The 144,179-nt window shown below is 47.4% G+C and overlaps 3 protein-coding genes, 2 long non-coding RNA genes and 2 pseudogenes across 14 annotated transcripts; 1 reads left to right on the top strand and 6 right to left on the bottom strand.

Moving 5' to 3' along the window:
• Positions 1–21,930: 21,930 nt before the first annotated feature.
• Positions 21,931–25,535, bottom strand: LOC103634237 (small RNA 2'-O-methyltransferase-like; annotated as a pseudogene).
• A 52-nt stretch (positions 25,536–25,587) lies between these two features.
• On the bottom strand, positions 25,588–25,951 carry LOC103633008 (uncharacterized). Its single transcript, XR_556275.3, has 2 exons — positions 25,712–25,951; positions 25,588–25,622 (listed from the first exon to the last, which is right to left on the bottom strand). It is a non-coding gene; the product is annotated as an uncharacterized lncRNA (long non-coding RNA).
• Positions 25,952–29,747: 3,796 nt separating this feature from the next.
• On the bottom strand, positions 29,748–30,824 carry LOC103633009 (uncharacterized; annotated as a pseudogene).
• Positions 30,825–53,777: 22,953 nt separating this feature from the next.
• On the top strand, positions 53,778–64,442 carry LOC100283686 (CHY1). The gene is given in 14 exon segments (NM_001156587.1): positions 53,778–53,970; positions 60,472–60,552; positions 60,630–60,698; positions 61,239–61,302; positions 61,476–61,555; positions 61,641–61,724; positions 62,359–62,443; positions 62,817–62,902; positions 63,173–63,294; positions 63,373–63,433; positions 63,512–63,610; positions 63,715–63,816; positions 63,915–63,956; positions 64,059–64,442. Coding segments are annotated over 14 exon segments (1,260 nt in total). The 5' UTR covers positions 53,778–53,823; the 3' UTR covers positions 64,197–64,442.
• Positions 64,443–83,156: 18,714 nt separating this feature from the next.
• On the bottom strand, positions 83,157–87,477 carry LOC100282132 (uncharacterized). 2 transcript variants are annotated; one of them, XM_008653219.4, is made up of 11 exons: positions 86,952–87,477; positions 86,707–86,798; positions 85,726–85,853; positions 85,484–85,589; positions 85,331–85,382; positions 85,141–85,241; positions 84,836–85,012; positions 84,466–84,623; positions 84,024–84,078; positions 83,877–83,930; positions 83,157–83,579 (listed from the first exon to the last, which is right to left on the bottom strand). In XM_008653219.4, the coding sequence occupies exons 1-11, from the start codon at positions 87,229–87,231 to the stop codon at positions 83,403–83,405; spliced, it is 1,380 nt and encodes a 459-aa protein (XP_008651441.1). In that variant the 5' UTR covers positions 87,232–87,477; the 3' UTR covers positions 83,157–83,402. The 2 variants fall into 2 exon arrangements, with proteins under 2 accessions (XP_008651441.1, NP_001353988.1); NM_001367059.1 differs by having other exon boundaries at positions 85,454–85,589; positions 86,952–87,383.
• Positions 87,478–88,494: 1,017 nt separating this feature from the next.
• Positions 88,495–96,681, bottom strand: LOC103633004 (uncharacterized). 9 transcript variants are annotated; one of them, XR_004851536.1, is made up of 9 exons: positions 96,121–96,681; positions 94,546–95,385; positions 91,400–93,666; positions 91,053–91,151; positions 90,178–90,291; positions 89,918–89,998; positions 89,455–89,620; positions 89,267–89,328; positions 88,508–88,975 (listed from the first exon to the last, which is right to left on the bottom strand). It is a non-coding gene; the product is annotated as an uncharacterized lncRNA (long non-coding RNA). The 9 variants fall into 9 exon arrangements; XR_002263841.2 differs by having other exon boundaries at positions 89,439–90,291; positions 94,546–94,654; positions 95,265–95,385; XR_002263842.2 differs by having other exon boundaries at positions 89,455–90,291; positions 94,546–94,654; positions 95,265–95,385.
• A 4,888-nt stretch (positions 96,682–101,569) lies between these two features.
• Positions 101,570–103,810, bottom strand: LOC103633003 (uncharacterized). The gene is made up of 2 exons (NM_001329406.2): positions 103,586–103,810; positions 101,570–102,059 (listed from the first exon to the last, which is right to left on the bottom strand). The coding sequence occupies exons 1-2, from the start codon at positions 103,636–103,638 to the stop codon at positions 101,807–101,809; spliced, it is 306 nt and encodes a 101-aa protein (NP_001316335.1). The 5' UTR covers positions 103,639–103,810; the 3' UTR covers positions 101,570–101,806.
• Between the last annotated feature and the right edge of the window lie 40,369 nt (positions 103,811–144,179).

The raw sequence follows: 144,179 nt of genomic DNA, 5'->3' as shown, positions 1-144,179 counted from the left end.
CTGTATTTGTGGCGCAGTCCAGATAACAAATAAAATCATAGAAATTCATTCTAAATTCATTTTTAATACAAAAATAATGATAGAAACTTGTATAAATGATAGAAAATTCATATTAAATCCTTTTTAGTCCATTCCAGTTTCTATGATTTTGTAATTTTATTATTAATCATCTAGTACCACTGTTTTGACATGAAAATCATATTAAAATATATCTCTTAATCAATCTCATATCAAATACATAAAACCTTAGGAAACTCCTATCTCCTCCGTTTTAACTCCGATTTGATCCGTTCAAGTTGCGTTAGTCTCGTAGCAGCGCGTAGATTATTTTTACGCAGTGTATTCTTATGTTTGGTATGATGTTAATTTTATCTATACCATGTTTTGTTTATATTGCTACGTCTAGCGCGAGGACACGAGTTACTTGAAAAGCAAGTCGGTACCTGGAATCTCAAGTGTCAGGCAAGTTGTGCCCTTGACCACTTTTTACCCAATAATGTTCTTTAATATCACTTATCCATGCATAGGTTAATTTTGATGGGACCCAATAGGTCACCCTAGATTGTTTATCTCATTACCTTGTTTACCCCTGAATCACTTGGGTAGTTTGCTATTGCTTTACATGGTTTTGGGATAATCATTTATTACCTCTATGTTCCAATTCTTTTTGTTATTCTATTTATGTTCATGTTGAGATCATTAATGTTAATTGGAACATAGAGCTTAACTTGAGAACCACGTGCCACCACAAGGGTTTAATGGGACGCCCTTGGCTGACTAATTAGGAAAGCTAGTGGAAGACTACCTTACCCGAAAGGGGCAAGGGCAGTAAGGGAGTGGTCAGTGTAGGGAGGTCCCTGGTTGATTTTGCTGCGATGGCGGTCAGCCAGGAACCCTGCATTGGAACTTCCTATAAACTGTAGCGGGTTTTCGGAAGCTAGTGGAACTTTGTAAAGGCCTCGTAGTGTTGCCCTGCCGCGCTTCCTAGGTAGAGGTGTATGGGATTCGCGACCCCTTGGCAGATGGGTAGCATGACTTGTGGGTAAAGGGTACAACCTCTGCAGAGTGTAAAACTGGTATACTAGCCGAGCTCACGGTCATGAGCAGCTCAGGACTCTCTGATGATTAAATTATGGAACTTAAATTCAATTTTGTCATTTGCATATGCATGGGATTATTATTAATTTTGTTCTATTACTTTATTTAAGGTTTGGTATTTACTTACACTTAGTAACTGCTAATAAAATTTTGACCAACTACTTAAAAGCAATGCTCAGCTTTAACCATTCTCTTTGATAAGCCTTACACTCCATGAGCTCTCACCTTTGATGAGTTCATGTCACGTTATTCCCCACGACTTGTTGAGCGATGAACGTATGTGAGCTCACCCTTGCTGTCTCACACCCCCCCCACAGGAGAAGAGCAGGTGGTTCAGGAGGAGCCACAAGGCGAGGAGTATGATCTGATCTAGGTGGCGTTTCTCAGTTGACATTGGCGCCGACGATCCTTAGTTCGTTTTATCTTTATTAATTTATTTTGTAATAAGTCTTCCGCTATGTAATAAATACTCTAATGTTTTATGACATTTATCTCCATACACTCTGTTATTATATATGTTGTCTTCTTGGCGCATGTATGAGATGCACCTGGCTTTGTTCCTTAAAGCCGGGTGTGACAGTCGAGCTGCGGCAGCGCAGGCCTCAGGGTGGGCGCTGCTGCAATCTTGCCCTCGCCCACACCGACGCTCGAGGGGCGAGGACAAGTACGAAGAACCGGAGGCCCGAAGCGCGGACGGTGATCCCGTCGGTGACGGGGACTTCTCGAGCCGCCTCCGCCTCGGCACCGACGGCAGGGGCCATCGGCCCCCCGGCAGATCCCCACTCAAATCCTCCCGGGCGGGTGGGGCACCGACCTCCACGTGAAGGCGCCATCCCAGTGCAAAGGCAGGACCACCCCAGAACACGAACGCCGCTCTAGCAGCGCGCGGCATCTAGGGTGGTCCTCCCGTGTACACGGCGCGGCAGCCGCCCTCCGACAGAAGGGGCCGCCGGGAGCCAAGCCAACGAACCCGACACGCTGGAGGTGACGACGCCTGCCATCGACCAGCCCCGCGTTGTCGAAGTCCGGGCCGCCCGCAGGGCCAGTGAGCGCCCTCTTCCTCGAATACCGCGGGAGAGGATGGCCCACGGACCCGCGCGGGAGGCAGAGCGCCGGCTCAGCCCGGCCCCCACCCCAGCGAGGATGATGAACATCCTTGAGGCTGAGGGTGGGACCAAGATCGCAGCCCGGCTTGCTCCCCCCCACCATCAAGTCGGAGGTCACCATCCTGGGTGACCGCCGGTGGAGGGGTGCAGCCGGGCTGGCTGATGAAAATCCTTGAAGCCGAACGATGGCTGAAAGGTACCAACTCCCATGGAGTTGCGTTCCTCCAACGATGAGGCGAAAAGACGGCGGTTTCCCCCATCCGGGGGCATGGAAGGTGGAAAGATGCGGCGCATGAGGGAGGAAGAAGACATGGTCGCCTTACGAAGGGAGTCACCCTCCTTTTAAAGGCAACTCTCCCTGCTTGCGCTCCCAACCGTCACGGGCTGAGTCTTCTCCAACACGCTTCAAAGCCCTCCCCTGCGGCACGGGGGCTGGGTCCCGCATGCCATGCAGACCGGCTCCGAGCAGAAGAAGCCAAACCGCCGCGTGTGGGGCACGCAACCGCCCAGCGGTTACAAGCGATCCTCCACCTTTGCCCAGACCAACGGGCGAGAGAGGCGGGCAGCCATGCAGGCGGCATGCAACCGCGCCAAGTGGACGCGCTTCTCCGACTCCCAGCGCGCCCAGCCTGGAGGCCCAGGCCCACGCGTCACGCAACCGGCGCGCCGGATGCTGCATGCAAGCAAGTGCACCGCCACTTGCGCCACCACCGCGCCTCTTTGGTTGCGGAACCAATACCGCGACTCGAGGCGACTAGGCACAAGACCCAGCAGCGCCAGCCTAACGCGACGATCAATGCGGCCGAAAGTGGGCCGGCAGTAATGACGGTGGCAGACGCGCGGGAGCAGCGGGCACGTCGACGGCCAAGCTCACGTCCCATCCGGGGGCAGCGAGAGAGCTCCCTCTCACGGTGTGAAGACAACGCGCCCGTGATCCGTTCCTCGAACGGCTCGCACACGCGCAACGGCTGCCCCGCCAACCACTCGCCCCGTTGCATTAACTCCGCGGCTGGACAGGTGGCGCTTCTGGCAGCAGCAACGGGCGACGCTTCGCCCTCGCCGAAACAACCGCACCAAAAAAGGTACGTCGCGTCGTTCGGTTTCGTATCCTTTTTCCCTTTTTTTCCTCTTTCTCTATCTCCTGCAACAGGGACCGGGAAAGGGGGATCCCCCGAAAGGGATCCTTCCCCGTGAAGGAACCAGGCTCCGAGCCTCCTTACTGATCAGGGGTTCGAAGGCTGGCCCCCGAAGGGTTCAATAGCCGCCTCAGATCGCGTGGGCCCTACACCCACTACTGGTCAGAGGTTCGAAGGCCGGCCCCCCGAAGGGTTCCACGGCCGCCTCAGGCTACTCGGGCTCCGTGCCCATTACTGATCAGGGGTTCGAAGGCTGGCCCTCGAAGGGTTCACAGTCGCCTCAGACGCCGAGCGAGGGATGACCAGGGGTACGTTCGATACATAACCGAGGCTCGGGCTGCGCTCCCGAGGTACCCTAGGACATTTCTGAGACCAGCGGGAGCGATCTTGTAACAGAATCCCATCAGAGGGAGGCATCAAGCCCTCGGACCCCGTCGCCAGGGGACCGGGTCCGGCAGATCACCCGCAGGTACTTTTGGGCGTGCCTCTGGGCCCCTACCCGACCCCTAACGAACGGGGCACGGACGTCCACTCGGATTACCCGCTTGCAGCTCACCGGAGACACCATGTTCGGTGCCCATCGAGGGTAACATGGCGCACTCCCCCCCTCCTCCTTGCGGAAAGGCGACGTAGGGGCGTATGTAAAAAAGCCGGGTCTGTCCCTGATCGCCCTCTCGCTCTGTGCAGAGGCTCGGGGGCTGCTCTCGCAAACCCGGCTCCGGCCGAACCGTTGACAGCGTCAACATACCAGCCCGAGAACTTGGGCCCCGACCGTACACCCAGGCTACGGCCAGCTCGCATGAGGGAACAACCAGACCAGCCGAAGCATTACGCAAGGCATTAAGACCTCGAAGGAGTGAAATCACTCCTCCGAGGCCTCGGGGGCTACACCCGGCGGGTGCGCTCGCGCGCACCCACCGGAACCAAAAGCAACCGAGAAAGGCGGGTCCCCTTGCAAAAAAGTGCGACGAAAGCCTCCAAGCGAGTGCTAACACTCCCTTCGAGGCTCGGGGGCTACTGTCGGGGACCATAATTAGGGGTACCCTCAAGACGCCTAATTCTCAGCTGGTAACCCCCATCAGCATAAAGTTGCAGAGGCCTAATGGGTGCGATTAAGTCAGGGATCAGTCCATACGAGGGACTCGATCACGCCTCGCCCGAGCCTAGCCTCGGGCAAGGGCAGCCGACCCCGAAGGGGTTTCCGTCTCGCCCGAGGCCCCCCTTCAACGGCGGACACATCTCCGGCTTGCCCGAGGCCTTGCCTTCGCTGAGAAGCAACCCTGACTGAATCGCCACACCGACCGGCCAAGTCGCAGGAGCATTTAACGCAAAGGAAACCAGGCCCTGCCAAAGGCACCATAGGAAACTCCGCTCCGCCCGACCCAGGGCTCGGACTCGGGCTAAGCCCCGGAAGACGGCGAACTCCGCTCCGCCCGACCCAGGGCTCGGACTCGGGCTAAGCCCCGGAAGACGGCGAACTCCGCTCCGCCCGACCCAGGGCTCGGACTCGGGCTAAGCCCCGGAAGACGGCGAACTCCGCTCCGCCCGACCAAGGGCTCGGACTCGGGCTAAGCCCCGGAAGACGGCGAACTCCGCTCCGCCCGACCAAGGGCTCGGACTCGGGCTAAGCCCCGGAAGACGGCGAACTCCGCTCCGCCCGACCCAGGGCTCAGACTCGGGCTAAGCCCCGGAAGACGGCGAACTCCGCTCCGCCCGACCAAGGGCTCGGACTCGGGCTAAGCCCCGGAAGACGGCGAACTCCGCTCCGCCCGACCAAGGGCTCGGACTCGGGCTAAGCCCCGGAAGACGACGAACTCCGCCTCGCCCGACCCAGGGGCTCGGACTCGGCCTCTGCTGACGAACTCCGCCTCGCCCGACCCAGGGGCTCGGACTCGGCCTCTGCTGACGAACTCCGCCTCGCCCGACCCAGGGGCTCGGACTCGGCCTCTGCTGACGACCTCCGCCTCGCCCGACCCAGGGGCTCGGACTCGGCCTCTGCTGACGACCTCCGCCTCGCCCGACCCAGGGGCTCGGACTCGGCTTCTGCTGACGACCTCCGCCTCGCCCGACCTAGGGGCTCGGACTCGGCCTCTGCTGACGACCTCTGCCTCGCCCGACCCAGGGGCTCGGACTCGGCCTCGGCCATGGAAGACAGACTCGACCCCGGCTTCGGAGGAGCCTCCACGTCGCCCAACCTAGGGCATAGGCCAGCCACGTCGACAGGAAGCGCCATCATCACCCTACCCCGAGCCGACTCGGGTCGCAGAGAACAAGACCTGTGTCCCATCTGGCTGGCTCCGCCAGATAGGCAATGATGGCGCCCCGCTAGCCCCATGACGACGGCGGCTCTCAGCTCTCTTACGGAAGCAGGGTGACGTCAGCAAGGACACAACCGTTCCAACAGTTGTCCCTCCGCCAGGCTCCGTTGCTCCTCCGACAGCCACGACATCACGCCAGCAGGGTGCCAAGATCTCTCCGGCTGCCACATTGGCATGTACTTAGGGCACTAGCTCTCCCCCCGCTAGACACGTAGCACTCCGCTACACCCCATTGTACGCCTGGATCCTCTCCTTACGCCTATAAAAGGAAGGACTAGGGCCTTCTTAGAGAGGGTTGGCCGCGTGGGGACGAGGACGGGGACAGGCGCTCTCTTGGGGCCGCTCGCTTCCCTCACCCGCGTGGACGCTTGTAACCCCCTACTGCAAGCGCACCCGACCTGGGCGCGGGACGAACACGAAGGCCGCGGGATTCCCACCTCTCTCTCGCCGGACTCCGGCCTCCTCGCTCCTTTCCCCCCTTCGCGCTCGCCCACGCGCTCGACCCATCTGGGCTGGGGCACGCAGCACACTCACTCGTCGGCTTAGGGACCCCCCGGTCTCGAAACGCCGACAGTTGTGTTCACAAGAACTTGCTCCATAGCCGCTTAGTCGCATTAACATTTCAATAACCAAGTTTTGTGGCTATTTAGTGTTTGATTTTACAGGATCACATATTCACCCCCCTCTAGGTGCTCTCAACAGTCTGGTGATTTTTAGCCACGTCGCCCCCGCCGATTCCCGAGAGCAGCGACTTTGCTGCTGAACCAGCCTGTGCACCAGACAGTGTCCGGTGCACACCGGACAGTCTGGTGCACTGAAGGCTAGCGCAACTTTGGCTGGACTCAGCCACTTCTCCACTCCATTCTTATTTGCTTTGATATTGTTCCTAGCACTTAGGTAACACGTGTTAGCATCAAAACCAATTCACTAAGGCTAGAAACATACCTCGATTCTTGATTTGCACTTCTTTATCATTTTGCACATATCACCTTAAAACAATATGCGTTGGCATCTAATCACAAAAACATTTATAGAAATGTCCCAAGAGCACATTTCCCTTTCAGGTTTTAGCTGAAACTATAGGCATGCCTAACCATAACTGGTTATAATGAAATATAGTGAATGTAATGAGAAGTTCCTGAAGGGTTTAATATATCAAAAACCACTTGAAGAAGCCTATGTATAGATTAAGTTGTATGTTCCTTTAAGATCAAATTACTCACTGTATGCATTAGCAATATCATTGGTACTCCTAAAAGTTGCAACGATGATGATGCACATGACCATTAGAAACCAATTCATCATAGGTATGTAAATCTGGCCCATCACTTTCTTGGAAGTATGGATTATCTTAATTCTAGGGAAGTAGCGCTTTATGCAAGAGAATGTTGCAGATATCATAGCTTGGCTGGCAATCATAGCTGCAAAGGGTAGCAATCACAAATACTGGCAAAAATAAAACCCATGCATTGCATATTCAAAATATAGACTTAAAAATTGAATGCAAAAAACATTTAGAATTCTCGAGGGCAAAAAAACTTTACCTGGTATAGAATCATAGAATATTCTTTCTACAACAAGTGATTTTTTTCATAAAAAACAGCTTGCCCCATGTAAGCAATTAGCAGGCAGGGGAATACGACGACAGTAAATGATACTTGGAACCCAAAAGTACGCCGAGGAACACAAAAACTTAGCACACATGTTGTTCTATGGACAAATATTGAAAAACAGAGGGAGTACTAAGTAATAATAATGTGTTAAGCTGTATTGATTTGACAGAGAAATGGCCCAAATCAGCAAACTTTGCTTCAGCTCCTACAATTGTAAAATAACTAAGAAAAACAACATTTTCAACCAGAAAAGTGGCAGAAATGGTTTTGTTTAGGATGTAATGATACAAGTTAGAAAAAAAGAATGGCAGGGGAAAGAGCATTTTCATCAGTCATGTTATTCTTTAGTTCTGATAAAAGCATTCCTGGTAGTATTAAATATAATAGTTCACAAATACTACTTATGCTTTGATTATACAAGTAGATTATTCAGACAGTACAAACATTTTTAGCTGTATTTATTCTTGTTTCTATTCGGTGCTTCATTCAAGTCTACAACTTCCCGATGTCTCTGTGTGCTTGATAGCAGATTATCCTATATTCTTGCATAAGAATTTTTTTGGATGCACAAGTAGTTATGTAGTGTTTACTACATCCTATGATGTTTTAATCCATGAAATATAGATAGGGGTTACACTGTTTAGTTTGGTTATATATTTTTATGATCCAAGTGGAGCTGTTTTCAACCCAATCCATGTTCAGACAATAACATAACTGGAACAAAATAATAATATAGATTGGGGTATGGAGCATGGAGCATCAGTTCCTCCATCCCGTGTTCACTTGTGATTTCTTTTCAGTTCCATTTTCCAAATACTGTTGTTCTGTCTCATCGTTCACCACTTAAAGCTACAGACTGAAATGATCTCAAAATGGAATAAAGCATCAGATGGTATTTTATGGATTCCAATACACATTGGTCACCCAAATTCATGTATTCAAACGCAATAAGAGATCTGTGTAACAATATTGTTTTCTAAGCTTCAAGGATCGAGCTAAAAGTCCGACAATATTTGGGCTATATAATACAACTAACTATATTGCTATAATTTTGGTATTTTGGTGTTTGATTAAGTACTTTCATTTTTTTCAATGCTTGGACTATATAGTACAACTAACTATTCGCTGAGAGGTAACTTTTTGTTCACAACTACTATTGGACACTTGTTGGATTTGGGTGTGGGAATTGAAGACGTCGCCAGAGGTCAGATATCAACAAATCCAGCTTTCGTATATTTCTTTGGTGTTTGGGTTTGTGCATAGGTTCTTCTTTTAATGCCGCTAAATGAAATGATAAAATATACCTGTCAACTAAAACTCCACGTTTATCATGCAAGTATATTCAAGTAGTTGGAGTTAGCAACTAGCTTCTTCTTTAATTTTCATTTCATTATGGATTCTATTAATACCTTTGTAAATATAGAAAACACTCTTTTGTTCCATTTGGCTTCAAACAATTGTATATTACATTTGGGTTTCTATATCTGTATGCTTGATTACGCAAACAGGGTTGGATCTCTTCATTGCTTGATTATGAAAATAGGTTTAGACAAAAAATTGTGGACGCTACACAAGTAGGTTCCTTTTTTAGCTGTGTTTAATTTTGTGGATTGTTTATGGACGACAGATTATGATACACAAGTAGGTATGTTTGTAAGCATATTTTCCATATTTTGCCTTGCAGCAGCAGTTTATAACGTCTGGATTTAGTACCTAATGCCAGTTTTAGTAAAACTCTGAAAAATAGACAAGATGAATGTTAGAAATGTATTCTCTGTATTAATCATTAGTGTTGTAGAGCACTAACACATTTTAAATTTTATGATTGATCGGTTTCTGATACGATACAGAGTAAGTCATGTGAAGCCGAAATGGATGCACTTAAAGATGAATATCACCAAAGAGTAGCAACTCTTGAAAGCAAGGCGAGGCACATAGCCACTTTCTTCTTGTTACGTGATGCTTCTATTGTCAATTGGTGATTGCATATGGCTTCCAGATTTAGTAGTCATGACCATTTAAAAGGGGTAGGTACACAATGCTTCGATTTGGGCATGTTACTATGTTATGCTTACCTGCATGGATCTAGAACCTCGTTTTTTGTTTTGGGAAGTAGTTGTCTACTGCTCGGGTTGCTTTTCTGCTTTGAGGCCCGTGTGCTTAGTTTGGATAGCAATAATAGTTTTTGGGTCTTAATTTATCAGGTGTCTGAAAACTATTGTAATTTCATTGCTTTTCAGTAATGAAAATCAACCCGACTATAGTGAAAAAAATGGCTACATGCATTGTTGCAAATGCATCATTTTACTTATTTTTTGTGTGTAGTCCAGTATCTATTACTCTGTGTTAGTGGCAGGAATACCTTATGATTTTCTTTTATGCTTTACAATCAGTCAGCTATACCAGGCACCACTCATCAATGATAGATTGGTTGGTACATGACAAAGAGGTTATTGAAGACATCGTGGATGTCATGACCACTGACCAATCAAGGCTTTTGACACCAATGACGCCATTAGAAAGGCAGAGATCTGATGATAGGCCCTTGGTCTCGTCTAGGAGATAAAATATGGTGAACCCCACATCCTTTTTGTTTGTTCCTTTCATAGTTGCAGAGTGCATGCTTCCAGATTTTTTACTTGTGGGGTCTATCCATGCTGCCTACTAGAAATGGAAAAATGTGTTAGCAATAGCAATAAGTGTTGTGGGCCTTTGATCTTCTTGAAATCATGTGGTGACTGTATGAATCCATATACTTTATTTTTATGTAATCGTTGTACTCTAATATTTTATCAAATATTGAATAATTTATACGCCGTCGCAACGCACAGGTACGTACCTAGTATTTCTATTATTTTTGAACTATAATATTATTTAAAAACTCTAAAATTAATATTATTTTTATTCATGTAAGGATCGAATGGATTAGGATCAATCCATTACCGCTCCTATTCGCCCGTCTCGGTCCTCATCCCTGAGCGCCTTCGTCTCCTCCGTCCAATAACTTCCGCTCGCCTCGCCCGCATGCCTCCGCCTACTCCCCGCCTCGCTCGCAGCACTTGCCGCGCCCACCACCTCCGAGTGGGATGGTGGCGTCGTGCGGATGGAGATACTTCCGTTACTTCCGTTGGAGATTGAGGAGAGTGAGGGAGGCGTCGGGACCAGTGAGCGACGACGGAGGTGAGGGATCGCCGGGGGGGTGGGGGGGGCGACATGCTCCTCACGCTCCCACTCACCTTCCTGCACCTACTTCAGTACTTCTCCTCAACAGCGACGACCACCACCACGCCATCCTCACGGCGTCCGCGAATGTCGCGCCGCCAGATCCGGAGAGCGAGCACTGGTGCGGTGGGACCAGGTCACCCCATGGCCCAGGTCGCTCTATAGATGGCCATTTGGCACTAACACGATGGGCTAGCCCAGGCACGGTACGAAAAAGCACGGTCCAGGCACGACTCGGCCCGGTTAGTATAGTGCCAGTGCCTGGCACGGCACGGCTATAGTGTCGTGCCTGGGCCACTATCTCGACCCGTAGTGCTGGCACGGGCACGACACGGTTACATTTTTTATTTTAAAAATAATAGTTTACATATATTAAGTATAAGAATTCAACATATAACACAAAAAACTGCAGCTGCACTGGTTAGATGGATGCGTTTAAGTCTCTTATGCACTAGGTTGTGAGTTCGAGCCCTCACAACTACACATTTTTTGCTAAATTCTACAATATACTCAGATGGGCCATAGTACCACCGGACCGGCCCGGCACGACTAACAGGCTTACGGGCCGTACCTGGGCCACGGCAGCGGCACGCCGGCCCATCTGGCACGGCACGCTTCGCTAGCCGGGCCGGGTCGGGCCGTGCCGAACGGATCCAGAGTTAGGATGCAGCAAGAAAACGGCTGCGCTTCAGCGCAACGGATCTAGCAAGTTAGGATGCGCGTGACTAACGCGCAAAGGCTTTCGCGCTAGAAATAGAAAAAAGAGCGCTAGAAAGAAATCAAATCCGTTGCTTTACTTTAAAGTAAAGTTACGAACAAAGGCTAAAAGGCCAAACGAGCCTACTCACATCCATTTAGGAATTTTGGAATTATATGACTCTGGGTCAGTCCAGCAGCTATAGGTGTACGCAGACAAAAACAGAGCTTTCCTATTTAATAAATACTCTTCTCGCCAATCCGATCTCCAGAACAAGCTGCATGAGAAGATTCATCCCATTTTGGTTTGGCGAGAGGGAGGCAGCGAATCACCTGGGCTACGGATTTGTTGGTTAGTTGATTCTCGAAATCAGGTCATTCGGAAAAAAAAACTGCCGCTTTGGTTTCTTAAGGCTTCAAACGAACGACTAGTCATTTTTGATGATGAAATTAAAGTCTATTTTTGACCTTTCATGAAGAAGCCTGCGTGCAAACTACCTAGCCCTTTTCAAAAGAACGTCGATTTCCATCTCAACAAAGAAAGAACTCAAAATAAATGAAAGCAAGATTGCCTGCAGGTGCTCCTCGTCGAACGAGCTTTTTTGGGATTATGATGCTCCCGACGAGTAGCTTCGCTATGTTAATACTCTGCAGCACGTCGTCACCATTATGGGATCGTCGAGCTCGGACACTCGCTGGTTTGGTGTCATTTTCGATTAAACCTACGCTAACAGTCAGTGGCGAAGCTAGAGCAAACTTGAGGGCGAAGCTAGAGCAAACTTGAGGTGGTGCAATTGCCTTGTAGGTGCATAGAAATTATGTGATGGTGGTGTATATAAGGTGAAATTTTACTCTTTATAACTAGTTCAGTATATTTTAGGGTGCATCTGTACCCCCTAAATTATATATAGCTTCGCCCCTGCTAACAGTGCGGGCAGCCAGTAACGTTCCTCGGCTGGACCATTGTACCCCCCGCTTCATTCTCCTTCATCCCCATCTTCGTCTTTCATAGCCGGCGGACGACACAGGCTCGGCCAAGCCTTGACGCTCCCCGAACTCCCTACATCCATGGAGGACGGCGCACGTCCTCCCTTCCCCTCGTCGTGCGCCCTGCATTCTATTGCTTCCGCTGTACCTGTCCTTTGCGCCGTCGACGCCGACGGGAATGAAAGGATGTGTGGATAGCCTGGCCGGTCGCCGGAAACCCCTGCTACCATGGATGACGACGCAGTGGAAACTGATATCCGATCTGAGCCGTTGGATCCTGCTGCACAGGCCTACCGAAGCACTGTTTTTTGAGCACCACTTTTTTAGACGGAGGAAAATTGGGTGGCAAGATACTTCCTGCATAGTTCTTCAGTGTTGTTTGTGTGTCCTGACAATCTATGTTGTGTTTTGAATGGCTAATGTTGTTTCAGTGTTACAAACTGAAGCACAAAGTTCAGAACCTGTTGTTTTTAGATGGACAAATTGAACAGAACTGAACCTGTGCTTCATATGGCAAACATGTTTTTAGACTGAATAGGTGAACCTATTTTTAGACCGAACAAAGTTCAGATGGCAAACTGAACAGGTGATTTGAAAACAGATGGAAAACCTGTCCTGTGAACCTTTGCTGTTTTTGGAGACCTGTGATCTGAAACAGATGGCAACAAACTCAAGCACTGCAAAACCTCACTGAAAACCTATGTTGTTTAATGATGTACAAACTAAAGAAACTGAACCTTTGATGTTTTTACAACCTCATGGCACAATTCAAACACTAAAGCTGATGCCAACAAACTCAATTTGTTTGCACAAGTTTGCTACAAACAAACTAAAGCTAGACCGGGAGTCGTCGTTGATCGCAAGATCTTCATGTGGAGCGCTTGTGTTCTTCACGCGCAGCGATGTGAGTCTGTCTTTGTTTCGCTAGTGCCGCTGCACAGCTCCCTTCCGACTCATTGTAAGGCAATGTCGACGACAGCGGTGGCAGCATGCCGTCATCTATGGCGGTGGGAGCGGCGAAAGGTGAAGCGCTCCCCTCTGTTCACTTTCGTTCGACGTGCGACTAAAAAGAGTGAGGGGTAGAATAGTCAGGTTGGTGTAGAGATTAAACCTCCATCGCAGTTACAAGCAAAACATACCTATCTGGCAAAGTCCACGCTACGGAGTACCAAACCAGTAAAGCCGCGAGGCGAGCCTATCGTAATCGCAAAAAATTCTCGTCGAACACAATGACTCCACGCACCAGATTGTGGGGTTTCAAGTTCTAAGTTATCTCTGTGAGGTCGGCCTTCTCTGAAAACCAAGCTGGCTTTCTCTGAAGTTTAATTGTCATCTTGGTTATCTTGCAGAAAATGTTTTGTTTCCAGGCTTTTGAAGTTCAATAATTTCATTCCTTCTTTTTCCCTAAATACCCAATTCTTGAAGGTATGACTATAACAACTGGGGTGACTGGTCTTGATGGTGTTATACTTGAGTGGGTTTTGTAGTCTATATATCTCCCATTCCTTTTTCTCTGAACCTGACGTCATTCAGAACCTGACTTCAGCCAGCAAGATGATTAATTCAGTGCCAAGTTACTAATAAAATTCATTTTGGTTTCTTATGTTGCTTTTCCTATTTGTTATTTACAACGTACCAAGAAAACAAATGATGTAGTTGGGGACCGGTTAGAGCTCCTCAAATGTGCCAGTGCAGACTAGGAGTGTTGACCGCACTGATGGGCGTTAGTGGTGCCGGCAAGACAACTCTAATGGATGTGTTGGCTGGGAGATGAAGTGGACGGTTACATTGCAGGAAACATTAGCATTTCAGTATACCCAAAGAAATAAGAAACCTTTGCACGTGTATCAGGATAATGTGAGCAAAATGGTATCCACTCGCCGCAGGTGACAGTTTATAAGTCACTTTTTTTCTCAGCATGGCTCCGCCTTCCTAGCGATGTAGATTCAAACACCAGAAAGGTCAACCAAACACTATATTTAACTTCTAGCTTCTATACTTTATATGTTAGGCAACATTTGCTTACCTTTATGCATGTAGATGTTCATTCATGAGATCATGGAGCTTGTGGAATTCAAGCCATTGAGAAATGATTTTGTTGGTCTTCCTGGTGTGAATGGTCTTCAACTAAGCAGAGAAAAAGGCTTACTATTGCTGTGGAGCTGGTTGCAAACCCTTCAATCATTTTCATGGACAAGTTGATTGGAGGAGGGGTAATCGTGTGCTACGATAAAGAAAAGAAGCGTTGCATTGAAGGTAGATTACTATGGTGAGTTGTTATTGTTTGCTGTCATGCTGGGACCGCATTTAGCGGTGCATAGGAAGCCTTCCCGCGGCCCAGGGACGCCTGGGGGGTGCGGGGGGCGGAGCCCCCCCCGGTACGGATCGTTTTAGGGTTTCACCTCTATAAATATCTTTGTAAGCCGCAGGAGATATCCATCTCAATTGTAAATCTCCTGCGATCTGTAACCACCCAAAAATAGTGAGAAGTTGCCGGCCGGCGCCCGTGGTTTTTTCCCCTTCACATTGGAGGGGTTTTCCACGTTAAATCCGTGTCTTCTCTGTGATTGATCCTATTTGTGTCGCATTTATTTATAACAGTAACTAGGTGTTTTCAAAGTTGTGTTCAAGTGGTAGTTCAAAGTAGTGTATCTATACCATGTCTGTTGTTTCATATAACTATCAAACTGTATAATCCTGGATTCGTATGATTGAGTACACATTGTCTCATGTTCATTGTTATGTCATGTCCAATGTGTGAATGCATTTGGCCTAGTCCGTCATACGAAATTCTGGGCTTCCCTACTCTCTTTGTTCTTTCATTTTTCTGCGACAATCAGCTAATTGAGGTAACTATGCATCTACTCGAGGCCGGGAAGAAGCGAGTAGGTTCGTTGTTACCTGTTGCTTATGAGAAATGCAGTCCTAGTGTATCAATCGTTAATTGGGAATTATGCTTAGGAACGACCTAGGCAAATTAGGGGCATCGTGCTGCTAAGCGTGTCGACTGTCGTGTCGTTCAGTCTGTTTTTGCATAGGGTAGAGAAGCCAAATTATGTCAAACTTGTCTGAGGTTGTTTGTTGTTTCGTGTGTGATTGAACCAAATGATACCATTTTTGTCTCGATTGTTCTGCTTGGCCGGCAGAATTCAAATGCACGAAATTTGCTACACTACTGTAGGTTTAGTTTGCAACATTTTGAGATTTGGCTGTTTAGATCTCGCTCGAACGCTGATTCAGTATTTTTTTATAGACCTTAGCTCTGCAATTGCAATGTTTTTTCTCTAATCCAGCTTTAGCAGTTTCCGCAAGAAGAAAGCGGCGAGAAGACCGCTGCAGCTACTGCAGAGCATGCAAAAGTGCCTACGCCTGATGTAGTGGAGAACCCTCCTCCAATTGCGAAATGCCAATACTGGTAGCCTGGGAGAGAGTTATTTGGAGCAGAGGTATCCCGAACGGCGGGCTTCGGAAGTTTGGTATCCCCAACCTTGCAATTGGAATCTTAGTATTATAATAGGCTTCCGGTTGGAAAATTGTCTTCGTGGGCACTTTTAACAGTCGCGCTATCGATTAGCTTGTTCCGGCTGCATTTACGTTGCGCTAAGGATTTCCCGTTCGGCAAAACGGATCGCGAGCTCGCTCCTTTCTTCCTCTCCCTCTCTGTCCGTCTACCCGAGCGCTGCTCGTCTCCTCGACTGAACTGGGCGCTCCTGCTCTCTCCTCGACGAGCTCGCGACTGCTCCGTGCTCCCGGCCCTCGCCGGCGCTCCCGACAGCTCCGTGGCGCCCCTCGCCGGCGCTCCAGACTGCCCCACAAGAAACAGTTGGTACTACCCCACAGAAGAGAGTGAGGCGTGCTATCAAAAAACTGACTCCAAAGAAGAAGATGAACGCTGTCTAGAAAATAAGGACAGATGTCATGTCTTAAACTAGTTTCCAGGCTAGCTTCAGTTTTCAGATGATGTAATGTATTGAAGTACTTTCTCTAGACTTGTTTGTGATGTAATGTATTGAAGTACTTTCTCTAGACTTGACAACTTATCTTCAGTTTTCAGAAACCACATATTTTCAGCTAGCTTCAGTTCATCACTGTTGCTGTCAGGTGTTTCTACATGACAACTTATCTTCAGTTTTCAGAACCTCTTTGCTACTGTCTTGCAGGATGACAGTGTTAGATAAATATCATGTCCAATACTGTGCCAGGGGGCGAAACAGCCACATCTTTGTATGATATAAACTTGGAAGCAATGCTGGTTGGCCTGTTAATTCCTGTTGGATTTGTAAGTTGTTCTGGTTTAGCAGTTGAGGTAAGGCTTCAGCGACTGGAGGAACAGTTTAGTTCGTTCTCTGTTGATGTTCAGTCTTGGAGAGATTATTATGCATTTAGGACAGCACAATATGGTCAGGAAGCCAGGTTTAGTTGTCAGGGCGCCAGATTTTGTGTCAGATGATTTTATTTGCGCTACCAGTAATTTAAGTGCTGAAAATATTATTGGTTTCTTCAGTTGCTCCCCTTGTCCTGAAAAACTGGCGATCAAAGATGGTTCAGTCAGCTTCTAGTGAAGAAAGCTCTGGTTCAGCTGTCCAAATTCTGGGTACATCTGGTGATCCAAATTTGGTCGGTGCCTTCATATCTTCTCAGGATATCGATACAGCTCCACATAATTCTCTCTCAAAGGAAATGTTGGATAGCAAGGTTCAGATAAATGAACAGAACTGTGACATCAAAGGTAATGTTGCCGTTGAAAAACTGTCTTTTGAGAGAACATCGGCTGAAGCTGGTAAAAACTCGAAAAATATCAGTCAGCTTCTAGTGAAGAAAGCTCTTGAGGTCGAAAAATTTGAAGGATCAGTCTGGAGCGCCGGCGAGGGGCGCCACGGAGCTGTCGGGAGCGCCGGCGAGGGCCGGGAGCACGGAGCAGTCGCGAGCTCGTCGAGGAGAGAGCAGGAGCGCCCAGTTCAGTCGAGGAGACGAGCAGCGCTCGGGTAGATGGACAGAGAGGGAGAGGAAGAAAGGAGCGAGCTCGCGATCCGTTTTGCCGAACGGGAAATCCTTAGCGCAACGTAAAAGAAGGGCACCAACCGTCCACACGCGCGGTAAATGCAGCCGGTACAAGTTAACCGATAGCGCGACTGTTAAAAGTGCCCACGATGACAATTTTCTAACCCGAAGCCTATTATAATACTAAGATTTCAATTGTAAGGTTGGGGATACCAAACTTCCGAAGCCCGCCGTTCGGGATACCTCTGCTCCAAATAACTCAGGGAGATGGTCTGGTGTCTGATGTAGAACCAAACCACGAGCACGTCTTCAGTGCCATCCTCTGCTTATGAGAGTTTGGTTTTATGTGTCAACAATAACCATTCCAACTTTAGTTGTGATTCAATACTTGAATTGAATTAGGTTTCCATGAATTGAGCACTGTGTTCTTAATTTATATTTGCTCTGATTAGTAAGCTGGCCATCTATAATGATCACGATGGTCTTCGTAAGTCCATATGACTGTTAGCTGTGGCTACAAATAAGATGGTTTTTTTCTTGCTTTATGAACACGAGGTACTAGCATTGTCATTGAGTTTGCCATGTGATTCAGCCTTGTACCAGCACCGGTATCAACCATGCTGTTTTCACACTACATTGATTTTGTTTATTTTTTGCTACAATTAATTTATCTCAAACCCTAAGTTGTTGAATCAGAAACATAGCACGATCGAAGTTGTACATGATGTACATAAAGGGTAGTAGTGATGTTCTTTGTGAGAATCTATGATGAAAGGAGATGACCCCTAATTAAAACATCAATCCAAACTATTATTTATGAATTAATGTTCATAAGTCTACTAGCACGAATAAGATTTGTTCAACTTATAGTCCAAACACACAAACAATCTACTTTGCTAAAAATACTACCAATTGTATTTGCATGCTCGGTAATCAATCTCTAACACTATTTATTACTTTACACAACACATACGGACTTGAAAGCATCTAGGTCTCAGGTTGGTTCTAGTGATTAATGATAAACGTAATATTACATGTGACTAACGTGTGTTTTGCAGATCACATTACAGAGAATTGCACTACAACCGTAAAAACAATCCATCATATGAGAACTTGAAGCGATAGCTGAAAAAGGCAAATCAAAAGATGAAGGACTTCATATCCTAAGTGTCGGAGGAGTTGTGGGACACTTGGTATAGAGTTAGGACTCCTGTTTTTTGTTTTAGCCATACTATAAAGAGGGATTGTGGACGATTAGTTTGACCAGGAGAAATCTAGTGTAGTGTCGGTGAATGTTCACACTCATAACTAGTGTTAGAATCGAAAATGGGTTAGAAAATCGTAAGAAAAGAAAATGTGTTGTTGTCGTAGGGGCATCGGATTGGCCGATGTGCACCAGACTGTCCAGTGGTCCCCCTGAACAGCGAGCCCGAGGGAACCCGAGGGCGCCCCAGCACCCAGAAAACCCGAGAGCAAACAATTCTGAATAGTTGAATTTTAGCCGACAGCGGACTGCCCGGTGTGCACCGGATAGGTACTGTGCAATGTCCGGTGTAACTCCAGTACATGCATTAGGCTTCTCTTGGTCAAGTGAAAGTCCATAACTTATTACTCTTGGTGATCGGCATCACCTAGACGGCTCGGTGGCGATTGGAGTTTGGTAATCATCCCGTAGGATTTGATGGTGACCCAACTCGATGGATGTACGCGGTCGTGAGGGATCCACCGCGTCGGAGAGGTAAATAATCATTTCATAGTGAGCACTTGGTTCTTGCGCGCATGCTCCAACAAAGAATAGTGGAGAGTGTCAACTCTTTGATACCTCGAATAAATTGGAGGAGTCTTCTTATCCCTACTTTACTTTCCACATTTACTTTGAGCAATTTACTTTGTGTATTTGCTTTGCTAGTATTTGCAATAATAACTTAGGATTGTTCTCTATTTCATAGCTTTTACTTTTTGCTAGTAGATTGGGTAAAGTTGGGCTCACATTTAGGGTTTAATCTTTTGTAAGAATTTTAGAAAAACTCAATTCAATCATCCCTCTTGGGCATCGTGATCCTTTCAGGACTAAAGAAATAAACTTAGTAACATAAAAAGTAATGATTACATGATTTACACAGAATAGCCTAAGTGAAGAGGCTTTAAAATACATGTTCCTAATGCAAGAAGAAGGATATGATGTTGATGAATGTGTGCTTTTGATAGTTTTGTCGTCATGTGGAGATTTTCGGTTGAAATCAGAGTGCATCCCTTTCATAGTTCAATAGTCGGTCTACTTCCGGTGAAGTTTTATGTTGAATTGTTTGCTGTCAGGTGAGAACTGATGAATGATACCCACCTAGAGATTTTTATGGACTTTTCAGTGTTGGTAACAACATGTTTATACTGAATGTTTTGTTCTATTTCATTATGTAGTATGAATCGGGTATCGAGCATAAATGAATAATCTATTGACCACAAATACAAATGCATCATCGTGTCGATATTGCATCTCTACAAATATACAACTGAGACTTATTAATACCGCCAAAAAAATTAGATTAATGTACGATTGTCAAATATTTGACTATCATTCAGAATTCTATATTGATTCTTTAAAAATAATTTGGGTGATATTATAATGTTTGTTTGACACCGGTTCATTTTATTTGAGTTTGTGTATTTATAATAACATTGCATATTTGTATCTTTAATATAGTAGTAGTGTTATGGTGATATTTTGTTACACAGATTTTACATATCATAGCGATGTTTGTTGTTCTGTATCTATGTTTTATACTAATTTTTAACTCTCGTAACAACGTATGGGCACATAACTAGTGATAAATATAAAATTCAGGTACCATTCGAATATGAATACGGATATTTTTTAACTTTTTTGTTGTAGGGATTAAATAATATATACAACGATTTATATAATATTTTACTAGCTGAGTGCCCGTGCGTTGCAACGGGAATATATAATACAAGTATACTACGATGACTTACATACAAAATATGTGTTATATTGTTATGAGAAAATGTTTCATGATCTAGCCATACATAAATTTTGTTATTTTAATCTAGTTGTTTCACCACTACATTGCAACCATCAGTTTCATGCAGACTTCGATATATGCCACGATTTGTATGGTCTCATCATTGGAGAGCACGTTCCACACATGCCAGAAGAAATTTCCTCATACATCGTTAGTCATCAGACACGCACCACCATACGCTCTTGCTTAAACAAAAAGGTAAGCATGTGTGTTTGCGAAGAGAATTAAAGGCAGGCCGGCACAAAAGCTACCCTGACGGTGGCGAGGATGACGAACTGGTCACTGTTGTCGATCATCCTCTGCGTCACCTCCGGCGCCAAGATGATGCCACAATCCTCGATATAGTAGTCGTCGAACGCGCGTTACATGACGAGTACCGATGACTCTTGGTTGGGCTGCCAAACGAAGTGCACCCCGAGCTCATCAGCGAGGTAGTACCCCTGGCCGTTGCACCACCGGATGCGCTACTCCACTACATACATCATGTTCGAGGACACTCACACAACGTCAGCAACGTCCATCGCCCCAGTGGCAGGTTAGTAGCGACTTACGTCATGTCTGGTCAGTAGCGACTACAGGTCATCATGTCCGGTCAGTAGCGACTTACGTGGCAGGTTGGTAGCGACTACAGGTCATCATGTCCGATCTGTAGCGACTACAGGTCATCATGTCCGGTCAGTAGCGACTTACGTCGAGGACACTACATACATCATGTCTGGTCAGTAGCGACTTACGTGGCAGGTTGGGCTTCAGGTGGACGATGAGCTGGACAACGTGATGGCGTCGTCATCGGATGCGGTGTCCAGAACAACCCGAGAGTCGTCGACGTTGGCGACAACCATGAGGCCCCCCGCTTAACGATGGACAGCGCGGTGCAGCTGCTCTGGACCGCGTCCAAGCGGTGGCTTCGCGAGAGCTTGTCGTACACAGCGGCGCATGCGACGACGTAGGACTGCCTCTAAAGGTCGAACTGACAGTCACCAAGCTTCTTCTCGTCATCGATGAGCGATGCCAACGCGAGTGCCTCCTTCTCATGGTGTTTGTTCGGGGTTTCAAGTAAGAAACATGGATTCATGCTTGACGTTGGTTTATGAAAATGACTCACAAGTCCGATCGATGGAAAAAATATTACGAAAAAATGTCACACATGCAAAAAAGAGAATTTAAATATAATACATTATTCAAACAAAAGAAATTGCATGCAAAGCTCTTCTTTAAATAATATTACCTCCATCCAAAAATATAATTCAAGAATCTCGGTGATACTTATCTACTACTACGCATTGTGTAAGGGTAGCAAGTGAGGTTGGTGAGAGATTTAGTAGATGTGTTTCCTGTCATAGATATAGACATAAACATACATGTGGTGGCTTTGTTGGTTTGTGAAGCAAGTATTAGGGCCATGATCCATTACCGCCCCTATGTACAGGGAAATGGGAATGAGCTTTGCGGGGAGGAAGAAATGAGAAAGACAAAACAAAGAATGTGAATGAGAGAACATAGAATGATGGCAGAACATGAAAATGAGAAACGCAGAACAAGGAATGGGAATGGTGGCAGAACGGGAATGACAGAACAGGATTGGTGGCAGAACACGGAATGACAGACTACTCTTGCAGCCTTAATAAGTAGTGGAGATTAAGTTTTTCAAGAACTATTGGAGTTGCTCTAAATTAAATGTTTCGTATATACAGTGTAGTAACTGCCGTACATCCAGAACCTAGAAGCAGACTGAATTTCTACACTTGCATGCAGCAATGTTAATTTTTTGTGTTCTTGCCACAAGTCGGATGCCCACTTTCCTGACAGATATATTAATCAGTTCCAAACCAGGGACACGATTCAAAGTTCCAAGCCCTAGAGAGATTAGACGTGCAATCTACCTAGTTCACACACGCGTTAGGCCACTCCCAGAGAACCTCGTAAGGCTGATCGCCATCCTTGTCCAGGCACATCGCTTCCTGGCCCTGCACCAGTCTTCTGAAAACAGCGATCTGGGAAGCGTAGCCTGGCTCCTCGCCTAAGCCACCGACGCCGGAGAATTCCACGCTGTAGCTATGCTTCACCGCGAGGCCAGTAGCCCAGCACTGGACTGTAGCCTGGTCCACTCGAACTTGTGGTCGTGATTGCGGAACTTGCAGGGACCAGTGCTTTCGTCTGCCTCGTCGTCCTTGTTGGGCATAGCAGACCCCTGGAGGATAGGATTGTATTTGTAGTTGGTGTGGAAACAATGAGCATGGTCGGGCGGAATGAGCTCAAGACGACGTTGCCAAATAAAGTCGCCTGGTCCTCCTCGACGTGCTCGATCACCTGCATTTCATATAGTCGAATCATGAACGCCAATTTAGTCTGTGTAGACGAGCATCCTATAGATATGTTTTATAGATGCATCAGCAACAACCCCTAACAATACGATCTGAGATGTTAATTGCAAAGCGTTTCATGTTTAGAAGGGACACCTTATGCGCTGAAACCAAATAAGAATACAATAGAAAAGGTCCAAGAGGTAAGGTCCGTCACCTCAAGACAAGTGCCAATATCAAACCCATATAAGCGAGAATCGTAGTCAGTTATTGATCTGTCATACAACACATCAGTTGGAACATTTGTCTGCGTCGTTGATTTTTTGCTCAGCTTCTGATGAAGGCTCTGCAATTCCAGGAGAGTCAAAACAAGCTAAAGTCATAATGCATACGGAAAGAACAAGATGGATGGAACATCAACAGCTAACAAGTCAAGGATATGCTTTGTACCTTTGCTGCACGTGTGAGGCCTTTTCGAGAAATATCAACGCCAACAAGCTTTTCCAGCGTGGTTGGATGCTCTAACAACGAATCAAGAAGGCTACCAGATCCACAGCCAAAATCAACCTGAAAATGCATCTTTGCAATGAAAAATAGTATTTTCCATAAATGAACAAGGGAATTAGGTGGAGAAATTACAAGTGTGGTAACATGCAGCTCGTTGATGTGCCGTACAACAAATTCGACTCTTTGTTTAGATAATGGAGGACTGAACAGGGCTTTCTCCATTCTATCTTCTAATGGTTCAGTTACCTGCAGAACCTTTACAGAGAACTCCAAGAAGCAGCTCTCTACAACAATGTTTAAAATATGTACACCTGCTGAAGCAGAATCAAAAAGATTGCTGAAATAAAATTAAAAGTTTAGGTGGCTCACCGCTAGATACATTGGAGAGGTCATGTGAGAACTCACAAGATGCAGCCATGATTAAATCCCTAGGAGGCAGTTCAGCTACAAAACGTGCAGTTTGATTCACTGACAGTTGAGTTACACATGATTCAAGCTGATTACTAACAGCACCCGTCCCAATCTCAAACTCAAACTCATTGTGGCTCTCCAACAAATATGTTTTTGCTTTATCCTTCGTCACAAGGGAAGCAGTATAACTTATACAAGTCAATGATCCATGGGACGGGAAAACACCAGAGTCTGGACCTTCAATGCGTGTTAACTTTGCAGTGCTTTCAAGGTGCTTCTTTTGTGTATCCATAGAAAATGATCCAACTGCACTGCACATTGCTGAATAACTGCCTCCATTCTTGCCATAAACAGGTAGACACATTGCAAACTCTTGAAGAAAAATATTTGAATGTACCTTGACACCAGCAGTAGACTCAGAAAGATATAGCTTGCCTGTTTTTGAGGTTAGTTTCTTAAAATAATTATTGAACCAAATCAAGACCTTCAATGAAGAATTCTGAATAGCATTAGATTCCTTGCTCCAAGTGTCAGCTGCAGAATACTCTAGTAAAATTTCTTGCTTCCGTGAACGTATGTTCACTTCACATTTAAAAAGATCTGGTTTTTCCTTGTTGATCCTGACATCATTGGTGTACTGATTTTCTGCGCTGCCTGCTGGCGCTCCTCTTTCTTCAGAGCTCAAAGCTGACATTAATGTATCACAGGAGACCCTACTGACATCAAAATGGGGCTCTGGCAACCTCTGAAGGCGACAAAATGAGCAAAGGAGATCTCGTGGAGAGAGGCCTTTCCAACTAAAACGAGAGTATGCAGATGGAAGCTCCGCTGCAAGAATCGAATCCCTAGACATCTTACAATTTCCATCAGGTAACTTGCCCAGAAGTATCCTGAGGCAAAAGCATGTCAGTGTGTCACTCTGAAGAACTATAGGAAGTTTGGTGCTTAAATAGTAGATAAAAGCAGCACAGACATGAAAGACAAACAAAACACGAGCCAACCTCTGCAGCTTGAATCATGTGATGATTCCTGAGAAAAAAAATGACCATATCTACTAACAATATAAAATGGAATGCATCTTGATTCATTGATTAGCATAGCGAAATTGTATTTAACAATGTCGTTGTATAGTTTAAAATGAAGGCTATGTAACCTGGAGTACAATTCAATGACTCTCTACTGATTAAAATGTGCAGGTATAGTTTAAAATGAAGGCTAGGGCAAAAGATCAAAACCAACATAGCAAAAGGTCCCAAGTAAAGTTATTTTCTCTTTTGTCACTGACCACATACATGCTCTATTCAAGAGCAGAGGTTGGGATTTGCTAGTTGATGTCGCCATCTCCATGAGAATCAAACGCATGTTTTTATATATCAGAAACAACATGTATATTTGGGGCTGCAAAATACAACCTTATCTCGAATGATGCTTTTCCAATTGTTCTGAAGTGAGACCAACGTTTAGCAAGAATAATGGAAAAGGCTTAGAAGTTAGGAATTTATTGTTTAGGTTTTCTTTGCCTACCTTGATACAAGAACATGAGAGGAATCAATTGATGAGAGCTCTACTACAACATATGCATCAGATAAAATTCTGATAGGAAATGACATCTCGTTGGTACCACTTCTTCAATTAAGACAAACAGGAGTGTTACACCAATGACATGATCCTTTTCAACATTTTAGAAAACGAACGGCATAGTTGTATATGAGCACAGAAAATGCAACTCTTTCCTACTAAAAAGTACCTTGTATTTTCTTTCTACAAAGCAATGTCATCCAATTGTAAGAAACTCTCACAACTGATCGAAATAAAATAAAATCCACAGAACTAATTGTTTTTTACCCCTGGCTTCTCTCCTAAAGAGCACCACCATGTCAATACAAAAAACAGGGTTCTTACTTCGATAAGCAATTAAGCATTAAGTAAATATCATTAAGCATTGACTCCTAAATACTCAATAGCTAGTAGCTACCTAGTTGTTTTGGACCACTTACAAACTCAATTTGCAGCGATGGAGATACGCTTGTCATGTTGTAGAGGAACCACCGTGCGCCAAAAACACAACCCACTCCATACAGTGTCCTCAGCGGCATGACCAACAGGGTACCTATTCCATACAACAATGGCTTCCCGACCATTGTTTTCGCATGCTTAGCAGCAAGGACAACTGCCCCCCTCATCTGCCAAAAAACAGAAACATGCCAAAATTTGTCAAGACCAAGAATTCAAAGAGAATTCCGGTATTGTTAAAGTAATTCATAACATTAACCACTAATCTGGCTTCAGCTCGAGCGTAGGCCACAAGAGTTGCAGCATCTACTCCCTTAACTCTCTACGCATCTCCAGTTCGAGCTCCAATTGCTCTGCTTCCACCCTTAGGACCCGCTTTCTCCTTCAGGATCCAAAACCTGTAGGAACACAAACTTGTGTAACCAAAACTGAGCAATAACAACAATAAATATAAAACTGAAAGAATAGATTCTGGAGTTGTAGACTGAGGAGCACCACCACATTCCATCAGAGTGGAGGCAACAAAAGATCTAGATTAGCCAAATCTCTTCGCCAAGCTCATTTGAGACATACGAAGTGATTTCTCATCATCACATCTAGCTCCTGCCATATAAAAAATGTCGTCATGAATACATGTTTTGGCCCCCCAAAATATACAATAAAAAACAGCATGAGACAGAAAGATACACTTTTTAGGAACTGTTTTCCTGCCTGTAATACCCAAAATGTATACGATGAGGATATAGTAAATCTCCTTATGTTGTGTGCCATATATTCATTATAACAAGAGCATACCTATAATTAAGAGTGATTAGTTAAAATAAAAGATACTAAAATGGAATATGCATCATGCTGAGGTTTTGCTTTGTGTGCATTTTGTGACAAGATAGAAATAATGTAAAAAGAATTATGTTGGTACCCAAATTGGAATTTGAATTCTAAAAGGAAATTATATAATTTGAGAAGAGAAGGAAAATACTATAACATATAGAGAAAATAAAAATACAAATAATGAAACTAATTTAGACCAGTATTTGAATTTGCATATTTAAAATAAATGGGAAAACTCATAACAAATTTTGGAATTCAAATTATGAAATCAAGTGGAAAGGAAAAAGGAAAGGAGAACTCTATATTCACTATAAAGAAAATATACATAGGTGTGCCTTCTCATACTAGCATCATTGATTTGAATATTTAACCTAAGTTACAAATTCACAACAAAGATTTGAATTCAGTGGATTATTTGAATTCAATTTGAATCCTTGTAAAATTGGGGAAAAGAAAGGGGCAAAAGAAAAAAAGAAAAGAATAAAACGAATCTAACCTAAGTGGGCCGGTCGCTACTATTCTGGCCCATAACCACCTTCACCTCTGCGCAGCCCAGTGGGATATGGGATCTGTCGCCGACGCGTGGGCCTTTTCGGTCAGTGAGAACCGGTTTCTGGTATGTGCGCGTGTGAGAAATGGGTGTGACAAGTGGGACCCACCTGGTGGCGACTACTCTGTCGTTCAGCTACCTCATCCGCTCCACGGGTTCGTCCTCAACTACAAGCGCGAAATCGATGGGAGATCTGTGGCGGGGTTGTTGAAGATCCGCTCGATGTAACTCAGAGACGATTCGACCGCGTGCATAAGTATAGATATCCATGGTCCGCGGCACCCTTCCCATCCCGTTAAACCTCTAGATGAACCCCCCCACGCCCAGCACAGAAAGATGGAGAGGAGAAGATTTGGCCGCCAACCCGAATCTGCCTTGCCGCCGTCGTCATAGCCGCGGTGCCCGTCCCGGGAGCCGCGCTGGGCTTGTAGGAGGGTGCTCGCGGACGGGGCAGGTGTGATTATGCGCTGGGTTCGGTGAATTTCTCATCGGCGCGGCACCATTGCCGTGCGCTTGGGGGTGCTGCCGCAGTTGTGACCGGTGTGGCGTCGCGGGGCTTTGGTGTGCCGCCGAGGTGAGACTCGGAATTGCGGGGTAGCTCATCGAGGTGTCAGCGTGCGCGAAAGGGCTCCTCGCCGGCGGAGATTTCTCGTCGTCGTTGCAAGCCACCGCGAAACTACCGAGCGTCGTGAGCTGGGTGTCTCCGCCGGCAATTTCTCGGTGAGTAACCCTCCAACAACTTCGCACTTACCTCCGCCTCGAGTAGCTAGTTTGGGAGAGACATTTCAGGCGTAGGATCGAGGTTCAGCTGGAACCGGTGATGCCGCCACCGCCGGTTATCGCGGGAGTCCTGGCGGCGCTGCCTGGACACCGTCGGGGTAGGTAAAGAAGGGCAGGGGCCGTAGGATCTTCAGGGACGGTTGCGATTAGATCTGGTGTCATCCCTGCGTCGGTTGATCTGAACCGGAGATCGGGGGATGGACGGTCGGCGTTAGTGTCCAGTTATTTAAAATCTGGGCCATCGATCTCTCGTTGGATGGCTCGAATTGCATACCGGTTCGTGATGTAATCTTGGCCACTGGTTCTTGATCTAGCGACTCAGATTCGTCCACTATTATGACTGCCTGGTAATTTTATAGATGAGCCCTCGGACTTCTTTTAATTGAACCCGCCGTCCACATGGGGATTCGCCTGAGTCACGGGAATACTTGCGCAGAGGCCCCTGCTTTCTATATAAATTGAGGCGCAGTCCAGGAATTAAATAAAACCAGAAAAATAGATTTAGAAATTGATTTTGAGAATAAAAATAATTGTAAAACTTGGGTAATTCATAGAAAATTCATACTAACTCCTTTTTAGTCCATTCCAGTTCCTATAATTTTGTAATATTATGATTTATCATCTAGTACCACTGTTTTCACATGAAAGTCCTACTAAAATTTATATCCTATTTAATCTTGCATAAAACACATAAAACCTTCAGAAATTCATAACTCTTCCGTTTTAACTCCGATTTGATCCGTTCAAGTTGCGTTAGTCTCGTAGCAACGCGTAGGTCATTATTATGCAGTATATTCTTATGTTTGGTGTGATGTTAATTTTATCTATACCATGTTTGTTTGTATTGCTACGACTAGCGCGAGGACACGTGTCATCTGAAAAGCAAGTTGGTACCTGGAATCTCAAGTGCCAGGCAAGTTGTGCCCTTGATCACTTACTTTTCCCAGTCATGTTCTTATTAATTTTAATGATCTGCATAGGTTAATTTTGATGGGAGCCTTTATGTTACCCCAGTTTTGATTACCTCTATACCTTGTTCACCCCTGAAATATTTTTGGGTAGTACTTGCTATTGCGTTATGTGGATTGGGTATGGAGATACACTATTCATGATTATTCTGTTATTATCTTGTTATTATTACTGTTCATGTTAAGATCATTAAATTAATGGGAACATGGAGCGACCACCCGGGAAAACAGTGCTACCACAAGGGTTTAATGGGACGCCCTTGGCTGATTAACTAGGAAAGCTAGTGGAGGTCTTCCTTACCCGAAAGGGGCAAGGGCAGTAGGGGAGTGGTCAGTGTAGGGAGGTCCTTGTTTGATTTTGCTGCGATGGCGGTCAGGCAAGAACCCTGCACTGGAGCTTCCTATAAACTGTAGCGGGATTTCTGAAGCTAGTGGAACTTTGTAAAGGCCTCGTAGTGTTACCCTGCCTCGCCTCCTCGGTAGAGGTGTATGGGATTGGCCGTCTCTTGGCAGATGGGTAACATGACTTGTGGGTAAAGATGCGCAACCTCTGCAGAGTGTAAAACTAGTATACTAGCCGTGCTCACGGTCATGAGCGGCTCAGACCCTCACATGATTAAATATGGAACTTAAATTTAATTTGACATTTGCATCGCATTTGGGGTTATTTTACTATTACTTTTCTTTATTATTAAGGTTTGGTATTTACTTACACCTAGTAATTGCTAATAAAATTTTGACCAACTTATAAAAGCAATGCTCAGCTTCAGCCTTTATTTCATTGATCGGCCTTACACTACATGAACTCCCACCTTTGGTGAGTTCATGCCACATTATTCCCCATGACTTGTTGAGCTATGAACGTATGTGAGCTCACTCTTGCTGTCTCACACCCCCCACAGGAGAAGAACAGGTGGTCGAAGAGGAGCCGCCTAACACTGAGGCATCCGACTTGATCTAGGTGGCGTTTCTCAGTCGACATTGGCGCCGACGATCCTTAGTTCGTTTTATATTTACCTTTATTTTGTAATAAGTCTTCCGCTATGTAATAATTACTCTGATGTTTTATGACATTTATCTCTATACACTCTGTTATTATATATGTTGTCTTCTTTGGCGCATGTATGAGATGCACCCGGCTATGTCCTTTAAATCCGGGTGTGACACTGCCATATATTTCTCACCAATTTATACTGCTGGTCTTCCCAATTGGTAACTGTTTTCCAAATCCTGCTTGATTAACTAAGCTTGCATTCCCACATCTCAAATCACTTAGCATAAGAAAGCAGAACAGAAAATCATTCCACAAACACTACTTGATTAACTAAGCTTGCATTCCCATATCTCAATTCACTTAGCATAAAGAAAGCAGAACAAAAAATCATTCCACAAACACTCACATCGATGCAGCCCTTATAAAGATGCTCCCTCCAGAACCACCTCCACCCTTCTCATTGCTATCCCCACCGTTGGCGAGAATTGTGCCATTCATGACCAGGTCCTCAGCAAACAGCCACATGATGCCACCACCGGCACCACCATAGTCCTTCTCAACGCTGGTCGAGCCCCCTTTGCTCCCGTAGCTCCAGGGGTGTTTGAGGTCAGACCATGCATAGGCATCGCCGCCCCCATGAATCCTCCTGCGTCTGCCCTTGCTTGACGAAGCAGCTGGCGCCACGGCCACCGTGCCCGCCACCGTCGCCGTGCGTCCCCATGGGAACGCCACTGATCCGGTCAGGCGGATCACCAGCGAGCGCGGTGGTATTCACAACGACCGTTTCAGCGACCGTGATGTTGGTGGCAACCAGCGAGACCCTGCCGGTTGTGACGCAGACGCCGCGGCTGAGGCGCACCTCGCCTGAGAAATTGGCGGATATAACGCACCCGTACTTCTCGCAGGTCAGGGAGGCGCCAGAGAGGAGCATGAGGCTGCCGTTCCTCGTGATGTAGACGTCGCCGTCCAGCTCCACTTCCTCGGAGACCTCACAGCGCGTGTGGAAGTCCCACTTCCCGTGGAGGTCCCCCTCACATGTCGCCGTCGGTGACGGCGGGTCCGGGGGCGGGGGCGGGAGCGGGGGCGACGACGGCGAGTAGTCGTGCCACATCAGGATCAAGTACGAGTCCGGCTCCGCCCGATCTGAAGCCTCCGCTCCGCCGCCCCGGCCGAGGTCGGCGTTCCCGAGAACCGCGCCGAGCAGCAGCAAGAGTTGGAGATTGAAGAGGGGACAGAGATGACAGGCCATGGAGGGGGGAGGCGGGGCGGCGGCGGTTCACGCGGGGTGGGGGAGGGGGAGGCGGGGGGACGAACGTGGGCGTGGGCAGGCGGACGGTGTAGATTTACGGAAGCGAGCAGACGGTGCAGATTCACCGAAGGCAGAACCAGAGAGGCAGTCTACCCCTTGCAGCCTTAATAGTAGTAAAGATTCTTATATGTAATAATGTGTTTGATAACATAAGAAACGATTAATATCAAATTTCATCTATATATATTTTAAAATATTAGATTTGTTCGAAAAAGTCGGTACCCGTTTTCATCCAACATAGCTCATTCCAGTAGCACGTGGAGAGCGCGGAAGGCGTAGAAGCGAGCGGTCGCGTTGGTTCGCGTGCTCTCCGTTCCTCCTCCTTGTAGCCTGTTCTCTCTATATACTAGGTGAGTGTCCGTGCGTTGCAACGGAACCGTATAATAACACGATAACCAAAGAATGAGATAGAGATTTGCCTGTTTCCATTATACGAGTGTACTGAATATACATGTAAATGAAACAATTCCTGAACTAATGGACCAACACAAATGAAGAAGAAGAAAAGCAGAGCCCACGTATGCGGCGTAGAGCTCGATCTTGTTCTCGTTCATGACGTCAAAGAGGAGCTTCTCGCCGCTGGTCGCCTCCGCCCGATCTACCGGGAAGGAGCCGTCGGCACCGGGCTTCAGCTACCGAGCATCACAGAGTGCAGACCAAACAAATAAGGACTCCAGCGACCATGCATACTCCCGCTTCGGCGTTGGAGGAAGGGCAAGAGAGAGAGAGACAGGCTTACCCCGATGAAGCTGATGCTGATGATGAATCATTCTCGCCAATGTAGAGGTCGTACGCCTTCCAGGTGTGGTCCAGTGCGCAAGGCTTGCCGGCGTCGAGACGATCCCATGGCTTGCCCTTCCCAGACCAGTGCATGAGGCTGACGAGCCCGTTATGGAGAGGACGGCAGCTACCGAACACGTTGTCGCCGCCCAGGCCGTGCTGGTTCCACCATAAACAGAAGTACAAGAATGACCTATTTGTGTTTCACAGGGTTAGTTGCATTAATCATCATCGTATTCTAAATCTCTAAACCTTGAGAAATAACTAAAAAAATGAGATACGACTAATGCACAGGCGGTCAAACTTACTGTCTGAGTCGCAAGTATAGTCTTGCAAGCTGGAAGCTGTTGTTGAGTAAATGGATGATCTTCAAAAACATCAGAATAGAGTCATATACATAACAAGACTTCCTACTTGTTTCAAATTTAAACCGCAAAGATAACATCATCAAATAAATTACTCTATGCTACTTCTCCCTTATGAATCACTTCATTAAAAAAAACTTTATGAATTCACGATCGCCTAATCTTTGAAAGAGATTTTTTTGTTTTGGTTCAAAGCACATCAAATTCTGCATATGGTGCAAAAAATCTAGTCCTCAAAATCACTACAAATCAGGTTTGAGAGAAAAGAAAGGTGCAGGATCAGGGAAACTTGGGCATGAAGAATTAGCGGCCTCCATCAAGCAGCAGAGCGCAGAAGCCCAGTAGCAGCAGATGTGTTGCAATCTACATGAAAGTCTTGGCTATTACTTAAGAATGACATCTATACTTTCTATCCAAGTTTGACAAGGTACAAATAAAAGAATGATAAAAAAATTAAAATTATAATTGTACAGAGGTGCAATATGTTAGTAAATGAGCACTTGGGCAGCAAGAATTTGTAATCTGCATTACCTGTCAAAACAACAAATCAATGGTCATCCTCATCAGGGTTGGGGCATTCCTTTGCCAGCACTTTTGGTGATTCATACTGAAAAGGGAGGAAATGCATCCAGTTTAAAAGGTATAGAAGATGCTGCATAAAAATGAGTTTCTAGAACAAAGCTCGCGACGTGCGACAGGTTGTGCAGCATGTACACGTTGAGTGGTTAAGTATGATGGAATCATCTCAACCCTGTTGTGGTCAGTTTGCCTCATATTTTCAGAATTACTAATGTATTGTACATTAATAAAGCATAGTAAGCGATGGTTGGTCATGGTTATTACCTGATCTGTGACACTCCAGGACAACAGGTATATTTTTCAGATGCTTCCTTAGAATAGCTCACCATTCTTGATCAATTGCAAAGGATAGTAGACATCTAAATCTTGCAATAGAGAAGCGTTCAAAACAAAATTATCGCTGCTCAGATGTCGATTTCATGCAAAAAATATGTAATGCTCGACTGCCATAAGTCAACAGATCATCTATTTCTTTGGAGGTACCGCCCACTTCATAAAGATAATCACAAGAAAACCAAAATTATCTGCCACCAAAAGAAGACCTTTGTTAGTTTTTAAGTCCATCTCGTATATGTATATCATGTGTCAAGAACTTGGACCCTGTTGTGAGCAACGAAGGACCAGGGTTCATTAAAAATAAGTTCATTATGGATAAAAATTAATTCAGATCAATGATATCTAATGAACTCATAATTACATAACAAGATGGGGAGAGGGATGTAGAGATAGACTGAAAAATAACATCGTTATAAATTCTTTTGAACAATGTGATCTATAGAAAATGACCTAAGTAAACTTACATTCCAACAATTTTGAACAAAGAGATAGTATTACAAAAAAATACAAATTTCCTTTATTCTCTATCATCATGTAGTTATTTATGAAGAATCCATGGAAAGTTTTAGACTAAAGAACACAATAACTTCAAGGGCAAGTACGATCTGAAAATGAAAGTTTTGGCTAATCGCTAATTGCAGTTGAAGTAACGTTGTATTGGATCTTACTTTTGAAATCTATCCCTATAGGACTTCATCGAGTGTGACTGCAAGCTAGCGCTATCTTAACTCCAATATAATAGACTACACCTGCGCATACCTTGTATTTCAATTATTTCCATTTCAACTGCAATACGTATAGATACTGTCATGTGGGGGAAAATATGCCTTCCCAAATGCAGTCGATTTTCCTGCATAATTCTTTCGAAAGCACAAAGAACCCCTCTATATAAGCATCAATTTCATCAGACATGACTTAAATCACCACCACGAACTACATTTGCTACTTCATCAATTAGTACAAAATCTAGGAGCATGACATTCGTGCACCAAACTCGATCAATTCACTGAGCAAAATATTATATAATGAAGCTAAATCCATAACGAAAAGAAATTTAATTTGATGCGAGCAAAGCTTTGATGGAGAGTGAAGGAAGATAGGGAGCTACCTTGAAGGTGGGCGCAGAGGATAGAGTGGAGGCCGAGGTCGTGGAAAGAACATGAAGGAGGTGCGTACCTAGAGCCAGGGGGCAACTCAAGCTGTAGAGCGTGCGCTTCTTCTGCACCTCCGAGAGCTCACGTCATAGAAGGGCGAGCCAGGGGACACGCCATGGAAGGGCCCGACTGCACGGCACCAGCGGCTGACGGCACCTACGGGAACATGGCAGCGTCACGAGCGGGCGGCGGCGGCGGAATCCATAGAAACCTTGTTCAGCACAGGACCCTGTCGAGCGCGAGGCCGATGTTGACGCAAACAGCGAGCGCGACCCACCACGTGACCACCCCGTCAGCCCCGTGGTCCGATTCTGGATCCGCATCTGCATCGGCATCTCGTCATCGTCCTTGGAGCAGGGAATTATCGGCCTCCAACATCACGACCCAGCGATTTGGCCGAAAATATTGTGGTGAAGGATGGCGTGGGCGGTCTCGTGCCCAGATCGACGAAGAACCAGACGGATCCTCTCGGGCGCCGATGGAAGGGATGGCAGGGAGCACGGCGAGGATGGCGGGGCATGAACACGGCGCAAGGGCGCGGATTTGGGGACTGCCTACACTGAGCAATGGGGAGAGGAGGAGGAGGAGTTGTAGCCCTGGCGGACGCGCGTACCTTCCATCCGCGAGGACCTTCCAGCGGACCTGATAACCTTCCATCGGCGAGCACCTTCCAGCGGCGGATTGCGGGAGCGGATGGAAAGGATTGCGGGCGCGGATGACCTTCCATCGGTGAGGACGGGGATTGCGGGGCGGCTGCTTGCCGGTGGGGATTGCGGGGCGGCTGCCTGCGGGGCGGGGCGCGATGGCAGAACGCCAGCGGCAGAACGCTCGGTGTGCACGCCTACACTCCACACATATAGAGTAGTAGAGATTATCTCCTGTTTTTTTTTGGCGTACAGGCAATTCCAGCCATTACTTTGTCATTTTCCTTTTTTTCTCTCTAATTCTCTCACCCGGCCGCCGCATTATGGCCTAGGCTGAGGCCCACCTTTCTCTATTGGCGTTATGACCTGGCTGTTGATCACAACACAAAAAAAAACTTTATATCTCGTTTGGATGTATATATTAAAACACAAAACTAAAAATTAAATTCAACTTTTTCTAAATTTTGTTGTTTAGTTGTGCGTGGATTGAGATTTAGAATCAGGAGCTTAATTCGCTAAAATTGGACTATAATTAGAAATCTCATCTCCTAATACAAAGCCTCACCTCTCGGTATTGCGTGGAATTAGATTGTACAATTCCAAACTACAATTCGGTGACACTCAAACAATAAATTAGAATTACATCTCATTTCAATAGCATGCCTATTTTGGTATTCAACCCAGTTTAATTCCATCCTCTCCAATATCTACATCAAACATACATTTTTTATTTTTACCCTTTTCAGAAGAAATATCACATTTAGACCATTGAACGATTTAATTCCATTTTTGAACCATTTGCTCGGCGCCACAGGCTATGGCGTCGAGATAACACTGCTCGGCGCCACAGTCTATGGCGTCGAGGTTCGTGCCTTGCTGGATAGCGAGGTCTGACGCGACACTCACATGGTACCTAGCTGGCGCCATATATCTTGGCGCCGAGCTAGAAACTCATATAAATCATCTGTTTTCTGGCTGAGAGTTGCGCCCGCCCATTTGCCTCGCTCACGTTGTATGGTTTTGATTAATTAGTTTTGATTGGTGTGCAAGTTCAATGACAATGTGTGATGATATGTAAGGCCTCATTTTTAATGAGGGTGGACATCTTTTGTAATGCATGTGTAAACCTTCCTTTGTAAGACATGGCATTATATTCTCATGTAATCGAAATGTTGTTCCCACTTTTGTTCATTATTTCTCTTGTACTTGAAATGGATGTCATAATGCGATGGTTATCACATTGTGTAAATGGCATAGACCATGACTTTCACACAAGTACCATAATGTTATAAAACATGGTCCACATAGTTGCCATAATTTGAAACAAATGACATAGAGCACAACACCATACAATTTCAACACACTAATGTCATAGAGCACAACACCATACAAGTTCCATAATGTCATACAAATTATAGTGGCATAGAACACACGACCACACAAGTTCATGACACATCTTGTTCTCTACTTGGATGAATTACATTGGCCATGTCACAAAGGGATAATACAAATGGCTAGTTCAACCAAGCAAATTACATTGATACACAAGTCTCATATATGTCTCACATACACAAATCTCAGATATGCTCGTTCTTATGTGATAGACGACAATCATTGATCTCATTCGAGTCTAGATAGTTGTCTTCATCCAAAACTCACTGCTCATTACAGTCACCATCAACATCACCATCAGATTGGAAATCATCGTACAAGCCAATGGCTTCATAATCCTCAACTAGAGGTTGCGGACCAATAAGAACTTGCTATCTAGATCCGTGCTCATAGTTTTCTAGACCTTTTGTAATTTCAGTAACATCACTCATGGCATTAACCAGAGTATTCTTGTGCAAATATTATTGATACTCAGGCACATGGTTGCGGTTGCTCAACCTCCACAACTCATCGACACAGACTTGTATTTGTCTAATGGCGTCTAAAAGACCATCCCAAACTCGATTTAATCTCTGCGCCTACAACAAAAAACAAAGAATGAGATTCTATCGGTGTTTGGACTTATGGTCCTAACCAACTAGTGAAATGATGTCGCGTGCTCCGGATCTAGATGGTGATGCAAGTTGACACAAACGATTTATCCTGGTTTGGGCAATAGAAGGCCCTACTTTTAGCAGAGGAGGATAAAACTTATATTACTCACATCGAAGTGCCTGTAGTAGGGCTTACAAGCTGGGTGAGAGAGGGAAGGCCCCAAGTCCCTGGAAAGGATTGAGGCAAGTGCCAATATCTAATGCCAGGAGAAGACTACGAAGTGTCCGCCTGCCCCTAGAAGAGTCATAGACTGTCCTATTGTAGTCGAGGACTGTCTTGCCACTGAGGGAAGCATATTTTGTGCCATGTGGATGGTATGGCCTTGTACTTCATTGTTGACTTGAATCGTTGGTTTCCCGCTGAGAGATGAAGCCGAGGTTGAGGGTTCGGCTATATGCCCGAGACCCTAGGGGAGGGGTTGCCCATACCGTAGTGGTTGTAACAAGGCTTATGTATGGAGAAAAGTCGCTTATGGGATGCGTCGGCGCTTCTATATCTGATGACGTTGGGGTGTCCTTTGCTACAGATATCGAGGTCGGAGTCGAGCTCGGGCGAGGCGGAAGTCTTCCCGAGGTGATGGCTGAATCCTTCCTAACGTGCGCCACGGTCGATGAAGTGGCCTCCTATAGGATTCATGGGGGAGCAGGTAGCCGAGGCCGAGATCAGGCGAGGCAGAAGTGAAAGTCGCCTAGAGGGGGGGTGAATAGGGCGAAACTGAAATTCTCAAAAATAATCACAACTACAAGCCGGGTTAGCGTTAGAAATATAAACGAGTCCGCGAGAGAGGGAGCAAGAACAAATCACAAGCAAATGAAGAGTGTGACACGTGGATTTGTTTTACCGAGGTTCGGTTCTTGCAAACCTACTCCCCGTTGAGGAGGCCACAAAGGCCGGGTCTCTTTCAACCCTTCCCTCTCTCAAACGGTCCCTCGGACCGAGTGAGCTTCTCTTCTCAAATTACTTGGGAATCAAACTTCCTGCAAGGAACACCACACAATTGGTGCCTCTTGCCTCAATTACAAGTGAGGGTTTGATCACAAGAAAGAATCAAGAAAGAAAAGAAGCGATCCAAGCGCAAGAGCTCAATTGAACACTACAAATCACTCTCTCTAGTCACTAGGGTTTTGAATGAGATTGGGAGAGGATTTGATCTCTTGTTGGTGTGCTTTGCAATGAATGCTAGCTCTTGTATAGTGGTTGGAAGCTGGAAAACTTGGATGCAATGAATGGTGGGGTGGTTGGGGTATTTATAGCCCCAACCACCAAACTTGACCGTTGGCTGGGCTGTCTGTTCGATGGCGCACCGGACAGTCCGGTGCACACCGGACAGTCCGGTGCCCCCTGCCACGTCATCACTGCCGTGGGATTCTGACCGTTGGAGCTTCTGACTTGTGGGCCCGCCTGGGTGTCCGGTGCACACCAGACAGGTACTGTTTGCTGTCCGGTGTGCCAGTATGGGCGCGCCTGACCTCTGCGCGCGCAGAGCGCGCATTAAATGCGCGGCAGAGAGCCGTTGGCGCGGAGATAGCCGTTGCTCCGGAGTCGCACCGGACAGTCCGGTGTACACCGGACAGTCCGGTGAATTATAGTGGACTAGCCGTTGGAGTTTCCCGAAGCTGGCGAGTTCCTGAGGCCGACCTCCCTTGGCGCACCGGACACTGTCCGGTGTACACCGGACAGTCCGGTGAATTATAGCCGAGTCGCCTCTGGAAATTCCCGAAGGTGGCGAGTTTGAGTCTGAGTCCCCCTGGTGCACCGGACATGTCCGGTGGCACACCGGACAGTCCGGTGCGCCAGACCAGGGGTGCCTTCGGTTGCCCCTTTGCTCCTTTGTTGAATCCAAAACTTGGTCTTTTTATTGGCTGAGTGTGAACCTTTTACACCTGTATAATCTATACACTTGGGCAAACTAGTTAGTCCAAATATTTGGTTTGGGCACTTCAACCACCAAAATTATATAGGAACTAGGTGTAAGCCTAATTCCCTTTCAATCTCCCCCTTTTTGGTGATTGATGCCAACACAAACCAAAGCAAATATAGAAGTGCATAATTGAACTAGTTTGCATAATGTAAGTGTAAAGGTTGCTTGGAATTGAGCCAATATAACTACTTACAAGATATGCATGGATTGTTTCTTTCTTATTTAACATTTTGGACCACGCTTGCACCACATGTTTTGTTTTTGCAAACTCTTTTGTAAATCTTTTTCAAAGTTCTTTTGCAAATGGTCAAAGGTAAATGAATAGGATTTTGCAAAGCATTTTCAAATTTTGAAATTTTCTCCCCCTGTTTCAAATGCTTTTCCTTTGACTAAACAAAACTCCCCCTAAATGAAATCATCCTCTTAGTGTTCAAGAGGGTTTTGATGATTCAAATTGAAATACTATTTTCTCCCCCTTTTTTAACTCAAAAAGATATCAATTGAAAAATACTCTTGGAAAACACTAATTTTTTGAAATTGGTGGTGGTGCGGTCCTTTTGCTTTGGGCTCATACTTGAAATTGGTGGTGGTGCGGTCCTTTTGCTTTGGGCTCATACTTTCTCCCCCTTTGGCATGAATCTCCAAAAACGGAATCATTAGAGCCCTCGAAGTAATTTCTTCCCCTTTGGTTATAAACAAATGAGTTAAGATTATACCAAAGATGAAGTCCTTTTTGCTCGCTCCCCCAAAGATGGAGAGTGGCTTGGAGCGACGTGATGGCAAAGGATGAGTTACGGAGTGGAAGCCTTTGTCTTCGCCGAAGACTCCAATTCCCTTTCAATATACCTATGACTTGATTTGAAATAGACTTGGAAACACATTAGTCATAGCATATAAAAGAGATATGATCAAGAGTATATAAATGAGCTATGTGTGCACTCTAACAAAAGAAGTTGCGGGAATCAAGAATATTGAGCTCATGCCTAAGTTTGGTAAAGGTTTGTTCATCAAGTGGCTTGGTAAAGATATCGGCTAATTGATCTTTAGTATTAATGTAAGCAATCTCGATATCTCCCTTTTGTTGGTGATCCCTAAGAAAATGATACCGAATGGCTATGTGTTTAGTGCGGCTATGCTCAACGGGATTATCCGCCATGCGGATTGCACTCTCATTATCACATAGAAGAGGAACTTTGGTTAGTTTGTAACCATAGTCCCGCAGGGTTTGCCTCATCCAAAGCAATTGCGCGCAACAATGTCCTGCGGCAATGTACTCGGCTTCGGCGGTAGAAAGAGCAACCGAATTTTGCTTCTTTGAAGCCCAAGACACCAAGGATCTTCCCAAGAACTGGCAAGTCCCCGATGTGCTCTTCCTATTAATCTTACACCCTGCCCAATCGGCATCCGAATAACCAATCAAATCCAATGTGGATCCCCGAGGGTACCAAAGCCCAAACTTAGGAGTATAAGCCAGATATCTCAAGATTCGTTTTACGGCCGTAAGGTGTGATTCCTTAGGGTCGGCTTGGAATCTTGCACACATGCATACGGAAAGCATAATATCCGGCCGAGATGCACATAAATAAAGCAATGAACCAATCATCGACCGGTATACCTTTTGATCTACGGACTTACCTCCCGTGTCGAGGTCGAGATGCCCATTTGTTCCCATGGGGGTCTTGATGGGCTTGGCATCCTTCATTCCAAACTTGCTTAGAATGTCTTGAGTATACTTTGTTTGGCTAATGAAAGTGCCCTCTTGGAGTTGCTTGACTTGAAATCCTAAGAAGTATTTCAACTCCCCCATCATCGACATCTCAAATTTCTTTGTCATGATCCTACTAAATTCTTCACATGTAGATTCGTTAGTAGACCCAAATATAATATCATCAACATAAATTTGGCATACAAACAAATCATTATCAAGAGTTTTAGTGAATAAAGTGGGATCGGCTTTGCCGACTTTGAAGCCATTTGCAATAAGGAAATCTCTAAGGCATTCATACCATGCTCTTGGGGCTTGCTTGAGCCCATAAAGCGCCTTAGAGAGCCTATAAACATGGTCAGGGTACTCACTGTCTTCAAAGCCGGGAGGTTGCTCAACATAAACCTCTTCCTTGATTGGTCCGTTGAGGAAGGCACTTTTCACGTCCATTTGATAAAGCTTAAAGCCATGGTAAGTAGCATAGGCTAATAATATGCGAATTGACTCAAGCCTAGCTACGGGTGCATAGGTTTCACCGAAATCCAAACCTTCGACTTGGGAGTATCCTTTGGCCACAAGTCGAGCTTTGTTCCTTGTCACCACACCATGCTCATCTTGCTTGTTGCGGAAGACCCATTTGGTTCCTACAACATTTTGGTTAGGACGTGGAACTAAGTGCCATACCTCGTTCCTTGTGAAATTGTTGAGCTCCTCTTGCATCGCCACCACCCAATCCGAATCTTGTAGTGCTTCCTCTACCCTGTGTGGCTCAATAGAGGAAACAAACGAGTAGTGCTCACAAAAATGTGCAACCCGAGATCGAGTAGTTACCCCCTTGTTAATGTCGCCGAGGATGGTGTCGACGGGGTGATCTCGTTGGATTGCTTGGTGGACTCTTGGGTGTGCCGGCCTTTGCTCTTCATCCTCCTTGTCTTGATCATTTGCATCTCCCCCTTGATCATTGCCGTCATCTTGAGGTGGCTCATTTGCTTGATCTTTTACTTCATCAACTTGAGCTTCATCCTCATTTTGAGTCGGTGGAGATGCTAGCGTGGAGGAGGATGGTTGATCTTGTGCTTGTGGAGGCTCTTTGGATTCCTTAGGACACACATCCCCAATGGACATGTTCCTTAGCGCTATGCATGGAGCCTGTTCTTCACCTATCTCATCAAGATCAACTTGCTCTACTTGAGAGCCGTTAGTCTCATCAAACACAATGTCACAAGAAACTTCAACAAGTCCTGAGGACTTGTTAAAGACTCTATATGCCCTTGTGTTTGAGTCATATCCTAGTAAAAAGCCTTCTACAGTTTTAGGAGCAAATTTCGATTTTCTGCCTCTTTTAACAAGTATAAAACATTTGCTACCAAAAACTCTAAAATATGAAATATTTGGCTTTTTACCGGTTAGGAGTTCATATGATGTCTTCTTGAGGATTCGGTGTAGATACAACCGGTTGATGGCGTAGCAAGCGGTGTTGACCGCCTCGGCCCAAAACCGATCCGAAGTCTTGTATTCATAAAGCATGGTTCTTGCCATGTCCAATAAAGTTCGATTCTTCCTCTCCACTACACCATTTTGTTGTGGAGTGTAGGGAGAGGAGAACTCATGCTTGATGCCTTCCTCCTCAAGGAAGCCTTCGATTTGAGAGTTCTTGAACTCCGTCCCGTTGTCGCTTCTTATTTTCTTGATCCTTAAGCCAAACTCATTTTGAGCCCGTCTCAAGAATCCCTTTAAGGTCTCTTGGGTTTGAGATTTTTCCTGTAAAAAGAATACCCAAGTGAAGCGAGAATAATCATCCACTATTACAAGACAATACTTACTCCCGCCGATGCTTATGTAAGCAATCGGGCCGAAAAGATCCATGTGGAGTAGTTCAAGCGGCCTGTCGGTCGTCATGATGTTCTTGTGTGGATGATGGGCTCCAACTTGCTTTCCTGCCTGGCATGCGCTACAAACCCTGTCTTTCTCAAAAAGAACATTTGTTAATCCTAAAATGTGTTCTCCCTTTAGAAGCTTGTGAAGATTCTTCATCCCAACATGGGCTAGTCGGCGGTGCCAGAGCCAACCCATGTTAGTCTTAGCAATTAAGCAAGTGTCGAGTTTAGCTCTATCAAAATCTACCAAGTATAGCTGACCCTCTAACACTCCCTTAAACGCTATTGAATCATCACTTCTTCTAAAGACAGTGACACCTACATCAGTGAATAGACAGTTGTAGCCCATTTGACATAATTGAGAAACGGAAAGCAAATTGTAATCTAATGAATCAACAAGAAAAACATTGGAAATGGAATGGTCAGGTGATATAGCAATTTTACCCAGTCCTTTGACCAAACCTTGATTTCCATCCCCGAATGTGATCGCTCTTTGGGGATCTTGGTTTTTCTCATATGAGGAGAACATCTTTTTCTCCCCTGTCATGTGGTTTGTGCACCCGCTGTCGAGTATCCAACTTGAGCCCCCAGATGCATAAACCTACAAAACAAATTTAGTTCTTGACTTTAGGTACCCAAACTGTTTTGGGTCCTTTGGCATTAGAAACAAGAACTTTGGGTACCCAAACACAAGTCTTTGACCCCTTGTGTTTGCCCCCAACAAACTTGGCAACGACCTTGCCGGATTTGTTAGTCAAAACATAGGATGCATCAAAAGTCTTAAATGAAATGCTATGTTCATTTGATGCATTAGGAATTTTCTTCTTAGGCAACTTAGCACGGGTTGGTTGCCTAGAACTAGATGTCTCACCCTTATACATATAAGCATGATTAGGGCCAGAGTGAGACTTCCTAGAATGAATTTTCCTAATTTTGTCCTCGGGATAACCGGCGGGGTATAAAATGTAACCCTCGTTATCCTGAGGCATGGGAGCCTTGCCCTTAACAAAATTTGACAATCTTTTAGGAGGGGCACTAAGTTTGACATTGTCTCCCCTTTGGTAGCCAATGCCATCCTTAATGCCAGGGCGTCTCCCATTATAAAGCATGCTACGAGCAAACTTAAATTTCTCATTCTCTAGGTTGTGCTCGGCAATTTTAGCATCTAGTTTTGCTATATGATCATTTTGTTGTTTAATTAAAGCCATATGATCATGAATAGCATCAATATCAATATTTCTACATCTAGTACAAATAGTGACATGCTCAATGGTAGATGTAGATGGTTTGCAAGAATTAAGTTCTACAATCTTAGCACGAAGTATATCATTCTTATCTCTAAGATCGGCAATTGTAACTTTGCAAATATCAAAATCTTTAGCCTTAGCAATCAAATTTTCATTCTCTAATCTAAGGCTAGCAAGAGAAATGTTTAATTCTTCAATCCTAGCAAGCAAATCATTATTATCATCTCTAGGATTGGGAATTGAAACATTACAAGCATGAGAATCAACCTTAGCATTTAAACTAGCATTTTCATTTCTAAGGTTGTCAATTGTCTCACGGCAAGTGCTTAGCTCACTAGACAATTTTTCACATTTTTCAACTTGTAGGGCGTAAGCATTTTTAACCTTAACATGTTTTTTATTTTCCTTGATTAGGAAGTCCTCTTGGGAGTCCAAGAGATCATCCTTCTCATGGATGGCACTAATTAGTTCATTTAATTTCTCCTTTTGTTCCATGTTAAGGTTGGCAAAAAGAACGCGCAAGTTATCCTCCTCATTGCTAGCATCATCCTCATCACTAGAGAATTCATATTTAGTGGAGGATCTTGATTTTACCTTCTTCCTTTTGCCGTCCTTTGCCATGAGGCACTTGTGGCCGACGTTGGGGAAGAGGAGTCCCTTGGTGACGGCGATGTTGGCGGCGTCCTCGTCGTCGGAGGAGTTGCTTGAGCTTTCGTCGGAATCCCACTCCCGACAAACATGGGCATCGCCGCCCTTCTTCTTGTAGTACTTCTTTTTCTCCTTTCTTCTCCCCTTCTTGTCGTCGCCTCGGTCACTGTCACTTGATATAGGACATTTAGCAATAAAATGATCGGGCTTACCACATTTGTAGCACACTTTCTTGGAGCGGGATTTGTAGTCCTTCCCCCTCCGTTGCTTGAGGATTTGGCGAAAGCTTTTGATGATTAAAGCCATCTCCTCATTGTCGAGCTTGGAGGCGTCGATTGGTTGTCTACTTGGTGTAGACTCCTCCTTCTCCTCCGTCGCCTTAAATGCCACCGGTTGTGCTTCGGACGTGGAGGGATCATCAAGCTCGTTGATCTTCTTTGAGCCTTTAATCATGCATTCAAAGCTCACAAAATTCCCGATAACTTCCTCGGGGGTCATTTGAGTATATCTAGGATTACCACGAATTAATTGAACTTGAGTGGGTTAAGGAAAATGAGTGATCTAAGAATAACCTTAACCACCTCGTGGTCATCCCACTTCTTGCTCCCGAGGTTGCGCACTTGGTTCACCAAAGTCTTGAGCCGGTTGTACATGTCTTGTGGCTCTTCCCCTTGGCGAAGTCGAAAGCGACCGAGCTCCCCCTCGATCGTTTCCCGCTTTGTGATCTTTGTTAGTTCATCACCCTCGTGCGCGGTCTTGAGGAGGTCCCAAATTTCCTTTGCACTCTTCAACCCTTGCACCTTGTTGTATTCCTCTCTATTTAGAGAGGCCAAGAGTATGGTTGTGGCTTGGGAGTTGAAGTGTTCGATTTGGGCCACCTCGTCCTCATTATAATCCTCATCCCCTATTGATGGTACCTGTGCTCCAAACTCAACAACATTCCATATACTTTTGTGGAGTGAGGTTAGATGAAATTTCATTAAATCACTCCACCTAGCATAATCTTCACCGTCAAAGGTTGGCGGTTTGCCTAATGGAACGGAAAGTAATGGAGTATGTCTAGATGTACGAGGATAGTGTAAGGGAATCTTACTAAACTTCTTACGCTCTTGGCGTTTAGAAGTTACGGAGGGCGCATCGGAGTCGGAGGTCGATGTTGTAGAAGTGTCGGTCTCGTAGTAGACCACTTTCCTCATCCTCTTGTGCTTGTCACCTTTCCGATGCGACTTGTGAGAAGAAGATTTTTCCTTCTTCTCTTTGTGGTGAGAAGAGGAAGATCTTTTCTCCTTCCGTTTGGAGGAGTCCTTCTTCTTCTCCTTTCTCTTGGTGCGGGACTCTTCCGATGAAGTGCTCCCGTGGCTTGTAGTGGGCTTTTCGCCGGTCTCCATCTCCTTCTTGGCGTGATCTCCCGACATCACTTCGAGCGGTTAGGCTCTAATGAAGCACCGGGCTCTGATACCAATTGAAAGTCGCCTAGAGGGGGGGTGAATAGGGCGAAACTGAAATTCTCAAAAATAATCACAACTACAAGCCGGGTTAGCGTTAGAAATATAAACGAGTCCACGAGAGAGGGAGCAAGAACAAATCGCAAGCAAATGAAGAGTGTGACACGTGGATTTGTTTTACCGAGGTTCGGTTCTTGCAAACCTACTCCCCGTTGAGGAGGCCACAAAGGCCGGGTCTCTTTCAACCCTTCCCTCTCTCAAACGGTCCCTCGGACCGAGTGAGCTTCTCTTCTCAAATTACTTGGGAATCAAACTTCCCGCAAGGAACACCACACAATTGGTGCCTCTTGCCTCAATTACAAGTGAGGGTTTGATCACAAGAAAGAATCAAGAAAGAAAAGAAGCGATCCAAGCGCAAGAGCTCAATTGAACACTACAAATCACTCTCTCTAGTCACTAGGGTTTTGAATGAGATTGGGAGAGGATTTGATCTCTTGTTGGTGTGCTTTGCAATGAATGCTAGCTCTTGTATAGTGGTTGGAAGCTGGAAAACTTGGATGCAATGAATGGTGGGGTGGTTGGGGTATTTATAGCCCCAACCACCAAACTTGACCGTTGGCTGGGCTGTCTGTTCGATGGCGCACCGGACAGTCCGGTGCACACCGGACAGTCCGGTGCCCCCTGCCACGTCATCACTGCCGTGGGATTCTGACCGTTGGAGCTTCTGACTTGTGGGCCCGCCTGGGTGTCCGGTGCACACCGGACAGGTACTGTTTGCTGTCCGGTGTGCCAGTATGGGCGCGCCTGACCTTTGCGCGCGCAGAGCGCGCATTAAATGCGCGGCAGAGAGCCGTTGGCGCGGAGATAGCCATTGCTCCGGAGTCGCACCGGACAGTCCGGTGTACACCGGACAGTCCGGTGTACACCGGACAGTCCGGTGAATTATAGTGGACTAGCCGTTGGAGTTTCCCGAAGCTGGCGAGTTCCTGAGGCCGACCTCCCTTGGCGCACCGGACACTGTCCGGTGTACACCGGACAGTCCGGTGAATTATAGCCGAGTCGCCTCTGGAAATTCCCGAAGGTGGCGAGTTTGAGTCTGAGTCCCCCTGGTGCACCGGACATGTCCGGTGGCACACCGGACAGTCCGGTGCGCCAGACCAGGGGTGCCTTCGGTTGCCCCTTTGCTCCTTTGTTGAATCCAAAACTTGGTCTTTTTATTGGCTGAGTGTGAACCTTTTACACCTGTATAATCTATACACTTGGGCAAACTAGTTAGTCCAAAGATTTGGTTTGGGCACTTCAACCACCAAAATTATATAGGAACTAGGTGTAAGCCTAATTCCCTTTCAAGAAGCAGTACCCGAGGTCGAGCTTAGCATTGGGCGAGGCAGAGTCTACACCCGAGGGCCGATCTGCCCTCCTGTCGTGTTGTATGTCCCATCAGGGGATAACAGGCGGCATGCGTGCACAGTGGCGCATGCGTAATCATGTTGTCTTTGACAAGATCGCAGTCTTGTTGCCATTATGCACCTGCAGCGCTGTACAGGGTAGATATGTGCATTGAATGTGGTTGTCCCCATTGGCGTTCGGACATGCTTTGTCCTCGTCGCCTGAGACAGGTTCAGGCGAGGCGGACATGGCGGTCCTAGGGCGAGGTAGCCTTGGGCGAGGCGGAGATGGGAGCCCTAAGGTGTGGGAGGTTCGGGCGAGGTGGAGATCTACCCGAGCATGTGACCTACTTCGAGATCGAGCTCGGGTGAGCTGGAGATTTTGAAAGGCCCTTGCGGGGGGCTCGGTCGGGACGGAGCTCTTTGGAGAAGGCCCCTGATGTGACCTCGAGCGAGACAGAGATCTAATTCCTCATCCTCGGGGGATGCACCTGGGCAGAGTTCTTTCAATCGCGTTTTAAGGGCGTAATCCGGGTACCCCTTGAAAGTGCATTCATCCCTTTTATGAGTTTTGGTGATTTGAATAACAACACATTTAAAGATCTAACAAGTTTGCTAAGTGTTGAACAGAAAATTTAGTATGATGAATTACTTGAATAGTGTATAATGATCAGTGAACAAAGATTCAACACAAGGTTAAATAACCAGTGAGACAATGTAAATGGATATAATATGATCTCTATATTGGTTTGAATATATGGACAAGACCTGAGAATCACTACATACATATGATCAGAATAGAGGATAAAGTGATTAAGAGGATTGGTCAAGCCAAAGTGGATAAGATATGAGGAATCGTGGATTGGCTTGACCATATTACTACCAGTCCATATATGCTTCTATGAGAATCAAACTAGAGCTTGATTGATCTTAACAGTTATATCCAGAAGACATTCAAACAAGGTTCACAATACTGAAGAAATGATTCTCTCAATGGATGCTCAATATGATGTGACTCAAGAATGGCTTGATAGGGTGAAGATAGCAAGGAAAGGGCTTCGAGGAACTAAGCGAAGGTGAAGGCCAAGCGACGGCTTGTAGACCGAGGTACCATGGCTAAGGTGAAGAAGAGAGTACTTGCACTAAGTCGATGAACTAATCAGCTATGAAGAGTTATAACATGTTGATGCATCAGTACGGTGACTAGTGGCCATGATTTGAACTCATAATATGGTGATATGGTACAAGTCACAGGGTTTGATTTATGTTTGCTTCAAAAGGTGATACAAAGATGTTTGTGATCCTTATGAAGCAACACCATGGAGAAATCACACATGAGACACCAATGACTCAAGGAGTTTACTTAATTATATTTTATTTAACTTGAGTATAGAAATCGTCGTACTATAAAGGGGATCCAAAAAGAAGGTTGGTGTTTGCCAAAGCTCAAACCTCTATATTCAAAAGCTATTTTTGAAAAGCAAAAAACTCTTTAACATTCTATGGTTGACCATGGTTAGGTTTGAGAAACCTAGAGTGTTCTTGTTGAAAAGCAGCTGAACTTCTTCAACTGCAGCTGAACTTCAGCTGAGTTGAGCTTCTTCAGCTGCAGCTGAGCTGAACTTCAGTTGTGAACCTCTTTGACCATACAACAGCTAAACTTGCCTCCGGGCAGTTGAGCTGGGGTTTTCTCTCCTAAACGCTCTGGTCAAGACCAGCTGAACTGGTCCTAAGGGGCAGTTGAACTGGTCTCTGACCCCTCTGACCTCTGATCTGTAGTCTGCCAGTCAGACTAGCGAATAGATCGTCTGAGCTGTCAGGGGCGGTTCAACCGCCCCCCAGGGCGATTCAACCGGTTTTGGTCAACTTGACCAGTCTGCGTCAGTCTGCCAGTCAGACTGGCAGACAGTCTTCCTGACACTGCCAGGGGCAGTTCAACCGCCCTAGGGGGCGGTTCAATCGGTCTCAGGCAGAAAAATCTGCCCAACGGGTAGTTTTGAATCCCCATATACTCACTCCTACCTCTCTCCCCACACAAGAGAGCACGATTTGAACTCCATTTCTAACCTAAGAAACACCTCCCACTCTCTCTCACACATCTCTTGCCTCTCCTATTTCAAATCTTTGGAGAGAAATCTTTGAGTGAGTTTGAGAGCTACGGTTTTTGTGCTTCATCTCCAAATCTCTCTTGCTCTTCTTCATTTGAGCTTTGGTACTACATTGAGTTCTTTGTGGATTCATTACTCTTGGAGCTTCTAGCTCCTAGACGACTAGGTGTCTCTTGTGAGTCTCCAAATCTTGTGGAAGACCACAAGAAAGTTTGTATTACCCGCTCGTTTGAGCAAAGATTAGTGTGTGAGCTTGACCTTTGTGGTCGGCAAAGGGAGGATTAGGGTTGAAAGAGACCCGGCTCTTTGTGGGCGCCTCAACGAGGAAGTAGGGCACCTTTTGTGGTGTGACCGAACCTCGGGATAAATCTTGTGTCTCTTGTGTTCTTGCTCATTGTGTTTATTCGTGTTATTCGTTCTCTCACCATTCCGTGGAAGATTTGCTTATATATTTTTGGTGTGTGGATTTTGAGAAGTGCCCTTCTCAGATCTACTACTTTGGACCATGTGGATCATTTAGAACATCTGATTTCCAAAGTTAACTGGGTGAATTTCGAGATCAATTCAGTTTTATATCTCATCGTTTAGTTGAGCTCATGCAAACCACTTGAACCGGTTTTGACACCTGTTGAATTGGTTTTACCCAGTTTGCTTCTAGTTTTTGTTGAAAAAGTTTTAACTTGCCTATTCACCCCCCCCCCTCTAGTCAACTTTCACCCTTAATTATCGTACCTGACAGATTCACTAACACATCAGTTAATGACTATCGCTGCCCAAGTTCACTAATCAGTACAATAATGACATATGAAACTACAAGTTTCACTAATATATCTCTAAGTTTCATTGTCACTTGTCATGACCTTATTTGTTGATCTATGAGTCTACAATACAACTAAGTTTATAATGTGTCACTAACAAAAAAACAATTCAATATTGTTAATCAAAATCTATAATGTTACTGACACTAAAACATACTGGATCATGTGTGCTGGATGATCGATGGCGCGAGCGTAATCTGCTAGTGCCATAAAGAATGTTGCTTATGTCGAGCGAGGAGCCCACAATGGTTGTGCCCCTACTCCCATCCTTCACACTAGCCCCATTTGCAGCTTTCGTAGCAACACTCTCTAAGCTTCCGTAGCAGGTCGATTCCATCTAGGATACTTGCAGTGTCGGATGACCTCCTTTCTGAAGAAAGCAACATAGTACGGGGAGGTTTTTAAAACTTGCAAACAAACTACAACAATAGAAGAACAACACGATGGCTGGCATACACCTTGTATAATGAGGTTCCTAAATGAAAGTCGCCTAGAGGGGGGTGAATAGGCGAAACCTGAAATTTATAAACTTAAACACGCACTAGGGTCGAGGGTTAGCGTTAGAATTAAATTCAAGTCCGAAGAAAGGGGAAAACAAATCAAACAAGAATCAATGCGAGTGAACACGATGGTTTGTTTTACAGAGGTTCGATTCCAAAGAACCTAGTCCCCGTTGAGGAGGTCACAAAGATTGGGTCTATTTCAACCCTTTCCCTCTCTCAAACGGTCACTTAGACCGAGTGATCCTTTTCCTTAATCTTATGGGTCACTTAGACCCCGCAAGGACCACCACACACTTATGTGTCTCTTGCTTCGATTACAAGTCTCTTGATAACAAGAAGGAAAAATAAAAAGGCCAAACCAAGCGACAAGAGCAACAAAAGAACACAAGTGATCCTCTCACAAACCCTAATGCACTAGAGTTGATTTTGGGGCTTTGAGTGGATTGATTGCTTTAATTGTATCTTAGAGTGTTGGACTTTGCTCTTGCAATGAATGAATAATTCAGAATGCTTGGATGAGAGTGAATGAGGTGGTTGGGAGTATTTATAGCCTCCCAACCACTTCTAGCCGTTGGTTGTTTTTGCTGGCGACGGACGCACCGGACAGTCCGGTGCACCACCGAACAGTCACTGTGCACTGTCCGGTGCGTGCCACGTCAGCTCGTCTGTTAGGGTTCTGAGCAGTTGACCGTTGGAGCTGTCTGTCGTCTTGCTGCACTAGACAGTCCGGTGCTCTCTGACTTCTGTCGCGGTACTGTAGCGCACCGTAACACTTTGTAGAGAGCCGTTGGCGCGCAGGGAGTCGTTGCTCTGCTGGCGCACCGGACAGTCCGGTGGCATACCGGACAGTCCGGTGAATTATAGCGGAGGCTGCCCTGGAATTCCCGAGAGTGGCTGGTTTGGAGTTGTACGGGCATGGTGCACCGGATACTGTCCGGTGGCACACCGGACAGTCCGGTGCGCCATTTTTCAGCACACTCAAGTTCTTTGCTCCATTTTTGATTGTGTCACTAACTTGATTTCTTTTTTGGTTTGTGTTGAACCTAATGCACCTGTAATAGATAATATCTAGACAAACTAGTTAGTCCATGTGTTTGTGTTGATCATCAACCACCAAAATAAATTATAGGAAATGTCTAACCCGATTTCCCTTTCACTAAATACTTACTGAGTAATAAATAAGTAATAGCTACTTACTAACTAATAAATATATATTAACTATTAAATGACCACAACAAACAGAATTACATAATCTACGAATAATGTACGAAAACAGAGTATACCTGAGGTCTCGATTAGGGCTGGGCAAAAAACCTGTAACCCGAATCCGGAATACCCGCCCGAACCTGAAATACCCAAAACCCGAATTTCATACGGGAATTTCGAGTAGCAACTTGTAAAACCCGAATTTATTTTGGGTATCATAACCGGGTACCCAAAATACCCGACTTACCCAAACTTTCATGTGTCATGTACTCATGTCATTCTTAATTATTAATTTGTGCATCTGTAATTATGTGTAAGTGTGCATGACTTGTGATTGTAGATTGTTTGTGTTTTTATGTCCATGTATATCATTATTCAAAATGTGTTTTTATACTAATTTAATAGGGTGCATGTGTTTCTATGAAGCTGACACAATAGTTCGGGTAGTTCAGAAATACTCGAACCCGAACCCAAAATTCTGGATACCCGAATTTTCGGGTACTATAAAACCCGTTATAATTTCGGGTATCGATTCTCAAAACCCGAAATTTTAAATACCCGAATTACCCGATCTGAAATTTTTGGGTAACCCGAACACCCACCCCTAGTCCTGGTGGAGACAAGATACCAGTGGCGGAGGTGGTGTTGGACAACCTCGTATCTACAAGAAACATATTAACTCAAGTAAAAAATTCGGTAGCACCTTTCCTATACGATGAGGTTTCTGAAACCTGCAGAGAAACGACCTGCACGATGACTAACATGCAGACTCAACAACTAAGATAACAACACTATGGCTGACATATACAAGCACATTGACTAAATAAACTCACATGTAAATAGCTAGCTAACTATATATACTAACAAGTAAATAACTAACTAACTATACATTAAACCAAGTGAACATGTGCTAACTAAACACTAAAATACTAAATACTAACTAACTACAAACTAAAGGAACATAAAGTAACTAAATGCTAACTAAATACTGCAAACTAAAGAAACGCTAACTAACTACAAACTAAAGACATACTAAATGCTAGCTAAATACTAAAATACTAAACACTAACTAACAACTAACTACTAAACTAAGTAAATACTATAGAAACTACTAAACTAAGTAATTACCGGCGCGGGAGGCGATGGCGGTCCAGCGAGGGAGCTCGGGTGGCGGCCCAGCGCAGGTGGCAGGGCGGTACACCGGCCGCGGGGCTCAGGGCTTGGGTGGCGGCGGGGTGCGGGGCTCGGGCGGTGGCGGTGGGGCCTGGGTGGGCCGCCGGTGGGGGCTTGGGCGGCGCTTTTTTCTCAAAAAACCCCTTCCCAAACTGTACAAGCTTCTTCCAAAGCATACGACTTTCTAGATATATATGACGTTCTCTAGACAGATGGATCTTATATGAATCGTATGATGAAGTACCACATGAGTGGATATATAGAAAATGAATCCAAATCCGCCGAATCGCTCATGTTATGATCTTCTACATCCTAGGTCTCCGCGTTCCGTCATCTGGCTTATGTTCTTCATGTAGCATTCAGATCGAATGACTCTATGAAATTACGTCGATACTTCCACATATTATGGGTAACGTAGGAGACATCCCTATTTTCACCCGGGGGGTCTTAATTACCACTGCTTAACTTTCAATTCGCCTCTGACCATCAAATTAAATGTGAATAACCCGTCCTCCTCTCTTTGAAACAAGGGGCGCTTCCGGTTCTGTGCGTGCTTCAAACAATTTTGTCTTCTTCATATTAACATATCTCTAGAGTCAATAATTTTCTATGAGGAACTACTGAACTCAATCACTTGCTGCCGTTACTCAACAGTTTTCTGTTGAGGTCTATCCTGTAGAGGTAGTTAAATTGGATCAGTGATCGATTTCTAGGTCCGTGGGCTTGATGAGAGAGGCGAGGGAGAGAATGGAGAACGAGAAACTGTCCTGGTGTCTAAATACTAGCTTGGTGCCAGCCGAGTTAGATGTCACGTTGGCTCCACCCAAGCGCCATGTTATTCCTTGTTAGCCAGCGAGTCACGTACAGGCTGTGACGATGAGCTGGGTTATGTCAGCATTATGCCTACGTCGCTGAACAAAGTGTCCAAAACGAGCACTAGTGTATTTTTTATTCCTACTCCCAGTCGCCGCCTGCATTTGTCTCTCGGTCAGGAACATGGAGGGGAGACGGCTTTCACGGCGGCAGTTACGCTCGCTACCGGACGCCGCGTCCTTCTCGCCGGAAGTCGCGGCCAGCCCGGGGCTCGTCGGCTCCGGCCAGTTGGGTCTCGGTCTCTCGGCGGCGTTCGAGACTCTGCCGCCGGTACCCTCTCTTCTCTTCCCCGACCACAAGGGCGGAGCTGGCTGCTGCCGCCGCGGCCTCGCCGGCGCGCGGGCGGGCATCTGCCGCGGCCTGGCGGGCTCGCGTGCAGCAGCGACGCCCATCTTTTCTTTCCTGTTGCTTTCTCTGTGAATCCAAAACAGATTCGTCCTCTTTCATCGATTAAGTCTTTTCCTCAACTGGATCAACACCTAGATCTAGGCTCCGGTACTATTGTTATAGGCTCCGGTACTATTGTTAGACTTAGGCCCTGTTTGAGATAGCTCTAGCTTTAGAAAATTTGGTAGAGTTGGTGGAACAAGTCATCAGGTGCTCTAGAAAATTGTGGAGCTGGAGTTGTAAGACTTTAGAATACATTTAGATAAGTCATTTTGTTTATTATTTAGTTTTAAAATATTTTTAAAAATATTTAAATTGATATTAGAGCCATCCCAAACACCCCCTACTAGGATCTCTAGGAGTAGATCAGTGGGGTAAAACTGTGTTCTATTAGTAATTTCGGTTCCTAGCTACTAGATCGAAACAATATTAGATTATTATCGTCATCGTCAGTAGGAAGCGTAGGTGTGTTGGAGGATGCAGATCCGGTCGTCATCAGGATCGTCGATGAAGACTGCACGAGGTTGGCGACGGTCGATGCAGCGAGGTTGGCGACGATCGGTGCAACGAGGTTGGCGACGACGAAGAACGACAGTGTCTTCCCGTCACTGGCTACACAACATCTCAGATCGGTGTTAGGGTTTGTCGGTGTGGAATGCGGCTCTAGCGAACTTTGTTATCTGAGTCGCCAACCCCCACCATTTTATTTATAGCGAAGAGTGATAGGGGCCCACCAACCATATAGGGTTGGACGCCCCCGATCAGGGCACGATCAAAGACCCAAGATGACTTAGGGCTCATCTTGGTGGAGATCAACCCAACACATGATGGTTTCTCTCCAATCGGACTGCATGTGAACTGTTATTTGAACAATGTCCTGGATTATCATCACAATCACAAGAGCATATGTTTAACACTTCGACATGTCTGTGAAATGTTCTTTGAACAAAGTCTTAGATCATCATCACAATCAAAGTAATAGCTTACATAAACCTCATGAACTTGATTGGATCTTAGAACTGTATGCACATGATCTAAAAATACTCTAACGACCACTCCTAACCTAAGACGATTGAAGCAACACATGAACCAAGATAGCCAAGAAGCATGCATCCTGATACCAACACACTACTTGTGTGGTAAACATAGAGTAAGCAAACAAAATCAATTGTGCTGGAACCGGAGGGTGAGCGAGCTAGAGCAGATGGCGTAGATGATGGTTCCTTCGATCGAACTCAGACGGTATAGTCCAACAACCCACCTATCCGCCCTCCGATATGAGGTAGAGTCCAATAACCTAGCACGTGAACCGTGAGGCCCACACAACGAGAAGCAGCAGAGTGAACGAATTGGGGAAGCAACCAAATTTTAACAAATTGAGAACTCGCGTATAGTAAAAGGACCTGATCAGTGTCACCGCCCATAGCGCTTGGGGGAGGCATCGAGGCCATCCACTTCCACCGGACGGGCAAGCTGCTCGAGGACGACAATAGAGGGGGCTCTCCACTGGGACGTGTGCGAAGTGCGAAGAGGAAGACATGCAAAGAGTGAAGACCGATGGATGGCCACCACGTGCTTGTTTGGCGTCAAGGGAAATGGAATGGATTGAAAGGAGGGAATTCCCTTGCTATTGTCTCTTTCTATTCAATTGGAATTTCCTTGCTATTCAAAATTGAATAGTAAGGGAATCCCCTCTCCCTCAGGTATTGTTTGGTTCATGAAATATAACATAAATGGTAATGGTAGCTATGTTTTCTGGTCGCTCGACCAGCTAGTCGAACTGGGGGACCGACCAGTCGACTAATCTCGATTAGTCGTCGACTAGGTCGACTAATCGATCTCTGGTCGACCTGGTCGTTTACTAGTCGTCCTGTTCATCCAGGAGACTAGGACCTATGTATATAGTATATACTATATAATATATACTATTATACTATATAGTATATAATTATATAACTATATAATATATATGAACTTCGTATACTATATTATGAAGGATAGGGTAAACATGACATGAATTCAGCAATACTGAAAACAGCAGAGAAACACTTACTAGTTACTAATACTACAAGTCCCAGATATCACACAACACACATTACCACCTAGTTACCTAAAGAAGATCTTCATCCAACTGAAATTCATCACCTGCAGCTCCAAACTCTGTATGTAATGTATCAAATGAATAAGGAATAGGATAAATGATGGATTACAAGTCTACACTCTACAGGAATAGCCGAATAGGATAGACTGATGGAGTACAAGAACAAAAATTTAGAAGTCCAGTCCAGAATGACACAACACATACAAGGATGAAGGATGAAGATTGAAGAACAGAACTACACAAAAGAATACCTCCAAAAGATGAACTCATGCCGATGAAAAATTCTAGATTTCTGGATCTGCGTGTGTCTGGATTGGAACCACGAGTGTCTGGACTCTGGACGAGAAATCTGGGTCGGTGAAGTCCGGAGCTTGGAACTGGATTTGCGCGTGTCTAGATTGGAACCGCGAGTGTACTGGTGAGGTGAAGTCTAGATTCTAGAACAAGAAGTCTAGGAGCCGGTAGGGAAATAGAGAAGAGAAGAAAAGGAAAGAGATTGAGAAGCCAGGAAAATAGAGATGTGAACTGTCGGTTTAGTAGAGAGTAGAGACGGCTGGCGTTCCATCTCCCTGTAGCTGGGCCGCCCGCCAAAAAAGCCCACGAAATCAAAAAATCTGGATCCTAAACCTAGTCGCGCAGAACCAGCTAATCGAGCGACTAATCGACCCTAATCGTCGACTAGTCGGACGACCAAGGCGATTAGGTGCTCTAATCGAGTCGGTTGTGCTAATCGAGCTCTGCTAACCGACTAGCCCGACTAATCGCGACTAATCGCGATTAGTCGGACGACTTGAAAACACAGAATGGTAATGGTAATGATTCACACTCGTTCCGGCAATAAGAAGTTTTAATAGGTCGATATCAATTTCTAGTGTGCTATCTGATTGCGGTTGGACTTAAACAGATATGATTTAACGTTATCAGTTACCCATTACGTTACAAATATGTGACCAAACGACACCAATATTTCTCCAGAATTGATGATCCACAGTGGGAAGATCTAAACCTACCGGCTAGACGTTTCCACACAAGAAATATTGAGTCCAAGCTTTGATTGAATGTCATGGAATGGGAGAAGGGTGGAACTCTAGAACGGAGCCTCGGTAGTGGTCAGAATAACACATCATTGCACATCATCTCAAGTTTAAAGAGTATGCAGACTATTGGTAAAATAAGACACTATGACGAGCACCATTCCTGAGCTAGTCCTTTAAGTGCCATTACAAGTGACAACAATATGGATTTGTTATCTCATGCAAAGATAATTGTTGCCTCAAACATAGGACTGTAGACGTTTTCATTTTCACTTATAGACCAGCACCTTGGGATGTTTCAAAAATAGGACTCACCGAACGCCAACAACATTCCTTGTTGGCTAACTACTTGTGCAATTTTACATGTGACCCTTTTGCCCCTCGTGAACTCACTTTCGTTTTCGATGGATGAAACCACCCAGTCCTGTTCATCCATTACTCTTCCACATCCTCACCAACCACGCTAAAACTGCAGCAGAAGCTGCCCAGACCAATCAAAGTTGTTGATCCATAGCTGCTGCTGACTCATACAAATTTGATACATAACTGTAGATTTCACATACAAATTTGCTAGATCGACCGAAGCTGCTGTGGGTGTTTCATGGACCTTCGATCCATGGGGATAGTTGTCTTCTCCGGCGAGGTTATACCCCTCTGCCGCAGGCTTGGTTCTAGGGTAGCAGCCCTAGGCGCTTGAGAGGGTCATTGCAAGAGAGAGAAATTGGTTTGATAATGATCTTGCTTGATTTATTCCCTGCTGCCATGCGGCTTATAAATAGCCCTATGGCTAACCAACTTCTCCTACAAACTCTCAACTAACTCCTACTTTCTTGGACTTATCTGCTGCTAACTAACTCTCCACAATTCTCTCATCTCAATCTTATTCTCTAGCCTTATCCCAGCTCATCTCAATCTTATTCTTTCCTTTCGTGCGGGTGCGGACTGCATGGTGGTGACCGTTCCCTGTGATGCCCATGACATCTCCCCCTCCCTTGAGGACCAGCTCGTCCTCGAGCTGCCATAGACTTACCTGACACGACTTAAGGTTAAGCCTTTTACATCTCGGCTTACCTTTATTATTTAAGACGAAAATACAAAATAATTGTGGAACTAAAATATAAATTTGAACTGCAGCTATGTCCTCCTGCCCTCCTGGATCCCAAGGAAAGAGCTGAACTGCGGATTTCACGTTGGATGAAAGGTGAAGGAGGAACCAGCCCGTTCTTATGTTGGGTCTGTCCAGCACCAAAGCAGTTGCCCGAATAAAGGAGACAACCCTCTTTGGCCGTGCAGGGGGGCTGCACACCCAGATCTCGACTTCTGCAGGGGGTTCAAAAGGTATAGACGAGACCTGGTGGTTGGACGCGCAGGCTGCGAGTTGGTGCAGCGATGAGCTGATCAGCAAGTGCAGCTTCCGCACCGCCCGCCTAACAAGGAAGCCGCGCACTGCGGCTTGCAGGCGCACCACGACCTGCTCATGTGATGACGGCCATGGGGTGGCCCTGGAGGCCACAACAAGGTGCTTCTCCCCACGAAGGGACTGTACCTGGCGGCGTGCCAGGAACCCTCGCGCTGCCGCACCGCTGCTTGGAGTTCCTTCTCTGTCTTCTCCTTGTAGCGGTGGAACATCACAACGATCTGATCCCACTTCTCTGCGAGACGGCCAAAACTTTCTTCGAGCCGAGTGAATGCTCTTGGAGTTAGAGATGGCGGGTGGGAGGGCGTTGCGGCGGTTAATGGCGCGGCGGCTGGTGGTGGTGAGGATAACCTGGAGCTGATACCAGGTGTCATGGACCTTCGGTCCATGGGGATAGCTGTCTTCTCCGGCGAGGTTATACCCCTCTGCCGCAGGCTTGGTTCTAGGGTAGCAGCCCTAGGCGCTTGAGAGGGTCATTGCAAGAGAGAGAGATTGGTTTAATAATGATCTTGCTTGATTTATTCCCTGCTGCCATGCAGCTTATAAATAGCCCTATGGCTAACCAACTTCTCCTACAAACTCTCAACTAACTCCTACTTTCTTGGACTTATCTGCTGCTAACTAACTCTCCACAATTCTCTCATCTCAATCTTATTCTCTAGCCTTATTCCAGCTCATCTCAATCTTATTCTTTCCTTTCGTGCGGGTGCGGACTGCATGGTGGTGACCGCTCCCTATGATGCCCATGACAGGGTGCTCGTCGGAGTCGTGGTGGCAGTATCCATGCCTCGAGGAGAGGTCGACATGGAGGGAGAAGGGATAGAGGAACTCGAAGTCGTGGCGACAATATCCAGCAGCTCCGGGAGAGAACTCGGTAGGGAAGGGACAAACTGGCAACGAGAGGACATGGCCTCGTTGGTTATCAGAGATCAAAGATGGTAGTCCTATTTTTGAAACATTCCAAGTTGCTGGTCTAGAAATGAAAACGACGACGTTCACAGTCCTATGTTTGAGAATAACTTTTTTGGTGGCCATCCACTAGTCTTCACTTTTTGCATGTCTTCCTCTTCACACTTCGCACCCATCCCAGTGGAAAGCCCCCCTCCATTGCCGTCCTCGAGCAGCTTCCTTGTCCGGCGGAAGCGGATGACCTCGATGTCTCCCCCAAGCGCTGCGGGCGACGACTCTGACCAGGTCCTTTTTCTATACGTGAGTTCTCAAGTCGTTAAAATTTGGTTGTTTCCCCAATTCGTTCACTCGGCTGCTTCTCGCCGTGTGGGCCTCACAGTTCGCGTGCTGGGTTATTTGACTCTACCTCATATCGAAGGGTGGATAGGTGGGTTGTTGGACTATACCGTCTGAGTCCGATCGGAGGAACCACCATCTGCTCCATCTACTCTAGCTCGCTCACCTTTTGGTTCCAGCACAATTGATTTTTGTTTGCTTGCTCTACGTTTACCACACGAGTGGTGTGTTGGTATCAGGATGCATGCTTCTTGGCTATCTTGGTTCATGTGTTGCTTCAATTGTCCTAGGTTAGGAGTGATCGTTAGTGTAATGCTGGCGTCAGTATTTTTAGGTCTTGTGCATACAGTTCTAAGATCCAATCAAGTTCATGAGGTTTTCGGAAGCTGTTACTTGTGATTATGATGATGATCCAGGACTTTGTTCAAATAACAGTTCACAGACATTTCGAAGTGTTGAATATATGCTCGATCTGTATCTTTTCTGCCTTTTGTATTGCAAAATTGTGCTCAACTCAACTTGCTGTAGAAACCATTTGATGGTTGCTTAAACCAGAACTGTTTTTTTGCATATCATCTATTTTACAGATTTTGGTAGAAGTGAATGGCTTTACAAGGACACTGATTTTGAATAGGCCAAAGCAGTTAAATGCACTCTCCTCGACCATGGTATGTTAAGAGTTCACTAGTATTACCCAGAATTACTTTTAGTAGTGATTGCAGGATGATTGTTCTTTCGTGTGCAGATTATGGGACTCTTGAGGTGTTTCACTGCTTATGAGAAAGACGATGGAGTTAAATTGTTGATTATGAAGGTATCTGATGTCAATCAGTCGTCTCTATTGTCGTTGATGTGGTTTAACTTGGATATTAGATGTCTCTTTCTTGTTTTCTAATCATTTAATTTGAGGTCACCCTTTTGAATCTTCCGGTGCCATCTATTAGTGTGCATTTGTTGCAGTAGAAATTATCAGGTAGGAAGGCAGTGATTTGGAACATGAGTTACAAGCATCATTCTCAAAATCAACAAAATAGAGTTTGAGCTTACAAAAGGGAACTGTATTTGTCAATGTAACTGCTTGTATTGTGTTGATTTCTCTTCACTTCATAGAATACCTTCACACTTGCTAAAACATCACTTGATGTGGAGGCTGGGATGTTACTATTCCATTATCTGAAAAACTTGCTACAGAGCTTACTTCAACTCGCTTTTTTTTCCATTCAGTTTAGTTTGTTTCTAATTTCCTCCTTATAGCTCTATTTGATTGATATGATAATTACTATCGTGTCATTGCTTTGATGCCTTCTATTGTTCTTATTGTTTGTCATTGTATTCAATCATAACTTGTTTTTAGGGTAAAGGAAGAGCATTTTGTGCTGGAGGTGATGTTGCTGCAGTTGTTCGATCTATACATAAAGGTACATACATCTTTACCTTGTCTCTGTAGTATCTAATGTTCAAATCTGATTTCTTACATATTCTTTGTCCTCTTCTGTCACGTGACTTAATACCCATGTTACACGTAGCATATGGGCCTCCCTTTGTTCTTCATTGTTTGTTGACTCTGCTATGTGTTTAATTCTTAAATCAGACAGCTGGAAATATGGTGCTGATTTCTTCCGAAATGAATTTTTGTTGAATTACATAATTGCAACTTATACCAAACCTCAGGTGAGCTTCATCCCTTCATTGTGGTTAGTCGTAGTTATTCACTTTTGTGTTTGTTGCCCCTAAAGGCTAAACAATTTAACTGTAGGTTTCTCTTCTTAGTGGAATCGTCATGGGTGGAGGTGCTGGCGTTTCTTTACATGGAAGGTTTAGAGTTGCCACTGATAACACGGTATATGCTATAGACTGAAATCAAGTGCAATTTACTAAGGCTGTTACTTTTTACTTATCAATTCAAGATGGACTGTAGTTGGGAAGCACATAAAACTGTGTGTTATGATGCAGCTTGGGATCTTCTTTCTTAAGTACTGCTTAATGTTGTCCCATGCTGGGAATTCTAGGTGCACTCTTTTTTTTAATATGTGCTAGTATTGCATGACAGTGCAAAAATGTTGCATAGTTCTAGAAGCTAGCTTTCTTGTCGGGTAAACATGGCAGGTGTACTGCCTTTCAATATATTTGTCAGGACAAGTCATATATAAAACTTGAAAATACAGAAGTAACAACATTTGAACAAAACACACCCATATTGCTGCTTTAGGATTGAACATCAATGCATCCACATGCTAGATTTGTGTCATTACCTATCACTTCTCACTGCGATTTGTGATGGATATTGGGCGAGAAAGTTTTTGAGAATAGGTTTCAGTTATGGACTTATGGTAGGAGCTACCCTTTTATGAGCTTGTTGGTGCTAGTAGTTCTACTCATTTGGAATATGGAGAATCTTTCTTGTTGATATATTGGAAATTCAGGATAGTTTCAAGTGCCAAAATCTATATCATTTACATTTTGACTTCGTGCAGGTTTTTGCAATGCCAGAAACAGCTCTGGGTCTCTTTCCAGATATAGGGGCCTCATATTTTCTGTCTCGGCTTCCTGGATTCTATGGTTATCTTATATGTCTCTTCTTTTTCTTTATATTCAGTCGAATTACATGTTGCGATGTCATTTCCATCTATACAGTATTGTTGGATATTATTCAGTCCTGAAATATCACGCATCTTCAAATTTTCCTTTGAAGTTTTCCAAATACCGTCTACTTGATTGAATTTTAGCAATAGTGCTTCATGCACAATAGTGATTGTGGAGATAAATCATATAGGTTGTGGAGATATAATCATATATAGAAATGAGAGTGACCAAATGTAGGTTCACTTATGACTTATATTAGTTGTAATGCGTGAAGGCAGCTTCTTAGTTGATGGCAAAGGTATCTTAGGAGATACTGTTCACTAAACTGTTTTCATGTTCTTTTCTCCAGGAGAGTATGTTGGTCTTGCTGGTGCCAGATTGGATGGTGGGGAAATGCTTGCATGTGGTCTGGCAACTCATTTTGTCCAGTCAAATGTAGGTTCACTTTTATAACTTTTTTTGACTATATGCATCGCCAAACAACCTTTTCTATACATCTTTGGAACAAAAACCAATCAATATAGCTGTCACCTTTTGCTTTCAGTTGTGATGTTTTCTGTCACATCTTTGGTTGTTATTGTTTAGAACATGCTGCACAAATTCTGACCATATTGTTATTGCATGCTTTCAATTTTTGTTGTCCTACATTGTTCAGGTTGTGTATGTGCTAGTCTAATAACTCCTAGTAAATACTCTGTTCCTCAGAGTCTGCTATCGCTGGAAGAATCACTTAAAAAGGTGGATACTTCCAATGCTTTTGCAGTGTGTGGTATCATCGATCAATTTGCTCAACAACCATCACTGAAAGAAAGCAGCTCTTTGAATAGGTAACAATGTTTATGATTGGATGGCTGAAACATGCTTTTGTTCATAATTTTGCTAATTCATTCTCTGGCACTCCCCAGGTTGGAAATCATCAACAAATGCTTTTCCAAAAGGACAGTCGAAGAAATTATATCCGCTCTTGTGAGTTTGTTACAGCTAACTGCAGCGTTTTATGGGTTCACCTGTTCTATCCTGCAAAATTAATATCTATTATGTTAGGAAGTAGAGGCCTCAAATTCGGCAGATGAATGGGTTGCTACAACAATCCAGTCCTTGAAGAAGGCTTCTCCTACCAGTCTGAAAATCTCTCTGAGATCGGTATCCCTCAGAAAACACATCATATCTATACTATTATTCTACCGTCTCAGTTGTCTGCAAGGATACAGTTGTTTCATTGTTTGTTCTCTTAACTCGGATTTCAGATAAGAGAAGGGAGGACACAAACTGTTGGGGAGTGCTTGCAGCGGGAATATAGAATGGTCTGCCATGTCATGCGTGGTGACTTCAGCAGAGACTTCTTTGAGGTAAATAGCAACACCTTCGACACTGTTATTTTAATGCAGGCTCTCTATATCATTGTGGCAAGGTCGTCTCTATGCCTAACGTCCGATTCCTGTTGCAGGGATGCAGGGCTATATTGCTGGATAAAGACCGAAACCCAAAGGTCTGGACAATTTTCTATTTAGCACATTGATCGGTATCTGGTGCTGGCTGGCATCTTAATTGTCTTAGATTAACTTTGTATCTTTTGTGGGGGTACTTGCAGTGGATGCCTCCAAGGTTGGAACAAGTGCATGACGAGGCTGTTGAACAGTATTTCTCCAGAATTGATGATCCACAGTGGGAAGACTTGAACCTACCTGCTAGACGCTCCCACGGAAGAAATATCGAGTCCAAGCTTTGATCGAAGGTCATGGGAGAAAGGTGGAACTCTGGAACGGAGCCTTGGTAGTGGTCAGAATAACACATTATTGCACATCATCTCAAGTTTGAAGAGTCTGCAGACTATTGATAAAATAAACATGAATGTGCCATATAGGTCAACTTATATCACAGAAAGAAACTCTTTGCTGTTTATACGTGGAGACTGGAGTCATATGCATTTTTAAATAATTATAAGTAATAAAATCGAAAAAGAAATCGTTGGAAAGACTTTTCTTGGAGTCAGACCCTACTTGATGGTGATAATCGATGAGCTTTCTACACGACCAATTGTTAGATGAACGCGTAGGGCTGTGGAGCTGGCCCATGTACGGCCCAAGCCTGAAGCTAGCACTCCTAGTCCCAGGTTCCTGCTGGCAAAGACAGGTTGACAAGTCATACCGTGAACCAAATAGCTAATCTTATACAGGGCTATCATTTTCTCGGTTGCTTTTAACCGCTCCCCTTTTCACAGCACTGCAGCCAGCACTAGTACTAGTAGCATTGTAAAGTAGAGCCACTGACAGAAGACAACTATTGCCTTTTAAGAAGACAACTATTGCCTTTCAAATAGAGCTCCAACGACGTCTAGCTACTTTTGGGCTATAAAAGGGACATCTAAGTACATGGAACAGTACACCAAACACTTCTTGAACATCCTAAGACGTCGAGATTTTGCATTCACACATCTGATTCATTGTGATAGAGATTCGAGCATTTTTCTGAGTTATAACTCCGTTGTGCTGCTTTTGTGTGCTCGTTCTTATCTTTTGTGCGTGTTGGTGCTGCAACTCTCGCTCTTGTGTGTGTTACTTTTCTCTCCTCACTCTTGTATTCATTCGAGATCATTTTGTGTAAGGCGTGAGAGACTCTAAAGTGTGGAGATTCCTCACAAAGGGATATACTTGAGATAAAGAGAACCGTGGTATTCAAGTTGATCTTTGGATAACTTGAAAGGGGTTGAGTGCAACTCTCGTCCGTTGGGACGCCACAACGTGAAAGTAGGCAAGTATTCTACTTGGCCGAACCACGGGATAAAATTGTTGTGTCACTTGTCTTCTTCTTGTGTGATTCTCTCTACCTCTATTCACTTCACTTACATAATTGCTCTAAGTTTAATACTTACTTTATGAAGAGCAATTAAGTGAAGAAGTTTACTCCGCTAGCACTTCTCTCTCGAACTTGGTTTTTGAAAGGGAAATGGCTCAACCATTTCCTATAATCGATTTTGATGTTTGACGACCATCACAAACCTTATGGACTAACTAGTTTACCTAGTTGATTTTTTCTCAGGTGCATAGATTTCATATGCACAAATCAGACTTGCACCAGCTTGTGGTGCACCAGACCGTTCGGTGTGCATCGGACAGTGTCCGGTGCCTAGGCTAGAGCGCCAAACGAATAGATCGCTCTCGGAAAAACGTAGAGCTCCACGGCTAAAATTCACCGGACTGTCCGGTGTGCACCGGACTGTCCGGTGAGCCTAGGGCCAACGGTCATCTTCGCCAACGGTCGACTGCCACGCGACTGCCACAGATCAGAAATGTTAGAAGTCAGAAACAGTCAGCGACGATCAGGTCGCACCTGACTGTCCGGTGCACCACAAGGATAGGTGAATTCAACGGTCAACTGCTCTAAACCCCAACGGTCAACTGACATGGCAGGCACCGGACAATGAACAATGGACTGCCTGGTGCGCCCGTCAAAAGAAAGCCCAGCCAACGGCTAGAATAGTGGTTGAGGCTATAAATACCCCCGACCACCACCGTTCAAAGTATCCAAACCTTCCACTCTCCACATTCAATACAAGAGCAAAGAATCAATTCCAAGACACATTCAAAGCATCCAATCCTCTCCAAGTGCCACAATTAAGTCAAGTGATCAATAGTGATGAGTGACTTGAGAGAGGGTGATTTGTGTTTCATTTGTTGCTCTTGTTTCTTGGTTGTGCTTTCTTCATCTCTTTCTAAACTCTCTAAGTGATTTGTAAAGCTAGCAAGAGACACCTAAGTGTGTGGTTGTCGGCGTTTCGAGACCGGGGGGTCCCTGGGCCGACGAGTGAAATGTCGCTGCGTGCCCCAGCCTAGATGGGTCGGCGCGAGGCCGAGCGCGAAGGGGGGAGAAAGGTGGCCGGAGACGGGCGTGAGAGAGGTGGAAATCTCGCGCCCTTCGTGTTCGTCCCGCGCCCAGGTCGGGTGCGCTTGCAGTAGGGGATTACAAGCGTCCACGCGGGAGAGGGAGCGAGCGGCCTCACGCGAGCGCCTGTCTCGTCCTCGTCCCCGCGCGGCCAACCCTCTGTAAGAGGGCCCTGGTCCTTCCTTTTATAGACGTAAGGAGAGGATCCAGGTGTACAATGGGGGGGGTGTAGCAGAGTGCTACATGTCTAGCGGAGGGGAGCTAATGCCCTAAGTACACGCCGTCGTGGCAGCCGGAGAGGTTTTGGCACCCAGTTGGTGTGATGTCGTGGCTGTCGGAGGAGCGCTGGAGCCTGGCGGAAGGATAGCTATCGGGGCGGTTGAGTCCTTGCTGACGTCCTCTTGCTTCCGTAAGGGGGCCGAGAGCCGCCGTCGTCAGGGAGTGTGCAGGGCGCCATCATTGTCTTTCTGGCGGAGCGAGCCAGATGGGACGCCGGTCTTGTTCCCCGTAGCCTGAGTCAGCTCGGGGTAGGGTAATGATGGCGCCTCCTGTTGACGTGGCTGGCCCGTGCCCTAGGTTGGGTGATGTGGAGGCTCCTCCGAGGTCGAGGTCGAGTCTGTCTTCAGTGGCCGTGGTCGAGTCCGGGCCCCTGGGTCGGGCGAGGCGGAGACCGTCGGCTGAAGCTAGGGCTGAGTCCGAGCCCTGGGGTCGGGCGAAGCGGAGTTCGTCGTCTTCTGGGGCTGAGCCCAAGTCCGAGCCCTGGGTCGGGCGGAGCGGAGTTCGCCGTCTTCCGGGGCTTAGCCCGAGTCCGAGCCCTGGGTCGGGCGGAGCGGAGTTCGCCGTCTTCCGGGGCTTAGCCCGAGTCCGAGCCCTGGGTCGGGCGGAGCGGAGTTCGCCGTCTTCCGGGGCTTAGCCCGAGTCCGAGCCCTAGGTCGGGCGGAGCGGAGTTCGCCGTCTTCCAGGGCTTAGCCCGAGTCCGAGCCCTGGGTCGGGCGGAGCGGAGCTTCCTATGGCGCATGCGGCCGGGCCTGACTGCCTGTCAGCCTCCCTCTGTCAAGTGGCACCGCAGTCGGAGCGGCGCAGGCGGCGCTGTCTTTCTGTCAGGCCGGTCAGTGGAGCGGCGAAGTGACGGCGGTCACTTCGGCTCTATCGACTGAAGGGCGCGCGTCAGGATAAAGGTGTTAGGCCACCTTTGCATTAAATGCTCCTGCGATTTGGTCGGTCGGCGTGGCGATTTGGTCAGGGTTGCTTCTTGGCGAAGACATGGCCTCGGGCGAGCCGGAGATATGTTCGCCGCTGGAGGGGGGCCTCGGGTGAGGCGGAGATCCTCCGGGTTCGGCTGCCCTTGTCCGAGGCTAGGCTCGGGCGAGGCGTGATCGAGTCCCTCGAATGGACCGATCCCTGACTTAATCGCACCCATCAGGCCTTTGCAGCTTTATGCTGATGGGGGTTACCAGCTGAGAATTAGGAGCCTTGAGGGTACCCCTAATTATGGTCCCCGACAGTAGCCCCCGAGCCTCGAAGGGAGTGTTAGCACTCGCTTGGAGGCTTTCGTCGCACTTTTTTGCAAGGGGACCAGCCTTTCTCGGGTGCGTTTTGTTCCGGTGGGTGCGCGCGAGCGCACCCGCCGGGTGTAGCCCCCGAGGCCTCGGAGGAGTGGTTTGACTCCTCCGAGGTCTTAATGCCTCGCGTAATGCTTTGGCTGGTCTGGTCGTTCCCTCATGCGAGCTGGCCGTAGCCCGGGTGTACGGTCGGGTCCCAAGTTCTCGGGCTGGTATGTTGACGCTGTCAACGGTTTGGCCGGAGCCGGGTTTGCGAGAGCAGCCCCCGAGCCTCTGCACAGGGCGAGAGGGCGATCAGGGGCAAACTCGACTTTTTTACATACGCCCCTGCGTCGCCTTTCCGCAAGGAGGAGGGGGGGAAAGCGCCATGTTGCCCTCGATGGGCGCCGAACATGGTGTCTCCGGTGAGCTGCAGGCGGGTAATCCGAGCGGACGTCCGTGCCCCATTCGCTAGGGGTCGGCTAGAGGCCCAGAGGCGTGCCCAAAAATACCTGCGGGTGATCTGCCGGACCCGGTCCCCTGTCGACGGGGTCCGAGGGCTCGATGCCTCCCTCTGATGGGATTCCGTTACAAGATTGTTCCCGCTGGTCTCGGAAATGTCCTAGGGTACCTCGGGAGCGCAGCCCGAGCCTTGGTTATGTATCGAACGTACCCATGGTCATCCCTCGCTCTGTGTCAGAGGCGGCTGTGAACCCTTCGGGGGCCAGCCTTTGAACCCCTGATCAGTAGTGGGCGCGGAGCCCGAGTAGCCTGAGGTGGCCGTTGAACCCTTCCGAGGGGCCGGCCTTCGAACCTCTGACCAGTAGTGGGTGTGGAGCCCACGTGCTCTGAGGCGGCTGTTGAACCCTTCCGAGGGGCCAGCCTTCGAACCTCTGATCAGTAGGGAGGCTCGGAGCCTGGTTCCTTCACGGGGAAGGATCCTTTTCGGGGTATCCCCCTTTCCCGGTCCCTGTTGTAAGAGAGAGAAAGAGGAAAAAAGGAAAAGGATACGGAATCGAACGACGCGGCGTACCTTTTCTTTTGACGCGGTCATTATGGCGAAGGTGTAGCGTCGCTTGCTTCTCCTGCCAGAAGCGCCGCCTGTCCCGCCGTGGAGTTAATGCGATGGGGCGAGTGGTTCGCGGGGCGGCCGTTGCGCGTGCGCGGGCCGTTCGAGGAACGGAACACGGGCGCGTCGTCTTCACGCCGTGAGAGAGGGTTCTCTCGCTGTCCCCGGATGGGACGTAAGCTTGGCTGACGACGTGACCGCTGCTCCTGCCTGCCTGCCACCGCTGCTCCTGCCCGCCTGCCACCGCCATTACTGCCGGTCCATTTTTGGCCGCATTGACCGTCGCGCCAGGCTGGCGCTGCCGGGTCGTGCGCTGGGTCGTCTCGAGTTGCGGTATCGGTTCCGCAGTCGAGGAGGCGCGGTAGTGGCGCAAGTGGCGGTGCAGTTGCTTGCACGAAGCATCCGGCGCGCCGGTTGCATGTCGCGTGGGCTTGGGCCTCCATGCTGGGCGTGCTGGAAGTCGGAGAAGTGCCCCCACTTGGCGCGGTTGCATGCCGCCTGCACGGCTACCCGCCCTTTCGCCCGCTGGTCTGGGCAAAAGTGGAGAGCCGCTTGTAATCCACTGGGCGATTGCACGCACCGCGCGCGGCGGTTTGGCTTCTTCTGCTCTGGGCCGGCTTGCATGACGTGTGGGACCCAGCCCCCGCGTCGTAGGGGGAGGACCTTGGAGCGTGTCAGAGAAGACTCAGCCCCCGACGGTTGAGGACGCAAGTAGGGAGAGTCGCCTTTAAAAGGAGGGTGACCCCCTTGAAAGGCGACCATGTCTTCGCGCTCCGTTATGCATCGTGCCTTTCCGCCTTCCAAGCCCCCGGATGGGGGATACCCGCAAGCTTTCCGCCTTGTCGTTGGGGGAACGCAACTCCGTGGGAGTTGGTACCTTTCAGCCATCGTTCGGCTTCAAGGATTTTCATCATGCAGCCCGGTTGCACCCCTCCACCGGCGGTCACCCAAGACGGCGACCACCAGCCCCTGGGTGGGGAGAAGCAAGCCGGGCTGCGATCTTGGTCCCACCCTCAGCTTCAAGGATGTTCATCATCCTCGCTGGGGTGGAGGCCGGGCTGAGCCGGAGCTCTACCTCCCGCGCGGTTTCGTGGGTCAGCCTCTCCTTCATCGTTCGAGGGAGAGGGCGCTCACTGGCCCTGCGGGAGGGGCGGACTTCGACAACGCGGGGCTGGTCGACGGCGGGCGTCGCCAGCCTCGGCGCGTTGGACTCGCCGGCTTGACTCCCGGTGCCCCCTCCTGCCGCGAAGGCGGTTGTCGCACCGAGCGCGCGGGAGGACCGCCCAAGATGTCGTGCGCTGCCAGGGCGGCGTTCGTGTTCTGGGGCGGTCCTGCCTTTACACCGGTACGGCGTCTCCATGCGGAGGTCGGTGCCCCACTCGTCCGGGAGGATCTGAGTGGGGATCTGCCGGAGGGCTGACGGCCCCTGCCGTCGGTGCCGAGGCGGAGGTGGCTCGAGAAGTCCCCGTTGCCGATGGGATCACCGCCACCATCCGGGCTTCGGGCCTCCGGCTCTTTGTACTTGTCCTTGCCCCTCGAGCATCGGCGTAGGCGAGGCAAGGTTGCAGCAGCGTCCGCCTGGAGGCTATCGCTGCTGCAGTTCGGCCACCCGGAGCGGGTGACGGCGTGCCGTTCGTCGGTCTTCTGTTGCTCCGCAGGCCCCCCCCATCGAGTGGGGTTGTTCGTACCTGCGGAGGTGGAACCGGAGTTCCGTTTGTAATGGCACTTTGAATGCCAGTGTTTTTGTTCATTGTGGCTGTCGAGGCCTGAACATGTATGTAATTTCGGCACGGAGCCGTGTTTTTTACTTATTTTCGAGCACTAAGACTCGCCTGTTGGTTGTCCAAACCGCTTCACTAAGCGTGAGTCGCCCCGTGTAAAGGTGACGAGTGAGGTATCCGTATCCCGGAGGCGTAGGAGTCCCTCGGCTCAGTCGGCCTTGTTGTCCGAGGCTTCCCTTGCTTAGTTAAAGGAACCCCTCGGCCGCTCTTTGATGAGCCGAGGCCAGGGGTAGCGGTGTCAGCATGGACAGAGGCAGAGTTGGCTCGAAAGGAAGACTTGGTTGGCCGGAGCCTGGCCGGGTCGTCCGCTAGCGGGACCGACGCCGGAGTTGATCTTCCGAGGTCTCGGGCCGGGCTGATGTCTTCGGGGGACAGCTGGCCGAGGCCTCGGGGAGACCAGCCGAGGCGCCTGCCCGAGCCGGATTCTCGGAGAAGACCCTGGCGGCGATGGCCCGGGTGTGGTGATGACGCCGTCCTTCGGAGTGGAGATCCTCGGACCGCGTCGCCGTCCGAGGCTAGGTCGGACCTCGCCGAAGGTGTTGTCGACGCCGAGGGTGCTGCGGCTCCCTCAACTGTCTGGATCCGAGCCTGCAGGATCGGATTATCTTGTAGCGTGTGTTTTCTGCGGTCGTCGAGGCCAAAACACACCCTCGCCGTGTTGTAAAGCTGCGTCTCTTTTCCTCTTGTTTCGAGTATCTGGACTTTTTTGTCGGTAACAGAATTGTTTGTGCGGGCGAGAGTTGCTTCTCACGGAAGGTGATGAGTGAGGTATCCGTATCCCGGAGGCGTAGGAGTCCCTCGGCTCGATCAGCCTTGCCGCTTACGCGCACTCTTACCCGTCCATGGGGTTCTGTCACCGACGCAGTCGAGAAGGCTCGAAGAATCGTTCCGGCAGAAGAGCTTCCGAACGTGAAGACTTGTTCGGTCCGCGGAATCACTTATCCGAACATGAGTTACTTATCGCAGAAGGTGATGAGTGAGGTATCCGTATCCCGGAGGTGTAGGAGTCCCTCGGCTCGGTCAGCCTTGGCTGCTTACGTGTACTCCGTCGTTTTCAGGATCCACTTTCGAAGTAGTCGAAAAGCACGAAAGACATTCTCGCAGAAAGGATCTTTTTTTGAGGAAAAAATTCAACGCAGAGGGGGTTCCCCCCTTTTAGCCCCCGAGGGAGGGTCGGGCTTTGCCGAGGCGAGGCCGACCCTTCCTTGATGACTAAACTTTGCGTGGGAGCGAGGTATATGAACGACTTGAAAGCATCTTAAGGGTAGAAACGACGTAGCTGTTGGATGTTCCAAGCGTTGTTGTAGACCTCGCCTTGACTGTTGGCTAGCTTGTACGTTCCGGGCTTCAGAACTTTGGCGATGACGAACGGCCCCTCCCAGGGGGGCGTGAGCTTGTGCCGCCCTCGGGCGTCTTGTCGCAGCCAAAGCACCAGGTCGCCCACCTGGAGGTCTCGGGACCGGACCCCTCGGGCGTGGTAGCGTCGCAGGGACTGCTGGTACCGCGCCGAGTGCAGCAAGGCCTTGTCCCGAGCCTCTTCCAGCTGGTCCAGCGAGTCTTCTCGACTGACTTGGTTGCTTTGGTCAGCATAGGCCCTCGTCCTCGGGGAACCGTATTCCAAGTCTGTGGGCAAGATGGCCTCGGCCCCATAGACTAGAAAGAACGGCGTGAAGCCCGTGGCCTGGGTCGGCGTTGTCCTCAGGCTCCAGACTACCGAGGGGAGTTCCTTCATCCATCGCTTGCCGAACTTGTTGAGGTCGTTGTAGATCCGAGGCTTGAGTCCTTGTAGAATCATGTCGTTGGCACGCTCTACTTGCCCATTCGACATGGGGTGAGCCACGGCGGCCCAGTCCACCCGGATGTGGTGATCCTCGCAGAAGTCCAGGAACTTTCTGCCGGTGAACTGGGTGCCGTTGTCGGTGATGATGGAGTTCGGGACCCTGAAACGATGGATGATGTTGGTGAAGAACGCCACCGCCTGCTCGGACCTGATGCTGTTTAGGGGTCGGACCTCGATCCACTTGGAGAATTTGTCGATGGCGACCAACAGGTGCGTGTAGCCCCCGGGTGCCTTCTGTAAGGGGCCGACGAGGTCCAGACCCCACACAACAAAAGGCCAGGTGATGGGTATCGTCTGCAGAGCCTGAGCGGGCAGGTGGGTCTGCCTTGCGTAGAACTGACACCCCTCGCAGGTGCGGACAATTCTAGTAGCGTCGGCCACCGCCGTCGGCCAGTAGAAGCCTTGTCGAAAAGCATTCCCGACAAGGGCTCGAGGCGCTGCGTGATGGCCGCAAGCCCCCGAGTGTATCTCTCGCAGGAGCTCCTGACCTTCGGCGATGGAGATGCATCGCTGGAGGATGCCTGAGGGGCTGCGGTGGTAGAGCTCCTTCTCATCTCCCAGCAAGACGAATGACTTGGCGCGCCGCGCCAACCGCCGAGCTTCGGCTAGGTCGGGGGGTAGCTCTCCTCGGTGGAGATATTGCAGGTACGGGGTCTGCCAGTTTTGATCAGGTGTGACCCCGCTTCGCTCCCCCCCGACGTGCAGCGTCTCGCCCTCGGGGGCCGAGGGTACCTCGGGCTGAACCGAGGGTGCCTCAGACCGTGCCGAGGGTACCTCGGGCCGAGCCGAGGGCGCCTCAGACTGTGCCGAGGGTACCTCGGGATGGGCCGAGGGGGCCTCAGGCTCGGGTGTGTCGTCGATCTTGACGGAGGGTTGATGCAAATCTCGGGAGAAGACGTCCGGGGGAACCGTTGTCCGCCCCGAGGCTATTTTAGCCAGCTCGTCCGCAGTCTCGTTGTAGCGTCGGGCGATGTGGTTGAGCTCGAGCCCGTAGAACTTGTCTTCCAGGCACCGAACCTCATCGCAGTAGGCCTCCATCTTCGGGTCGCGGCAGTGGGAGTTCTTCATGACTTGGTCGATGACGAGCTGCGAGTCACCGCGAGCGTCGAGGCGTCGGACCCCTAGCTCAATGGCGATCCGCAACCCGTTGACCAGAGCCTCGTACTCAACCACATTGTTGGACACCGGGAAATGGAGGCGTAGCACGTAGCGTAGGTGCTTCCCGAGGGGCGAGATGAAGAGTAGGCCTGCGCCAGCTCCTGTCTTCATCAGCGACCCGTCGAAGAACATGGTCCAGAGCTCTGGTTGGATCGGAGCTGTTGGTAGCTGGGTGTCGACCCATTCAGCCACGAAGTCCGCCAAGACCTGGGACTTGATGGCCTTTCGAGGGGCGAACGAGATTGCTTCGCCCATGATTTCCACCGCCCACTTTGCGATTCTACCCGAGGCCTCTCGACACTGGATGATCTCCCCTAGGGGGAAAGATGACACCACAGTTACCGGATGAGACTCGAAGTAGTGTCGCAGCTTCCGCCGCGTCAGGATCACCGTGTACAGAAGCTTCTGAACTTGTGGGTAGCGGATCTTGGTTTCGGACAGTACCTCGCTGATGAAGTAGACTGGCTTCTGAATGGGCAATGCATGCCCCTCTTCTTGCCTCTCAACCACAATCGCAGCGCTAACCACCTGAGTGGTCGCAGCGACGTAGATCAAGAGGGCTTCTCCGGCAGCTGGGGGCACCAAGATAGGCGCATTCGTGAGAAGCGCCTTTAGGTTCCCGAGGGCTTCCTCGGCCTCGGGGGTCCAAGTGAAGCACTCGGCCTTCCTTAGGAGGCGGTACAGAGGTAGACCTCTTTCGCCGAGGCGTGAGATGAAGCGGCTCAGAGCCGCAAGACATCCCATGACCCTCTGCACGCCTTTCAAGTCCTTGATGGGCCCCATGCTGACGATGGCTGCGATCTTCTCCGGGTTGGCTTTGATGCCCTGCTCGGAGACGATGAACCCTAAGAGCATGCCTCGGGGTACCCCAAAGACACACTTTTCGGGATTGAGCTTCACGCCTTTCGCCTTGAGACATCGGAATGTCACTTCAAGGTCGGAAAGGAGGTCGGAGGCTTTCCTCGTCTTGACTACGATGTCATCGACGTAGGCCTCGACCGTCCAGCCAATGTGTTCGCCGAACACATGGTTCATGCACCGCTGGTACGTCGCGCCCGCATTCCTCAAGCCGAACGGCATGGTGACATAGCAGTACATGCCGAAGGGTGTGATGAAAGAAGTCGCGAGCTGGTCGGACTCTTTCATCCTGATTTGGTGATACCCTGAGTAGGCATCGAGGAAAGACAGGGTTTCGCACCCAGCAGTGGAATCCACAATTTGATCGATGCGAGGCAGAGGGTAGGGAACCTTCGGACATGCTTTGTTTAGACCAGTGTAGTCTACACACATCCGCCATTTCCCTCCTTTCTTTCTCACAAGCACAGGGTTGGCAAGCCATTCGGGATGGGATACCTCTTTGATGAACCCTGCCTCCATTAGCTTGTGGATCTCCTCGCCTATGACTCTGCGCTTTTCTTCGTCGAATCGGCACAGAGGCTGCTTGACGGGTCGGGCTCCGGCTCGGATGTCCAGCGAGTGCTCGGCGACATCCCTCGGTATGCTGAGCATGTCCGAGGGACTCCACGCGAAGACGTCGGCGTTCGCGCGGAGAAAGTCGACGAGCACTGCTTCCTATTTGGGATCGAGCTTGGAGCCGATCCGGACTTGCTTGGAGGCGTCGCTGCTGGGGTCGAGGGGGACGGACTTAACCGTCTCCGCTGGCTCGAAGTTGCCGGCATGATGCTTCACATCTGGCACCTCCTTAGAGAGGCTCTCCAGGTCGGCGATGAGGGCCTCGGACTCGGCGAGGGCCTCGGCGTACTCCACGCACTCCGCGTCGCATTCGAACGCGTGTTTGTACGTGGGGCCGACGGTGATGACCCCGTTGGGGCCCGACATCTTGAGCTTCAGGTAGGTGTAATTGGGGACGGCCATGAACTTCGCGTAGCATGGCCTTCCCAGTACCGCGTGGTAGGTTCCTCGGAACCCGACCACCTCGAACGTCAGGGTCTCCCTTCGGAAGTTGGAGGGTGTTCCGAAGCAGACGGGAAGGTCGAGTTGTCCGAGGGGCTGAACACGCTTCCCGGGAATGATCCCATGGAAAGGCGCAGCGCCTGCCCGGACCGAGGACAAATCGACACGCAGGAGCCCAAGGGTCTCGGCGTAGATGATGTTGAGGCTGCTGCCTCCGTCCATGAGGACCTTGGTGAGCCTGACGTCGCTGATGACGGGGTCGACGACGAGCGGGTATTTCCCCGGGCTCGGCACGTGGTCGGGGTGGTCGGCTCGGTCGAAGGTGATGGGCTCGTCGGACCAGTCTAGGTAGACTGGCGCCGCCACCTTCACCGAACAGACCTCCCGACGCTCCTGCTTGCGGTGCCGAGCCGAGGCGTTCGCCGCTTGCCCACCGTAGATCATGAAGCAGTCGCGGACCTCGGGGAACTCTCCTGCCTGTTGGTCTTCCTTCTTGTCGCCGTCGTGGGCCCTGCCACCCTCCGCGGGTAGCCCGGCCCTGTGGAAGTGGCGCCGAAGCATGACGCACTCCTCAAGGGTGTGCTTGACGGGTCCCTGGTGGTAGGGGCACGACTCCTTGAGCATCTTGTCGAAGAGGTTGGCTCCTCCGGGGGGTTTCCGAGGGTTCTTGTACTCGGCGGCGGCGACAAGGTCCGCGTCGACGGCGTCGCGTTTTGCTAGCGACTTCTTCTTGTCCTTCTTCTTGGCGCCGCGCTGAGTTGACGCCTCGGGGGCATCTTCCAGTGGGCGGCCCTGGGGCTGCTTGTCCTTCCGGAAGATAGCCTCGACCGCCTCCTGGCCAGAGGCGAACTTGGTGGCGATGTCCATCAGCTCGCTCGCCCTGGTGGGGGTCTTGCGACCTAGCTTGCTCACCAGGTCGCGGCAGGTGGTGCCGGCGAGGAACGCGCCGATGACATCTGAGTCGGTGATGTTGGGCAGCTCGGTGCGCTGCTTCGAGAATCGCCGGATGTAGTCCTAGAGAGACTCTCCCGGCTGCTGCCGGCAGCTTCGGAGGTCCCAGGAGTTTCCAGGGCGCACGTACGTGCCCTTGAAATTGCCGGTGAAGGCCTGGACCAGGTCGTCCCAGTTGAAGATCTGCCCCGGAGGCAGGTGCTCCAACCAGGCGCGAGGGGTGTCGGAGAGGAACAGGGGGAGGTTGCGGATGATGAGGTTGTCATCGTCCGTTCCACCCAGTTGGCAGGCCAGCCGGTAGTCCGCGAGCCACAGCTCCGGTCTCGTCTCCCCCAAGTACTTTATGATAGTAGCCGGGGGTCGGAACTGGGTCGGGAACGGCGCCCGTCGTATGGCCCGGCTGAAGGCCTGCGGACCGGGCGGTTCGGGCGAGGGACTTCGATCCTCCCCACTGTCGTAGCGTCCTCCCCGCCTGGGGTGGTAGCCTCGGCGCACCCTCTCGTCGAGGTGGGCCCGACGGTCATGGTGATGGTGCTCGTTGCCGAGGCGACCCGGGGCCGCAGGCGCTGTGTTGCGTGTGCGCCCGGTGTGGACCGAGGCTTCCCGCACAAATCGGGAAGTCGCGACACGATGTTCCGAGGGTACCCCTGCCTTTGGGAGGCGGAGCTCTCGGCCCGTCGGACCGCGGCGCCTTCCAGGAGATTCTTGAGCTCTCCCTGGATTTGCCGCCCCTCGGTGGTTGATGGCTCTGGCATCGCACGAAGAAGCATTGCTGCTGCAGCCAGGTCCTGGCCGACCCCACTGGATGCGGGTGGCGGCCTGACCCTGACATCATCGGCGATGCGGTGCTGGAAGCCCTGGGGTAGATGACGTATTTCTCCGGCCGGAGGCTGGCCTGCCCATTCCTGCCCGATGTCCCGGCGGATCGGCTCAAGTGCTCCTGCCCCCTCGTCGAACCTGGCCTGCACCCCGCGGATTTGCTCGAGCTGTGGGTCGTGACCCCCCGCCGAAACGGGGACCACAGCTAGCTCCCGTGGGATGTCGACGCGAGGCACCGGCCTAGGGAGATCACCGTCCTCCGGCATGCCGAGATGGTTGCCTTCGGAGGGACCCCCTAGATCGACATGGAAACATTTGCGGCTTGGGCCGCAGTCCTCGTCGCCGAGGCTGCGGCTACCGTCGGAACAGTCGGAAAGGCAGTAGTCGCACGCGGTCATAAAGTCCCGCATGGCACTGGGGTTGCCAAATCCAGAGAAATCCCAGCAGAAGTCGGGCGCGTCGTCTTCCTCGGACCCAGAGGGCCCGTAGGTCGAGACGTCCGTCAGCCGGTCCCAGGGTGACCGCACACGATACCCCAGAGGGTTTGGACTTGCCTCTACGAGAGCATCCGCCAAAGCGAGGTCGCTTGGCGGTTCGAGGCTGAATCTGAAAGGCGTGAGATGGGAATCGATCGGTACCTCTAGGTCGACGGGCGGTGATGAAGTCACGTCGGGGACTGACCGCACCGTCATCTCAGGTACGAGGGTGACGTCCAGCAAGCCTTTCGCGAGCGCGCTGGCGTCGTCCGTTTGCTCGGAATCGGCGTGTTGCGGGGAGACAGCGCTCGTCTTCGTCTCAAACGCAAGGTCGATGCCCGACGCGCCCCCCGTTGGGGCGCCGGCGCTGTCGACTCGCTCGACAGCCGACGAGGGGCTGCCTCTTGCTTGGCCTTGGTTGCCCCGCCTCCTCCTCCATCGGCGGGGGAGAGGACGGGGTGAGCTCGAACGTTGTTCTTCCACCACGCGGGGAAGACGTCGTCGACTCCACCGCCGGCGGGCGGGCTGTCGGCCGCCATTGTCGCTGTCGCACGGCGGTGGAAGGAGCATCATGTCGTAGCTGCCGTCGAGGGACACGAACTCAAGACTCCCGAAACGGAGCACCGTCCCGGGTTGGAGAGGTTGCTGGAGACTGCCCATCTGGAGCTTGACGGGATGCTGTTCGTCAACACGCAGCAGGCCCCTACCTGGCGTGCCAACTGTCGGCGTTTCGAGACCGGGGGGTCCCTGGGCCGACGAGTGAAATGTCGCTGCGTGCCCCAGCCCAGATGGGTCGGCGCGAGGCCGAGCGCGAAGGGGGGGAGAAAGGTGGCCGGAGACAGGCGTGAGAGAGGTGGAAATCCCGTGGCCTTCGTGTTCATCCCGCGCCCAGGTCGGGTGCGCTTGCAGTAGGGGATTACAAGCGTCCATGCGGGAGAGGGAGCGAGCGGCCTCACGCGAGCGCCTGTCTCATCCTCGTCCCCGCGCGGCCAACCCTCTATAAGAGGGCCCTGGTCCTTCCTTTTATAGACGTAAGGAGAGGATCCAGGTGTACAATGGGGGGTGTAGCAGAGTGCTACGTGTCTAGCGGAGGGGAGCTAGTGCCCTAAGTACACGCCGTCGTGGCAGCCAGAGAGGTTTTGGCACCCCAGTTGGTGTGATGTCGTGGCTGTCGGAGGAGCGCTGGAGCCTGGCGGAAGGATAGCTATCGGGGCGGTTGAGTCCTAGCTGACGTCCTCTTGCTTCCGTAAGGGGGCCGAGAGCCGTCGTCGTCAGGGAGTGTGCGGGGCGCCATCATTGTCTTTCTGGCGGAGCGAGCCAGATGGGACGCCGGTCTTGTTCCCCGTAGCCTGAGTCAGCTCGGGGTAGGGTAATGATGGCGCCTCCTGTTGACGTGGCTGGCCCGCGCCCTAGGTTGGGTGATGTGGAGGCTCCTCCGAGGTCGAGGTCGAGTCTGTCTTCAGTGGCCGTGGTCGAGTCCGGGCCCCTAAGTCGGGCGAGGCGGAGACTGTCGGCTGAAGCCAGGGCTGAGTCCGAGCCCTGGGGTCGGGCGAAGCAGAGTTCGTCGTCTTCTAGGGCTGAGCCCAAGTCCGAGCCCTGGGTCGGGCGGAGCGGAGTTCGTCGTCTTCCGGGGCTTAGCCCGAGTCCGAGTCCTGGGTCGGGCGGAGCGGAGTTCGCCGTCTTCCGGGGCTTAGCCTGAGTCCGAGCCCTGGGTCGGGCAGAGCGGAGTTCGCCGTCTTCCGGGGCTTAGCCCGAGTCCGAGCCCTGGGTCGGGCGGAGCGGAGCTTCCTATGGCGCCTGCGGTCGGGCCTGACTGCCTGTCAGCCTCCCTCTGTCAAGTGGCACCGCAGTCGGAGCGGCGCAGGCGGCGCTGTCTTTCTGTCAGGCCGGTCAGTGGAGCGGCGAAGTGACGGCGGTCACTTCGGCTCTGTCGACTGAAGGGCGCGCGTCAGGATAAAGGTGTCAGGCCACCTTTGCATTAAATGCTCCTGCGATTTGGTCGGTCGGCGTGGCGATTTGGTCAGGGTTGCTTCTTGGCGAAGACATGGCCTCGGGCGAGCCGGAGATATGTTCGCCGCTGGAGGGGGGCCTCGGGCGAGGCGGAGATCCTCCGGGTTCGGCTGCCCTTGTCCGAGGCTAGGCTCGGGCGAGGCGTGATCGAGTCCCTCGAATGGACCGATCCCTGACTTAATCGCACCCATCAGGCCTTTGCAGCTTTATGCTGATGGGGGTTACCAGCTGAGAATTAGGAGCCTTGGGGTACCCCTAATTATGGTCCCCGATAGTGGTGATCCTTGCAGGGTCTTTGTGACCCGTGAGATTAGAATAAGCACTCAACCGGTCTAAGTGACCGATTGAGAGAGGGAAATGGTTGAAAAAGACCCGGCCTCCTCAACTGGGAGTAGGTTCATTGGAACCGAACCTCGGGAAACAAATCGTCGTGTTCATTTGTGTTGATCTTTACGCGATTTGGTTCTTCCTCTCCCCTCTCTAAAAGTTCTCTTGCTCACAATCCTTTGAGTTAGCTCCCAAAGTTATTCGCATTGATTGAGCAACTCATAGCAAGAAGAACTATCTCCCGCACTTCGTATTTATTATTATTTGTTTCTAACCCTAACCCCGGGTGAAGGTCGTGTTCATAGTTCATAATTTACAGGTTTCGCCTATTCACCCCCCCTCTAGACGACTTTCAATTGGTATCAGAGCACAATACTTCATTAGAGTCTAACAACTCGAAGTGATGTCGGCAGAACACGCCAAAAGGGAGATGGTCACCGGTGGAAAGCCCGAATCTTCGGGAAAGAAGAATGAAGAAAAGACTACGTCAAAGGAGACCGGCCACAAGCACAAGGAGGAAAAAGATGAATCCGTCGGCTCCATCAAGTCACACAAGAAGGGCGACAAGAAGAAAAAGAAGATGAAAAAGGTGGTATACTACGAGAACGATTCTTCCACGCCCTCAACCTCCAGCGTCGAGTCAACATCTTCAAATGCCAAGAGCATAAGAAGTATAGTAAGGTCCCTCTTCGCTATCCTCGTATTTCTAAACGTGCTCCCTTACTTTCTGTTCCCTTAGGCAAACCACCATATTTTGATGGTGAAGATTATTATATGTGGAGTGATAAAATGAGGCACCATCTAACCTTACTACACAAAAGTATTTGGGATATTGTTGAGTTTGTAGCACAGGCACCACAAGTGGGTGATGAGGACTACGACTCTGATGAGGCCGCCCAAGTGAGGCACTTCAACTCCCAAGCCGCCTCCATACTCCTCGCTTCCTTGTGTAGAGAGGAGTACAACAATGTGCAAGGGTTAAAAAGTGCTAAAGAAATTTGGGACATCCTCAAGACGGCGCATGAAGGGGACGAAGTGACTAAAATCACCAAGCGCGAAACGATAGAGGGAGAACTCGGTCGGTTCATCCTCAACAAAGGAGAAGAGCCACAAGCAATGTACAACCGGCACAAGACGATGGTGAACCAAGTCCGCAACCTCAGGAGCACCAAGTGAGATGACCATGAAATGGTCAAGGTTATTCTAAGATCTCTTGTTTTTCGTAACCCCACCCAAGTGCAATTAATTCGTGGGGATCTCAGGTATAAGAAAATGTCTCCCGCGGAGGTGGTTGGCAAGTTTGTGAGCTTTGAACTTATGATCAAAAACTCCAAACACATTATCAACTTAGAGCAAGGCGCCACCTCACACCCAAGGTGCAACCCGTTGCATTCAAGGCAACAGAAGAAAAGAAGGAAGAGCCTACACCAACAAATAGGCTCCCAATTGATGCCTCCAAGATTGACAACGAGGAGATGACTCTTATTATTAAGAGCTTCCGGCAAATCCTCAAGCAACGGAAGGGGAAGGACTATAAACCCCGCTCCAAGAGGGTTTGCTTCCGGTGTGGTAAGTCCGGTCACTATATTGCTAAATGTCCATATACAAGTGATAGTGACAGGAACGACGACAAGAAAGGGAAGAATAAAATGAAGAAGAAGTACTACAACAAGAAGAAAGGCGGCGAGACACACATGGGAAGGGAGTGGGATTCCGACGAGAGCTCCGTCGACTCCTCCTCCGACGAGGACGCCGCCAACATCGCCGTCAACATATATGAAAGACCTCTCATTTGGGTGCGTTGTGATTCTCTCAATCCTTTCTGCACTAAAAAAATGAGCCAAGCCTCTAGTGCCTCTCAAAGTACACAGTAATACAAAAAGCATAACCAAACCAGTCTGGGTGCTTGCACATTAGTCATAACATATTTAGGCACAAAAACAGCCTTTGTATGAAATTTAGAAGAACTAACAATTTCAGCATCAATGATATCATCCATACCCTTCCAAAGTAATTCCCCCAATCCCTTCTAACGAGAAGTCAAATGTACTCAAATTTAACAATGTATACAAAAAAACTAATATTTATGAAACAGAATTAATATCATTAGGGAAACTCATTTAGATATACAAATATTTTTTTTATAAATCTAGTTCAGTTTTAAAAAGTTTGGCCAGCATAAATACAATAGTTTAAAAAAGAGGCAAAAGAAGTAAATCGTAGTACCATTTTCTCGGTAATTGTAGCAAGTAGGATGCCAAGCCTGTTCGCTTGACATTAATTCGTACCGGCTTCTACTGCTTCTATAGTGTTTTGTCTATACGGATTGTAACTGCAACAGTCCAAACGGTTGGTTTTAATCCGAAGCGAACATTTGGTTTGCATATATTTAACATCTCCTTGATTTGCATATATTTAACACCTCCTTGGTTTGCAGCAGTCCAAACATGGTTTCGTCATTTCTTGCATCTCCTTGGTTTGCATGTATTTAACATCTCATCAATTTTACTAAGACAACTTGATGCAGAATGCTCATTCCAGTGCAGACGTGCACTAGAAACACTTGATGTGAGCAAGATTTCTCTTTTCTTCTTTCTTGCTCATTTTCTTCGCATCATGATGTTTCTTTTGATGTCTTCTACTGTGCCTTATTCAGCTAATGTTTAAGCTACTTCCCTTCTTACTAGCGCTAGTGTCATAAGGAAGCACATATTCTAGATTTGGGATGAGAACTACTGCCATGGCCCCATGAGTCTTGCTACACTAGCGCTAGTGCAATTCTGCCATGAATCTTGCTAGAGTTACCATGATATCAGAATTTTTTGCTTTCCTTACGAAATGCAGTGTTCTTCTGCCGAGTGATAAAAAGATGCGTCCCACCGTTATGGGCAAATTAACATTCTAATCCAAATACAGAACACTTCTGAAATTATGATCGATTTCATATTATTCATTTACTATGCTCCAAAGTTGGAAGGGGCAATGAATATATGACCCTAGGCTTCAAAAGAAATGTCTGGCAATGATACATCGTACAAGGGGCACTAATCCCTTGTTCCGTGCAGCTCGCAGGGATTTACATCGTGCAGACATACAATACAATCACCAGAATTTTGTTTCATCTTCTCTTCAGGAGGAAAGGCCAAAATAACAGTCTTCCTGAAGAACTACAGGGCAACCCAATTACCCACTTTGGAGTAGGATTTAGACACGCAACGCCACTCTGACTTCTTCTCGCTCACACCGAGCCATTTCTTGAGAAGCTTGAATACGTTCTCATCGGACAGCAGGCCACGGTGGTCGGCCTTGACGCCAACTCTTTCTTTCGCAGAGAACCCATCAGCCTGTCAACACTCATATGTGGTGAGTACACGTAAACCTGCTTCTGTGACTGACCAGTGATCGCTGATGAAGTCAAGCAAGAGATATGCCATTATAAATCCTACTCCAAATGAACTAAAAGGCGTTGAAAAGTATCTAGATATGTCCAACCTTCAGTGCAAAACCATTCCTAGACCAAAAGATTCACTTCACCATATTTTGGTCTGGCATTTGAACAGGATTGCGCTGAACTAGGTGTCACTATGAATGCAATGCATAGCATATAATGCACGATTACAAAAGGATGGTTATCATCTTACCCGTGCCGATTCTATGGGAACCGTGCAATCTCCATCCACATAAGTGTATGACGGCTGAAAAGGGGTGTCGATGTATCATATTTCCGCGAAAAGACATTGGAAGTCTATAACCAGAACCGGATGAATTTAAGCAAGAGGGTACAGTACCACTGTGTGACACACTTCTGACAAATCTCCAATCGGAGAGCTTTCTGAGCCATAGCTGTGGAAAATAGCAGTGATATACTTAGAGCCAGAGGAACGAAATTACATATTTCAACTGTCAGACTCTCACTAGAGTATTTTTTTCCACTAAAACAAAATTTGAAGCATCCTCACTGAAAAAGGTACTATGGATACAAGTCACAGCTCCAGCTGTGGAGCTAGAAAATGTGAATCTCAATCAGATTCTAATTCATATTGGCTATTTGTATTGAACCATCTCAATCAGAACCTAAAGTTTCTCTACCTTGAACTTTATACATTGACAACCTATAAGCCTACAGATAGTTCAAAATAAGAATGATGAATACCAGAATAAAAATCTAGAGCAGAAAGAAAAACTACATAATGTGAGTATCAACTGCCATCATAAATTCATAATACTCACCATACATCGTATGGAGTTTCATAAGATGTCCCGTATATATTGTAAAAGCTCACAGTATCTGGTAATTCAGCATTGTCTAGGATTTGGCGAGTCTTGGTGGCCCATTTGAAGACTGACATATTGAATGGTAGTGCTACTTTCTTTCCGTTATACGTGAGCTACAGATAGTACATGAGAACATGGAACAATCAGGTGTCAGTGGATTAGAGAGTTACTCATACTAGGAGTCTAGGAGACGGATTTCAGTGCCTATGCTGTTAAGTGTAGGATTCTTAACTTTACCAAAGTCACTTCACATTGATATTATATGTAATAACAAATGCATCAGAAATGTAATATGATAAAAAAGCATTGTTATATTAGAATCTACCTCATTATTCCTTAAAGCTTCTTCGAACAAGGACACACAATCAGTTGCTTCATATTGAACAAGCTCCACAGTTCCATCCTTTTCAGGGTTCTTACGCCAAACCTGAATAATTGGTTTTTCCTTCCACTTGAATTCTGGATTCGGTAACATTTCATAGATTGATGGGCATTCGACAAGCTGCATATAATCAGAATAAATTTGAAAGGAGAGGTAAATGCAACTGCAAAGTTTGTAGTCTTGTAGGGGTTGTTGGCTATTAGAACATGGTAAAGAAATTGTCCGAAGATTCATGGTAAAAAAAATACCAATTGGTGCATTGCCCATCTAGATACGAAAAAGAAGCTCTCAAAACCATAAACAAATTGCAATCCAGTAAGTAGAGAATCATTGATGCATCCGGGGGCACCTGCAAGATAAATTTACTAATATAAAACACATATTCTGTCAAAGGACCACAATAATATAATAAATCAATTGAAATGTCCAATAAGTTACCTTGGAATGGACAAGCAATGCAAATCCATTTGTTGACATACTTAGTGAATACCTAGAAAATGGGGAAAATTGACATGGATATTTATGCATAAGCAAAAAAACACAGAAAACATGAAAACTCACATCATGATTCATAGACATGAAGCAGCGTACTAGCAATCCACCCATAGAATGTGAGATTAAATTAACTTTTTTCCCTCCAGAGGTCTTATAAGCTGTCTCAAGTTTTGCTCTCAAACCAGCCATCGCTTTGTCTATCCTGCCAGATAAAACCACTGTTACAGCATCTTGTGCTTGCACGACAGCACGGCAGTGAATAATCGGTCCACTCAATATTTGATGTTACCAATTCAACACACAACAGCATACCAATGGATCCACATATAGGAAAGTACCTGTTGCTTTGGCGAAAATCATAACCATATCCAAATAGTGTGGTCCCTTTCTCATATCCACAGTTTATGAGCATATCAATCATACCATGGAAGTGATACACCATAGACAGATGGAGAAGTTCTACAAACTGAAGCAGAAAAAAAAGAACAAAATGTGTGTTACTGAAAATTTATGCTCTTCAGGGGCAGACCACATAAAGTTCAAGATTCTATGTGATTCTGACCATCAATTCTGACAGATAAGTGAAGGTACTATCAATCATTTTAGTCAGTGGCAGTACAAATGAAAACTAGAAAGCAGCTGTACCGATTCCATCAGTTGCTTAAATGTGCTTATGCATACTTCATGAGCAAGGCATGACTAGCATTGTCTCACTACTCTAGTTGTTGTTGCATAGATTAGATGTCCCCGCATATAAGCCCACATATGCTGCATAGATTAGATGTCCCCGGTTCCCAGGGTATGTGTCTCTGAGAAGTTTACTAACGCTCTGGGCACCAAAAGCATGATTGAATCATTTGAATGCACAAAAAAATCCAATAGGAAAAATATAAGTTCCATAAAGTTAATTGCTTGCCCTAATCTTATTAATTTAGGCATTAATATCCAAAAAAACAGAAGTAATTATCTATCTTTGTCTGTCCACGACCCAAAAGTATTCTATAGGGCACATCTACCAAATGTCTATTCCTGTCTTTTCAACAAGGAGAAAAGACGAAAAGGTGGGTGTGACAAATCACTAGTTCATGTTCCTCTATATGGCCGTCTCATCACGGCCCCTTCCTATTCTCAGTTCTCACCGCTTCCCAATGACCAAGTGGGAGGGGAGTCACTCCAAATATCGCAAGCCACCGGTCTCAGAAAAGAATATGCCATGCCCAGAAACAAAGAAAAGGACATTCTGTTAATACCTCGGTCTAAACTATTCAGTAATGACACACCAAGCCTGCAATTGAGCCAACCAACACACATAAGCTCACCCAGGAAGGATCAAGAATGTCGATGGCAAACAGGCCGTGGTCGTCCTCCGGCACGACAATCTCCACATCGTCGTCCAGCGGCTCCACATACCCTGCGCAGGAACAAGCAACCAGAAGCAGTCTTTAGACAACTCAGCTGGGGCGTTTCATCAAACACCTGAGGAGGGGCACCCCCGTCCCCATGTAGCATAGCATAGCAACGAAGTACAGATAGCATAGCTGGGAGGCAAGGCAAGGCAACCGACCGGTATCGGCGTTGTAGAGCGACCAGAGGTACTTCTTGAAGTCGAGGTTGGCGAAGAGGATGCGCACCCAGACCCGGAGGTCGAACTTGGAGTTGGACCGGCGGCGCGCGTGCAGCACGGAGCCGCCCATCCCGGACACTAGCAGCACCGGCTCCCGGCCTCCCTCGTCGTCGTCGTCATCCCCGACCCGACCGAGAGACCGCCTGCCTCGACGGCGCCCGCGGTGGGAGCGGCGGCGGCGGAGCACGCGGACGCGGAGGCGGAGCGCCGCGCCGAGCATGGTGGCACACGCGCACTGTGAGCCGCGAGGCGGGCATGAGGGACGAGCGCAGGGCGGAGATTGGACGCGGTATTTTAATGGGCGTGTGCGCCGGAATGCGGACTGGTGAGGCGAGGGGCGGACGGCGGAGCGGAGGAGGCTTCTCGAGCGAGAGAGCAGGCTGGTTCGGTCGCTCGCCTCTCGGACTGCTGTGCTGGGTCGGTGGAATGACCGGTGGGGAGAGGTGAGCGATCGCGTCCGTTGGTTTGGGCGATCAGACGCACGCTGGTACTCGGGCGTCCGAGCACACTGACTGACATTCTGACCCAGCGTTGGTGTCTGTCCGGATCGGAGAGGTATATTCTGGACTACATCACACTCGGGGCGTGGGCGCGTGGCAGAGTGAGCCACTGACAGGCGCCAGCTCTCATTCCTCTTCCTCTCTAGGCCGCTGCTTGCTGAGTCGGCGTTTCTTGTAGTGCTTTGCTACTGCTAGCAGTTCACACGTGGCAGCTTTGCCTCCAAGCTCCTCAGCTCCTACTATATGTTCGCTCGGGCCGGACGGCCCCGTCCGGCATAATCACTGGCCGAACACGACATCACGATAGATTGTCAGACCGTACTCAACAAGAATTCATGTCGCTCAAGCACGATCTATCGGACCGTTTTTTTGGAATACAATTAGTTTCCTTATAGCTAGGCTCTGTTTCAATCTCATTAGATAAATTTTAGCTTCCTGTTAAACTTTAGTCATATAATTAAAGTGCTAAAATTTAGCTCTTTGAGGTGTTTAGACCACTCTAATAAAGTTTAGCACATTAGAATAAAAAGACACCTATATCCTTAATGCGGAGAGAGAGAATGAGATTGGAGGGCATGAGTGGAAAATAGGGTTCAATGGCCCACGTTTAGCTACTTTTATCATCCATTGAGTAGCTTATGAGATAATATGTGCTAGATTTTATCACACCACCATTAGCTCTCCTGTTTAGATCACTAAATAGTTAAAAGTAGCTTAAAAAAAGCTGTTAAAGTTTATCTAGTGGGATTGAAACAGGACCTTAGTTTTGTTAATACTAGTACGAGGAATGTGATCATCCCAACAAATTTGAGAAATAGAGCCATAATGCATCATTTTATTTTGTATGGAATAATTTCTCGAACCAAACACCACCTATTTCAAACCAATATATATTATACTAGTTCGGTGCCCGTGCGTTGCGACGGCCATATTCGACAAAATATATTTAGAGGAAAAGCATAAAAAGTAGGGACGGAGTTCGTGAAAAAATGGGGATGAATGCAAATGCACCATAAAAAAGCATACGGTGTGTAAATGGGCTAGGATACAAATAGCTTCCCCTATAGAATGTTGAAGTCATTACAACTTGCATTCTTAAGATAGTAAACACAGGAAGGACAAGTAATAAACTCTGTATTGGGAAAGATGACCCCTCCACCTTCTCAACATTTGATAGGTACGTCAACTCTGACAATGCATTGGGGAAATGGTCCCTCCACCCTTCTCAACATTTGATAGGTACATCAATTGTGACAATGCATTGGGGAAATGGTCCCTCCACCCTTCTCAACATTTGATAGGTACATCAACCGTGGCAATGTGATGGCCACCCTTCTCAACATTTGATAGGTACATCAGCAGTGGCAATGCGATGGCCACCCTCCTGTCAGCAAGGACGACCAGCCTCTCCTTATCGTTATGGCCAAGTCGAGTCATTGGAATACCCGTACACCGGCTCACCACCTGCACGATTACGTTACCAACATACGATTTGGTATTGCTTTGAAAAATTTTGTGGTGGTGAACAAGAGTATACCTCTGTAATCAGTTTTAATACGCATCTTGTTTGAATCGCAATAAAGATCATAAAAAATAGATAGATATGTCATAATTTTGAGTGCTCGAGATAGAACTTGCATGAAACTTCACTAAACCATGAGGGGATGGGTGTTGCAACATGCATAATCAAGACAAAAATATAGCATGTAATACAAAAAAAACTCCATACAAACTAATGCCCTAACAAACTCTTACCTGGATGAATGTTGCAATATCCTCCTCAGCCATACCTCCAATTTCACCAATGAGAACAATGCCTGAAAGACATAGAATAGTATTGAACACAGGGGACAATACAAAATGGGATGGAGCTGTGTTGAATAAAAAAACCGTATGAATGTAGCATTTGAAATAAAGAAAAAAATACAGTTTAAGTATTCAACACTGTTCTTAAGGTGTCGTCTAGGCGTCCAGGCGGAGGTCCAACGCCTAGGCTCCTTGCCCGCCTACCTCGCCTAGGCGTCCAGGCGGTGGTCCGACGCCTTGTCTCGCCTTACCACTTTAAAAACCATGGTATTCAAACACCAGAAATTCCTTTATTTTTTTATTCTGCAATAACAAACCACAGGTAAAGATAGAACATATGCATCCTATTAGAACGTACTTTACAAAAATCCAAATAGAGTGAACCAAATTTGTTGATGTGTTTTAGCAAAAACGAAGGATGCTACATTTAGGAATTTTGCATGGAGTACAGAGGAAAATCAAGAGAGAAAATGAATATTTCTGTTTACTTCTTTTAAGTGTAACAAAATGTGTGGGGCAAGTTTCAATATCATGTAAAGTAAAGCTCTTTTAGTGAATATTACTATAATTCTGAGAGGTAATGCCACTAAGTAAATATACCACATAACATGATCACAGAAAACAAGTCAGGATCGCCATAATCATCTCCTGTAGCATCAATCTTCCTTCCTATGGCATTGTCTGCTTTATCCTCAAATAAGCATCATATTGCAAGAAGTGTATAAGTATTTTACATAGATCTGACTATTCTAGATGCATGCATATAACATCTATTCTAGCAGCCATGACACGACAAGGAATATATTTAGATTCAACAAGCAGGTAATATCATTTGAAATAAGAACACAGAAAAAACTAACAATATGCCACCAGTGCTCGCTAGTAGGAGAGTTCATCTTTCATCATGAACCAACGACATGCCAAACCCATGTAATCTGCTAACCCACCATGTGCCTCAAATTTAGGGGTTGCATCTGCAATGAATATTACCGAACATAACAATAGAGAGAATGGCTTGATCGAAGAACTTATGTAAAAGAGAATTAACAAGTATATCTGTAACCATACTTCCAAAGCTGATGTATGTTAAACATACTTCCAAATCTGATTTACGCTTGACAAGTTACAAAGCTATAGATGTGTTAGGGCATGAGCCTTGAGCTAATTCCCACAATCTAAATTTTATTTCCAATTTCCATGTATTGTTACCCATTGAGAATAATATAATTACCTATATTAATTTAGTGCTTGATGATCAGTAAAGGTGGTCTAGGGCTATATGGAGGACCCGCTAGCAAACTGCAATTTATGCCTTAACATATGAAACAGTGAAGGGGGCTCTTTTGCCTATTTTTCCAAAGGTAATTTAGTTAGTTTTATGCTGAACTTTTTATCGCCGTCAGGGAGTTGGTTTGGCTGCTCATTGCCCTTGTCCGTGAATGTGACCTTAGTCCCCTTCTTCTAGCCGGGCTTTATATCGATTGTTAAGATTTCTGATTCGGTCCCTAGTCTCTACAACCTATTAAGAGAGCGGAGATAAGACTCTGTCAATCTATTCAAATTAGCAGTTTTTACTTTATTTGTGACCTAAGAAATGAAATACATTCCTAGTAACTATAAACAAGGGTATGCTTTCATAGGTGAAACAAATCTAGCTTCTAATCGTAAATAAAGTTGAGTAGTCTCTAATGTGAAAGATGGTGCAATGCAAGAACCCAGCTACAAAAATGCTTACCCATTCAGCCTCACAACGCTCCTAGATATCTGCAAAGGCCTTCAGCCCTTCCTTGCCATACTGATCATATGCCGCCCTCTTCTGGGGATCACCCAAAACCTGAAAGAAGTGAGCAGCCGAGCATTATCGTATCCGAAGGAACAAAAATTCGCAGCCATACAAACGACACACAAGGTTATGATTCCAGGCAGAATCAATTGGGATACAAGACCTACATATTGAAAACCGACATAACGCACAATTGAAATAATGCTGTAAAAGCAAATCTAAGCTAGAATAGAAGGTGTTGCAGCTGCATCCAATGTTACAGCATTTTTTAAAAAAATGTTGTGCTGCATTTTCCATACCCCTTAGGCCTTAGAGATCTTGAATTTGGCCTCAACTTCATTCTTGACGTTGCCAGGGTTCTTGTCGGGGTGCCACTTCATGTCCAGCCGGTGGTACGACTTCTTGAGGTCCTCCTATGTCACGCCGTGGCGTTTCGGCTCACCTTGAGCACATTGTAGTAGTATGTCCCCATCTCCAACGCTCATGCCAAGAACAGCAGGAGCAACACCACCACCTTCCAAACCCCAACACAAATAAAATCCCTTCCTCGATCCACACGAATTCCCCAAGAACTCCGCTAGAGGAACAATGCGTTTGGGACAAGAGGAAAAACCATTTCTTTCGCAAACAAGTTAGACAAACAAATTCGTAAATAATTACACAACTGACCATTTCTAATTAATAGGCATGAAGATCACGAAAAGCAAATCTGAAACATTCAAGACTAAAGTTGCTAACTGCGCAGAGCATGTCGGTTGAACAAACAGAATGGTCCTTGCGGTTTGGGATGGAGATCCAAATTAATGGCATGTTAAGTAGATATTCTTTAGCAGTACCAAAACTGTAGTATAAAGTGACAAAAGGCTTTTATAGACCAAAACAACATTACCAAACTATGGAGCTAACTGGTTGTACGGACCAAAGCAGCAGTAACCAAAGAATGAGACAGAGACATTTTTTGCATTTCATCATGAGAAGCTAACCAGTTTGATATAGTTGTGAAAATCGCAGTCAGTAACCAGAGAAATGTATTCATCCAACATATATGGCGATCTGCGCTATGTGGGTGCAGGGTGATGCAATCTTATGAGTATGTGTGGTTAGTGGCCGGGATTTTCACATCTATATCAATTGCTTGCCCCACTAATGATCAGCCAGGGTCAAGTAAACCAGATTATGTAACCATTACTGTAACACTGCAATCATTTTCTAAATAATACTTCTATAAATCCCAAACCGAAGGTATACATACAAAACAATTAAACATTGGCTTCATCGCAGTACCAAAACAGCAGTACCAACTACCAAGTGAACAAAATAGCAGTAATTTGCTAACTGGTGGTAACTATGAGATTGTGATTGCAACACAAATAAACAATGCTATATTTTTGCATGTGTCCCAAGATTGCAACCAGATTTGTACAAATAAACAGTATGCCCCAAATGAACCAGACAAATGTACATTTGTCTGAAACATACTACAAGAAACAACTGAAACAAGCACATCTGGTGACTCCCTGGACACACCATTTCACATCAATAGAAGCATCATTATCAGTCAAACCACAAACTGTGCACACACACGACAGATGAAATTGACTGGAGGCTCACCAGATGAATTGGACGACGCCCACACAACAATTGTCCGTCGTGGAGATTGAGATGAGGATGTGAGGAGGATGAAAGCGGGTTGACGTCTTTTTAAGGACGACGGGTGGAGATGGCAATGTGGGTCAGTGGTGCAGTCCATATTGGAGGCACATTCCATACCTAATTGTGATGCTCGTGGCGAGAAGGCTCTAGCGATCTCTAGAACAAGGAAGAAGAATAGAAGGAAGGCAGCACGAGGAAGTAGAAGCGGGAAGGAGACAGGAGAGAAGCAGAGGTAGGAGGTAGAAATGTTTTGTGTAGCAGTTGTAGACATGCCAAATACTGTGGCAATGCATAGCAAGTCACCGGAAAGGATAGGAAACAAAGCCGAGAGGAACATATAAAATAAAATGAAGTCAAGTTTCAAAAAAGCTTGACACCAATATATATTTCTAAAAAAGCTTCACATGCTCGACATCACGTCCTCTAGATGCCACCTCTCTCAGCGCTTTCCTAAAACCAGCAGAGATTCATAAGGAATGAACCAAAATTTCAATTACACCTTGCTTATTAACAATAGAAATCTCAGTGCATGGCAGCAATATCTTCAAAAAGAAGAATACAAGCTCAAATAAGAAGATAAAATGGAGTCAAGTAAACACATTCATATTTATCAATTGTTCACGGACGATGGAATTGAAAGTTTGAACAGAAGTTAAATCACTAACATTTTAGTGATCTCCACAATATGGGATATAGAGATCAATAGAGAACATCATAATGCATGATGCAGACCTAATGTTATAGGAACAACTGCATACAAAATTACAGTATGATACTTATAGGAACAGCTGCATTCAAAATTGTGTGTTTTTGAAATATGGTCTTAGAATAGTAGCGTACCTCAGGAATAGTAGTATTGGACAGCACCAGAACTGTCTGAAATCAACATGGCTGTCCGTTCACAAGTTACTACCTGAGCAAGTAGTGGAGTTATATTTTCTTTGTCCAGATGAAGGTTGATTACCTACGAACCTAGCATGAAAGTGGCAGTGCAGCTAGAGAAGATGTAATCATCAGAACCTATTCACTTAAAAAAAGAGTCAAGTTCGAAGGGCAGTTCAACATGCCAGAATATTATCGATACCAGCACAGAATTAATTTTGCAGAGAAATATTTGCGCTTGCGCTATAAAACTGATAAACTGCACCAAGGTTCAGTCTTGAAAACCACTGGAAACTTGTCAAGACTGAACCATGGTTCCTTTGAGATCAGGGGAGTATCTCAGAATACACTGCATGAGAACCATGTAGTGCCTATAGCTCATTCCACTTTAAGTCTTGAGAAACAGTATGGACAAACCACTGGAAAAATATGGTACGGCTTTCATATGTTTTGCTTCTCTAAAAGGATTAATAAATATTGGGTGGTTCTGATCTGTGCAATATTTGGTGATATATTGTGCAGAAGTCACTACAAAATGAGTACAGTGCAACTGTGCAATAAGTAATAATGGCTTCAGAATTCGAGATGCTACATGCCTGAATATGATCGATACCAGTGCAGAATTAATTTTGCAGAGAAATATTCGCGCTTGCTATAAAACTGGTAAAAAAGAGTGAACTTCGAAGGGCAGTTCAACATGCCTGAATATGATGGATACCAGTGCAGAATTTATTTTGCAGAGAAATATTTGCGCTTGCGCTATAAAACTATACAACGATCAGGTTAACATGTTCGAATAACTTTTCAAATGCAGTGAAATACATAATGAACACATCAGCCAATCGAAAATGGGATAGTCTCATGACAGAGAGAAGCATTAAAACTGGTACACTGGGCAAATATTAGATACCTTTGTAGGCAGTTACAGTCAGGGAACAATTTGCTAAGTAGCATCATCTCCTGCCAATCGACTTCAATCCTGTTGTAATCCAGCCACACCCATCCTTGTCACGATCCACCTGATAAATCGCCATGACACAAATGCTTAACTGTTGGCCATAACCTGTTGTACCGACAATTTCATGGGAAAGGAAAAGATAATGACCAAAACAGGGTACTTAAGGAACCCAACGAATTCATGCTCACTTGTTCAGACCTTCATGTAAACAGACCAGACATCAAGGACAAAGGCATCAGACCTTAACTGCTAAATATATATTAATGTTTTCGAGTTTATTTATAATTGTCGAAAGAGGTTCCTTAGCATTTCCCATTCGACCAAGGACAAAGACCTGCTCCCTTACAAGTTCCTTTTCTGAAGTACTTCTGGTACTACATGCATAACATAAAGATAAAAATTAAATTCAGAATTGTGAAAACTAAAAAGCATTAACCATTAATGGTAACCGAAACAAAACATCAAGGAGAAGTGCCATAAAATCAAACCAAAATTGTATATTTGAAATCAAATTGTTCCTGGTTCACTTTACCACCAGTCCACCATAGGTAGCAAAGTATGAAAACAAGATAAACAAAAAATACAGTAGTTAGTGAAAATATGTTAACAGAAATGGTTTGGGACAAATACCAGAAAAATGGATCCTGAGGGTGAAAAGGAAAGAAACATACTAAGAGCTAAATCGATAATGTGCACAAGTCTCTTGATGGGCAGGTAGTGTGCGCTTGTTGTGGTATGCAGTCACAGCCTTATCAGCCTCCTCCCTTGATGGGCAGATCACGAAGCAGTAGCCTGCAAAGGTCCAATACAATTGAATCAAACCTCAACTAAGGAACAAAATGGGTAGGACCTACACATCTGTAAATACATATTTACACTACAGTCCAACAAGAAATAAACAAAGGGAAAAGGCAACAAAAACCTAAAGTTAAAAATATTCTCTAAGGGAAATTGAAAAAAGAGACAATGAGTATTCCAGTTGAATTTGCACATTTAGAACAACACCATATCACTTTTACATGAATCCTTGAGGCCTTCAGGCTTCAGGAGGAGAATGCTAAAACTATTAGAAACCAGAAGCACACTGAAGCAAGTCCCTCCACACAAATTCGAACCAGTTGCAACGTAGAAGCTCCACTCCCCAGGAGTGTTGAAAAAAAACCAAACTCGTACTACAACACAATCAATGGAGTTTTGAATGGCCGTATACCAATAAAATTCTTGAAGCAATGAAGTTCTTGACTAATAAAAACTGTGAATATGTGTGATGTCCCAAAATTTTAGCCAAAATCATACATAAAGCAGAGTATTTTCAGTTATCAGTTGGTATGTACTAAACTACTAACACAGGTGCCTATATTGGGGGGCCACCTTCAACATAATACCTCAAATCAAAGCCCAGGTCCAACTAAATCTCATGGATTCAACACAATTTTTTGCATAACGGGATCAGAAATAAATAAGAAGCAAAATCCAAAGTATTGGCAGAAGCTAAAACTTCTCACAACAGCAAACTCTGGATCTAACCCTGTGAATATGTCCGATGGAAGGGCGCAGACTATGGTCGTGGACGGCGGCGAGATGGATGGGGTCGCCGAGGGGAGCGCGGCGAGGGGATCACGGGCGGGGGCGAGATGAACGGGGGAGAATCTGGGAGGCGCTGCTGGCGTGGCCGGGGACTTTGGGAGGTCGCGGATGGGGCTCCCCATCGTGGATCGAGCTTCCAGCAGCCCCGACCACCAGCGCAGAAGCCACGGGCGCGCGCCTTCACCTCGGATGGAGCTCTCCCCTGCCTCTGCCAGCAGCGCAGAAGGTACGACCGTGTGTCTCCTCCGCGGATCGATGCCCCCTCGGCCAGCAGCGCAGAAGGGTGGGGGGAGTGGACCGCGCGCGGGTGTTGATGCGCCGTTGATGGAAGGTCGCGGGATGCGGGGCGGGGTGCGGCCGCCAGCGGGATGCGGCCGAGATGCAGGGCGAGGTGCGGCGGCGGGCGGGATGCAGGCGCGATGCGGGGCAGGGTGCGGCCGCGGGAGGGTGGAGGGAGCGCGGAGGGAGATGCAGGCGCGGAGCGCGACGGCAGAACCGTGCGCCACTGGGAACTGTGGACGCCTACGGTAGATACATAATAGTAGTAGAGATTGAAAACCCGACATTAACCCGTAGGTTCAGCCCATTGATAAAAAAAAGAACTCAATCCCACACCATTCAAATCAACCCAGTCCTACTCATCCAAAGTATACCCACCCGAGAACCCAACCATGAAACCCATTTCAAGCCAACCCATTATCAGGCTGCAGGCCTAAACATTGAGTTAACTGACAAAACAGAGAGAACAGAATAATGCTGATTATTCAGCCATGATCCCGTTTATACTTTTGCTATTTTGGCCTCAAATCAAATTGAGCTGTTGGTGCTCTTCCGTAAACAATGACCACAAAGGTCGAAGAGAAATTCCCGCACCAACTCATTCTTCATCGGTTGGTGCTTTGCAACAAATTGACAAACAGATGAGAGATGCCTGTCATTGTGCGCACGCATCTAGCGGCCACAGAAATCTCTACTACTCTATATGTCTGTAGTGTAGACGTCCACACCCTCGATGTTCTGCCTCCGACACCCTCCCGTCCGCGCTCCGTCAATCACGCAGTCTCTGCCCCCGCACCACTGTTCGCCGCCAAATCCGGATCTCCTCCCCATCATCGACGCCTCCTCCCCCGCCCGAGACCCGCCAAGCTCCCTCTACGCGTCGGCCTCCGATGAAACCCTAGCCGCCGTATTGGACCACCTCAAGCCCCACACCGTCGGCACCTTCCTCCCCCCGCGTGAGACGACGACGAGCGAAATCCTCCGGCCACACCTTGAGCGACGGCAACTCCCCCTCTCCGTCCCACCTTCCAGCTCCCCCTCCCCTCACGCACACGTCCCCACCACGCTCGAATTCTTCGGCTCGCGCGACCGCGACTGCGACCCCTTCACCTCCCTCCTCGAGGCCATCGTTGCTTGGAATGCCACCATCGGTTGCCCCCGCATCCGCACCAAGCTTGCCGCCGCGGGGCTGGAGCCAGGCCTGCCGCTGCCGGCAGCGAGCACCAACGGTAACGGCTCTGCGGAGGACCCTCCGGGAGCGTCTATCACCGGCGGCGCCGTGTGGCGCGGGGCCACGAAGTGCGAGGACCTGGCGGTGTGCCACGTCAGGGTGCTAATCAAGGGCTGGATCTGGATCCCTAACGCGGTCGTCGATGTCTACACCTGCCACTGCGGAGTCAGCTGCGTCGGGAGCAAGTTTCCTGCCGTGAGAGGCAGTTTCCTGCGTCGGGAGCAAGTTTCCTGCGTCGGGAGCAAGTTTCCTGCGGAGTCACCATTCCAAGCACGCCCTTGTTCATGAGAGGCCAGGGCAGTGGCTAATTTCTTCTTTTACATGATTAATTTGCTAGATGGTCCGAGCGGTGGATCCGAGGCAACTTCCTCTGCCGTGAAGGATCTCCAGTCGAAGCTAGATGTGGTTACTGCAGAATGCTTGACTGAAAAGGAGATGGTAATCTACCACTTGGCTTTTGAAACCGTCACAGCCATACAACCGTGGGTACCTGCCTCGTTTCAATATAATAGATCAGGGTCAGATGGATAAATGTCACTCAGTTGTATTTCTCAGTAACATAGATAATTTCTTTCTTGATAGATAACTATGATGTAATACCAATTAATTGATGTATATTGTTCTCTTTTGTTTTGAAATGTCAATAGATAAACGTGCTGCTTTAGCTGGACCTTTTTGTGAATGGCTTTCACCATTTATCCCATTAATCATGTCTACTGCACCGAGCATGTCAGTTCTTCGTAAAAATGTGATTATTAGGAATATTTCTCACTGTCCTCAGTTACATCGCAGTTAAAGGAGATGGTGCTGGCTCTACTGGACGAATCAGATTTGGATATTGCGAGCGATGCTGTCGAGATGATTGTTGACAGGTAAGAAAGCATTTCATTTCATCCATGTGGTGGTCCTCTGTGGTGCGGTGCTCTAATTCCCAAGAACACAAAACAAATACGTTATATCCATTTCGCATGGCGCTGAAACTTTATTTCTAAATGGTAGATTAGCAGGACATCTTGATCAATAGAGTTGCCATGTTATTTGACCATAAAAGTCTATTATTAAGGGTTGCATCAGATTTGTTTATGGTGGGAGAATATCTCTATGTTTTACATCTAATTTTGTGCCCCTGTCCTGTTGGTTGCATTCACACGACTAGCAGCTGTTATGTTTTGTAAATGAAAATAACTCAGACTTTAGTCTTCGTTTTTGGGTGGCCATGTACACCTTGACTGATTTTATGTGTGCCCTTCGTTCTTCTTCTTCTTCTCCTTATTTGACGTACTATATGTTGCTCTGATTTCTCAGGGACATTACTATGGTATTCCCAAGCTTTGTGATGCACTCAGAAATCAGTGAAACAGACATGGTTGTCTAACCCGAAAAGTAACTGCAAACTCACAGCTTCTCTGCGCACCCTGATGTATATTAATAATGGAACCGGAATCTTTTCATCAAGAAAAGGTTAATTTGCAACCTTCTCTCGGGAACAGAAATTGTGAACTGGTGTAAATGGTGGAAATAGGAAAGGTGTTCTGCTATATTACCGACAAGCAAAAGAGCAATCTAGCATCTAATTGTCGTTTTCAGACACTCGTGATTAGCTTCAATATTTTTCCTCACCCTGTCCATATCCCATATCTTCCTCCCACCACCGTTTCCAGCAGTGATCCCTGTTGGTGTTCAGCGCCAAGGAATTGGAGATCACCGGCAAGTTGCACAGGTATTGTGCTTCAACAATTCAAAAGAATTAGGTGTTAGTGTTTCTTTAGTGGTTGCAACAGGGAAACAAAAATGTAGATCATTGAAGTTATTAGAACTGAAGAATAGACTAAATAGTAAAAACTAGGCAACTAGATCTTCACTATGCTCAATTATGCTCGCCGGCAAGACAGGATGCGATTTTTTTGTTTCCCTGTTTTCAATCTTGTTACAATCTGGTAATGTGGATGCATTATTTTAAATATGAATTCTGAACTATATTTTTACAGAGTTCAGAAGAGAAGTGATCATTAGCAGCAGTATATTATATCAGTACCACACACTCGATAAGGAAAGGTATCTGAGCGTAGTCTTTTATACTGCCATGGTCCTGTCTTTCTACAATTCAGTAGAGAAGTGATCATTAGCAGCAATATATTATATCCGTAGCACACACTCCACGCTCACCATACCTGAGCATAGTCTTTTAATTTATACTGCCATGGAATGATCTACAACAAACGATTGAGTTACTGCCAGTTTCGGTTAGGAAACATTTATAGAGTTCAGTAATGAAATGATCAGATGCAGTAGTATTTTTTTTCTTTATCTATATTTTTATTTTTTGTTTGACTTTATCTGAAGTGGGACATGTGGCCTTCTGCTACTCGTTTGACTTTCTTGTTTGTGAGCTCCTCGTTTGTTGATCTAATGATGTAACTATTGATACTTGATAGCCTATTGCTGGTCATATAATTTTGATTCTAATCCAGTGATGAAAAGCTAAAATCATCCAGTTGTCGTTCTTTGATTACCCTGAGATGGTAAATATGCACAAATATACTTAAGTTTATCTGCAGAGAGCATCGTTATCAAACAATGTGGCCAGGCATGGAAGCTGCCCATAGCACTGCCGCCATATAGTTGACAACGATGACCGACACTGTAGATTCCATTCTCTGCGTGTACACCAAGGTATCGGTGTCTCGTCTCGGACCACGCCCTTTCCCTTCCCTTCCTTCTCCGCACACGCACAACTGGCTGATTCTCTTTTGCTTTCCTCCTCTCGGCCTACGTTGATCTGGCGATGCGCTTTTCACGGTATTTTTTCACTCCCTTTTTCCCTCTGTCATGTGAGATTGTATTGCAATTTTGTGCCAAAGCTTTTCACGGTATTTTTTCACTCCCTTTTTCACGACATTTTTTCAATGTATCTAGCTTCAAAGTTAGTCTTTGATTATTATTTTTTTCGCAACATAAGGGCAAACAACGTTTATATGTAGCAAACAAATACAGTTTGCAATTGTTTTAGGAACATGTTTTTACAATAAAAATATACTTATAGTTTCACCAATGGATGGCCAAAAAATACAACCTTTTAGTTCAGGAAATATAGAACAACAACAAGTAGATTTTGATAAATCCATTAGAATCTCAATATAAATATAGAATATCGACCTCTATTCTTTTAATGTTTAATCCTCTATTCACAATAGTTAAAAAAACCTATTGCTATGATTGTAACAAATTTATTAACGTAGCAATTCAATATTACAATGGTGCCAAAATGGATTGTTCGAAGGAGAAAAATCAAGTACAAATTGACAACCAATTGGACAAGCATGCAGTGGTTGATAATGAATCAGCTCTTGATGCAAACATCCTTAACATGCTAATAGACTATAGAATAACAATTAGTGCTTTTGCATATCAGTGTATTCTATCATGTCGATTCCGTAGCAACGCACGGGCATATACCTAGTGACAGATGAAGCAGGCAACCAAGGTGATTGTGCAAGGAAAACAAACTTCCATAGAAATCACAGATGAGTACTGACAGCAGTACATTTTTTTTCTCGAACCGGCTCGAGAACTACGCATCATTTAAATTAAGCAGGAAAAATGTCCAAAATAAACCAGCACACACAATACAAGGCCTCCTTACGGTGGCCAGTAGCAGAAAACATGGAAAAGGTCCATCAACAAAGACATAACAACTAAAAAACTACAACTAAAGGCCTAGAATGATGAGGCCTCGGGCATCCAAACTCGTCCACATATGAGAACCAACTGACTATCGTACACGATTTTTTAAAGAATAAAAAGAAATTCGTGCACAAGTTTTTTTTAAAAAAAACATTATATATATATAGTCCCATACCAAGCCGTACAATGGATTGAGCTATTTTCACCATGTGGCAATCTTGCTTGAGGAGCAAGACTGAACCTTTTATATTTTGTTTTCAATTCACAATATATATAAAAACTAATGGTTGATCAAATGCACAATTGCACGTTATTGAGGGAGTAGGAATAGTGTATTCAGAAATTTAAAGGTGTCAAATTGGCATCTGAGCAACAACTCTAATTAACAGAGGTGAAGCCAGGTCACAAGTGAGGGAAAACAGGAGAAGTGTTTCACTTGTCAGCACTGCCAAAGGAATCAGAGCTTTCGTTCTGAGCTGAAGCATCGACCGAAAATTTCTGGGCTTCCAAAATCTTCATTTCCCGCTCAGCATGCTCTCGCTCACACTGGGTAATGCCCATGATAATGTCCAGCATGGTTCCAGTAGTGCCGAAGAAGACGAGTGGGGCTAAGGATTTCTTCTTTATGCCCACAGGAATAGCAACAAGAGCACCCGCAACTGAGAAGAACCAAGTTCCTAGAGCACTGCAGTAGACATGAGAATCGTGTTTTGAGGCTGGAACAGGCAAATTAGAATTGTAGTATCATTCACAAGACGTTAAATAAACCACTCTCAAATTCACAACAATCTTATTTATAGTCTAACCTCTCCTCCCCACAAGCTGACTCCACCGAGCCATCTCCCGGTGGCATGTGCCCAACTATGATATAAGGAACGTAGCACAATAAATGTGTTGCCAATTGATTATTAGATAGCCATGAACAACAAATTCCCCACACAGTGAAAACTTAGACATAATGCAGTTCCCAAGTGAATTTAGATGAACATGCCTCAGTAAAGAATGGCTGAATTTGAAGTCTGAACTAAACCAGCTGGCCCTAAATCAAACTGAGATCCAGCCTGAAGATCTCATATTGTAAGTAAACCTTCGGACAGACTTTTGCTTTGCAAACTACCATGGATGTATCAGCAATACTTAACAGTCAGGAAAAATGCTGAAAGGTTTACCAAACTTAGGAGTAAAGAAATGAAGTCGAAATGTATTTCTGTAGTAATCAAACAATACTGAGGAACTCGTATGGCCCAGAATACAGCCCCTTTTTATTTCAGAAAATAAGATGTTGCAAATCTTATTTTAGTCTAATTCAATATTTTTCCTTGAAATCCTCTATATAACCTGATAGGTGCACATTCCCCATTTCTGATATCAGCCTCAGTTTCATTCTGACAAATGCATCAAACATATTACTGGTTTCTTAGTTAGAAATTCTGTTTCAGGGGCAAGCATTTACACCTTCTGCAGACTCACATTATTGCAAAGCATCTGAAATTTCTTTTATCTGACATTGTTAGATCAAACTTCTTGCGATGCTTTTGATTCAATGAGCATGTTCCTGTGATAAGCAATAGACTTTTTTTTCCTCAAAACAAATCTGTTAAGTCACCAGCAAGCTAGAAAGATTATGCAGCCCATTTCATACAACGGCAAACAGTTTCTAATTTTCCATTGAGGATTGTGTGGTTTGCACCCTGCCTGTTTGTAAAAGCAGTAGCATCTCTATGATGGTAACTCAAAAGTACATTCAGCCTAGTAAGTCCCCTCTCAGAGAGTCAGCTCAGAGGGGACTTGACAGAACGAATTGTCTTTCACGCAACGAGATTGAGGTGCACAAATAAAATTTAGCTATATCTTTGTAAAAAGATATATTTCCAGAGGCACGACTGCAAAGGGACGTCAGTTATTTTTTTTCCCAGTCACGCAGCACAGTGCACAAGAATGCATCTATCAGTACAAGCAAGCTACAAAATCGTAGCAAACATTTCGAACAGAAGCCATCGCTAGCAGCATCATAGGATAAATACGGGTCCAGCTTATCGCCTCCACAACAATTAGCGTCCTAATAAGGAAGACAGTCGATGCGAAGTACAAATAAATCCCGATCATGCACCTACTACCAACAGGGGAAGATATACCTAACTATCTAATCCATCAATCAGGGAGGAAGAGGTACAGAGAGAGAGAGAGAGAGCGAGCGGGGATATCACTGACTTGGCTACTGTGCAATCCTCCAGTTGCTTTTCGCCGCCGCCGACCCGGTCCATCGCCGCAAAGCCTCCTTCAAGCGGCGCAGTGTCGTACCTACAGGTGGGACGATGTAGGGCGGCCGCCCTACTTAACGCCGGCCGCGAGGAACCTGATCCTGTCTCCGCCGCCGCCTGCCTGCGTTCTGTTCGGAGGATTTTCGAGTCGAGGAAGCAGTCACGAGAATGGGCCAGGCAACAATACAGGCCCATCGCCTACCCCTATCCCTACTCTTTTTTGACTGACCTCAACGAGCAGCATGTGACATCTAACATCTTGTTTCCTACTCTAACCTCTTATCACTTATCGATGGCATTAAGATCAAGCATCATACCTACATTCTCGTCATTCAACCCCTCCCACTTCCTCCATCCAGTCATCCTACAATTTTTAGAACTTGTTCGTTTTGCTCTCAATCCATGTGGATTAGATGGGATTAGATAGGTTTCAATTCTAAACAAGTCAAAATCTTTCATAATTTTTTTAAATCTCATCCAATCCACATAGGATAGGAATAACCAAACAAGCACTTAGGTGGAGGTAAAAGGAGAAAATAAGACTGAGAGTGAGCAAGGATGTGGGAGGGGCCACATGACTAGGGCATATGTGTAGTAGCCTAGTAGGGCGTGTTTGGTAGACTGGTGAATAGAGAAGTTACACTCGCGAAGTCTTAAAGCAATATTTGTTTGGTTGACTTTACTACATATTTCGGTTGCAAATAAGCGGCCATAACCAAGCTTTCGAGCGAAGCTCGCGGCGAGCGTACGCGCCCAGCCAGGCTCAATCCATGCAGAGGCACGTATACCGAGGTATGTTCTTAGTTAGCCTTTTTATATATTTTCTAGTTAAAAGATTTAATCACCAAACATATTTTATATTTGTGTTTATAACACTTTTTTAACAAAACTAGACCACATATGCTATATAATATTTGAAGATTTATTTAGGCACTCTTTTCTAAAACATAATTTGATACATGCAACCAAACATTGTTTCAATGTAGCCAGACCTAATTGAGCCAAGTAACCAAATACTGAACCTTTGCATACACTCTATTAAGTTGCATACACCAACCAGTTCAATCCAAAAACTTAAGCTGATAGAAGGAGTTGGGCAATTCACTTATATTATATTCTAACACTCCCCCTCACGTCGAGCCTATTTTAGGTCTCTGACGTGAAATATAGGAGTGAGCAACAATTATATTATTTAATTGTGCTAACAGGATTTGAACTTGAGACCTCTGGCTCTGATACCATATTAAGTTGCATGCACCAACCAGTTCAACCCAAAAGGTTAAGCTGGTAGAGATGTTGGACAAATCACTTATATTATATTCTAACACACTCAACCAGGCTATATGTAGCCAGGCTGGCCAGTGAAACGAACCAATCACGCCCTATGTGTTCAATGTCATCGAGGAGTGCATGAGGTGGAGTAATAAACAAAGTGATGCTCATCAAGCGCTATCATAAGCCTAGAAAGAGTGGGGTTAGGGGGATATGTGATGGGCTTATGTGCAAGTATGTCTGCTTATGCCAGTGTGATGCAATGCAATGTCCAAATAACCCAACATGATCATACAAGAGATCATTTGAACATTATTATATGTTTTGAGGCCTAGAATATCATACTTTATAGTTGATGGGTCATGCAATCACCATTTATATATATAGGGGGTTATGTAGACTTCCAAAAATGACATCCACAAAACCACCTTCAAAACTGTCTCAGGGAATTATTTAGATGGTTTTCAATAACTTGAGCAGTAGATTACCTGGTTTTATAGGTGAGGGGTCAAGTATACAAGCACCAATAGTTGAGGGGGGTTAAGTAGACTTTATCTATACTATGTGACACATCCAAAAACATATCATAGAATGTCTAAAATTCTTATGTGGCAAAGATTGAAAGCCCCATGTTCAGGAACACCATGTTTAGTTTTAGTAATTGAGACAACAGTGGACTAACATTTATTGTAGTATCGTGAATGAGCTAGGTTAGGTCCACATAAAAGATTGATCAACAATGAGAACCATGGGAAATATGGTGATGACCACAAAAGATAATCAAGTGCTCAACATGAAAATAGGAAGGTGAAAAACAAAATGCAAAGAGCTCAAGGCAAAAATATAGCTAAGGTATTTTGTTTTGCCAACCAAGACGCCATAGAGTGTATGATTGAATTTAGGATACACAGTCATACTATAGAGAGGGAAACTCGGAGCACAAAATTATTATCTCCATGCATATGCATTAGATCTAGTAAATACATGAGATACCTTTTAACATGGTTACAAAAATGCTAACTCACATGCACAAGTGTTTGAGACACTTCGAAGTTGGCACACATGCAAAAGGATGGGCTATAGGACACCTCAAAATAGGGTGTTGTACTTTAAAGATCGAATATGCAAGTCATGTTTAAAACATCTTTGAGGCGCGTGAATGGGATGCAATAAAAAAAATCTTCGCGCTAAGGCTCTCTTGGCTTGATTCTCAATGTTTAGCCCAAACCCCTATGACACCAAAACTTCTCCAAAAGGTTCGAAGCAAGAACACCTCAACCAATTTTGTGGTTGGATGCCCATAACAAGTTCTTAGGAAGGTTACAAAACCAACGAAACTTAATTTGGACACCGAAAAGCCTGAGAAAGAACCAAATGGGAAACTCTGTGCAGAGTGGTAATGTCATTTGGAGGGCCGATAGTGCTGGGGCGTGGCAAGGCCACCTAAGAAAATGCTCCCACCCTCAAACTTTGGAAATAGGGTGGGGGTTTTAAAACTGAAACCCGAATTGAACCCGAATAGACCAAATTGTCGGTCTATTCGGGTTTTCGAGTTCGACTCCTATATGTGTTATATTTCAGAGTATGGGTTCAAGTTCGGTTCCTAACCTTCAAAACCCGAATCGACTGAATAACACGAAATATAAAAAAACTCTTAATATGATGGTATTATTATATGATTTATAAACTTATGAGCTAAAAATTATGATGTCATCTTAACGATAGTATATATATCTCTATATGCTATTTTTTTTATAGTCACTAGTTGCAATAATAGTATTTCCAAATAGACCGAACCGAAATTGTGGGTCTATTCGGGTTCGGCTCCTAAAATTATTTTGAAAATTTTGGTTCTTATTTTTCATAATCCGAAATTTCACAAACCCGAATAGACCGAACCGAATTACCACCTCTTAAACAAAGGAGTACAATTTGGTCATTTTACATTATTGACTTGTCACATACTACTTTTCTTTTCCTTTACTTGGTAGAGTTGACTGCTTTCATTGAGAACTGGCTCCAAAGCTTTGCCTCTTCGTCTTTCGGCTCTACACACCACCCAAAGCTCCAGTTATGCTTCGTGATCCAAAACTTCGTTTATCGAAGCCTTGCTTCGATCATTACCCTACGAGAATACTCGGACGATAATCCTCGTTAGTTGGAATCTTCAGCCAGAGACCTTCCTAGCACAAGTCATGTTTAAAACATAGAAATTTATTATATCTAATTCAACAATAGCTAGTTTCATAGATTAGTTGTAATAATCAGGATTTTACACATTTGGATATAATCCAGCCTTTTACACATTATTAAAACTTAATGGTTCCCCAAAACAAAGAATGATGATTGGAAATGATGTGATTGTTGGCCCATTAAACATAACTAGCTCATCACGATGAGATGGCTCTCCACCCCTTTTCTCATCCATATAACCAAAAAAGAACCATTTTCCACTATTGCTTCACCTGACTCATTTTTAAGATGGTTACAACAATTTTCACTAAAATAACTCTTGAAATGAGAATCTGCTTTCGGAAAGACCAACATCACACATCCGCAAAAGCTGGAATACTGGGTGCAAGCTTGTCATTGCATTCGAGGCGTAGGAACATAACAAGCTGGTCGACATTTCCAAACAACAGCGTCTGGCAAGTAAGTTTTGAGATAAGTACGACCTACGAAACCAGCAACGGCACATGTCAAAATTGAGGATAGCTCTCGCAAGATCAATGAGACATCAGAAAACGGTAAGTTTCAATACATGATATGTGTTGGGGCGAAGGCGAAGACGCCACCCTTCGCTCGAGGCCTTCGTCGTGGTCGTTGGTCCAACGGAGACAAGACAACGGGCAGGGACACCCTTCGCTCCATACGACATCGGACGAAGACCTATGACGAGGTCATCCCTCCGTGCCGCCTCGTCCAGCATGGAGGCCCACGTGTGATCCGGCCCATTGTAACAGGCCCTGCGTGGCCGCTGTGTGTTACGGGCCTAATTTGTAAAGGCGCCTCTGTAATTACAGTCTGTAACCCCACTTTATGGGAATATTCTGGGGATAACCTAGGTGACTGAGGGCACATACGTCCTTAACACGAGACGCTGGGCACTCAGATACCTATAAATACCCCCGCACAGTGCCCTTGAGAAGAGAGATTAACAGAGCTATTGCCATCTTGCGCGAGAACCCTGTTAACGTCACTGTTCACCCTTGTTGGATCCCCTTGCAACTGAGAGCAAGTTCCAACATTTGGCACCCACCGTTCGTGCTACGAAAAACCACCCGCGATGGCACCCAAGAAAGCTAACTCGAAGGCTGACGAGGCCGCGAAGGCAGCTCTACTTGCCGCAAGAAAGGGCAAGGCCCTCGCCCTCACCCAATCCACCCACCAAGAGGCCACTGAAGACGACGTTCTCCGCACCTGCGAAGACAACACTCTCCGCACCTGCGGCCCTGAAGGACAATCGCAGCCTCCCCCAGGCTTCGCCCCACCGGAGGGCGCGGACCTCACCGAGGACGGTGAAGTCCTCGGCGTCTCAGCGGAAGAACAACTACAGCTGCGCGCCCTGCGCCTCAAGAACCGCAATCTACAGTGGCAAAAGGAGATACTGGAGGCCAAGCGCCAGCGTGTGTCCGCACTAGCCAAGGTGCGGCAAATGATACGCGACGAGGAGCAGAAGGCCCAGGACCTCGAGCGGGAGATCGCGCTGATGCATCGTGAAGGCCACCTCGGCCTGCAGCACGGACCACCCCTCCAACAGCGCGCACAACTGGAAGACACGCGCGAAGGCCACCTCGGCCTGCAGCATGGGCCACCTCTGCAACAGCACGCACAACCGGAAGACCCACGTTTCCCCCAGCGCGACCACACCTTCCCGCACGCCGCGCCATTCCAAGGGGTCAACTACCTCGACGAGCGAAGTCCCCTGGCGCCACATCTGCAAGTGATGCCTTGGCCCGCCAACTTCCGGGCAGGGACCTATCCCAAGTACAACGGCAGCACCGACCCAGCACAATACATAATGAGTTATCAGGTCGCCGTTGCATCTTCCGGAGGGGACGACGCCACAATGGCCAAGTCTTTTATCATCGCCCTCGAAGGCCCAACTCTCACCTGGTTCACCAGATTGCCTCCGCTGTCCATTGATTCCTGGAGAAGCCTCCGGGACAAGTTCCTGCTCAACTTCCAAGGGTACCGCCTAGACACCGACGCCTTGGCCGAACTCTCGCTCTGCAAGCAGCTGGAAAAGGAGACCATGCGGGAGTATTACCGCAAATTTCTAACACTCAAGTCACAGCTGCCCTCAGTCGATGACCAGATCGCCATCCACTACGCCATCAGTGGCCTTCGCGCCGGTGTCCTCTATAGCCACTGCATCAGAGATCCGCCCAAGAACCTCCAGGAATTATATCAGCTATTTGAAAAATACGCCAAATCCAAAGAGCTCCACCAGCGCAAGGTCGAGTCTCAAAGGAAGCCCAAAGATGCTCCACAGTCCAGCCGCACGTGGACGAGGACTCCGCAGCAAGACTCCGGTCGAGACGGCCGCAGTCAACAGCAAGTGCACAACATCGCCAACCAGCACCCCGCTGCTAACGCCCCTCACCGCCAGGAATATCCCCCCAGGGTCGTGGAAACGGAACTCGCGGTAGGGGTCGGGGGCGTGCGCAGCCGCCGCGCCGATTCTACTGTCTCTTCCATGGCGAAGACTGCGCCCACCAAACCAAAGACTGCCCAGAAACGAAGGCCACCAAAGACAGGATGGCACGGGCGCAGCCAGCCGACAACCCCAGAGTTGTCGCGCACACTTATCAGCAACCCCCTCCACCCTACATCCACGCCCCCGCCCCGCATCCACCGCACCACGCATACCAACATCACCAGGAAGTACAAATCGTACCTCCTCCACCGCCACCTCCACACCAGCAACATCAGAACATCCCCCACCCCACGCCCCAAAACAAGAAGACTTCGCCGATCAGCCGTATCGCGGAGTCATCCAAATGATCACTGGGGGGTCCAGCACCGACTTTGACACAAAGCGGCAGAAGCGGGACCACTACCGCAGCATCAACCACGTCGCCATCACCGGCCCAGTCGTGCAGACGAAGTGGTCCCACGTACCGCTAACATTCGACGCACGAGACATCGATCTGCGCAGCGCCCCCCACATCGACGCCATGGTTATCAACTGCAGCGTGGCAGGCTGGGATCTGCACAAAGTCCTAGTCGACAATGGCAGTCAGGCAGACATCATTTTCCTCCATGCCTTCGACCGCATGGGCATAAGCCACAGCCTGCTCAAGCCTTCGGACAACCCGTTGTATGGCTTCGGCGGCAAGGGCACTTTTCCAGTCGGCAAAATAGAGCTGCCTCTCTCCTTCAGTGTAGCACCCAATGCCCGAAGTGAGCAAGTGACCTTTGATATTGTGGATATGGTATATCCGTACAACACCATCATGGGCCGGGGCTCCATCAACAAGTTTGAGGCAGCTATTCACGGACTGTACCTGTGCATGAAGATACCAGGTCCGTTAGGCGCCATTGCGGTCTACGGCAATCAACAGACCGCGCGCAACATAGAGCGGGACTTCGTCCCCGGACAAAGAAACGTGCACTGCCTCACGGCCCAGCGCGAGGTCCCTGCGTCCGTCAGCCCAACCGACAGGGAGCACGACAAGGCACAGCTGCAGAGCAACGACGGGACCAAGACTGTCCCTCTCGACCAGGCCACGCCCAAGCAGACAGTCACTATCAGCGAAGACCTCACTTCGCATGAAGAGGAGAAACTCCTCTACTGCCTGTCCAAGAACAAAGATGTCTTCGCCTGGTCAGCCCTCGACCTGGTCGGGGTCAGCCGATCCATAATTGAGCACAGCTTGGGAATTGACCCTTCGGTGAGACCGAAAAAACAGCGGCTTCGCAAGATGTCCGACGAGAAGGCAGAGGCCGCTAAGGCAGAGGTGCACCGCCTCCTGGAAGCCAAATTCATTGAGCCGGTGGCTTACCCCACGTGGCTCTCCAACGTTGTGATGGTGCAGAAAAAGAGCGGGAAGTGGCGAATGTGCATCGACTTCACCAGTCTCAACAAGGCCTGCCCAAAGGACAACTTCCCGTTGCCGCGGATCGACAAAATAGTCGATGGCGCGGCCGGATGCGAAGTCATGTCACTCCTCAACTGCTTCTCCGGTTACCACCAGATATACATGAAGAAGGAAGACAAGGCTAGCACCAGCTTTATAACACCCTTCGGCACATATTGCTTCATCAGAATGCCGGAGGGACTCAAGAATGCCGGGTCCACCTTCTCCAGGCTCACCAAGACAGTGCTCGAAGGGCAAGTTGGCAGAAATATATTCACATATGTGGACGACATCGTCATCGCCAGCAAGAGCAAGGAGGACCATCTCGCTGACCTCGCCGAGACATTCGCAAACATGCGAGACGCACGTCTCCGCCTAAACCCGGAAAAGTGCGTCTTCGGCGTTCGCCAAGGCAAAATATTGGGCTACCTGGTATCACACCGCGGCATCGAGGCCAACCCAACTAAAATTCAGGCCATCATAAACATGACGCCTCCGCAGTCCGCCAGAGACGTCCAGCGCCTGACGGGCAGATTGGCCGCCCTCAACAGATTCATCTCCAGATCCGCTGAGCGAAGTCTTCCTTTCCTCAAAACTCTCTGTGGCGCAAAAGACTTCGCTTGGGGACCAGAGCAGGCAGCGGCCTTCGCCTCATTAAAACAGTACCTGTCGGAGTTGGCAGTCCTTACAAGCCCCGACTCTTCGCTACCACTGTTGCTCTATGTTGCGGCTTCGCCTCATGCGGTCAGCGCGGCACTGGTGCAGGAGCAGACAGTTGAGGGCGTAATCAGGCAGTGCCCAGTTTATTACGTCTCCGAAGTGCTGACACCGTCCAAATGTAACATGACAGAACTGGAGAAGATTGCCTATGCAGTCGTTATGTCTTCGCGCAAATTGCGCCATTATTTTGAAGCATTCAAGGTCCGAGTCACCTCAGACAGGGGACTCGGCGAATTGTTCAGAAACCCGGAGGCATCAGTGAGGATTGCCAAGTGGGCGGCCGAACTCTCCGGCTACCACATCAATTTCGAGCCCAGGACAGCCATCAAGTCACAAGTCCTGGCAGACTTCGTCGTCGACTGGATTGGGCCAATAAGGCAGCCGGACCCGTCCGCAGAGAAGGTTTGGACGATCCACTGCGACGGCGCATGGTGCCATGCGGGGGCAGGCGCCGCTGCAGTCATCACCTCACCAGCCGGGGTCAAGCACAGATATGCAGCACGCCTCAGCTTCGCTCTGGAATCTGACAGACGCACAAATAACATAGCAGAATACGAAGCAGTCATCCTCGGCCTCCGCAAGCTGAGGGCCCTTGGGGTCACCACCTGCATCATCAGAACAGACTCCAAGGTAGTTGCCGGCCAGGTCGAGAAAGACTATGCAGCAAAGGACCCCGCACTCATGCAATACCTCGTGGCCATCCGAAGTCTCGAGAGACAATTCAAGGGATTCACCTTGCAGCATGTGGACCGGGCCAAGAATGAAGAGGCCGACGCATTGGCCAAGGCTGCCGCCAGAGGCGAGTCCCTGCCTTCCGACGTGTTCTACCATGTCATCGGCACACCAGCCGTCCGGAGCCCCGAAGGGCTCCAAATAACCAATGACAGCGAGGGCCACCGCATAGTCAACCTTATCATGACTGAAGACTAGCGGGCACCAATAACTCTGTTCCTACAGGGGTACTATCACCCAACCGACATCAACGAGGCCAAGCGCCTCAAACATCGAAGCCGGGACTTCGCACTGATTGAGGGCCAACTCTACAAGAAGGGGGTCAGTCAGCCAATGCTTAAATGCGTCACCGAAACCGAAGGTGTCCAGATCCTACGCGAAGTCCACAGTGGTACCTGCGGCTCTCACGCAGGGGCAAGGGCCCTAGCTGCTAAGGTGATCCGCCAAGGTTTCTACTGGCCCGCAATGATCTGCGCCGCAAATCGGGTCACGAGGTCCTGCGAAGCCTGCCAGAAGTTTTCTCCTCGATCAGGCAGCCCTTCGCAATTTACAAAGCTGATCGCCCACACATGGCCTCTCCAGCGCTGGGGCCTGGACATCGTCGGGTCCTTGCCCACGGCTTAGGGGAACCTTAAGTTCGCCTTCGTCGCTGTCGAATACTTTACCAAATGGATCGAGGCGAGGGCCGTTTCCACAATAACATCAAAGACTACACAAAAATTCTTTTGGCAAAACATTGTTTGCCGCTTCGGAGTACCGTCCGAACTAACAGTCGACAACGGCAAGCAGTTCGACAGCCAAGACTTCAAGGATTTTTGTTTCTCCATTGGCACCAAGCTTGCCTTCGCCTCGGTATATCACCCGCAGTCCAACGGAGTTGTGGAGCGAGCCAATGGAAAAATTTTCATAGCTGTCAAAAAGATGCTCCTTGACGAAAAAAGGGCAAGTGGGCCAATTTGCTACCTGAGGCTGTCTGGGCGCTAAACACGACTGAGTGCAGGGCGACCGGGTTCACCCCTTTTTGCCTTCTATATGGATCGGAGGCCATGACCCCACAAGAAATAAAACATGGGTCCCCGCGAACAGTTCCGTCAGCCATCCCCGACGTGGACGAGCCCACTTCGAAGGATCTCATCGATGGAGACCGAGTCTTCGCTCTACAGGCTCTGAACAAATACCAAGCCCAGACAAAAGCATGGCGCGACCACGCAGTCATCCCGAGAGAGTTCAGCGAAGGGGACCTCGTACTCGTCCGAACAGCTCAGACAGAGTCCAGGGGCAAGCTGAAGCCCAGGTGGGAGGGCCCTTTCATTGTCAAGATGAAGGCCTCCCCCAGCGCTTACAGACTCGCAACGCTAAACGGCGAAGACCTGGAGCACTCCTGGAACATCGACAATCTCCGCAAATTTTTTGTTTGACTCATCAGGGCCGATTCGCCCTTGTAATTCGCAAAAACAATGTTATTCTGGCCCGCACTCTTTTCCTCCGGGGGGTGAGGTTTTTAACGAGGCGGAGTCGTGTAATATACAATGAAAAATCCCCCGCAAAAACATGCGTCGAAAAAAGACCGCGACGACGGTCTTCGACATTCGACCAATACAAAGTCACCACGAGGCTCAGCGCTAGCCACCCTCGCGTGCGACAACTCTGTGCAGAAGTCGCCTAAGGGTGCAGCCGAACTAGCACAACAAGTGCAAAAAATTTAAGTCTACCGTGAAGACTATCCGTGCAGAAGTCGCCTAAGGGTGCAGCCGGACTAGCACAACAAGTGCGAAAAATTTAAGTCTACCGCGAAGACTATCCGTGCAGAAGTCGCCTAAGGGTGCAGCCGGACTAGCACAACAAGTGCGAAAAATTTAAGTCTACCGCGAAGACTATCCGTGCAGAAGTCGCCTAAGGGTGCAGCCGGACTAGCACAACAAGTGCGAAAAATCGAAGTCCTCCGCGAAGACTATCCGTGCAGAAGTCGCCTAAGGGTGCAGCCGGACTAGCACAACAAGTGCGAAAAATTTAAGTCTACCGCGAAGACTATCCGTGCAGAAGTCGCCTAAGGGTGCAGCCGGACTAGCACAACAAGTGCGAAAAATCGAAGACCTCCGCGAAGACTACCCGTGCAACAGTTGCCCAAAGGCGCAGCCGGACGAAGCGTAACAAAAGCGAAAACGACTACACCAAACTGCCCGCGCAAAGACCGACCACATGCGCACCAGTCCAGCATAACAAATACACCTGACCAAGTACGTAACGCCTTCGCGAGCATAGCCGAATGTGCGAGGGCACACAACTTCCTCATACAAGACATTACACATGTACAAGCGAGGGCATCACACTCTATATCGGCTCAACCTTCGGAATAATTCCCATCTCCCTATAGTTAAATAACATTATCCTAAGCTCCTCACCCGCAAAAAGACTTCGCAATTCCCCCTCACCTGCACTCACGGCAGCCGGCAAGGTCAACAGTTCCTGCCGGCCAGCCCTACTCACACGAAGCCGACCGCCGTCCGCCCCACTCACTCTACGCTTCGCAACCGCCCTTCGCCGCCTACGCCCAGTACTCGGACCAGGCACAGCTTCAGCATCCGCAGCGTGCGGCGAAGCCTCCGCCGCTGCCACATCCAAGGCCGTAAAGTAGTCCAAGTCCTCATCCGACGACTCCTCAGTCCACTCAACCGAGCTCCCAGAGTCATCAAAATCAGAAAACTTAGATGCAGACCCATCTGATTTATTACCATCATCCACGGTCGAAGCCACCAAAAAATTAGTAGTGGCGGTTGCGTGCGCAGGCCCAAAATCTTGAACCTGCACAACAACCAAAATTCAGCAACATATCCAAAATTCCCTAACTACCCACACCCACTACGCCACCTGCGAAGACCCAGCCGTCGCGGGAGCCTCCGCTGTCGCCTCCGCCGCCACCGTCACAGGATCCTCAGCCATCGGCGCAGCGGCTGCGGGGGCATCAGGAGCGCCTTCGGCGGTCTCCAGGGGCGGGCCTTCGCCGGCCACAGCGGCTGCGGGGGCATCAGGAGCGCCTTCGGCGGTTTCCGGGGGCGGCTCCAGGGCGGCCTCGGACACAGCCTCCGCCGGGTTCGACTCCGGGTCAGGCAGCGCGCTGTTCAAAGCCCCGAAGTCATCCACCCTCTCGCCACGCTCCGCCTGAGACACAGCACACAAATTCAGCAAACCCATACATAACCCACATCCAACAAACATTAAACAAAAGCCAAACGTTACCTGACCCCTCACCGTCTCGGCCCGCTCCCTGACCACCTCTCGATCGTGCGGGCCCCACATCCGGTCGTAGATGGCTCCTGCGGATTCCTTCACTATAGGGTCCTCAACCTTGAAGATGTCACGCTCGAAATCCTCATCAGCTTGGTTGAAGACCTCATAGTGCCGGCACCCTTCGCGAGAGAGCGCGTTCATCGCCCCCTCGCAGGTGACCAGGGAGGCATAAGACATGAACCCCTCCACGATAGTGGGGAGCGCCTGCAACTCCTCCTGTACCCACTCCAGGCAGCGAAGTCCGGGCTCTCGGTCCGGCACTTCGAAGTCAGCGGTCCGCGCGCCCAGCTCATGGTATGAGTCCATAAGATGTTTGCGCGTCCGCTCAGCCTCCGTGCGCGTCGCGGCCTCGGCTCTCTCCACACGGCTCTGCAGGGCGCTGAGCCCCTCCTCTAACTGCTCGGCACGCTCCCTGGCAAAACTGCCCTCCACCCGCGCCAAATTGGCCTCCGCAAGTGCAGCCTGCGCCTTGGCGAGGGCCTCATTGGCCTCCCTCCTCTCCTCCGCCAGTTGGCGCCGGAGGTCAGTCTTCTCCCCCTCTAGCGCGGCCACCTTGTCCGCCAGCTTGCGGCACTTACTGTCGGCGGCCGATTTTTTCCGGACGGCGTCGGCATGTTGCGTCCGAAGTCTCTCGACTTCGGCAGACACAAATGTCGTGAGGGCCCCCGACGCCGCGCGGTCTGCGAAGTCAGCCGCCTGCAAAACACACGTAAGACCACAGCCCCAACGAAGCCGATAAAAAAACCTGAACCGAAGTCTAGCTCAATGTACCTGACTTAGTGCCTCCTTCATCTCCTTCAGCCGGTGGGACACAGCGCCCGCCTCGTCCCTGACAGCAGCAAGTGCTGGCATCTCGCCGCCAGCACTAAGAGCACCACCCTTCGCCTTTGGCACTACGGCAGCCGCCGTGGTCGCCGCGGCAGACGGAACAACGACAAGTTGGCCTTCGTCCGACCCTGCGACGTATCAACAAATTAAAAAAGAAAAAAACGACGAGCCAGTGGCTTACCAACAAGATAGTCTTCCACACTAATGTCGGTGGCGAAGTCTGCGACGCGCTTGCCCGGCGGCGGCAACCCTCGGGCCGCCTTCGTGGCCTCCGGCACCCTGCCGGACGCCGGTGCAGCCTTCGCAGACTTGGAACCACCGGCGGCAGCCGCAGCCTCCGGCGCCCTGCTGGATGCAGGGACGGCCGACTTCGCCGCCAGCGGCGGCTGGCCTCCGCCGGGGGCAGTAGCCTTCGTAGCCCCCGCTGTCTCTTCGGCCTGGCTTCATGAAGCCTGACGACCGCCTGGTGCTTCTGTGCAGCTCCCTAGTGATCCTTGTCCATCACTGCCGACACAACAGCAGCAATATTCCGCCCGTAAGGAAACACTTTCCACTCACGAACCATGCGAGATGTAAAAAAGTCTTCACCGGCCGCGCGGGGGATAGGAACATTCCTAGGCCACCAACCCCCGGTAACCCTCAGCATCCGCGCCGAAGACTCCCGGAGCTCGGGCGAAGACATCCTTCCCCCCGGGGCCGCGCATGTCCTCATCAATTCTCTAGCAAAACCATCGGAAACCCCAAGTCCTCCCATAGCAGTACCTAGTTTCCTCTTCTTAGAGGACGGGGCGGCCGCCGGCGCGGGGTCGTCTCCAGACTCTACCACCGGTTTCTTCCCGCGACGATCCACATCGTCCTGGCCGGGATAACCGCCATACGGCAGTCGATTCAATTCAAAAACCCTGTTCAAACGGTCATTCGACCCGCGGATATCCCAGCTACGCTGGCCCTCTATCCTCGGCACGTACCGACCAACGATCCGCACTGCCCCATCCTCTGCCTCACGCACAAAGGCGGCCGGATCGCGGCTATGCAGATCCAGCGCGAAGACAGGACTTCGCACCAGCTTCCCACCATGGGAAGGCATCCGGCGAGGGCACACTTCGCCCAACGCCCAGCCATGCGCCAAAGGCCATACCCCGTACGCAATAAATTCCTCAACCAAATCGCGCCCACTGCTCAGGTCGGCGGCGCACCGAAGGGCCCCTTCGTCCGCATCCTCCTCCGCCACTTCAAAAGGCATGTATGCTGAGTAGAAATGTGAGCACATCTCGGACACGGGGAGCCCCAGATGGTCTTCGACGGTACCCTCCGCGACGTAGAACCAAAAATCTTGCCAATTGCCCCACTTGTTGCGGGCGCAGGGAACCAACTCCACTACCTCCATCGTGGTCTTGCCGGTTTTCGGCGTAAATGTACAGGACCCAAACTGGGCAACTTCATCCCCAATCATCCTCTTCTGCCAGTGCAGGCAATAGTACTTCGCGAAGACTTCGACTGATGGCTGTCCACCGTACGAAGTCGTCGCCCAGACATACTTCGACAGTGCCACCACGGCATTCGGAGTCAGCTGATGGATCTGAACGTTAAATCTGCGCAGGACTTCTCCAACAAATCGGTGCGCAGGTAGGCGGAGACCGGCGGCGAAGAACGCCTCGAACACAACCAACTCGCCTTCCGGCGCGGGGACTTCCTCCGTCCCCGGGACACGAGCGACTCCGCCGCCAAAGTAACCCAGCCGCTGCATATCTTGCACGCGGACCGGCGACATCCGTGACACACCAAAATCCACCGTATCGCCGGCGCGCAACTCCTCCGCCGCCAAAGTACTCAGCGTTTCCTCAGACGACGCGTCGACCGGCGGCGTAGCGGCAGCAGAAGAAGAAGAGGTCGGCATCGCTACGTACCGTCGGCGGCGGCGGGCGGTCTGCTTCACTCGAGCCAGATCTCCGGCGAACAAGAGCAAGGAGGGCAGATGAGCAGTAAGACGGTGGAAAAGGCGGCTAGGGTTTTCACGGAGCACGGAAGGTGAAGTTCAAAACGCGCCCCCCCCGCCCCCTTTTATACACAGGGCGCGGCGCTTCGGAAAACCCGCAGTCCAACAGTACGGTGTCAATCAACGGTCATGTCAAAAACCCCCGCGGAACCACTTCGAGCGAGGGCAGCGTCTCCACCATCTAGCGACGTCTTCGGCACCAGATGACTTAGTCGAACTGGTCCCTCGGAGGGCAAATGTTGGGGCGAAGGCGAAGACGTCACCCTTCGCTCGAGGCCTTCGCCGTGGTCGTTGGTCCAACGGAGACAAGACAACGGGCAGGGACACCCTTCGCTCCATACGACATCGGACGAAGACCTATGACGAGGTCATCCCTCTGTGCCGCCTCGTCCAGCATGGAGGCCCACGTGTGATCCAGCCCATTGTAACAGGCCCTGCGTGGCCGCTGTGTGTTACGTGCCTAATTTGTAAAGGCGCCTCTGTAATTACAGTCTGTAACCCCACTTTATGGGAATATTCTGGGGATAACCTAGGTGACTGAGGGCACATACGTCCTTAACACGAGACGCTGGGCACTCAGATACCTATAAATACCCCCGCACAGTGCCCTTGAGAAGAGAGATTAACAGAGCTATTGCCATCTTGCGCGAGAACCCTGTTAACGTCACTGTTCACCCTTGTTGGATCCCCTTGCAACTGAGAGCAAGTTCCAACAATATGACAAAGTTTACAACAAGCAAACGCATGGTAACTGCTTTTGCGGGTCTATTCGGGTTCGGTTCCTAAAATTATTTTGAAAATTTTGGTTCTTATTTTTCATAATCCGAAATTTCACAAACCCGAATAGACCGAACCGAATTACCACCTCTTAAACAAAGGAGTACAATTTAGTCATTTTACATTATTGACTTGTCATATACTACATTTCTTTTCCTTTCCTTGGTAGAGTTGACTGCTTTCATTGAGAACTGGCTCCAAAGTTTTGCCTCTTCGCCTTTCGGCTCTACACACCACCCAAAGCTCCAGTTATGCTTCGTGATCCAAAACTTCGTTTATCGAAGCCTTGCTTCGATCATTACCCTACGAGAATACTCGGACGATAATCCTCGTTAGCTGGAATCTTCAGCTAGAGACCTTCCTAGCACAAGTCATGTTTAAAACGGAAAGTCACCTAGAGGGGGGTGAATAGAGCGAAACTGAAATTTACAAAATTAATCACAACTACAAGCCGGGTTAGCGTTAGAAATATAATCTAGTCCGAGAGAGAGGATGCAAAACAAATCACAATCGAATAAAGAGTGTGACACGCGGATTTGTTTTAACGAGGTTCGGTTCTTGCAAACCTACTCCCCGTTGAGGTGGTCACAAAGACCGGGTCTCTTTCAACCCTTTCCCTCTCTCAAACGGTCCCTCGGACCGAGTGAGCTTTTCTTCTCAATCACTTGGAACACAAAGTTCCCACAAGGACCACCACAAGATTGGTGTCTCTTGCCTCAATTACAAGTGAGTTTGATCTCAAAATGAATGAGAAAGAAAGCAATCCAAGCGCAAGAGTGAAAGGGAAATGTGCCCTTGGGCCATTTCTAAGTATTTTGGTGATTTAATGTCCAACACAAGTGCTTAAATGTAAAATGGTGGACAAAGTACAAACCAAGGATAAAGGTATGTTTCTCAGACTTAGTACATTGTTTTATGGACTAATGTATTGTGTCTAAGTGCTGGAAACAGGAAAAATCCAATTGGAATTGTCTTGGCTCGAGCAGCCAAGACTCTGCTCAGTCTGGGAGCACCGGACTGTCCGGTGGTGCACCAGACAGTGTCCGGTGCGCCAGGCTGGTTCGAGCGAAGTGGCCGCTCTCGGGAATTCACCGGCGACGTACGACTATAATTCACCGGACTGTCCGGTGAGCCAACGGTCGGCCGCGCGATCTGCGCGGGACACGTGGCCGAGCCAACGACTAGAAGGGGGCACCGGACTGTCCGGTGTGCACCAGACATGTCCGGTGCGCCAACGGCTCTTTGGCGGCCAACGGTCGGCTGCGCCAGTTAAGGAAAGAAATCGGGCACCGGACAGTGTCCGGTGCGCCAGTCGACAGAAGGCAAGATCAACCTTCCTAGATTGCTCTCAACGGCTCCTAGCTGCCTTGGGGCTATAAAAGGGACCCCTAGGCGCATGGAGGATAATACCAAGCATCTCCTAAGCATTCCTAAGCACCAAGACATCGATTCCGCACCCTTGATTCTTTGCGATAGCGATTAGAGCTCTTGTTGAGTGGTGAACTCATTGAGTTGTGTTGTGAGCTCTCGTTGCGACTTGTGTGCGTGGTGTTGCTGTAATTTCTGTCTTGAGTGCGTTGCTAATCCCTCCCTTGCTCCGTGCTTCTTGTGAATTTCAAGTGTAAGGGCGAGAGGCTCCAAGTTGTGGAGATTCCTCGCAAACGGGATTGAGAAAAAGTAAGCAAAACACCGTGGTATTCAAGTGGGTCTTTGGACCACTTGAGAGAGGTTGATTGCAACCCTCGTCCGTTGGGACGCCACAACGTGGAGTAGGCAAGCGTTGGTCTTGGCCGAACCACGGGATAACCACCGTGCCATCTCTGTGATTGATCCTTGTTGGTTATTGTGTTTTGTTGAGGATTCCTCTCTAGCCACTTGGCAATTATTGTGCTAACGATTAACCACGTTTTGTGGCTTAAGTTTTCAAGTTTCCCAGGATCACCTATTCACCCCCCCCTCTAGGTGCTCTCAATTGGTATCAGAGCCGTTTTCTTCACAAAGGGACTAACCGCCCGAAGAAATGGATCCTAAGGGGAAGGGAATCGTGATCAACGACAAAGAGAAGGAATCCTTCGTCAACGAGCCGAAGGACGACAAGCCTACCGACTCCGGCTCGGGCCATAGACGGAAGGAAGGGAAGAAGAAGAAGACGAGGCGCATCAAGGAGATCGTCTATTACGACGACAGCGATGAGTCTACTTCTTCCCAAAAGGACGACAACCACAACGACTACGAGAGAAGGAAACCGGTTAATTCGAACTTTTCTTTTGACTACTCTCGTATTTCGCAAAGTTCAAATACACATTTGCTCTCCATTCCACTCGGCAAGCCCCCACACTTTGATGGGGAGGACTACGGATTTTGGAGCCACAAAATGCGTAGTCACCTATTCTCTCTCCATCCTAGTATATGGGAGATTGTAGAGAGTGGAATGCACTTTGATAGTTCGGATAGTCCCATGTTCATTAATGAACAAATTCATAAGAATGCACAAGCTACTACTGTTCTTCTAGCTTCATTTTGCAGGGATGAATACCACAAAGTGAGCGGCTTGGATAACGCCAAGCAGATCTGGGACACCCTCAAGATTTCTCATGAGGGGAACGACGTCACCTTGCTCACCAAGATGGAGTTGGTGGAGGGCGAGCTTGGGCGGTTCGCGATGATAAGGGGCGAGGAGCCAACTCAAACATACAACCGGCTCAAGACCCTTATCAACAAAATAAGGAGCTACGGAAGCACGCGATGGACGGACCACGACATCGTCCGACTGATGCTAAGGTCCTTTACCGTTCTTGATCCTCATTTGGTGAATAATATTCGTGAGAATCCCAGGTACACCAAAATGTCGCCCGAAGAAGTCCTTGGAAAATTCGTTAGCGGGCGAATGATGATCAAGGAGGCGAGGTATGTGGACGACGCCTTGAATGGTCCAATCAACGAGCCGCAACCCCTTGCTCTCAAGGCAACAAGAAGCAAGGAGGCGCTACCTAGTAAGGTGGCACAAATTGAGGCAGACGGACTTAATGATGAAGAGATGGCCCTCATCATCAAAAGATTCAAGACGACGCTTAAAGGTCGAAAGGGACAGCCAAGCAAGACCAAAGCCAAAGGGAAACACTCATGCTTCAAATGTGATAAGCTTGGGCATTTTATTGCTAACTGTCCCGACAATGATAGTGATCAGGACCAAGGGGACAAGAGGGAGAAGAAGAAGAATTATAAGAAGGCAAAGGGCGAGGCTCATCTTGGCAAGGAGTGGGATTCGGACTGCTCCTCGTCCGACTCCGACAACGAAGGACTCGCCGCCACCGCCTTCAACAAGTCATCCCTCTTCCCCAACGAGCGTCACACATGCCTTATGGCAAGGGAGAAGAAGGTATGTACTCGAGACTCTACTTATGCTTCTTCAAGTGAAGACGAATCTAGTGATGAGGAAATAGATTACTCTAGCTTGTTTAAGGGATTGGATAGAAATAAAATTGATAAAATCAATGAATTGATTGATGCCTTGAATGAAAAGGATAGGCTTTTAGAAAAGCAAGAGGATTTGTTGTATGAAGAACATGACAAATTCGTAGAAGCACAAAAATCTCATGCTCTAGAAGTTAAAAGAAATGAAATGCTTTCAGGTGAATTATCTTCTTGCCATGAGACAATTTCTAACTTAAGGAGCATTAATGATGATTTGAATGCCAAGTTAGAAATAGCTAGTAAATCAACATCTTGTGTAGAAAATGATGTTATGTGCAATAGGTGTAAAGATTTTGATATTGATGCTTGTAGTGAACACATAGCCTCTATTGCAAAATTAAATAATGAAATTGCTAGTCTTAATGCCCAACTTAAGATTAGCAAAAGTGAATTTGACAAATTAAAATTTGCAAGGGATGCCTACACAATTGGTAGACACCCCTCAATTAAGGATGGTCTTGGCTTCAAGAGGGAAGTCAAGAACTTAACAAGCCATAAGGCTTCCATCTCCACAAAGGAGAAAGGGAAGGTCCCTATGGCAAGTAATGCTAAAAAGAACCATGCCTTCATGTACCATGATAGAAAATTTTCTAGAAATGTTCATGATGATAGGAGTTGTAATGCTTATAATGCTTTTGACTCTCATGCCATGTTTGCTTCTAGTTCTTCCTATATGCATGGTAGAAATGTGTTTAGAAGAAATGTTGTTCATCATATGCCTAGGAGAAATGTTGTCAATACTCCTAGGAAAGTTAATGAACCTTCTACAATTTATCATGCATGTGATGCTTCATTTGCAATTTGTAGAAAGGATAGGAAGATAGTTGCTAGGAAATTAGGGGCAAAATGCAAGGGTGATAAAACTTGCATTTGGGTCCCTAAGACAATTGTGACTAACCTTGTAGGACCCAACAAGAGTTGGGTACCTAAGTCCCAAGCCTAAATTTGCCTTGCAGGTTTATGCATCCGGGGGTTCAAGCTGGATTATCGACAGCGGATGCACAAACCATATGACGGGGGAGAAGAAAATGTTCAACTCCTACGTCAAAAACAAGGATTCCCAAGATTCAATAATATTCGGTGATGGGAATCAAGGCAAGGTAAAAGGATTAGGTAAAATTGCTATTTCAAATGAGCACTCTATCTCTAATGTGTTTTTAGTTGAGTCTCTTGGATATAACTTGCTATCTGTCAGTCAATTATGCAATATGGGATATAATTGTCTATTTACAAATGTAGATGTGTCTGTCTTTAGAAGAAGTGATGGTTCACTAGCTTTTAAGGGTGTATTAGATGGCAAACTTTATTTAGTTGATTTTGCAAAAGAGGAGGCCGGACTAGATGCATGCTTAATTGCTAAGACTAGCATGGGCTGGCTGTGGCATCGCCGCTTAGCACATGTGGGGATGAAGAACCTTCACAAGCTTCTAAAGGGAGAACACGTGATAGGTCTAACCAATGTTACTTTCGAAAAAGATAGACCTTGTGCAGCTTGTCAAGCAGGTAAACAAGTGGGAGGAGCGCATCACAGCAAGAATGTGATGACCACATCAAGACCCCTGGAGCTGCTACATATGGATCTCTTCGGACCAGTCGCCTATCTAAGCATAGGAGGAAGTAAGTATGGTCTAGTTATTGTTGATGACTTTTCCCGCTTCACTTGGGTGTTCTTTTTGCAGGATAAGTCTGAAACCCAAGGGACCCTCAAACGCTTCCTAAGGAGAGCTCAAAATGAGTTTGAGCTCAAGGTGAAGAAGATAAGGAGCGACAACGGGTCCGAATTCAAGAACCTTCAAGTGGAGGAGTTCCTTGAGGAAGAAGGGATCAAGCACGAGTTCTCCGCTCCCTACACACCACAACAAAATGGTGTGGTAGAAAGGAAGAACAGGACGCTCATCGATATGGCGAGGACGATGCTAGGAGAGTTCAAGACCCCCGAGTGCTTTTGGTCGGAAGCCGTGAACACGGCTTGTCACGCCATCAACAGGATGAAGAAGATGTTCCGACGGCCGCTATACGCACCATGGTGATTGGGGATGTGCGGCCACAGGAACAAAAGGAGCAAGATCAACCTTCTTCCTCAACTATGGTGCATCCCCCAACTCAAGACGATGAACAGGTTCATCAACAGGAGGCATGTGATCAAGGGGGAGCACAAGATGATCATGTGATGGAGGAAGAAGCGTAACCGGCACCTCCAACCCAAGTTCGAGCGATGATTCAAAGGGATCATCCCGTCGACCAGATATTGGGTGATATTAGCAAGGGAGTAACTACTCGTTCAAGATTAGTTAATTTTTGTGAGCATTACTCTTTTGTCTCTTCTATTGAGCCTTTCAGGGTAGAAGAGGCCTTGCTAGATCCGGACTGGGTGTTGGCCATGCAGGAGGAAGTCAACAATTTCAAGCGCAATGAAGTTTGGACACTGGTGCCTCGCCCCAAGCAAAATGTTGTGGGAACCAAGTGGGTGTTCCGCAACAAACAGGACGAGCACGAGGTGGTGACGAGGAACAAGGCTCGACTTGTGGCAAAAGGTTATGCCCAAGTCGCAGGTTTGGACTTTGAGGAGACATTTGCTCCTGTGGCTAGGCTAGAATCAATTCGGATTTTGCTAGCATATGCCGCTCACCATTCTTTCAGGTTGTACCAAATGGATGTGAAGAGCGCCTTCCTCAACGGGCCGATCAAGGAGGAGGTGTACGTAGAGCAACCCCCTGGCTTCGAGGATGAACGGTACCCCAACCACGTGTGTAAGCTCTCTAAGGCGCTCTATGGACTTAAGCAAGCCCCAAGAGCATGGTATGAATGCCTTAGAGACTTTTTAATTGCTAACGCTTTCAAGGTCGGGAAAGCCGATCCAACTCTTTTTACTAAGACTTGCGATGGTGATCTTTTTGTGTGCCAAATTTATGTCGATGACATAATATTTGGTTCTACTAATAAAAAGTCTTGTGAAGAGTTTAGCAGGGTGATGACGCAGAAATTCGAGATGTCAATGATGGGCGAGTTGAACTACTTCCTTGGGTTCCAAGTGAAGCAACTCAAGGACGGCACCTTCATCTCTCAAACGAAGTACACGCAAGACTTGCTGAAGCGGTTTGCGATGAAGGACGCCAAGCCCGTAAAGACGCCGATGGGAACCGACGGACACACCGACCTCAACAAAGGTGGTAAGTCCGTTGATCAAAAAGCATACCGGTCCATGATAGGTTCTTTGCTTTATTTATGTGCTAGTAGACCGGATATTATGCTTAGCGTATGCATGTGTGCTAGATTTCAATTCGATCCTAAGGAGTGTCATCTAGTGGCAGTGAAGCGAATCCTTAGATATTTAGTTGCTACGCCTTGCTTTGGGCTCTGGTATCCAAAGGGGTCTACCTTTGATCTAATTGGATACTCAGATTCCGACTATGCTGGATGTAAGGTCGATAGGAAGAGTACATCGGGGACGTGCCAATTCTTAGGAAGGTCCCTGGTGTCATGGAACTCTAAGAAACAAACTTCTGTTGCCCTATCCACCGCTGAGGCCGAGTATGTTGCCGCAGGACAGTGTTGCGCGCAACTACTTTGGATGAGGCAAACCCTCAGGGACTTTGGCTATAATCTGAGCAAAGTCCCACTCCTATGTGATAATGAGAGTGCTATCCGCATGGTGGAAAATCCTGTTGAACACAGCCGCACAAAGCACATAGACATCCGGCATCACTTTTTGAGAGACCACCAGCAAAAGGGAGATATCGAAGTGTTTCATGTTAGCACCGAGAACCAGCTAGCCGATATCTTCACTAAGCCTTTAGATGAAAAGACCTTTTGCAGGCTGCGTAGTGAGCTAAATGTCCTAGATTCGCGGAACTTGGATTGAATTGGAGCATACATGTGTTTATGCCTTTGATCACGTTCATTCTGCATTTTGTTGCTTATTGTGGTGCTCAAGTTGTACAAACACTCCCTGGACCTCACAAGTCCTTTTTGCAAGTGATGCACATATTTAGGGGGAGCTGTGCTACAACTTGACCCTTTGAAACTAACCATGTATTTGAGTTTGGTTGTTTTAGCCTCAAAGGAGGATTGAAAGGGAAAAGGTGGACTTGGACCATGCAAGACTTCCACTGCACTCCGATGAAAAGAGCAACTTTACCAAGTTCATCTTTATACTCTTATTGCCTTTGTGTTCTCATTTGATGATTTTGGTGAGGCAATGGGGTTAAAGGGCCGAGATTGATCCCGTTTTGGTGCTTGATGCCAAAGGGGGAGAAAATAAAGGCCAGAGCGATAAATGGATCAGCTACCACTTGAGAGATTTTGAAAATAGTAGAATAGAGCTTTTGGTTTGTCAAAACTCTTTTATTGTCTCTCTTGTCAAAAGTTGGCTTCTTGTAGGGAGAAGTATTGATTATGGGAAAAAGGGGGAGTTTTTGAAATCTTGAATCAATTTCTCTTGGAATGACTCTCTTTATGTCTTAACATGTGTGTTTGACTTAGAGATAGAAATTTGAATTTGATTTGCAAAAACAAACCAAGTGGTGGCAAAGGATGATCCATATATGTCAAAATTGAATCAAAACAATTTTGAGTTCTTAGTTGAATTGATTTTGTACTTGTTCTACTTGCTTTATGTTGTGTTGGCATAAATCACCAAAAAGGGGGAGATTGAAAGGGAAATGTGCCCTTGGGCCATTTCTAAGTATTTTGGTGATTTAATGTCCAACACAAGTGCTTAAATGTAAAATGGTGGACAAAGTACAAACCAAGGATAAAGGTATGTTTCTCAGACTTAGTACATTGTTTTATGGACTAATGTATTGTGTCTAAGTGCTGGAAACAGGAAAAATCCAATTGGAATTGTCTTGGCTCGAGCAGCCAAGACTCTGCTCAGTCTGGGAGCACCGGACTGTCCGGTGGTGCACAAGACAGTGTCCGGTGCGCCAGGCTGGTTCGAGCGAAGTGGCCGCTCTCGGGAATTCACCGGCGACGTACGACTATAATTCACCGGACTGTCCGGTGAGCCAACGGTCGGCCGCGCGATCTGCGCGGGACACGTGGCCGAGCCAACGACTAGAAGGGGGCACCGGACTGTCCGGTGTGCACCAGACATGTCCGGTGCGCCAACGGCTCTTTGGCGGCCAACGGTCGGCTGCGCCAGTTAAGGAAAGAAATCGGGCACCGGACAGTGTCCGGTGTGCACCGGACTGTCCGGTGCGCCAGTCGACAGAAGGCAAGATCAGCCTTCCTAGATTGCTCTCAACGGCTCCTAGCTACCTTGGGGCTATAAAAGGGACCCCTAGGCGCATGGAGGATAATACCAAGCATCTCCTAAGCATTCCTAAGCACCAAGACATCGATTCCGCACCCTTGATTCTTTGCGATAGCGATTAGAGCTCTTGTTGAGTGGTGAACTCATTGAGTTGTGTTGTGAGCTCTCGTTGCGACTTGTGTGCGTGGTGTTGCTGTGATTTCTGTCTTGAGTGCGTTGCTAATCCCTCCCTTGCTCCGTGCTTCTTGTGAATTTCAAGTGTAAGGGCGAGAGGCTCCAAGTTGTGGAGATTCCTCGCAAACGGGATTGAGAAAAAGTAAGCAAAACACCGTGGTATTCAAGTGGGTCTTTGGACCGCTTGAGAGGGGTTGATTGCAACCCTCGTCCGTTGGGACGCCACAACGTGGAGTAGGCAAGCGTTGGTCTTGGCCGAACCACGGGATAACCACCGTGCCATCTCTGTGATTGATCCTTGTTGGTTATTGTGTTTTGTTGAGGATTCCTCTCTAGCCACTTGGCAATTATTGTGCTAACGATTAACCACGTTTTGTGGCTTAAGTTTTCAAGTTTCCCAGGATCACCTATTCACCCCCCCCCCCTCTAGGTGCTCTCAAAGAGCTCAAAAGAACACAACAAATCTCTCTCACTTAACACTAAAGCTTTTGTGGAATTGGGAGAGGATTTGATTACTTGGGTGTGTCTAGAATTGAATGCTAGAGCTCTTGTAAGTAGTTGAAAGGTGGAAAACTTGGATGACTTGAATGTGGGGTGGTTGGGGGTATTTATAACCCCAACCACCAAACTAGCCGTTTGGTGGAGGCTGCTGTTGCATGGCGCACCGGACAGTCCGGTGCTCCACCGGACACTGTCTGGTGCGCCAGCCACGTCACCAGGCCGTTGGGTTCCGACCGTTGGAGCTCTGACTGCTGGGCCCGCCTGGATGTCCGGTGGCACACCAGACATGTACTGTAGAGTGTCTGGTGCGCCACTTCGCGCGTGCCTGACTTCTGCGCGCTCTGGCGCGCATTAATTGCTTCTGCAGGTGACCATTGGCGCAAAGTAGTCGTTGCTCCGCTGGCTCACCGGACAGTCCGATGTACACCGGACATGTCCGGTGAATTATAGCGAAGCGGATTCCCGAAGCTGGCGAGTTCAGAGTCGCTCTTCCTTAGAGCACCGGACACTATCCGGTGTACACCGGACAGTCCGGTGAATTATAGCGGAGCGCCTCTGAGTTTTCCCGAAGGTGCGAAGTTTGGCTTGAAGTCCCCTGGTGCACCGGACACTGTCCGGTGGCACACCGGACAGTCCGGTGCGCCAGACCAGGGCACACTTCGGTTATCCCTTGCTCTCTTTGTTGAACCATTTTCTTGGTCTTTTTATTGGCTTATTGTGAGCCTTTGGCACCTGTAGAACTTATAGACTAGAGCAAACTAGTTAGTCCAATTATTTGTGTTGGGCAATTCAACCACCAAAATTAATTAGGAAATAGGTGTGAGCCTAATTCCCTTTCAATCTCCCCCTTTTTGGTGATTGATGCCAACACAAACCAAAGCAAATATAGAAGTGCATAATTGAACTAGTTTGCATAATGTAAGTGCAAAGGTTGCTTGGAATTGAGCCAATATAAATATTCATAAGATGTGCATGGATTGTTTCTTTGTTTTTAACATTTTGGACCACGCTTACACCACATGTTTTGTTTTTGCAAATGTTTTGGAAATTCTTTTCAAAGTCTTTTGCAAATAGTCAAAGGTAAATGAATGAGAATTTTGAGAAGCATTCACTAGATTTGAAATTTTATCCCCCTGTTTCAAATGCTTTTCCTTTGACTGAACAAAACTCCCCCTTAATGAAATCCTCCTCTTAGTGTTCAAGAGGGTTTTGATATTAATTTTGAAGAGGGTATACCAATTTGAAATTATATTACAAGTAAGATACCAATTTGAAAATACTTCTTGAAAAACTAAAATTTTGAAATTGGTGGTGGTGCGGTCCTTTTGCTTTGGGCTCATACTCTCTCCCCCTTTGGCATGAATCGCCAAAAACGGAATCACTAGAGCCCTTGAAACTACTTTCTCTCCTTTGGTAAATAAAATGTGAGTGAAGATTATACCAAAGACGGAGAGTTGCTCGGAGCGACGGCGAAGGATGAGTTATGGAGTGGAGTGGAAGCCTTTGTCTTCGCCGAAGACTCCAATTCCCTTTCAATATACCTATGACTTGGTTTGAAATAGACTTGAAAACACATTAGTCATAGCATATGTAAAGGAGATATGATCAAAGGTATACTTATGAGCTATGTGTGCAAATTAGCAAAAGAAATTCCTAGAATCAAGAATATTTAGCTCATGCCTTAGTTTGTTAAAGGTTTGTTCGTCTAGTGGCTTGGTGAAGATATCGGCTAATTGATCTTTAGTATTGATGTATGCAATCTCGATATCTCCCTTTTGTTGGTGATCCCTTAAAAAGTGATACCGAATGGCTATGTGTTTAGTGCGGCTATGCTCAACGGGATTATCCGCCATGCGGATTGCACTCTCATTATCACATAGAAGAGTACCTTTGGTTAATTTGTAACCATAGTCCCTAAGGGTTTGCCTCATCCAAAGTAGTTGCGCGCAACAATGTCCTGCGGCAATATACTCGGCTTCGGCGGTAGAAAGAGCTACAGAATTTTGCTTCTTTGAAGCCCAAGACACCAAGGATCTTCCCAAGAACTGGCAAGTCCCCGATGTGCTCTTTCTATTAATTTTACACCCTGCCCAATCGGCATCCGAATAACCAATTAAATCAAAAGTGGATCCCCTAGGATACAAAGCCCAAACTTAGGAGTATAAACTAAATATCTCAAGATTCGTTTTACGGCCGTAAGGTGAGCTTCCTTAGGGTCGGCTTGGAATCTTGCACACATGCATATGGAAAGCATAAAATCCGGTCAAGATGCACATAAATAGAGTAAAGAGCCTATTGAAAGTCGCCTAGAGGGGGGTGAATAGGGCGAAACTGAAATTCTCGAAAATAATCACAACTACAAGTCGGGTTAGCGTTAGAAATATAAACGAGCTCGCGAGAGAGGGAGCAAAACAAATCGCAAGCAAATGAAGAGTGTGACACGCGGATTTGTTTTACCGAGGTTCGGTTCTTGCAAACCTACTCCCCGTTGAGGAGGCCACAAAGGCCGGGTCTCTTTCAACCCTTCCCTCTCTCAAACGATCCCTCGGACCGAGTGAGCTTCTCTTCTCGAATCAAAGCCGGGAATAAAACTTCCCCGCAAGGGCCACCACACAATTGGTGCCTCTTGCCTTGATTACAATTGAGTGTTGATCACAAGAGCAATTGAGAAAGAAAAGAAGCAATCCAAGCGCAAGAGCTCAAAAGAACACGGCAAATCTCTCTCTCTAATCACTAAAGCCTTTTGTGGAATTGGAGAGGATTTGATCTCTTTGGTGTGTCTTAGAATTGAATGCTAGAGCTCTTGTAGTAGTTGGGAAGTAGAGAACTTGGATGCAATGATTGGTGGGGTGGTTGGGGTATTTATAGCCCCAACCACCAAAAGTGGCCGTTGGGAGGCTGTCTGTTCGATGGCGCACCGGACAGTCCGGTGCACACCGGACAGTCCGGTGCCCCCTGCCACGTCATCACTGCCGTTGGATTCTGACCGTTGGAGCTTCTGACTTGTGGGCCCACCTGGGTGTCCGGTGCACACCGGACATGTACTGTTTGATGTCCGGTGTGCCAGCATGGGCGATTCTGACTCCTGCGCGCGCTGCGCGCGCATTAAATGTCGTTGCAGGTAGCCGTTGGCGCGAAGTAGCCGTTGCTTCGAGGTTGCACCGGACAGTCCGGTGAATTATAGCGAAGCGGCGAGGGAGAAAACCCGAGGCTGGCGAGTTCCTGAGGCCGACCTTCCTTGGAGCACCGGACATGTCCGGTGTACACCGGACAGTCCGGTGAATTATAGCCGAGTCGCCTCTGGAAATTCCCGAAGGTGGCGAGTTTGAGTCTGAGTCCCCCTGGTGCACCGGACATGTCCGGTGGCACACCGGACAGTCCGGTGCGCCAGACCAGGGGTGCCTTCGGTTGCCCCTTTGCTCCTTTGTTGAATCCAAAACTTTGTCTTTTTATTGGCTGAGTGTGAACCTTTTACACCTGTATAATCTATACACTTGGGCAAACTAGTTAGTCCAATTATTTGTGTTGGTCAATTCAACCACCAAAATTAATTAGGGACTAGGTGTAAGCCTAATTCCCTTTCAATCTCCCCCTTTTTGGTGATTGATGCCAACACAAACCAAAGCAAATATAGAAGTGCATAATTGAACTAGTTTGCATAATGTAAGTGTAAAGGTTGCTTGGAATTGAGCCAATATAAATACTTACAAGATATGCATGGATTGTTTCTTTCTTATATAACATTTTGGACCACGCTTGCACCACATGTTTTGTTTTTGCAAACTCTTTTGTAAATCCTTTTCAAAGTTCTTTTGCAAATGGTCAAAGGTCAATGAATAGGATTTTGCAAAGCATTTTCAAGATTTGAAATTTTCTCCCCCTGTTTCAAATGCTTTTCCTTTGACTAAACAAAACTCTCCCTAAAAGAAATCCTCCTCTTAGTGTTCAAGAGGGTTTTGATATATCATTTTTGAAATACTACTTTCTCCCTCTTTTGAACACAATAGGATACCAATTGATAAGTACTCTTGGAAAATACTAAGTTTTTGACATTGGTGGTGGTGCGGTCCTTTTGCTTTGGGCTCATACTCTCTCCCCCTTTGGCATGAATCGCCAAAAACAGAATTATTAGAGCCCTCGAAGTAATGTCTTCCTCTTTGGTCATAAACAAATGAGTTAAGATTATACCAAAGATGAAGTCCTTTTGTTCTCTCCCCTAGAGATGGAGAGTGACTTGGAGCGACGGCGAAGGATGGGTTGCGGAGTGGAAGCCTTTGTCTTCGCCTAAAACTCCAATTCCCTTTCAATATACTTATGACTTGATTTGAGATAGACTTGGAAACACATTAGTCATAGCATATAAAAGAGATATGATCAAAAGTATATAAATGAGCTATGTGTGCAATCTAACAAAAGAAGTTGCGAGAATCAAGAATATTGAGCTCATGCCTAAGTTTGGTAAAAGTGTGTTCATCAAGTGGCTTGGTAAAGATATCGGCTAATTGATCTTTAGTATTAATGTAAGCAATCTCGATATCTCCCTTTTGTTGGTGATCCCTAAGAAAATGATACCGAATGGCTATGTGCTTAGTGCGGCTATGCTCGACGGGATTGTCAGCCATTTTGATTGCACTCTCATTATCACATAGCAAGGGGACTTTGGTTAATTTGTAGCCGTAGTCCCGCAGGGTTTGCCTCATCCAAAGTAATTGTGCGCAACAATGGCCTGCGGCAATGTACTCGGCTTCGGCGGTGGAAAGAGCGACCGAATTTTGCTTCTTTGAAGCCCATGACACCAAGGATCTTCCCAAGAACTGGCAAGTCCCCGATGTGCTCTTCCTGTTAATCTTACACCCCGCCCAATCGGCATCCGAATAACCAATTAAATCAAATGTGGATCCCCGAGGGTACCAAAGCCCAAACTTAGGAGTATAAGCCAAATATCTCAAGATTCGTTTTACGGCCGTAAGGTGGGATTCCTTAGGGTCGGATTGGAATCTTGCACACATGCAAACGGAAAGCATAATGTCCGGTCGAGATGCACACAAATAAAGCAATGAACCAATCATCGACCGGTATACCTTTTGATCCACGGACTTACCTCCCGTGTCGAGGTCGAGATGCCCATTAGTTCCCATGGGTGTTTCGATGGGCTTGGCATCCTTCATCCCAAACTTGCTTAGAATGTCTTGAGTGTACTTTGTTTGGCTAATGAAGGTGCCTTCTTGGAGTTGCTTGACTTGAAATCCTAGAAAATACTTTAACTCCCCCATCATCGACATCTCGAATTTCTGTGTCATGATCCTACTAAATTCCTCACAAGTAGATTCGTTAGTAGACCCAAATATGATATCATCAACATAAATTTGGCATACAAACAAATCATTGTCAAGAGTTTTAGTGAATAGAGTAGGATCGGCTTTTCCGATTTTGAAGCTATTAGCGATAAGGAAATCTCTAAGGCATTCATACCATGCTCTTGGGGCTTGCTTGAGCCCATAAAGCGCCTTAGAGAGCTTATAGACATGGTTAGGGTACTCACTATCTTCAAAGCCGGGAGGTTGCTCAACATAGACCTCTTCCTTGATTGGTCCGTTGAGGAAGGCACTTTTCACGTCCATTTGATAAAGCTTAAAGCCATGGTAAGTAGCATAGGCTAATAATATGCGAATTGACTCAAGCCTAGCTACGGGTGCATAGGTTTCACCGAAATCCAAACCTTCGACTTGGGAGTATCCTTTGGCCACAAGTCGAGCTTTGTTCCTTGTCACCACACCATGCTCATCTTGCTTGTTGCGGAAGACCCATTTGGTTCCTACAACATTTTGGTTAGGACGTGGAACTAAGTGCCATACCTCGTTCCTTGTGAAATTGTTGAGCTCCTCTTGCATCGCCACCACCCAATCCGAATCTTGTAGTGCTTCCTCTACCCTGTGTGGCTCAATAGAGGAAACAAACGAGTAATGCTCACAAAAATGTGCAACACGAGATCTAGTGGTTACCCCTTTATGAATGTCGCCGAGAATGGTGTCGACGGGGTGATCTCGTTGGATTGCTTGGTGGACTCTTGGGTGTGGCGGCCTTGGTTCTTGCTCATCCTCCTTTTCTTGATCATTTGCATCTCCCCCTTGATCATTGCCATCATCTTGAGGTGACTCATCTTCTTGATCTTGTCCTTCATCCAATTGAGCTTCATCCTCATTTTGAGTCGGTGGAGATGCTTGCATGGAGGAGGATGGTTGATCTTGTGCATGTGGAGGCTCTTCGGATTCCTTAGGACACACATCCCCAATGGACATGTTCCTTAGCGTTATCCATGGAGCCTGTTCTTCACCTATCTCATCAAGATCAACTTGCTCTACTTGAGAGCCGTTAGTCTCATCAAACACAACGTCACAAGATACTTCAACAAGTCCTGAGGACTTGTTGAAGACTCTATATGCCCTTGTGTTTGAGTCATATCCTAGTAAAAAGCCTTCTACAGTTTTAGGTGCAAATTTAGATTTTCTACCCCTTTTAACAAGAATAAAGCATTTGCTACCAAAAACTCTAAAATATGAAATATTGGGCTTTTTACCGGTTAGGAGTTCATATGATGTCTTCTTGAGGATTCGGTGAAGATATAACCGGTTGATGGCGTAGCAAGCGGTGTTGACCGCCTCGGCCCAAAACCGATCCGAAGTCTTGTACTCATCAAGCATGGTCCTTGCCATGTCCAATAGAGTTCGATTCTTCCTCTCCACTACACCATTTTGTTGAGGGGTGTAGGGAGAAGAGAACTCATGCTTGATGCCCTCCTCCTCAAGAAAACCTTCAATTTGAGAGTTCTTGAACTCCGTCCCGTTGTCGCTTCTTATTTTCTTGATCCTTAAGTCGAACTCATTTTGAGCCCGTCTTAAGAATCCCTTTAAGGTCTCTTGGGTTTGAGATTTTTCCTGTAAAAAGAATACCCAAGTGAAGCGAGAATAATCATCCACAATAACTAGACAGTACTTACTCCCGCCGATGCTTATGTAAGCAATCGGGCCGAATAGATCCATGTGTAGAAGCTCTAGTGGCCTGTCGGTCGTCATGATGTTCTTGTGTGGATGATGAGCTCCAACTTGCTTCCCTGCCTGGCATGCGCTACAAATCCTGTCTTTCTCAAAATGAACATTTGTTAATCCTAAAATGTGTTCTCCCTTTAGAAGCTTATGAAGATTCTTCATTCCAACATGGGCTAGTCGGCGGTGCCAGAGCCAACCCATGTTAGTCTTAGCAATTAAGCAAGTGTCGAGTTCAGCTCTATCAAAATCTACTAAGTATAGCTGACCCTCTAACACTCCCTTAAATGCTATTGAATCATCACTTCTTCTAAAGACAGTGACACCTACATCGGTGAATAGACAGTTGTAGCCCATTTGACATAATTGTGAAACAGAAAGCAAATTGTAATCTAATGAATTAACAAGAAAAACATTGGAAATAGTATGGTCAGGTGATATAGCAATTTTACCCAATCCTTTGACCAAACCTTGATTTCCATCCCCGAATGTGATAGCTCGTTGGGGATCTTGGTTTTTCTCATATGAGGAGAACATCTTTTTTTCCCCTGTCATGTGGTTTGTGCACCCGCTGTCGAGTATCCAACTTGAGCCCCCGGATGCATAAACCTACAAAACAATTTTAGTTCTTGACTTTATGTACCCAAACTGTTTTGGGTCCTTTGGCATTAGACACAAGAACTTTGGGTACCCAAACACAAGTCTTTGACCCCTTGTGTTTGCCCCCAACAAATTTGGCAACTACCTTGCCGGATTTGTTAGTAAGCACATATGATGCATCAAAAGTTTTAAATGAAATAGCATGATCATTTGATGCATTAGGAATTTTCCTTTTAGGCAACTTAGCACGGGTTGGTTGCCTAGAACTAGATGTCTCACTCTTATACATAAAAGCATGATTAGGACCAGAGTGAGACTTCCTAGAATGAATTTTCCTAATTTTGTCCTCGGGATAACCGGCAGGGTATAAAATGTAACCCTCGTTATCCTGAGGCACGGGAGCCTTGCCCTTAACAAAATTTGACAACCTTTTAGGAGGGGCACTAATTTTGACATTGTCTCCCCTTTGGAAGCCAATGCCATTCTTAATGCCAGGGCGTCTCCCATTATAAAGCATGCTACGAGCAAATTTAAATTTCTCATCTTCTAAGTTGTGCTCGGCAATTTTAGCATCTAGTTTTGCTATATGATCATTTTGTTGTTTAATTAAAGACATGTGATCATGAATAGCATTAACATCAATATCCCTACATCTATCACAAATAGACACATGCTCAATAGTAGATGTAGACGGTTTGCAAGAATTAAGTTCAACAATCTTAGCATGAAGAATATCATTTTTATCTCTAAGATCGGAAATTGTAACTTTGCAAACATCATAATCTTTAGCCTTAGCAATTAAATTTTTATTTTCTACTCTAAGGCTATTAAGAGAAATATTCAATTCTTCAATCCTAGCAAGCAAATCATCATTATTATCTTTAGGATTGGAAGTTGAAACAATGCAAGCATGAGAATCAACCTTAGTATTTAAACTAGCATTTTCATTCCTAAGGTTGTCAATCATCTCACGGCAAGTGCTTAGCTCACTAGATAATTTTTCACATTTTTCTACTTCTAGAGCATAAGCCTTTTTAGCCTTAACATGTTTCTTGTTTTCTTTAATTAGATAATCCTCTTGGGAGTCTAAAAGGTCATCCTTTTCATGAATAGCACTAATCAATTCATTTAATTTTTCTTTTTGCTCCATGTTAAGATTGGCAAAGAGAACACGCAAATTATCCTCCTCATCACTATTATTATCATCACTAGAAGACTCATATTTAGTGGAGGAGTTAGATTTAACCTTCTTCCGTTTGCCGTCCTTTGCCATGAGGCACTTGTGGCCGACGTTGGGGAAGAGAAGTCCCTTGGTGACGGCGATGTTGGCGGCGTCCTCGTCGTCGGAGGAGTCGCTTGAGCTTTCATCGGAATCCCACTCCCGACAAACATGGGCATCGCCTCCCTTCTTCTTGTAGTACTTCTTTTTCTCCTTTCTTCTCCCCTTCTTGTCGTCGCCTCGGTCACTGTCACTTGATATAGGACATTTAGCAATAAAATGACCGGGCTTACCACATTTGTAGCAAACCTTCTTGGAGCGGGACTTGTAGTCTTTCCCTCTCCTTTGCTTGAGGATTTGGCGGAAGCTCTTGATGACGAGCGCCATTTCCTCATTGTCGAGCTTGGAGGCGTCTATAGGTTGTCGACTTGGTGTAGCCTCCTCCTTCTTTTCCTCCGTCGCCTTGAATGCGACGGGTTGAGCTTCGGATGTGGATGGATCATCAAGCTCGTTGATCTTCCTCGAGCCTTCGATCATGCACTCAAAACTTACAAAATGCCCGATGACTTCCTCGGGGGTCATTTTAGTATATCTAGGATTACCACGAATTAATTGAACTTGAGTGGGGTTAAGGAAAATGAGAGATCTTAGAATAACCTTAACCATTTCATGGTCGTCCCACTTGACGCTCCCGAGGTTGCGCACTTGGTTCACCAAAGTCTTGAGCCGGTTGTACATGTGTTGTGGCTCCTCCCCTTTGCGAAGCCGGAACCGACCGAGCTCCCCCTCGATCGTTTCCCGCTTGGTGATCTTAGTGAGCTCATCTCCTTCGTGCGCGGTTTTGAGCACATCCCAAACCTCCTTGGCGCTCTTCAACCCTTGAACTTTGTTATACTCCTCTCTACTTAAAGAGGCAAGGAGTATTGTTGTCGCTTGAGAGTTGAAGTGCTCGATTTGGGCCACCTCATCCTCATCATAGTCTTTATCCCCTACGGATGGTACCTGTGCACCAAACTCAACAACATCCCATATACTTTTGTGGAGTGAGGTTAGATGAAATCGCATTAAATCACTCCACCTAGCATAATCTTCACCATCAAAAGATGGTGGTTTACCTAACGGGACGGAAAGTAAAGGTGCATTTTTAGAAATGCGAGGGTAATGTAGGGGGATCTTACTAAACTTCTTACGCTCTTGGCGTTTAGAAGTTACGGAGGGCGCATCGGAGTCGGAGGTCGATGTTGATGAAGTGTCGGTCTCGTAGTAGACCACTTTCCTCATCCTTTTGTGCTTGTCCCCTCTCCGATGTGGCTTGTGGGAGGAAGATCTCTCCTTCTTCTCTTTGTGGTGCGAAGAAGATTTCTTCTCCTTTCCTTTGTTGGAGGAGCTCTTCTTCTTCTCCTTCCTCTTGGTGCGGGACTCTTCCGATGAAGTGCTCCTGTGGCTTGTAGTGGGCTTTTCGCCGGTCTCCATCTCCTTCTTGGCGTGATCTCCCGACATCACTTCGAGCGGTTAGGCTCTAATGAAGCACCGGGCTCCGATACCAATTGAAAGTCGCCTAGAGGGGGGGTGAATAGGCCGAAACTGAAATTCTCGAAAATAATCACAACTACAAGTCGGGTTAGCGTTAGAAATATAAATGAGTCCGCGAGAGAGGGAGCAAAACAAATCGCAAGCAAATGAAGAGTGTGACACGCGGATTTGTTTTACCGAGGTTCGGTTCTTGCAAACCTACTCCCCGTTGAGGAGGCCACAAAGGCCGGGTCTCTTTCAACCCTTCCCTCTCTCAAACGATCCCTCGGACCGAGTGAGCTTCTCTTCTCGAATCAAAGCCGGGAATAAAACTTCCCCGCAAGGGCCACCACACAATTGGTGCCTCTTGCCTTGATTACAATTGAGTGTTGATCACAAGAGCAATTGAGAAAGAAAAGAAGCAATCCAAGCGCAAGAGCTCAAAAGAACACGGCAAATCTCTCTCTCTAATCACTAAAGCCTTTTGTGGAATTGGAGAGGATTTGATCTCTTTGGTGTGTCTTAGAATTGAATGCTAGAGCTCTTGTAGTAGTTGGGAAGTAGAGAACTTGGATGCAATGATTGGTGGGGTGGTTGGGGTATTTATAGCCCCAACCACCAAAAGTGGCCGTTGGGAGGTTGTCTGTTCGATGGCGCACCGGACAGTCCGGTGCACACCGGACAGTCCGGTGCCCCCTGACACGTCATCACTGCCGTTGGATTCTGACCGTTGGAGCTTCTGACTTGTGGGCCCACCTGGGTGTCCGGTGCACACCGGACATGTACTGTTTGATGTCCGGTGTGCCAGCATGGGCGATTCTGACTCCTGCGCGCGCTGCGCGCGCATTAAATGCCGTTGCAGGTAGCCGTTGGCGCGAAGTAGCCGTTGCTCCGAGGTTGCACCGGACAGTCCGGTGAATTATAGCGAAGCGGCGAGGGAGAAAACCCGAGGCTGGCGAGTTCCTGAGGCCGACCTTCCTTGGAGCACCGGACATGTCCGGTGTACACCGGACAGTCCGGTGAATTATAGCCGAGTCGCCTCTGGAAATTCCCGAAGGTGGCGAGTTTGAGTCTGAGTCCCCCTGGTGCACCGGACATGTCCGGTGGCACACCGGACAGTCCGGTGCGCCAGACCAGGGGTACCTTCGGTTGCCCCTTTGCTCCTTTGTTGAATCCAAAACTTTGTCTTTTTATTGGCTGAGTGTGAACCTTTTACACCTGTATAATCTATACACTTGGGCAAACTAGTTAGTCCAATTATTTGTGTTGGTCAATTCAACCACCAAAATTAATTAGGGACTAGGTGTAAGCCTAATTCCCTTTCACCTATCATCAACCGGTATACCTTTTGATCTACGGATTTACCTCCCGTGTCGAGGTCGAGATGCCCATTGGTTCCCATGGGAGTCTTGATGGGTTTGGCATCCTTCATCCCAAACTTGCTTAGAATATCTTGAGTATACTTAGTTTGGCTAATGAAGGTGCCCTCTTGGAGTTGCTTCACTTGAAATCCTAAGAAGTACTTCAACTCCCCCATCATAGACATCTCGAATTTCTGTGTCATGATCCTACTAAACTCTTCACATGTAGATTCGTTAGTAGACCCAAATATAATATCATCAACATAAATTTGGCATACGAACAAATCATTTTCAAGTGTTTTGGTAAAGAGTGTAGGATCGGCCTTTCCGAGTTTGAAGCCATTTGCAATAAGAAAATCTCTTAGGCATTCATACCATGCTCGTGGGGCTTGCTTAAGCCCATAAAGCGCCTTAGAGAGTTTGTACACATGGTTAGGGTACTCACTATCTTCAAAGCCGGGAGGTTGCTCAACATAGACCTCTTCCTTGATTGGTCCGTTGAGGAAGGCACTCTTCACGTCCATTTGATAAAGCTTGAAGCCATGGTAAGTAGCATAGGCCAATAATATACGAATTGACTCAAGCCTAGCTACGGGTGCATAGGTTTCACCAAAATCCAAACCTTCGACTTGGGAGTATCCCTTGGCCACAAGTCGTGCTTTGTTCCTTGTCACCACACCATGCTCGTCTTGCTTGTTGCGGAACACCCATTTGGTTCCTACAACATTTTGATTAGGACGTGGAACCAAATGCCATACCTCATTCCTAGTGAAGTTGTTGAGCTCCTCTTGCATTGCCACCACCCAATCCGAATCTTGAAGTGCTTCCTCTACCCTGTGTGGCTCAATAGAGGAAACAAAAGAGTAATGCTCACAAAAATGTGCAACACGAGATCTAGTAGTTACCCCCTTATGAATGTCGCCGAGGATGGTGTCGACGGGGTGATCTCGTTGGATTGCTTGGTGGACTCTTGGGTGTGGTGGCCTTTGTTCTTCATCTTCCTTGTCTTGAGCATTTGCATCTCCCCCTTGATCATTGCCGTCATCTTGAGGTGGCTCATTTGCTTGATCTTATCCTTCATCAACTTGAGCCTCGTCCTCATTTTGAGTTGGTGGAGATGCTTGTGTGGAGGAGGACGGTTGATCTTGTGCATTTGGAGGCTCTTCGGATTCCTTAGGACACACATCCCCAATGGACATGTTCCTCAGCGCGATGCATGGAGCCTCTTCATCACCTATCTCATCAAGATCAACTTGCTCTACTTGAGAGCCGTTAGTCTCATCAAACACAACGTCACAAGAAACTTCAACTTGTCCAGAGGACTTGTTAAAGACTATATATGTCCTTGTGTTTGAATCATATCCTAGTAAAAAGCCTTCTACAGTTTTAGGAGCAAATTTAGATTTTCTACCTCTTTTAACAAGAATAAAGCATTTGCTACCAAAGACTCTAAAATATGAAATATTGGGCTTTTTACCGGTTAGGAGTTCGTATGATGTCTTCTTGAGGATTCGGTGTAGATACAACCGGTTGATGGTGAAAGGGAATTAGGCTTTCACCTAGTTCCTAAATAATTTTGGTGGTTGAATTGCCCAACACAAATCTTTGGACTAACTAGTTTGCCCAAGTGTATAGATTATACAGGTGTAAAAGGTTCACACTCAGCCAATAAAAAGACCAAGTTTTGGATTCAATAAAGGAGCAAAGGGGCAACCGAGGGCACCCCTGGTCTGGCGCACCGGACTGTCCGGTGTGCCACCGGACAGTGAACAGTACCTGTCCGGTGCACCAGGGGACTCAGACTCCAACTCTTCACTCTCGGGATCTCTCGGAAGCCGGCGCGCTATAATTCACCGGACTGTCCGGTGTGCACCGGACATGTCCGGTGCTCCAAGGAAGCTCGGCCTCCTGAACTCGCCAGCCTCGGGTTCGCGCGGCAGCCGCTCCGCTATAATTCACCGGACTGTCCGGTGAACACCGGACTGTCCGGTGTGCCAACGGAGCAACGGCTCCCTGCGGTGCATTAAATGCGCGCGCAGCGCGCGCAGAAGTCAGAATCGCCCATACCGGTGCACCGGACATCAAACAGTACATGTCCGGTGTGCACCGGACACCCAGGCGGGCCCACAAGTCAGAAGCTCCAACGGCTAGAATCCAACGGCAGTGATGACGTGGCAGGGGCACCGGACTGTCCGGTGTGCACCGGACTGTCCGGTGCGCCATCGAGCAGAAGCCTCCAGCCAACGGTCAAGTTGGTGGTTGGGGCTATAAATACCCCAACCACCCCACCATTCATTGCATCCAAGTTTTTCACTTCTCAACTACAACAAGAGCTCTAGCATTCAATTCTAGACACACTAAAGAGATCAAATCCTCTCCAATTCCACACAAAGCCCTAGTGACTAGTGAGAGTGATTTGTCGTGTTCATTTGAGCTCTTGCGCTTGGATTGCTTCTTTTCTTTCTCACTTGTTCTTGAGATCACAACTCCATTGTAATCAAGGCAAGAGGCACCAATTGTGTGGTGGCCCTTGCGGGGAAGTTTTGTTCCCGGCTTTGATTAGAGAAGAGAAGCTCACTCGGTCCGAGGGACCGTTTGAGAGAGGGAAGGGTTGAAAGAGACCCGGCCTTTGTGGCCTCCTCAACGGGGAGTAGGTTTGCAAGAACCGAACCTCGGTAAAACAAATCTCCGTGTCTCACTTGCTTATTCGCTTGGGATTTGTTTTGCGCCCTCTCTCGCGGACTCGTTTATATTTCTAACGCTAACCCGGCTTGTAGTTGTGTTTATATTTGTAAATTTCAGTTTCGCCCTATTCACCCCCCCTCTAGGCGACTATCAATTGGTATCAGAGCCCGGTGCTTCATTAGAGCCTAACCGCTCGAAGTGATGTCGGGAGATCACGCCAAGAAGGAGATGGAGACCGGCGAAAAGCCCACTACAAGCCAAGGGAGCACTTCATCGGAAGAGTCCCGCACCAAAAGGAGGGAGAAGAAGAAGAGCTCCTCCAACAAAGGGAAGGAGAAGAAATCTTCTTCTCATCACAAAGAGAAGAAGGAAAAATCTTCTTCCCACAAGCCGCATCGGAAAGGCGACAAGCACAAGAGGATGAGGAAGGTGGTCTACTACGAGACCGACACTTCATCAACATCGACCTCCGACTCCGATGCGCCCTCCGTCACTTCTAAGCGCCAAGAGCGCAAGAAGTATAGTAAGATCCCCCTACGCTACCCTCGCATTTCCAAACATACACCTTTACTTTCCGTCCCACTAGGCAAACCACCAACTTTTGATGGTGAAGATTACGCTAGGTGGAGCGATTTAATGCGATTTCATCTAATCTCGCTCCACAAAAGCATATGGGATGTTGTTGAGTTTGGTGCGCAGGTACCATCAATAGGGGATGAGAACTATGATGAGGATGAGGTAGCCCAAATCGAGCACTTCAACTCACAAGCCACAACAATCCTCCTCGCCTCACTAAGTAAAGAGGAATATAACAAAGTACAAGGGTTGAAGAACGCCAAGGAGGTTTGGGATGTACTCAAAACCGCGCACGAGGGAGATGAGCTCACCAAGATCACCAAGCGGGAAACGATCGAGGGGGAGCTCGGTCGGTTCCGGCTTAACAAAGGGGAGGAGCCACAACACATGTACAACCGGCTCAAGACTTTGGTAAACCAAGTGCGCAACCTCGGGAGCAAGAAGTGGGA

This window comes from Zea mays, chromosome 7 (assembly GCF_902167145.1).
Source record: "Zea mays cultivar B73 chromosome 7, Zm-B73-REFERENCE-NAM-5.0, whole genome shotgun sequence".
NCBI lineage: Eukaryota > Viridiplantae > Streptophyta > Magnoliopsida > Poales > Poaceae > Zea > Zea mays.
The sequence above is the reverse complement of the archived record's forward strand: the minus strand, read 5'-3'. Positions and strand labels throughout refer to the sequence as shown.

Bases quoted from the DNA above. Each gene is read 5' to 3' on its own strand.
- LOC103633003 (NM_001329406.2), bottom strand. From the start codon at position 103,638: ATGGACCGGGTCGGCGGCGGCGAAAAGCAACTGGAGGATTGCACAGTA. The intron at 102,060-103,585 runs GTCAGTGATATC...TGTCTACTGCAG, and splicing joins GAGGATTGCACAGTAGCCAA to TGCTCTAGGAACTTGGTTCT.
- LOC100282132 (NM_001367059.1), bottom strand. From the start codon at position 87,231: ATGCTCGGCGCGGCGCTCCGCCTCCGCGTCCGCGTGCTCCGCCGCCGC. The intron at 85,590-85,725 runs GTACTTTCCTAT...TTTATCTGGCAG, and splicing joins GATTTTCGCCAAAGCAACAG to GATAGACAAAGCGATGGCTG. The intron at 85,013-85,140 runs GTATTTTTTTTA...GATTATATGCAG, and splicing joins GATGGGCAATGCACCAATTG to CTTGTCGAATGCCCATCAAT.